This window comes from Mustela nivalis (assembly GCF_964662115.1).
Source record: "Mustela nivalis genome assembly, chromosome: 19".
Taxonomy (NCBI): domain Eukaryota; kingdom Metazoa; phylum Chordata; class Mammalia; order Carnivora; family Mustelidae; genus Mustela; species Mustela nivalis.
In genome coordinates this window covers 7,269,439-7,403,484 of record NC_139038.1, presented here as the reverse complement: position 1 = coordinate 7,403,484, position 134,046 = coordinate 7,269,439, and the positions used below count along the sequence as shown (strand labels likewise).

The window sequence follows — 134,046 nt, the reverse complement described above, 5'->3', positions numbered from 1 at the left end:
CAGCAGGGAGCCAGGTGCACACAGCTATTCCTCCAAGAAGGCCAAGGTGAAGTCCCCGGCGGCATCTCCACACCACGGCTCCTCCAGCTGCTCTGGCTCTGTCCCAACATCTTCCAGGAACTGCTCCAGGTCCAGGTCACTGGAGGCGTCACCGGCAGGGAGGACACTTCCAGCCTCCTGAGGCCGGGGTTCCTTGGGTTCCGGCCCTTCTTCCCCCCTCCCCCATCCCCACCATGGGACCCACACCCGGGATGTGCTGATGGGGTCGGGCGCTTGGCCATCACTCTAGCTTCTTTGTCCTCAGACAAGCTGCTTGCTTGCTTTGGGGAACTTCTTGTTTTTAGCCCGATTATTTTTTTCTCCCTCCTAAAGCTTTGACCCATCGACTCTCATCCTACCCTGGGATCCCTGCCCCAAAGCCCCCTGGCAAGACACCTGGAGCTTCCCGTAGGAGGACGGGATCGGGGAGGACTTTGAGTGGTGCCCCTGTGTTTGCAGAGCAGAGAGGATACTGGAACTTCTCCGGAGGCTGGGCAGGTCAGACACTCATGTCCTGGGCAAGGAGTCAGAGCTGGGCCACAGGGAACAGATGCCCAGAGAAGTCAGGAAATGAGCAGTGTTTGTCCCATGGTGGTAGAAACAAAACACCAAGTTCTGGAGCATTCAGAGAAACATTTTTCTCAGTTTCTGCTCTCAAGGGACACAGTGGGGAGAGGACGTTACCCAAAAACATGAACAACACCAGTGTATCTACTGCTACGTGAATAATGCAGGGAATAGGTTACAAGTGTTATGCCCGAGTTTTCGCATCCAAGAGACCACCAAGGAGCCAACACTGATATCATCACAGGAGGGTTTATTTGACAAGCTTAAGTTTGGGCCCAAGTATACCCGACACAGCGGAGTAGGGACTTGGACCCCGAACCAGATTACAGTCACAGTTTTTGGGGTTTTTTTTAAACATTATTTTATAAAGATTTTATTATTTATTTGACAGATATCACAAGTAGGCAGAGAGGCAGGCAGAGAGAGAGAGAGAGAGAGGAGGAAGCAGGCTCCCTGCTGAGCAGAGAGCCCGATGCGGGACTCGATCCCAGGACCCTGAGATCATGACCTGAGCCGAAGGCAGCAGCTTAACCCACTGAGCCACCCAGGTGCCCACAGGCAGAGTTTTTAAAGGCAGAGTTGGGGTGGACTCGGTGATGGGTGAGGACAACGGGGATATTCAGAAGTGCTACCAGGTAAAGAAGACTGTCAGGATATTGGAGGCCTGGTTATTTTTAAGCCAAGGCCATTTTTCCCAAAATGATGTCAGACAGATGGTCGCCAAATTTGACTTCTCATTGACTTTTTCATTGACTCTCCTTCTCGTTTTAATCCTAAAAACATGCCCAGAGGTGACACCTTAGTCGTGATGTGTCTCCCTTCAGCAGCAGCTGTTGCCCCACAAAAGCCTTGCCTGTACCTTTAAATTTGGGGTCCAGCCTTGGTTTCTATTGTAGCTGGGTTCAAGGACCCAAATCTGGTAACGAGTCTGGTAACGTATATGCACAATGAAATATTAATCAGCCATAAGAGGGAAAGAAATCGGGACACCTGGGTGGCTCAGTCGTCAAGCGTCAGCCTTCGGCTCAGACCGTGATCCCAGGGTGCTGGGATGGAGTCCCACATCACGCTCCTTCTTGGTAGGAGGCCTGCTTCTCCCTCTCCTACTCCCTCTGCTTGTGTTTCCTCTCTGACTGGGTCTGTCTCTGTCAAATAAATTAATAAAATCTTAAATAAAACAAAAGAAAGAAACAAAGAAACAAAGAAAGAAACAAAGAAAGAAAGAAATCCTGCCATTTGCAACAATATGGTTGGGTTTTGAAGGCGTTATGGTTCGTGAAATACACCAGAGAGAGACAAATGATCTTACTTACATGTGGAATCTGGGGAAAAAAATAAAATAAAAACAAAAAAAACAAAAGACTCATAGGGAGAACAAAGCATGGTTGCCAGAGGTGAGGCAGGGGGCACCATGGGTGGAGGGGGTCAAAACGTACAAACGTCCAGCTATAAAATAAATAAGTCCTGGGGATATAGTGTACATCATGGTGACTATGGTTCATAATACCGTATTGGATATATGAACACAATTAAGAGTAGCTCTTAAAAGTCCCTGTTAACAGAAAGAAAAACATTTTTAGCCATGTTGGAGATGGGGGTCAGCTAGACTTATTGTGATGATCACTTCAAAATAATACAAATGTCAGGGGCATCTGGGTGGCTCAGTGGGTTAAAGCCTCTGCCTTCCCCTCAGGACATGATCCCGACATCCTGGGATCAAGCCCCGCATGGTGCTCGCTGCTCAGCTGGGAGCCTGCTTCCTCCTCTCTCTCTCTCTGCCCACCCCTCTCTGCCTACTTGTGATCTCTGTCAAATAGGTACATAAAATCTTAAAAAAGAAATACAAATATCAAATCATTCTGTTGTATACCTGAAGCTCATACAGTGCTATACGTCAATTATATTTTAATTTAAAAAATTAAAAGGAGGGCGCCTGCGTGGCTCAGTGGGTTAGGCCGCTGCCTTCGGCTCGGGTCATGATCTCAGGGTCCTGGGATCGAGTCCCGCATCGGGCTCTCTGCTCAGCAGGGAGCTTGCTTCCTCCTCTCTCTCTATGCCTGCCTCTCTGCCTACTTGTGATCTCTCTCTGTCAAATAAATAAATCTTTAAAAAAAAAAATTAAAAGGAGTGTTCCTGGGTTCGTGGTGTGATAGACTTTTCCCAAGACCTATTGGGAACAGAGACAAAGGAATGTTGTCTAATTTGGCATTGCTGTCGATAAAAAAATAAGTTATTTGGAAATATTGATTATAACAACATATTTAGTGCTTCTACTGAGAGAAAAAATAATTTTTACAACATGAATAGATAATACTTGAACGTGGTGTCAGAAGCCCCTTCCCCCTGGGGTCCTGGCGGCGGTCGCTGCCCCCATGCACCCCTCTCAGATGCGAGCTCCCCCTCTCTGGGTCCTCCCGTCCTCACCCACAGCACACGCTTGTGTTGTGTAAACGTTTGTAAACCACTTCCTCACAGGAGCTCACCGTCTGGGGACCGCCCCCAGCCCTGACACACTCCGCGTCTGACCTGGTAGTTCGGGGTCACCCGTCTCGCCGCTGAAAGGCAGACGCGGGAGGCAGGGACTGCCCGGGGCCAACCGCCAAGGACCCCGGAGACCCTGTGAGCTCCAGAAGCTGGCAGAGGCGGGAAGGACCCTCCCCAGAGCCTTCAGAGGGGACACGATCCCGCTGACACCTTGAGTGTGGACCTCCGGCCTCCAGAATGGTGAGGGGACGCCCGTCTGCTGTTGCAAACCCAAACCGCATAAACACGGCCGGCGGGGACCACAGCGACAGGAAGTTCAGGGGCTGACGGGGACTGCAGCCCCCACCTCAGCTCAGATGCATCGGCCAGTTCCCGTGCCAGCCCATGCTCAGCTCGGATTCCTAAAACCCTTTTACAGATTAAGGCAGGGAAGAAAGACGAAGAGGACCCACGTGGCCGCCGTAATTCATGTTCAGTTAGAATTCTGTGAAATCACAGAAACAGAATCATCTCGTGGCTTTTTCTCCCAAATTCCCTGATGACCACCGGAAGCCCATAGAGAGAAGGGTCCTGGAGCTGACTGGGACATTCTGGGGAATGTTGTGCTGCCCTTATGGAACACAGGCATGACTAAAAGTTAAGTGTGTGCACAACACTGTAAATGAGCTTAATGCCACTGAGCGGTCTACTTAAAAATGGTTCAAATGGTGAAATTATTTTGCTAGCTATCTATTATCACCACAAAAATTATGATCAAGAAAAAGTTAAATACAGGGGCGCCTGGGTGGCTCAGTGGGTTAAAGCCTCTGCTTTCGGCTCAGGTCCTGATCCCAGGAGTCCTGGGATCCAGCTCCACATCAGGCTGTCTGCTCAGTGGGGAGCCTGCTTCCTCCTCTCTGTCTGCCTGCCTCTCTGCCTACTTGTGATGTCTGTCAAATTTTTAAAAATAAAAAATAAAAGAAAGAGTTAAATACAAACTCACAAATAAATTATGTTTAGAAAGAAGGAAGCTCATCCCTCCCTGCTAACTTCTTTCCTCCATACTTATTCTACCACTTACTAATATGACCTATGCTCTTGAGGTCATTCCTGCTCTTGTGTCTGTACCCTGGTAATGAGGTAGAAACACCTGCTGTCGTGCGTTTCTTCCAGAGGCAAGTTCAGTGACTTCACCCTGGGGCGGGGAGTCGTCCGCTCGGGCTGCCATAAGGAGATGCCACAGACCTGGCGCCTCAAGTATCAGGAATTTCCCTTGGTTCTGGAGTCCAGGAAGTCCAAGATCAAGATGCTGGCAAGGTAGGCTGCATTCTGAGGTAAGCACTGATGAATGGCTTTGGTAGGAAGGGCTGTGGGAGGAGACAGGAGGTTGGGGAAGTTAAGCTGTTGGAGGAGCTGGGAGAAGGACCATCCTTTGGGAAAGACCCAGACTCACAAGGCACACAGTCCTGAGCATCGTCCAGACTCTAGGCTTGCCCAGTAGAGGAAACTGGAGCAAGTGAGGTGACCCCTCTGAACTTCGTTTCTTCTTTGGATGGATGGGAAAAAAATTCCTTTATCTCGGGGTGCCTGGGTGGCTCAGTGGGTTAAGCCTCTGCCTTCAGCTCAGGTCATGATCTCAGGATCCTGGGATCCAGCCCCACATCCAGCTCTCTGTTCAGCGGGGAGCCTGCTTCCCCCTCTCTCTCTGCCTGCCTATCTGCCTACGTATGATCTCTCTTTGTCAAATAAATAAATAAAATCTTAAAAAGAAAAAAATTCCTTTATCTCACAGGTTTGCACTGAAAATGGAAGGTAACAGACAAGACAGGTCCTCCACGTCCGTGTCCTTGCCCCAGGGCTGTGGTTCTCCTGCTTCAACAGTCTGTAGTGGGCCTGAGACTTCATTTTCACAAGTTCCCACATACAGCTGCTCTATATTGTGATAGAAAGTACATGTGTGTGGATGTGTAGTAGGTATATGTCTAACTTTTTAAGGAATGGCTGAATATTTGCACCTCTGTACATTCCCACCAGCAGTGGAACACAGCCCCAGTTGCTCCACTTCCTTGCCAACTCTTAGTATCGGCTCGTCTTTCAGTTTGAGCCATTTAACAGATATGTGATGTGATCTCACTGTAGTTTTCTTTCACATTTCCCTAGTGACTAATGCTGTTACCCATGTTTTCATGTGGCCGTGAGCTGTATGTCTTCTTTGACAAAGTATCTCTTCGAATCATTAGCTCATGTTTACAATTGGGATTTTTTTTTCACAAATTTTAAGGGTTCTTTAAATATTTGGGGTACAAAGCCTTTGTCAGTTACATGATTTGTCAATATTGTCTCCCAGTCTGTAGCATCTCTCATTTTCTTGATGGCATCGTTTGAAGAACAGATTTAATTTTGAGGAGCTCCAATGTGTCAATGTTTTCTTTAGTGCTTGAATCTAAGAAATCTGTGCCTAACCCAAAGTCACAAGGATTTTCTCCTGGTTTTTTTACTTGATGTAAATAATTTTAGGACTTACATTTAGGCTGATGATTGATTTTGAGTTCATTTTTATAGATAGTGCAAAATATGAATTGAAGTTCACTTTTTAAATATAAATTTCCAGTTGTTCAAAAGACTGTAATTTCTTCACTGGATCGCGTTTGCGTCTTTGTTAGAAATAAACTGACCCCAGAATTGTGGATCTCTTTCTTTACTCTGTTCTGTTCCATTGAAACAATTTCTCTGTCTTGACACCAATACATTTTGATGACAGTAGCTTTATAGTAAGTCTTAAAGTCAGGTAGCATAAACTTTGTTCTTCATTTTCACTTTTTAGCCATTCGTAGCACCCTGAATTTCTGTAGGAAGTTTAGAATTAGCTTGTCAATTTCTACAAAATAGCCTACTGAGATTTGGTTGAGATTGTGTCTGTTTTAAAAAATATATTTTTATTTATTTATTTGACAGAGAGAGATCACAAGTAGGCAGAGAGGCAGGCAGAGAGAGAAGGTAGTAGTCTCCCCGCTGAGCAGGGAACCTGACGTGGGGCAATCCCAGGACCGCGGGATCACGACCCAAGCCAAAGGCAGAGGCTTTAACCCACTCAGCCACCCAGGTGTCCCGATATTGTGTCTATCTACATATTAATTAGGGACGAATTGACATCTGAACGGTATTGAATATGTATGTATGTACATATGTATGTATGAGATCCCCATTCATTAATCTCTAATTTCTCTCAGGAATCTTTTCTAATTATCATGTTCAGATCTTGTACATTTTCTATTTATTTCCTACTATTTCATATTTTGAAGCTCTTGTGTTACCATTTTCATTTGACTTCCACTTTTTGTAGGTAAACAATTGATTTTCATGTATTGCTCTTGTATTCTGTGACCTTGCTTAAATCACTTACAGCTCTAGGAGCTTTTTTTGTCCATTTCATTGGATCTTCTACATAAACAATCAAGTTATCTGTAAATGAAGAGCTTTTCTTTCTTTCCAATCCAGATGCCTTTTGGTTCAATTGCTTTTTTTTTTTTTTTACTCGATTCTTAGATTCACAGGATTTTAATTTGTACAAGCGACTGAGCGATGACACAGAGAGGGTCGTGACACTGAAAGGTTTTTATAACTCACGTTTACTGCCGAGAATGAAAACGCCATGCCAGAGAGGGCCACCTGGGGAAGCACTAGAGGCAGAGGCCAGACCAGGGGGACGGCCCAGACCATATGTAGCCTTTAGCGTGTTTTCCCCTGGCAAAACAAGCAAGGAAGCGAAAACAGCTTAGGATTGGCTATTTCAACAAATTCTGGTGGGTTGTGGGTCACAAGTACTATGGCTAGTTCTCTAGCACCTAGAACAGGATTAACTCAGGGCAGGGGAAATACAGGCTTGGTAGTAAGAGTTAGATGAAGGAGGTAGTTTAGAGGATGGGCCCTGGATTGATTAGTTTGCATAGGAAAGGCAGGCTCCTAGGAATGCCCTATGCTCTTAGAATAGGCTAGCCTTGGCAGGGACCATCTCTCCCCAGCCAACAAGGCCACAAATGTCAGAGCATCAAGAATGCAGAAGGTTAAAAACAATAAGTTAATCAATTGCCCCGATTAAATGAATGCCAAATACATAAATACAAAATCTAAGAAAACACAGACACTTTTCTTTCTTTGCCTTGCTTTATTGCATGGGCTAGAATCTCTATCATAATACATGAAGGTAGTGAGACCAGGCATGTTTGCCTTACTCCTGGTTTGGGGAAAAAGGCTGAGCGGGGTGAGGTACCCTGGAGGAAGAAGGGACTTGGATAGTGATAGATGTGGCCAGTGAGGAGGAGAGAACAGAAACCTAGGGGAACTTGGGAGAAGATCTAAGGCGATATTTTCAAAAAGGGGTCCACCAGGACGCCTGGGTGTCTCAGTGGGTTAAGCCTCTGCCTTCGGCTCGGGTCATGGTCTCAGGGTGCTGGGATCGAGCCCTGCATCAGGCTTTCTGCTCAGCAGAGAGCTTCCCCCTCTGTCTGCCTCTCTGCCTACTTGTGATCTCTCTCTCTCGAATAAATAAATAAAATCTTTTTTTTTTTTTTAAGTGGTCCACAACTCATGGCCCTCACTCTCTCTCTCCCCTCATCACATGGCTTCTGACCCCTCACCCATGACCACCCTCTGGACTAAAGAGCTGTATTTAGGCTGTGCCCATCTAGGAATCAATTCCAGACCCTCCTGCTCACAGAACCCCACCCCGTGAGTAGAACCACAACTCAAGGCTGATGACTGGTCCCTCTCATTGCTTCCACTGCCAGAAGAGGAGGCCACCTCCTGTGATGAAATCATGCTCTCCCACCATCACCTTCTACGCAGTAAGCCAACTCCAACTTCATTGGGGGCAGGGAGGGAGCAGAGCCTCCTAGAACCTGCCCAGGGAGTCACCAGAGGTCCCAGCCCCAGTCTCTGACCCTTACCCGCCACCAGACACAAGCTGGCAGTGTGCTCCTTTGGAGATGGTCCAGAGGCTGTCACCAGGGTGACTCTGTTGCTCTGGGCCTTATATCCCTCCTACCCAAGGAAGGCTTTGGATGAGTCAGGACTCTCCCAGCTCTGGAGGGAATCACCTGAGGAGTATTAGAAAACTATAGCCTCCAGAGAGTCAGCCTCCAGAACTCTGCTCTCAGGAGCTGAGGCCCAGAGGTTTTGTGGGACAACCAGACAGAAGCATCCAGAAGGATCAGAATGCACTGTGGACTCAGCAAGTCTAGAGTTTCAGTCCTCGACCTCCTACCTGAGACTCATGCAACCTGGTGCGGGTCTCCTCTGAGCCTTGGTCTCCTCACCTAGAGTAGAGAACAGAAGGACCTACAGATACGGTCTCGCATCCTGGGGGGTCAAAGAATGGCCTCCAGAAAGCCCACCCTTTCTTCTTAACCACAGGGAGGGTGTGAGATTGCCCAAAAGGATCTGATCAGGGCAGGGAAGGGGTCTTGTAGGCCTGGGTCTGCACAGGACAGCAGGGGAGGGGCTGAAGGGGAACCACTGCTTGGAAGGACAGGGACCAAGAGCAAGCTGGGTGTTCCTGGTGCTGGGGCTGGAGGTCGAGGGCATCTGACCACCAGTGGTTCCCTCCTCCTTCTCTCTTCTCAGAGACTCCTGGATGCCTGTCCTCTCGCTGGAAGACCTGGAGCTGAATCTGCTCACGCCCCTTCCCCGCCAGGAGCAGTTAAGACGGACTCCTAAGGAGAGGTAGAGGTGCTGGCAGTGGCCAGAAGTGGAGGCAGAAGAGGAGAGGCCACACATGGCCAAGGGCAGAACCATGGCCCTCTGCAGGAAGATAGAGGCTGAGGCCTCATGGCTCTCTGTGCTCTGACCACAAGGAAGCACTTTTGCAATATAAGAAAAGAAGAAACCAGATTGATAAAGTGCTGGTCACTCTGGGGACGGGTGAGTTTGGGGAAGGCTCGCACCCTCCCTTACTCTTCTGAAGGGCCCTGATCCACGCTCTCTGGGTGTCTCCTGACTCCCCAAGGAGGCACCTCCTAGGGCCTCCCTCTGGCCTTGAGAGAGCTGCTGAAATCTCCTCCCCAGGGAGGAGAGTGAGACAATGGGTCTGTTCCTGCTGCTGTCTCTGCTGCTGCTGCTGTCACGTCTGCAGGCCGGTGAGTGTCCGGGACACCCCGGTTCTGTCCCGAGGCCCAGCGAGTCCCCAGCAAGGGCTGTGGCTGGGCAGCTGGACAGGGGGTCTGCTGGGGGAGCTGGCCAGGCCTCCCAGCCCCAGCGAGCGACGGGCTGGTCCCATAGTGCTGGTCAGCCCCAACCCTTCACCCTCCTCCCTACCCCATGCCGGGCGAGGGGAACACCCAGGCCAGGGAGCCAGTCCTACCATCTGTCCCACTACTGCCCGTCGGGGAGGGTGTCAGAAGGGCTGGGCTTATCGTCTTCATCTCTCCCCGTGGCTTCAAGTCTCTCCTCTCCCCGCTCCTGCAGGTAGATCAGCAGAGTGTGATACAACTAACTACGGAATCAACCAACCAGACCGCCTCTCAGGCCCCGAGGGTGGCTCCGTCCGCATCCCTTTCTCCTTCTATCAAGGCTGGCAGTTAGCCCCGGATCCCAGAGTGAGTGTAGCCTTGAGACGGACAGACTTCCATGGGCCGTTCATCTACAACAGTACTCGGCCTTTGATCCATAAGGACTACGAGAACCGGATCTCCCTTGAATTATCACCGGGTCAGAGGTCTGGCTCCCTGCAGATATCAAACCTGCAGGAGAAGGATGGGAATTTGTACTTTTGCCGCATCCAAGTGGAAACATTAAGATGCGGCACGAAGGTGTGGCAGGCCCTCGACGGAACCAAACTCACCATCACCCCCGGTGAGTCCAGCTGCCCCGGCAGCCACCACGCTCGCCCTGAGGCTCCTAAAGGCCATGGCGCCCGCATCCCCCAGGCCTGGCCCAGGCCCCCCTCTTCCTGGGCGCCCTTCTCTCAAACTCCTCTCCCACACCACCTCCTCCCCAGCCCTCTGCCGACTTGACTCTTTCTCTGCCATGTCCCCAGGCCCGGGCTGCCCTCCCTGCCACCCCCTCACGGCTCCCTCCAGACCCAGCCCCACACCCCCAGCCTCAGCACTTTCTGGGCTGCCCAGTTATCCTCCCTTCCTGCCCTAAGCGGGGGCTCCAGCCTCCTCCCTGCCCTGCCCCAGGCCTTCCTGACATCACCAGGATGTGGGCCGCCTTCCCTTTGTCATGGGTCCACATCGCAGCCCCACCCAGCCCCAGTCTCCCCAGAGCCATGGGCTCAGCCCAGTGCACCCAGCAGGTGCCCAAAGATGACCCACCCGAGAGCCCGGTCCCCTGGCGACGCCCCATGCCCTGTTTTCCCGATCCCCCCACTTCCTCCTGCTCTGCTCCTCGGAACCCAGACCGCAGTGCTCCCCGCCAGCCCCATCCCTCCTCTCCTTCCCCATCTCCCTCTTCCCCTGCCTCCATCCTCCTTACACTCCTTGCTGTCCCATCCCTAGTCCCCGCCTCTGCCTGTCCTGTCCCCGTTGTCCACTCCGATCTCGCCCCTCCGTGCTGGCCTTTGAGAGGCACAAGTACAGCTGCTCCTGCTCACTGTGCCCTGTGGGGTGAACAGCTTCGTATGTGTCGCCGGGATTAACCTGCCCCACGGCCCTATAGTAACAGCAGGTACTGCCATCGTCTTCCTGCCGCAGATAGGGACACTGAGGCTCGAACACCCTAAGGACCTGCCCAAAGCCACCATCATAGTGCAGGTGGGACTTGAACCCAGTTTATCCCTGAAGCCTCCACTCTTAACCAGTAACTGCTCAGCCTCACCAGCTGACCTGATGCTATCATTGTCTTGACCTATTTTTCGTGAATAATGGATGTGCTACATTACTAGATCCTCCATGTAACTCGGCAGCCCGTGGGAACTTGAACCTGGGTTTGTCCCCACAGCAGGGTGGGGAGGGCATCTCTCCCAGGAGCAGGCACAGGGGGTGCGCTGTCTGTAGACTTCCTTAAAATCCAAAAACCTACGGTTTGCTTTTACAGCTACTCGCGCTGGCAGTTCCAAACTATACATCACTGCTCCTGGTGGGAAGGTCACTGTCTGTGTCCCCAGCCCTGGTAACCACTGCCCCACAGGACCACTGCGCTGGTTTTAGAGCAAACAGAAAATGGCTCACAACTGAATTAGGCCAGACAGGCTTGGGTTTATATTTTGGGCACCTCCTGCACCTTCCTTTAAGTGGCCATTTCAGGAAGATTTTGGCTCTTCTCAGACCCTCCTCCTCTTCCTTCCTTAATTCTCTTAACTCTTCTCATTTCTCAGGTTCAGTCACATTCGTTATGAGTTATTCATCAATAAATTATTTTTTTCAATTAGTACAATTAATTGGATATTCATGCTCATATTTTTTAAAATATAGGGAAGTAATAAATAGAAGTTTAACCTAAGTGCAGTAGCACCACACAAAAACATGCCCTAAGGGAAATTGGCAGCAAATAGAACTGAGAAGTCTGTGCTTGGCTTAACCATGCTTTTTACATACAGATGTTTTCATTTTGTATCTAAGTCTCACTGTATTCTCCTCTGTAAATTCCTCTTTTTATGTCTTAGCCCAAAATCCGGTATTCCACTAGGAGCTGAAAATACTTTATTTTCTTCTGATTTTTGTATGCTTTCTTTTGGCAGGAAAACTCACTGATCTAGTGAGGATTTCTTTTGCTATATGGTGTGAGCTCAAGAACTACATTGATCTTCATAGCGAGAAACAAATCAATCGTCCCAGCTAGATTTATGGAATCTTTTTTTCTCTTCTCCATTGACTCATAGGCCTGGACTTTTCGTAGGATAGCACCCACTTCTGGTCTGTCAACCCCATTTCCCTGTCTTTTCCCTTGTCTCTACCAACACGGATCTAGGGATTGTAACTTGTCACGGTTCAGTGGCTGGTAAGTCTATGTCCATCAGAACCACGTTACTTCCCTAGAAACCTTACTATTGTTTTGGTCTGTTGTTTCACATAAATATTAGAATAAGCTCACCAAGTTCTGAAGAATACACTTAGAGGTATTTTTAAAACCAAAATTGCATTAAACCTATAAGGCAATTGACAGAAACGGAAATCAGTGTGAGTCCAATCCTCCCACGGGAATGGGCCCTAATTTATATCCTTCAATAACCTCTGCAGTGTTCTTCCACAGACCATGTAAATATCTCACAAGACGCTTTCCTCTGAATCCTTTATTCTTTTTTTTTACTAATATGCAACATTATTTTTGGAATGTTCATTTTCTATAATTTTCACTAGAAAATGTTGCATAAATTCTGGCCAGATGCCGGGTTATAGGCACGTTTACCCGCCCCTCCCTATCCAGCTCTACGAAAATGACAGCAAAAGGAAATGTTTAAGACAAAATCCACAAGGACAAAAAATATGCGAGTCGTGTGGTCAAAAACAGTATTTGGGAAGCTGGAAAAGGTGGACTAATGTCCCTGGCCTAGGAGACCAGGGGAGCTTAGCTCTAAACCAGCAGTGGGGAGACCCGGAAGAAAGGCATCTCTTTAACTACAAAATCCCCTGATGGTTCAGCAAAGGTCACCCCAGAACCCTAAACAGTGGGAGTGCAAGGGCGTCAGACAATGGAAGATTGGGCCAGAATCTATTTAAGAAGCAAGGAAACCTCTATGACCCCTTCCTACCCAGCAGACTGGACATTTGCTTTCCAGAAAGGATGGACCAGAGGGAGTTTGGGGGCACCACCCCAGGCATACTGGTGGCAAGGGATGAATCCTTAAAACTGGAGATCTGGTGAACTGATGAGACCCAAAATGCCCAGCCGCCTTTGATGCCTCCCAGTTTTCAGGCAACGCAGCTGGTATATCCCATCCCGTGAGGGACAAGAAATCAGGAGATTCTTCTCTGGGAAATCTCTCTGATGGAAACCCCAAAGGATCCAGAAATCCTAACAGATCCTACAGCCCAGTAGCGGACAAGCACTTTCTCCCAGACCACACACACGCCTCCAGTCAGCGTGGCTTCTGTGCATCGGCCTCCAAGGGGACAAGGACGTGGGGTCTTGGTCTCTCCGGGAATCCCCTAGCCCTGAGGATTGCCTCTGCTGTCCCTGGGATGCCTGAGGCTAGAGTTTAGGGGTGCCTATTTGTAGGCGATGAAATGAGGTTCTGAGGTCACACCACTGATGAGAGGTAGAGTCAGAATCTAAGCTGGGTGATGTGGATACTTACCCACTCCCTGTGTGAGAGCTTCAGAGAGTGGTCCTCCCTCCTTGGTGTTCCCCAAAGTAGGGAACAAGATGTGATGGTTTCTTCACCAGTCCTCCAGGGGAGAATCTGCTAAATTCTCATGTCTTCTCAGCTCTCAAGATGACCACCACTGCCCCCAACACCACTGGCCTCAGTGTCTTGGAAGGCAATAGGAGCTCAGCATCTTCACCCAGGAGTGTGGAACCCGTGGTCATAGTGACAGTGGCCAACACTGTGCTCAAAACTGCAATTTTGGGACTGATACTCTACCTCAGGTGGAAGAGGAGCAAAGGTGAGTTATTCGGGTCCATGCCCCCCACCAAGTGTGGCCTAAGGACAGGGGAACAGGAAAGGTCAAGGTGCTCGTGAGACGGGGAATGCAGAGGAGAGGGTCAGCAGGGAGCTTGGACAGCCAGAAAGAAAGTGGATTATTAAGGGACAAGAGTTCACGGGGTCAAAGCGCAGGCATAGCCAGCAGGATGATAACAGGAGAAAGCTGGAAGGAAAGAAAGTTGTAGCAGAAAAATGATGCTGTTGTTTAATATTGCAGAGTTGGGGCGCCTGGGTGGCTCAGTGGGTTAAAGCCTCTGCCTTCGGCTCAGGTCATGATCTCGGAGTCCTGGGATCGAGCCCCACATCGGGCTCTCTGCTCAGCAGGGAGCCTGCTTCCTCCTCTCTCTGCCTGCCTCTCTGCCTATTTGTAATCTCTGTCTGTCAAATAAATAAATAAAATCTTTAAAAAAAAAAAAAGAAAGAAAAGATAATATTGCAGAGTTCTCAGTCCCAGGGATTAAAAAAAAAAAAAAAAAAAGTCCAGGGTATGGTGAGATAGAGGGTCCTGGAGTTTGGGAGATGTAGGATTCCCGTGTGTCCAGAGGGTTCTCTCCGAGGATGGTGGGACCTCCTAGATGGTGTTGGGTAGTGGAGGGCATGTCTGTGATGCAGGGGCCAATCCTTGGGAAATGCTGCAAAGAGACTCTGGAGGAGGAGGAAGGAAGAGGTCGGTGGGGAGACTGGCAGGGTTCAGGGGCGGAAGGTGGAGAGGAACCGGCCTCAGCTCAGACCCGGGTCCCAGCCATGAGGCTCACAAGGCAGGAGAGGAACAGCTGCCCCTCCCCAGCAGCAGGGGGCGCCCCCCACCCCCACAGTCTCACCCCCTTCTCCTTCCTTCTCGACAGGATGAAGCCTAGGGCGACAACCCCATCCTCTATGCCTCCCCCACCTTCCCCAGCTCCTCGCCACCTGCAGCACCTCCCTGCCTCCCTCCCAAGGAGGCCCCGCAGGAGGAGACCCTATATTCTCTCGTAAAGGCCTGACGAGTGGGACTGGAGGATGATGCCTTAGACTGAGCTGCCCAGCGGGTCACAGCCTCTGATAATGACCCCGGCCAGACGGGAAACTCAGAAGCCAGTGGGTGTGGAAGGCCTCCAAGGACCACAGAGAGTCAGAGCCATCTGCTCCAACCCCCTCTCCACCTTCCCAGCCCTTGCCCAGAGAGTCACAGGGCTGGTGGAATTTGCCCGAAGGCATCTAAGGAGAAAACTGATGGCACCTTCCATTTCTGTCTTCTCCTTCTCACCACGAATGAATTATAATAAAAGGTCACACCCGAGATCCCTCCCCCAGTACTGGAGTTGGGTGACTGCCTCGGGGCGGGACACAATAAACCCAGACGCTGGTAGCCAGTCCAGAAGCCAGGGGCTGCCCCTCCTCTGCCCATTCCCCTTCCCCTCCGATCAGAACGAGCACGCACTTGCCAAGTGCACCACCTCGTTTAGGCGCCTCCAACACGCTGTGCCCGGGCTGGATGCGCTCACCCGAACCGTGAACAGGACCACAGGGGTCAGTGCTTTTCTCCAGGCCACGCGCCTAGTAAGTGGCTGAGCCGCGGTCTGAACCCAGACCTGCCCTCCCCGACGACGGCCTTCTCCCAGGACTCAGGTGTCCCGGCCTTCCCACATCCCTCAGACTGTGCCAGCCTCCCACAGACACAGGGACGGGCCCCAGGGAGTGGAGGGTAGCGAGGGAAGCCGAAGGGAAGTCCGAAATTAGAGACCTGCTGCGGAGAGCTGTAACCTGTTTTATTAACACGGGAACTGCACAGCTAGGACTTCAGCCAGTTGACCTGTAGCCAGTCACCAAGCTCACACTCAGCAGCTTCTCAGGGACCCTCTGAGGGGCTCCCCCTGCTGCCGGCAGGGAAGGGGTGACAGAGCAGCAGGGAGGCAGGTGCACACAACTATTCCTCCAAGAAGGCCAAGGTGAAGTCCCCGGCGGCATCTCTACCCCACGGCTCCTCCAGCTGCTCTGTCTCTGTCCCAACATCTTCCAGGAACTGCTCCAGGTCCAGGTCACTGGAGGCAACACCGTCAGGGAGGACACTTCCAGTCTCCTGAGGCCAGGGTTCCTTGGGTTCCAGCCCTTCTTCCCCCCTCCCCCAACCCCCTCCATGGGACCCACACCCGGGATGTGCTGATGGGGTCGGGCGCTTGGGCATCACTCTAGCTTCTTTGTCCTCAGACAAGCTGGTTGCTTGCTTTGGAGAACTTCTTGTTTTTAGCCCGATTATTTTTTTCTCCCTCCTACAGCTTTGACCCATCGACTCTCATCCTACCCTGGGATCCCTGCCCCAAAGCCCCCTGGCAAGACACCTGGAGCTTCCCGTAGGAGGACGGGATCGGGGAGGACTTTGAGTGGTGCCCCTGTGTTTGCAGAGCAGACAGGATACTGGAACTTCTCCGGAGGCTGGGCAGGTCAGACACTGATGTCCTGGGCAAGGAGTCAGAGCTGGGCCACAGGGAACAGATGCCCAGAGAAGTCAGGAAATGAGCAGTGTTTGTCACATGGAGTTAGAGACAAAACACCAAGTTCTGGAGCATTCAGAGAAACATTTTTCTCAGTTTCTGCTCTCAAGGGACACAGTGGGGAGAGGACGTTATCCAAAAACATGACCAACACCAGTGTGTCTACTGCTACGTGGATAATGCAGGGAATAGGTTACAATGTTATGCCCGAGTTTTCGCGTCCAGGAGACCACCAAGGAGCCAACACCGATATCATCACAGGAGGGTTTATTTGACAAGCTTAAGTTTGGGCCCAAGTATACCCGACACAGCGGAGTAGGGACTTGGACCCCGAACCAGATTACAGTCAGAGTTTTTTGTTTTAAACATTTTTTTTAAGATTTTATTATTTATTTGACAGAGAGATCACAAGTAGGCAGAGGCAGGCAAAGAGAGGAGGAAGCAGGCTCCCTGCTGAGCAGAGAGCCCGATGCGGGACTCGATCCCAGGACCCTGAGATCATGACCTGAGCCAAAGGCAGCGGCTTAACCCACTGAGCCACCCAGGTGCCCACAGGCAGAGTTTTTAAAGGCAGAGTTGGGGTGGACTCGGTGATGGGTGAGGACAAAGGGGATATTCAGAAGGGCTACCAGGTAAAGAAGACTGTCAGGATATTGGAGGCCTGGTTATTTTCAAGCCAAGGCCATTTTTCCCAAAATGATGTCAGACAGACGGTCGCCAAATTTGACTTCTCATTGACTTTTTCATTGACTCTCCTTCTCGTTTTAATCCTAAAAACATGCCCCGAGGTGACACCTTAGTCGTGACTGTGTCTCCCTTCAGCAGCAGCTGTTGCCCCATGAAAGCCTTGCCTGTACCTTTAAATTTGGGTCCAGCCTTGGTTTCTATTGTAGCTGGGTTCAAGGACCCAAATCTGGTAACGAGTCTGGTAACGTATATACACAATGAAATATTAATCAGCCATAAGTGAGAAAGAAATCGGGACACCTGGGTGGCTCAGTCGTCAAGCGTCAGCCTTCGGCTCAGACCGTGATCCCAGGGTGCTGGGATGGAGTCCCACATCACGCTCCTTCTTGGTAGGAGGCCTGCTTCTCCCTCTCCTACTCCCTCTGCTTGTGTTTCCTCTCTGACTGGGTCTCTCTCTGTCAAATAAATTAATAAAATCTTAAATAAAACAAAAGAAAGGAAGAAAGAAAGAAAGAAAGAAAGAAAGAAAGAAAGAAAGAAAGAAAGAAAGAAAGAAAGAAAGAAATCCTGCCATTTGCAACAATATGGTTGGGTTTTGAAGGCGTTATGGTTCGTGAAATACACCAGAGAGAGACAAATGATCTTACTTACATGTGGAATCTGGGGGAAAAATATAAAAACAAAAAATCCAAAAGACTCATAGGGAGAACAATGCAGTGGTGCCAGAGGTGGGGAAGGGGGCACCATGGGTGGAGGAGGTCAAAACGTACAAACGTCCAGCTATAAAATAAATAAGTCCTGGGGATATAGTGTACATCATATCATGGTGACTATGGTTCATAATACCGTATTGGATATATGAACACAATTAAGAGTAGCTCTTAAAAGTCCCTGTTAACAGAAAGAAAAACATTTTTAGCCATGTTGGAGATGGGGGTCAGCTAGACTTATTGTGATGATCACTTCAAAATAATACAAATGTCAGGGGCATCTGGGTGGCTCAGTGGGTTAAAGCCTCTGCCTTCCCCTCAGGACATGATCCCGACGTCCTGGGATCGAGCCCCACATGGTGCTCTCTGCTCAGCGGGGAGCCTGCTTCCTCCAATCTCTCTCTCTGCCCACCCCTCTCTGCCTACTTGTGATCTCTGTCAAATAGGTACATAAAATCTTAAAAAAGAAATACAAATATCAAATCATTCTGTTGTATACCTGAAGCTCATACAGTGCTATATGTCAATTATATTTTAATTTAAAAAATTAAAGAGAGGGCGCCTGTGTGGCTCAGTGGGTTAGGCCGCTGCCTTCGGCTCGGGTCATGATCTCAGGGTCCTGGGATCAAGTCCCGCATCAGGCTCTCTGCTCAGCAGGGAGCTTGCTTCCTCCTCTCTCTCTATGCCTGCCTCTCTGCCTACTTGTGATCTCTCTCTGTCAAATAAATAAATCTTTAAAAAAAAAAATTAAAAGGAGTGTTCCTGGGTTCGTGGTGTGATAGACTTTTCCCAAGACCTATTGGGAACAGAGACAAAGGAATGTTGTCTAATTTGGCATTGCTGTCGATAAAAAAATAAGTTATTTGGAAATATTGATTATAACAACATATTTAGTGCTTCTACTGAGAGAAAAAATAATTTTTACAACATGAATAGATAATACTTGAACGTGGTGTCAGAAGCCCCTTCCCCCTGGGGTCCTGGCGGCGGTCGCCGCCCCCATGCACCCCTCTCAGATGCGAGCTCCCCCTCTCTGGGTCCTCCCGTCCTCACCCACAGCACACACTTGTGTTGTGTAAACGTTTGTAAACCACTTCCTCACAGGAGCTCACTGTCTGGCGACCGCCCCCAGCCCTGACACACTCCGCGTCTGACCTGGTAGTTCGGGGTCACCCGTCTCGCCGCTGAAAGGCAGACGCGGGAGGCAGGGACTGCCCGGGGCCAACCGCCAAGGACCCCGGAGACCCCTGTGAGTTCCAGAAGCTGGCAGAGGCGGGAAGGACCCTCCCCAGAGCCTTCAGAGGGGCCACGACCCCGCTGACACCTTGAGTGTGGACCTCCGGCCTCCAGAATGGTGAGGGATCGCCCGTCTGCTGTTGCAAACCCAAACCGCATAAACACGGCCGGCGGGGACCACAGCGACATGAAGTTCTGGGGCTAACTGGGACTGCAGCCCCCACCTCAGCTCAGATGCATCGGCCAGTTCCCTTGCCAGCCCATGCTCAGCTCGGATTCCTAAAACCCTTTTACAGATTAAGGCAGGGAAGAAAGACGAAGAGGACCCACGTGGCCACCGTAATTCATGTTCAGTTAGAATTCTGTGAAATCACAGAAACAGAATCATGTCATGGCTTTTTCTCCTAAATTCCCTGATGACCACCGGAAGCCCACAGAGAGAAGGGTCCTGGAGCTGACTGGGACATTCTGGGGAATGTTGTGCGGCCCTTATGGAACACAGGCATTCCTAAAAATTAAGTGGGTGCACAACACTGTAAATGAGCTTAATGCCACTGAGCGGTCTACTTAAAAATGGCTCCAATGGTAAATTTTTTTGCTAGGTATGTATTATCACCACAAAAATGATAATCAAAGACATTAAATACAAACTCACAAATAAATTATGTTTAAAAAGAAGGAAGCTCCCTGCTAGCTTCTCTCCTCCATACTTATTCTACCACTTACTACTATGACCTATGCTCTTGAGGTCATTCCTGCTCTTGTGTCTGTACCCTGGGAATGAGGTAGAAACACCTGCTGTTGTGTTGAAGTCACTCAAATTCAGTGACTTCACCCTGGGACGGGGAGTCGTCCGCTCGGGCTGCCATAAGGAGATGCCACAGACCCGGCGCCTCAAGTATCGGGAATTTCCCTTGGTTCTGGAGTCCAGGAAGTCCAAGATCAAGATGCTGGCAAGGTAGGCTGCATTCTGAGGTAAGCACTGATGAATGGCTTTGGTAGGAAGGGCTGTGGGAAGAGACAGGAGGTTGGGGAAGTTAAGCTGTTGGAGGAGCTGGGAGAAGGACCATCCTTTGGGAAAGACCCAGACTCACAAGGCACACAGTCCTGAGCGTCGTCCAGACTCTAGGCTTGCCCAGTAGAGGAAACTGGAGCAAGTGAGGTGACCCCTCTGAACTTCGTGTCTTCTTTGGATGGATGGGAATAAAATTCCGTATTTTCGGGCGCCTGGGTGGCTCAGTGCGTTAAGTCTCCGCCTTCAGCTCAGGTCATGATCTCAAGATCCTGGGATCCAGCCCTGCATCCAGATCTCTGCTCAGCGGGGAGTCTGCTTACCCCCTCTCCCTGCCTGCCTCTCTGCCTACTTGTGATCTCTCTCTGTCAAATAAATAAATAAATAAAATCTTAAAAAGAAAAAAAATCCTTTATGTCACAGGTTTGCACTGAAAATGGAAGGTAACAGACAAGACAGGTCCTCCACGTCCGTGTCCTTGCCCCAGGGCTGTGGTTACCCATGTTTTCATGTGGCCGTGAGCTGTATGTCTTCTTGGACAAAGTATCTCTTCAAATCATTAGCTCATGTTTACAACTGGGATTTTTTTTCCACAAATTTTAAGGGTTCTTTGAATATTTGGGGTACAAAGCCTTTGTCAGTTACGTGATTTGTCAACATTGTCTCCCAATCTGTAGCATCTCTCATATTCTTGATGGCATCGTTTGAAGAACAGATTTCATTTTGAGGGGCTCCAATGTGTCAATATTTGATTTAATGCTTGAGTCTAAGAAATCTGTGCCTAACCCAAAGTCACAAGGATTTTCTCCTGTTTTTTTTACTTGATGTAAATAATTTTAGGACTTACATTTAGGCTGATGATTGATTTTGAGGTAATTTTTATAGATAGTGCAAAATATGAATTGAAGTTCACTTTTTAAATATAAATTTCCAGTTGTTCAAAAGACTGTAATTTCTCCACTGGATCGCGTTTGCGTCTTTGTTAGAAATAAACTGACCCCAGAATTGTGGATCTCTTTCTTTACTCTGTTCTGTTCCATTGAAACAATTTCTCTGTCTTGATACCAATACATTTTGATGACAGTAGCTTTATAGTAAGTCTTAAAGTCAGGTAGCATAAACTTTGTTCTTCATTTTCAGTTTTTAGCCATTCGTAGCACCCTGAATTTCTGTAGGAAGTTTAGAATTAGCTTGTCAATTTCTACAAAATAGCCTACTGAGATTTGGTTGAGATTGTGTCTGTTTTAAAAAAATATTTTTATTTACTTATTTGACAGAGAGAGATCACAAGTAGGCAGAGAGGCAGGCAGAGAGAGAAGGTAGTAGTCTCCCCGCTGAGCAGGGAACCTGACGTGGGGCTCAATCCCAGGACCGTGGGATCACGACCCAAGCCAAAGGCAGAGGCTTTAACCCACTCAGCCACCGAGGTGTCCCGATATTGTGTCTATCTACATATTAATTAGGGACGAATTGACATCTGAACGGTATTGAATATGTATGTATGTACATATGAATGTATGAGATCCCCATTCATCAATCTCTATTTCTCTCAGGAATGTTTTCTAATTATCATGTTCAGATCTTGTACATTTTCTATTTATTTCCTACTATTTCATATTTTGAAGCTCTTGTGTTACCATTTTCATTTGACTTCCACTTTTTGTAGGTAAACAATTGATTTTCATGTATTGCTCTTGTATTCTGTGAACTTGCTTAAATCACTTATAGCTCTAGTAGCTTTTTTGTCCATTCCATTGGATCTTCTACATAAACAATTAAGTTATCTGTAAATGAAGAACTTTTCTTTCTTTCTTTCCAATCCACAGGGCTTTTGGTTCAATTGCTTTTTTTTTTTTTTTTTTTTTTTTGGTCTCGATTCTTATATTCGCAGGATTTTAATTTGTACAAGCGACTGAGCGATGACACAGAGAGGGTCGTGACACTGAAAGGTTTTTATAACACACATTTCCTGCCGAGAATGAAAACGCCATGCCAGAGAGGGCCACCTGGGGAAGCACTAGAAGCAGAGGCCAGACCAGGGGGAAGGCCCAGACCATATGTAGCCTTTAGCGTGTTTTCCCCTGGCAAAACAAGCAAGGAAGCGAAAACAGCTTAGGATTGGCTATTTTAACTAATTCTGGTGGGTTGTGGGTCACAAGTACTATGGCTAGTTCTCTAGCACCTGGAACAGGATGAACGCAGGGCAGGGGATATACAGGCTTGGTGATAAGAGTTAGATGAAGGAGGTAGTTTAGAGGATGGGCCCTGGATTGATTAGTTTGCATAGGAAAGGCAGGCTCCTAGGAATGCCCTATGCTCTTAGAATAGGCTAGCCTTGGCAGGGACCATCTCTCCCCAGCCAACAAGGCCACAAATGTCAGAGCATCAAGAATGCAGAAGGTTAAAAACAATAAGTTAATCAATTGCCCCGATTGAATGAATGCCAAATACATAAATGCAAAATCTAAGAAAACACAGACACTTTTCTTTCTTTGCCTTGCTTTATTGCATGGGCTAGAACCTCAATCATAATACATGGAGGTAGTGACACCAGGCATGTTTGCCTTACTCCTGGTTTGGGGAAAAAGGCTGAGCGGGGTGAGGTACCCTGGAGGAAGAAGGGACTTGGGTAGTGATAGATGTGGCCAGTGAGGAGGAGAGAACAGAAACCTAGGGAAACTTGGAAGAAGATCTAAGGCGATATTTTCAAAAAGGGGTCCACCGGGACGCCTGGGTGTCTCAGTGGGTTAAGCCTCTGCCTTCGGCTCAGGTCATGGTCTCAGGGTGCTGGGATCGAGCCCTGCATCAGGCTTTCTGCTCAGCAGAGAGCTTCCCCCTCTGTCTGCCTCTCTGCCTACTTGTGATCTCTCTCTCTCGAATAAATAAATAAAATCTTTTTTTTTTTTTAAAGTGGTCCACCACTCATGGCCCTCACTCTCTCTCCCCCTCATCACATGGCTTCTGACCCCTCGCCCATGACCACCCTCTGGACTAAAGAGCTGTATTTAGGCTGTGCCCATCTAGGAATCAATTCCAGACCCTCCTGCTCACAGAACCCCACCCCGTGAGTAGAACCACAACTCAAGGCTGATGACTGGTCCCTCTCATTGCTTCCACTGCCAGAAGAGGAGGCCACCTCCTGTGATGAAATCATACTCTCCCACCATCACCTTCTATGCAGTAAGCCAACTCCAACTTCATTGGGGGCAGGGAGGGAGCAGAGCCTCCTAGAACCTGCCCAGGGAGTCACCAGAGGTCCCAACCCCAGTCTCTGACCCCCACCCGCCACCAGACACAAGCTGGCAGTGCAGCTCCTTTGGAGATGGTCCAGAGGCTGTCACCAGGGTGACTCTGTTGCTCTGGGCCTTATATCCCTCCTACCCAAGGAAGGCTTTGGATGAGTCAGGACTCTCCCAGCTCTGGAGGGAATCACCTGAGGAGTATTAGAAAACTATAGCCTCCAGAGAGTCAGCCTCCAGAACTCTGCTCTCAGGAGCTGAGGCCCAGAGGTTTTGTGGGACAACCAGACAGAAGCATCCAGAAGGATCAGAATGCACTGTGGACTCAGCAAGTCTAGAGTTTCAGTCCTGGACCTCCTACCTGAGACTCATGCAACCTGGTGCGGGTCTCCTCTGAGCCTTGGTCTCCTCACCTAGAGTAGAGAACAGAAGGACCTACAGATACGGTCTCGCATCCTGGGGGGTCAAAGAATGGCCTCCAGAAAGCCCACCCTTTCTTCTTAACCACAGGGAGGGTGTGAGATTGCCCAAAAGGATCTGATCAGGGCAGGGAAGGGGTCTTGTAGGCCTGGGTCTGCACAGGACAGCAGGGGAGGGGCTGAAGGGGAACCACTGCTTGGAAGGACAGGGACCAAGAGCAAGCTGGGTGTTCCTGGTGCTGGGGCTGGAGGTCGAGGGCATCTCAACACCAGTGGTTCCCTCCTCCTTCTCTCTTCTCAGAGACTCCTGGATGCCTGTCCTCTCGCTGGAAGACCTGGAGCTGAATCTGCTCACGCCCCTTCCCCGCCAGGAGCAGTTAAGACGGACTCCTAAGGAGATGTAGAGGTGCTGGCAGTTGCCAGGAGTGGAGGCAGAAGAGGAGAGGCCACACATGGCCAAGGGCAGAACCATGGCCTTCTGCAGGAAGATAGAGGCTGAGGCCTCATGGCTCTCTGTGCTCTGACCACAAGGAAGCACTTTTGCAATATAAGAAAAGAAGAAACCAGATTGATAAAGTGCTGGTCACTCTGGGGACGGGTGAGTTTGGGGAAGGCTCGCACCCTCCCTTGCTCTTCTGAAGGGGCCTGATCCTCGCTCTCTGGGTGTCTCCCGACTCCCCAAGGAGGCACCTCCTAGGGCCTCCCTCTGGCCTTGACGGAGCTGCTGTCGTCTCCTCCCCAGGGAGGAGAGTGAGACAATGGGTCTGTTCCTGCTGCTGTCTCTGCTGCTGCTGCCGTCACGTCTGCAGGCCGGTGAGTGTCCGGGACACCCCGGTTCTGCCCCGAGGCCCAGCGAGTCCCCAGCAAGGGCTGTGGCTGCGCAGCTGGACAGGGGGTCTGCTGGGGGAGCTGGCCAGGCCTCCCAGCCGCAGCGAGCGACGGGCTGGTCCCATAGTGCTGGTCAGCCCCAACCCTTCACCCTCCTCCCTACCCCATGCCGGGCGAGGGGAACACCCAGGCCAGGGAGCCAGTCCTACCATCTGTCCCACTACTGCCCTTCGGGGAGGGTGTCAGAAGGGCTGGGCTTATCGTCTTCATCTCTCCCCGTGGCTTCAAGTCTCTCCTCTCCCCGCTCCTGCAGGTAGATCAGCAGAGTGTGATACAGCTAACTACGGAATCAAGCAACGAGACCGCCTCTCAGCCCCCAAGGGTGGCTCCGTCCGCATCCCTTTCTCCTTCTATCACGGCTGGGAGTTAGCCCCGGATCCCAGAGTGAGTGTAGCCTTGAGACGGACAGACTTCCATGGGCCGTTCATCTACAACAGTACTCGGCCTTTCATCCATAAGGACTACGAGAACCGGATCTCCCTTGAATTATCACCGGGTCAGAGGTCTGGCTCCCTGCAGATATCAAACCTGCAGGAGAAGGATGGGAATTTGTACTTTTGCCGCATCCAAGTGGAAACATTAAGATGCGGCACGAAGGTGTGGCAGGCCCTCGACGGAACCAAACTCACCATCACCCCCGGTGAGTCCAGCTGCCCCGGCAGCCACCACGCTCGCCCTGAGGCTCCTAAAGGCCATGGCGCCCGCATCCCCCAGGCCTGGCCCAGGCCCCCCTCTTCCTGGGCGCCCTTCTCTCAAACTCCTCTCCCACACCACCTCCTCCCCAGCCCTCTGCCGACTTGACTCTTTCTCCGCCATGTCCCCAGGCCCGGGCTGCCCTCCCTGCCACCCCCTCACAGCTCCTTCCAGACCCAGCCCCACGCCCCCAGCCTCAGCACCTTCTGGGCTGCCCAGTTACTCTCCCTTCCTGCCCTAAGCGGGGGCTCCAGCCTTCTCCCTGCCCTGCCCCAGGCCTTCCTGACATCACCAGGATGTGGGCTGCCTTCCCTTTGTCATGGGTCCACATCGCAGCCCCACCCAGCCCCATTCTCCCCAGAGCCATGGGCTCAGCCCAGTGCACCCAGCAGGTGCCCAGAGATGACCCACCCGAGAGCCCGGATCCCTGGCGACGCCCCATGCCCTGTTTTCCCGATCCCCCCACTTCCTCCTGCTCTGCTCCTCGGAACCCAGACCGCAGTGCTCCCCGCCCAGCCCCATCCCTCCTCTCCTTCCCCATCTCCCTCTTCCCCTGCCTCCATCCTCCTTACACTCCTTGCTGTCCCATCCCTAGTCCCCGCCTCTGCCTGTCCTGTCCCCGTTGTCCACTCCGATCTCGCCCCTCCGTGCTGGCCTTTGAGAGGCACAAGTACAGCTGCTCCTGCTCACTGTGCCCTGTGGGGTGAACAGCTTCGTATGTGTCGCCGAGATTAACCTGCCCCACGGCCCTATAGTAACAGCAGGTACTGCCATCGTCTTCCTGCCGCAGATAGGGACACTGAGGCTCGAACACCCTAAGGACCTGCCCAAAGCCACCATCATAGTGCAGGTGGGACTTGAACCCAGTTTATCCCTGGAGCCTCCACTCTTAACCAGTAACTGCTCAACCTCACCAGCTGACCGGATGCTATCATTGTCTTGACCTATTTTTCGTGAATAATAGATGTGCTACATTACTAGATCCTCCATGTAACTCGGCAGCCCGTGGGAACTTGAACCTGCGTTTGTCCCCACAGCAGGGTGGGGAGGGCATCTCTCCCAGGAGCAGGCACAGGGGGTGCGCTGTCTGTAGACTTCCTTAAAAACGAAAAACCGTAGGTTTGCTTTTACAGCTACTCGCGCTGGCAATTCCAAACTATACATCACTGCTCCTGGTGGGAAGGTCACTGTCTGTGTCCCCAGCCCTGGTAACCACTGCCCCACAGGACCACTGCGCTGGTTTTAGAGCAAACAGAAAATGGCTCACAACTGAATTAGGCCAGACAGGCTTGGGTTTATATTTTGGGCACCTCCTGCACCTTCCTTTAAGTGGCCATTTCAGGAAGATTTTGGCTCTTCTCAGACCCTCCTCCTCTTCCTTCCTTAATTCTCTTAACTCTTCTCATTTCTCAGGTTCAGTCACATTCGTTATGAGTTATTCATCAATAAATTATTTTTTCAATTAGTACAATTAATTGGATATTCATGCTCATATTTTTTAAAATATAGGGAAGTAATAAATAGAAGTTTAACCTAAGTGCAGTATCACCACACAAAAACATGCCCTAAGGGAAATTGGCAGCAAATAGAACTGAGAAGTCTGTGCTTGGCTTAACCATGCTTTTTACATACAGATGTTTTCATTTTGTATCTAAGTCTCACTGTATTCTCCTCTGTAAATTCCTCTTTTTATGTCTTAGCCCAAAATCCGGTATTCCACTAGGAGCTGAAAATACTTTATTTTCTTCTGATTTTTGTATGCTTTCTTTTGGCAGGAAAACTCACTGATCTAGTGAGGATTTCTTTTGCTATATGGTGTGAGCTCAAGAACTACATTGATCTTCATAGCGAGAAACAAATCAATCGTCCCAGCTAGATTTATGGAATCTTTTTTTCTCTTCTCCATTGACTCATAGGCCTGGACTTTTTGTAGGATAGCACCCACTTCTGGTCTGTCAACCCCATTTCCCTGTCTTTTCCCTTGTCTCTACCAACACGGATCTAGGGATTGTAACTTTTCACGGTTCAGTGGCTGGTAAGTCTATGTCCATCAGAACCACGTTACTTCCCTAGAAACCTTACTATTGTTTTGGTCTGTTGTTTCACATAAATATTAGAATAAGCTCACCAAGTTCTGAAGAATACACTTAGAGGTATTTTTAAAACCAGACTTGCATTAAACCTATAAGGCAATTGACAGAAACGGAAATCAGTGTGAGTCCAATCCTCCCACGGGAATGGGCCCTAATTTATATCCTTCAATAACCTCTGCAGTGTTCTTCCACAGACCATGTAAATATCTCACAAGACGCTATCCTCTAAATCCTCTATTTTTTTTACTAATATGCAACATTATTTTTGGAATGTTCATTTTCTATGATTTTCACTAGAAAATATTGCATAAATTCTGGCCAGATGCCGGGTTATAGGCATGTTTACCCGCCCCTCCCTATCCAGCTCTACGAAAATGACAGCAAAAGGAAATGTTTACGACAAAATCCACAAGGACAAAAAACATGAGAGTCGTGTGGTCAAAAACAGTATTTGGGAAGCTGGAAAAGGTGGACTAATGTCCCTGACCTAGGAGACCAGGGGAGCTTAGCTCTAAACCAGCAGTGGGGAGACCCGGAAGAAAGGCATCTTTTTAACTACAAAATCCCCTGATGGTTCAGCAAGGGTCACCCCAGAACCCTTGACAGTGGGAGTGCAAGGGCGTCAGACAATGGAAGATTCGGCCAGAATCTATTTAAGAAGCAAGGAAACCTCTATGACCCCTTCCTACCCAGCAGACTGGACATTTGCTTTCCAGAAAGGATGGACCAGAGGGAGTTTGGGGGCACCACCCCAGGCATACTGGTGGCAAGGGATGAATCCTTAAAACTGGAGATCTGGTGAACTGATGAGACCCAAAATGTCCAGCCGCCTTTGATGCCTCCCAGTTCTCAGGCAACGCAGCTGGTATCTCCCATCCCGTGAGGGACAAGAAATCAGGAGATTCTTCTCTGGGAAATCTCTCTGATGGAAACCCCAAAGGATCCAGAAATCCTAACAGATCCTACAGCCCAGTAGCGGACAAGCACTTTCTCCCAGACCACACACACGCCTCCAGTCAGTGTGGCTTCTGTGCATCGGCCTCCAAGGGGACAAGGACGTGGGGTCTTGGTCTCTCCGGGAATCCCCTAGCCCTGAGGATTGCCTCTGCTGTGCCTGGGATGCCTGAGGCTAGAGTTTAGGGGTCCCTATTTGTAGGCGATGAAATGAGGTTCTGAGGTCACACCACTGATGAGAGGTAGAGTCAGAATCTAAGCTGGGTGATGTGGATTATTACCCACTCCCTGTGTGAGAGCTTCAGAGAGTGGTCCTCCCTCCTCGGTGTTCCCCAAAGTAGGGAACAAGATGTGATGGTTTCTTCACCAGTCCTCCAGGGGAGAATCTGCTAAATTCTCATGTCTTCTCAGCTCTCAAGATGACCACCACTGGCCCCAACACCACTGGCCTCAGTGTCTTGGAAGGCAATAGGAGCTCAGCATCTTCACCCAGGAGTGTGGAACCCGTGGTCATAGTGACAGTGGCCAACACTGTGCTCAAAACTGCAATTTTGGGACTGATACTCTACCTCAGGTGGAAGAGGAGCAAAGGTGAGTTATTCGGGTCCATGCTCCCCCCCCAAGTTTCCCTACTGAGTATTTCTCAGAACCACTTGCATCAGAATAACCCTGGGTCCTCTGCATTAAAAAATGTCCCTGCTGGGCATGAGGTCTGGGCTTGGGAATTTGCATTCTTATTTATTTTTTTAATAAGATTTATTTTTTTTTAAGATCTTATTTCTTGATTTGACAGAGAGATCACAAGTAGGCAGAGCAGCAGGCAGAGAGAGAGGGAGAAGCAGGCTCCCCGCTGAGCAGAGAGCCCGATGCAGGGCTGGATCCGAGCTGAGGGCAGAGACCTTAACCCACTGAGCCACCCAGGTGCCCTGGAATCTGCATTTTTAAAGTCAAGTGCTTATGTGTGCGCGATCAAGTTTGAGAACCAGTGCTCCACGCCCTGGAGCAGGGTAACAGAAGATAACAAATGTAAATAAAGAGTAAGTCCTGCTTTCCAGGAGCTCAGAGCCGGAAGGAAGGGAGCTCTTTGCCTCACTTGCAAAGAGCTGTGTAGGTCTGGAGAAAGGAGGGGAATCAGGGAGGACTTCCCATAGGAAGTGACCCTGTACAATGTGAGAGCTAGCCATGCAAACAGTGAGGGTGGGAAAGAGGTCACTATCCATATAGGGGCAGGAGATCAGGGAGGGAACCGTAGGTAGCTCAGTGCTGTGGAGGAGGCTGGCGAAGGGAGAGAGAACCTTGTAAATGACTCCCAAGAGCCTGTGATCCCAGAGGCAACGTGAAGCAGGGAAGTGGCCACCTCAGCTCTTCCTTCCGGATCCATTAGTCTGTGCTGGTGGGGCCAGAGGTGGACCAGGCGGGGCCAGTCTATTGTGGTGGCAGTGGGTGGAGGGAGAGAGCCAGATCCTGGAACAGGTTAAGAAGGAAAACCAGTAAGACTTGGGGATTGCGTAGAGGCCAAGGAGTCCATGGGGAAACCACCAAGCAAATTAGAGAACACGGAGGTCAAGACCACGTTTGGGGAAGGACAATGGTTCCTTAGTCTGGGTATGTTGGAGAGGTGCCTGTGTGGCCTCTGCGGAGAGAGGTCCCTCGGCAGTGTGGGTGTCCGCATCTATAGCTCAAGAAGACAGAGCTGCCACCCCAAATAAAATCAAGATTCTATAACTGAGTAGAAAGAAATGAATGGAAACTGGGTAAGCAAGGAGCATCCACTACCATAGGCCTCATCCGGAATTAGAGATGTGTCAGCTAAGTGTGGCCTAAGGACAGGGGAACAGGAGAGCTCAAGGAGCTCGTGAGAGGGGGAATGCAGAGGAGAGGGTCAGCAGGGAGCTTGGACAGCCGGAAAGAAAGTGGATTATTAAGGGACAAGAGTTCACGGGGTCAAAGCGCAGGCATAGCCAGCAGGATGATAACAGGAGAAAGCTGGAAGGAAAGAAAGTTGTAGCAGAAAAATGATGCTGGCGTTTAATATTGCAGAGTTCTCAGTGCCAGGGATTAAAAAAAAAAAAAAAAAAAAAAAAAGTCCAGGGTATGGTGGGATAGAGGGTCCTGGAGTTTAGGAGATGTAGGAGTCCCGTTTGTCCAGAGGGTTGTCTCCGTGGAGGGTGGGCCCTCCCAGGATGGTGTTGGGCGGTGGAGGGGTTGTCTGTGATGCAGGGGCCAATCCTTGGGAAATGCTGCAAAGAGACTCTGGAGGAGGAGGAAGGAAGAGGCCGGTGGGGAGACTGGCAGGGTTCAGGGGCGAAAGGTGGAGAGGAACGGGCCGCAGCTCAGACCCGGGTCCCAGCCATGAGGCTCAAAAGGCAAGAGAGGAACAGCTGCCCCTCCCCGTCCACGGTCTCACCCCCTTCTCCTTCCTTCTCGCCAGGATGAAGCCCAGGGCGACAACCCCATCCTCTATGCCTCCCTCACCCTCTCCAGCTCCTCATCACGGGCAGCACCTCCCCACCTCCCTCCCAAGGAGGCCCCGCAGGAGGAGACCCTATATTCTCTCGTAAAGGCCTGACGAGTGGGACTGGAGGATGATGCCTTAGACTGAGCTGCCCAGCGGGTCACAGCCTCTGATAATGACCCCGGCCAGACGGGAAGACTCAGAAGCCAGTGGGTGTGGAAGGCCTCCAAGGACCACAGAGAGACAGAGCCATCTGCTCCAACCCCCTCTCCACCTTCCCAGCCCTTGCCCAGAGAGTCACAGGGCTGGTGGAATTTGCCCGAAGGCATCTAAGGAGGAAACTGATGGCACCTTCCACTCTGTCTTCTTCTCACCACGAATGAATTAAAATAAAAGCTCACACGCCAGATCCCTCCCCTAGTACTGGAGTTGGGTGACTGCCTCGGGGTGGGACACAATAAACCCAGACGCTGGTAGCCAGTCCAGAAGCCAGGGGCTGCCCCTCCTCTGCCCATTCCCCTTCCCCTCCGATCAGAACGAGCACGCACTTGCCAAGTGCACCACCTCATTTAGGCGCCTCCAACACGCTATGCCCGGGCTGGATGCGCTCACCCGAACCGTGAACAGGACCACAGGGGTCAGCGCTTTTCTCCAGGCCACGCGCCTAGTAAGTGGCTGAGCCGGGGTCTGAACCCAGACCTGCCCTCCCCGACGACGGCCTTCTCCCAGGACTCAGGTGTCCCGGCCTTCCCACATCCCTCAGACTGTGCCAGCCTCCCACAGACACAGGGACGGGCCCCAGGGAGTGGAGGGTAGCGAGGGAAGCCGAAGGGAAGTCCGAGGTTAGAGACCTGCTGCGGAGAGCGGGAACCTGTTTTATTAACACGGGAACTGCACAGCTAGGACTTCAGCCAGTTGACATGTAGCCAGTCACCAAGCTCACACTCAGCAGCTTCTCAGGGACCCTCTGAGGGGCGCCCCCTGCTGCCGGCAGGGAAGGGGTGACAGAGCAGCAGGGAGCCAGGTGCACACAGTTATTCCTCCAAGAAGGCCAAGGTGAAGTCCCCGGCGGCATCTCCACACCACGGCTCCTCCAGCTGCTCTGGCTCTGTCCCAACATCTTCCAGGAACTGCTCTAGGTCCAGGTCACTGGAGGCGTCACCGGCAGGGAGGACACTTCCAGCCTCCGGAGGCCGGGATTCCTTGGGTCCCGGCCCTTCTTCCCCCCTCCCCCACCCCCTCCATGGGACCCACACCCGTGATGTGCTGATGGGGTCGGGCGCTTGGGCATCACTCTAGCTTCTTTGTCCTCAGACAAGCTGCTTGCTTGCTTTGGGGAACTTCTTGTTTTTAGCCCGATTATTTTTTTCTCCCTCCTAAAGCTTTGACCCATCGACTCTCATCCTACCCTGGGATCCCTGCCCCAAAGCCCCCTGGCAAGACACCTGGAGCTTCCCGTAGGAGGACGGGATCGGGGAGGACTTTGAGTGGTGCCCCTGTGTTTGCAGAGCAGACAGGATACTGGAACTTCTCCGGAGGCTGGGCAGGTCAGACACTCATGTCCTGGGCAAGGAGTCAGAGCTGGGCCACAGGGAACAGATGCCCAGAGAAGTCAGGAAATGAGCAGTGTTTGTCACATGGTGTTAGAGACAAAACACCAAGTTCTGGAGCATTCAGAGAAACATTTTTCTCAGTTTCTGCTCTCAAGGGACACAGTGGGGAGAGGACGTTACCCAAAAACATGACCAACACCAGTGTATCTACTGCTACGTGGATATTGCAAGGAATAGGTTACAAGTGTTACGCCCGAGTTTTCGCGTCCAAGAGACCACCAAGGAGCCAACACCGATATCATCACAGGAGGGTTTATTTGACAAGCTTAAGTTTGGGCCCAAGTATACCCGACACAGCGGAGTAGGGACTTGGACCACGAACCAGATTACAGTCACAGTTTTGGGGTTTTTTTTTTTAAACATTTTTTTAATAAAGATTTTATTTTTTATTTGACAGATATCACAAGTAGGCAGAGAGGCAGGCAGAGAGAGAGAGAGAGAGAGGAGGAAGCAGGCTCCCTGCTGAGCAGTGAGCCCGATGCGGGACTCGATCCCAGGACCCTGAGATCATGACCTGAGCCGAAGGCAGCGGCTTAACCCACTGAGCCACCCAGGTGCCCACAGGCAGAGTTTTTAAAGGCAGAGTTGGGGTGGACTCAGTGATGGGTGAGGACAAAGGGGATATTCAGAAGGGCTACCAGGTAAAGAAGACTGTCAGGATATTGGAGGCCTGGTTATTTTCAAGCCAAGGCCATTTTTCCAAAAATGATGTCAGACAGATGGTCGCCAAATTTACTTCTCATTGACTTTTTCATTGACTCTCCTTCTCGTTTTAATCCTAAAAACATGCCCAGAGGTGACACCTTAGTCGTGATGTGTCTCCCTTCAGCAGCAGCTGTTGCCCCACGAAAGCCTTGCCTGTACCTTTAAATGTGGGGTCCAGCCTTGGTTTCTATTGTAGCTGGGTTCAAGGACCCAAATCTGGTAACGAGTCTGGTAACGTATATACACAATGAAATATTAATCAGCCATAAGAGGGAAAGAAATCGGGACACCTGGGTGGCTCAGTCGTCAAGCGTCAGCCTTCGGCTCAGACCGTGATCCCAGGGTGCTGGGATGGAGTCCCACATCACGCTCCTTCTTGGTAGGAGTCCTGCTTCTCCCTCTCCTACTCCCTCTGCTTGTGTTTCCTCTCTGACTGGGTCTCTCTCTGTCAAATAAATTAATAAAATCTTAAATAAAACAAAGAAAGAAAGAAAGAAAGAAAGAAAGAAAGAAAGAAAGGAAGAAAGAAAGAAAGAAAGAAAGAAAGAAAGAAAGAAATCTTGCCATTTGCAACAATATGGTTGGGTTTTGAAGGCGTTATGGTTCGTGAAATACACCAGAGAGAGACAAATGATCTTACTTACATGTGGAATCTGGGGAAAAATATAAAAACAAAAAATCCAAAAGACTCATAGGGAGAACAATGCAGTGGTGCCAGAGGTGGGGAAGGGGGCACCATGGGTGGAGGAGGTCAAAACGTACAAACGTCCAGCTATAAAATAAATAAGTCCTGGGGATATAGTGTACATCATGGTGACTATGGTTCATAATACCGTATTGGATATATGAACACAATTAAGAGTAGCTCTTAAAAGTCCCTGTTAACAGAAAGAAAAACATTTTTAGCCATGTTGGAGATGGGGGTCAGCTAGACTTATTGTGATGATCACTTCAAAATAATACAAATGTCAGGGGCATCTGGGTGGCTCAGTGGGTTAAAGCCGGGCCTTCCCCTCAGGACATGATCCCGACGTCCTGGGATCGAGCCCCACATGGTGCTCTCTGCTCAGCGGGGAGCCTGCTTCCTCCTCTCTCTCTCTCTGCCCACCCCTCTCTGCCTACTTGTGATCTCTGTCAAATAGGTACATAAAATCTTAAAAAAGAAATACAAATATCAAATCATTCTGTTGTATACCTGAAGCTCATACAGTGCTATATGTCAATTATATTTTAATTTAAAAAATTAAAGAGAGGGCGCCTGTGTGGCTCAGTGGGTTAGGCCTCTGCCTTCGGCTCGGGTCATGATCTCAGGGTCCTGGGATCGAGTCCCGCATCGGGCTCTCTGCTCAGCAGGGAGCTTGCTTCCTCCTCTCTCTCTATGCCTGCCTCTCTGCCTACTTGTGATCTCTCTCTGTCAAATAAATAAATCTTTAAAAAAAAAAAATTAAAAGGAGTGTTCCTGGGTTCGTGGTGTGATAGACTTTTCCCAAGACCTATTGGGAACAGAGACAAAGGAATGTTGTCTAATTTGCCAATGCTGTCGATAAAAAAAATAAGTTATTTGGAAATATTGATTATAACAACATATTTAGTGCTTCTACTGAGAGAAAAAATAATTTTTACAACATGAATAGATAATACTTGAAAGTGGTGTCAGAAGCCCCTTCCCCCTGGGGTCCTGGCGGCGGTCGCCGCCCCCATGCACCCCTCTCAGATGCGAGCTCCCCCTCTCTGGGTCCTCCTGTCCTCACCCACAGCACACGCTTGTGTTGTGTAAACGTTTGTAAACCACTTCCTCACAGGAGCTCACCGTCTGGCGACCGCCCCCAGCCCTGACACACTCCGCGTCTGACCTGGTAGTTCGGGGTCACCCGTCTCGCCGCTGAAATGCAGACGCGGGAGGCAGGGACTGCCCGGGGCCAACCGCCAAGGACCCCGGAGACCCTGTGAGTTCCAGAAGCTGGCAGAGGCGGGAAGGACCCTCCCCAGAGCCTTCAGAGGGGCCACGACCCCGCTGACACCTTGAGTGTGGACCTCCGGCCTCCAGAATGGTGAGGGAACGCCCGTCTGCTGTTGCAAACCCAAACCGCATAAACACGGCCGGCGGGGACCACAGCGACACGAAGTTCAGGGGCTGACGGACACTGCAGCCCCCACCTCAGCTCAGATGCATCGGCCAGTTCCCGTGCCAGCCCATGCTCAGCTCGGATTCCTAAAACCCTTTTACAGATTAAGGCAGGGAAGAAAGACGAAGAGGACCCACGTGGCCGCCGTAATTCATGTTCTGTTAGAATTCTGTGAAATCACAGAAACAGAATCATCTCGTGGCTTTTTCTCCTAAATTCCCTGATGACCACCGAAGCCCACAGAGAGAAGGGTCCTGGAGCTGACTGGGACATTCTGGGGAATGTTGTGCGGCCCTTATGGAACACAGGCATTCCTAAAAGTTAAGTGTGTGCACAACACTGTAAATGAGCTTAATGCCACTGAGCGGTCTACTTAAAAATGGTTCAAATGGTAAAATTTTTTTGCTAGCTATCTATTATCACCACAAAAATTATGATCAAGAAAAAGTTAAATACAGGGGCGCCTGGGTGGCTCAGTGGGTTAAAGCCTCTGCTTTCGGCTCAGGTCCTGATCCCAGGAGTCCTGGGATCCAGCTCCACATCAGGCTGTCTGCTCAGTGGGGAGCCTGCTTCCTCCTCTCTGTCTGCCTGCCTCTCTGCCTACTTGTGATGTCTGTCAAATTTTTAAAAATAAAAAATAAAAGAAAGAGTTAAATACAAACTCACAAATAAATTATGTTTAGAAAGAAGGAAGCTCATCCCTCCCTGCTAGCTTCTTTCCTCCATACTTATTCTACCACTTACTACTATGACCTATGCTCTTGAGGTCATTCCTGCTCTTGTGTCTGTACCCTGGGAATGAGGTAGAAACACCTGCTGTCGTGCGTTTCTTCCAGACGCAAATTCAGTGACTTCACCCTGGGGCGGGGAGTCGTCCGCTCGGGCTGCCATAAGGAGATGCCACAGACCTGGCGCCTCAAGTATCAGGAATTTCCCTTGGTTCTGGAGTCCAGGAAGTCCAAGATCAAGATGCTGGCAAGGTAGGCTGCATTCTGAGGTAAGCACTGATGAATGGCTTTGGTAGGAAGGGCTGTGGGAGGAGACAGGAGGTTGGGGAAGTTAAGCTGTTGGAGGAGCTGGGAGAAGGACCATCCTTTGGGAAAGACCCAGACTCACAAGGCACACAGTCCTGAGCATCGTCCAGACTCTAGGCTTGCCCAGTAGAGGAAACTGGAGCAAGTGAGGTGACCCCTCTGAACTTCGTTTCTTCTTTGGATGGATGGGAATAAAATTCCTTTATCTTGGGGTGCCTGGGTGGCTCAGTGCGTTAAGTCTCCGCCTTCAGCTCAGGTCATGATCTCAAGATCCTGGGATCCAGCCCTGCATCCAGATCTCTGCTCAGCGGGGAGTCTGCTTACCCCCTCTCCCTGCCTGCCTCTCTGCCTACTTGTGATCTCTCTCTGTCACATAAATAAATAAATAAAATCTTAAAAAGAAAAAAAATCCTTTATGTCACAGGTTTGCACTGAAAATGGAAGGTAACAGACAAGACAGGTCCTCCAAGTATGTGTCCTTGCCCCAGGGCTGTGGTTACCCATGTTTTCATGTGGCCGTGAGCTGTATGTCTTCTTGGACAAAGTATCTCTTCAAATCATTAGCTCATGTTTACAACTGGGATTTTTTTTTCCACAAATTTTAAGGGTTCTTTGAATATTTGGGGTACGAAGCCTTTGTCAGTTACGTGATTTGTCAACATTGTCTCCCAATCTGTAGCATCTCTCATCTTCTTGATGGCATCGTTTGAAGAACAGATTTCATTTTGAGGGGCTCCAATGTGTCAATATTTGATTTAATGCTTGAGTCTAAGAAATCTGTGCCTAACCCAAAGTCACAAGGATTTTCTCCTGGTTTTTTTACTTGATGTAAATAATTTTAGGACTTACCTTTAGGCTGATGATTGATTTTGAGTTCATTTTTATAGATAGTGCAAAATATGAATTGAAGCTCACTTTTTAAATATAAATTTCCAGTTGCTCAAAAGACTCTAATTTCTTCACTGAATTGCGTTTGCATCTTTGTTAGAAATAAACTGACCCCAGAATTGTGGATCTCTTTCTTTACTCTGTTCTGTTCCATTGAAACAATTTCTCTGTCTTGACACCAATACATTTTGATGACAGTAGCTTTATAGTAAGTCTTAAAGTTAGGTAGTGTATTCTTTGTTCTTCATTTTCAGTTTTTTGCTATTCTTAGCACTTTGAGTTTCTGTAGGAATTTTAGAATTAGCTTGTCAATTTCTACAAAATAGCCTACTGAGATTTGGTTGAGATTGAGTCCATTTTTTAAAAATATTTTTATTTAGTTATTTGACAGAGAGAGATCACAAGTAGGCAGAGAGGCAGGCAGAGAGAGAAGAAGGGAAGCCTGACATGGGGCTGGATCCCAGGACCCTGGGATCATGACCCGAGCCAAAGGCAGAGGCTTTAACCCACTCAGCCACCCAGGTGCCCTGAGATTGTGTCTATCTACATATTAATTTGGGGCAAATTGACATCTGATCGGTATTGAATACGGTTCATACGTATGTATGAAATCTCTATTCATTAATCTTTAATTTCTCTCAGGAATGTTTTCTAATTATCATGTTCAGATCTTGTACATTTTCTATTTATTTCCTACTATTTCATATTTTGAAGCTCTTGTGTTACCATTTTCATTTGACTTCCACTTTTTGTAGGTAAACAATTGATTTTCATGTATTACTCTTGTATTCTGTGAACTTGCTTAAATCACTTATAGCTCTAGTAGCTTTTTTTGTCCATTCCATTGGATCTTCTACATAAACAATTAAGTTATCTGTAAATGAAGAACTTTTCTTTCTTTCTTTCCAATCCACAGGGCTTTTGGTTCAATTGCTTTTTTTTTTTTTTTTTTGGACTCGATTCTTATATTCGCAGGATTTTAATTTGTACAAGTGATTGAGCGATGACACAGAGAGGGTCGTGACACTGAAAGGTTTTTATAACACACATTTCCTGCCGAGAATGAAAACACCATGCCAGAGAGGGCCACCTGTGGAAGCACTAGAGGAGGCAGAGGCCAGACCAGGGGGACGGCCAAGACCATATGTAGCCTTTAGCGTGTTTTCCCCTGGCAAAACAAGCAAGGAAGCGAAAACAGCTTAGGATTGGCTATTTTAACTAATTCTGGTGGGTTGTGGGTCACAAGTACTATGGCTAGTTCTCTAGCACCTGGATCAGGATTAACTCAGGGCAGGGGAAATACAGGCTTGGTGGTAAGAGTTAGATGAAGGAGGTAGTTTAGAGGATGGGCCCTGGATTGATTAGTTTGCATAGGAAAGGCAGGCTCCTAGGAATGCCCTATGCTCTTAGAATAGGCTAGCCTTGGCAGGGACCATCTCTCCCCAGCCAACAAGGCCACAAGTGTCAGAGCATCAAGAATGCAGAAAGTTAAAAACAATAAGTTAATCAATTGCCCCGATTGAATGAATGCCAAATACATAAATGCAAAATCTAAGAAAACACAGACACTTTTCTTTCTTTGCCTTGCTTTATTGCGTGGGCTAGAACCTCTATCATAATACATGGAGGTAGTGAGACCAGGCATATTTGCCTTACTCCTGGTTTGGGGCAAAAGGATGAGCGGGGTGAGGTACCCTGGAGCAAGAAGGGACTTGGGTAGTGATAGATGTGGTCAGTGAGGAGGAGAGGACAGAAACCTAGGGGAACTTGGGAGAAGATCTAAGGCGATATTTTCAAAAAGGGGTCCACCAGGACGCCTGGGTGTCTCAGTGGGTTAAGCCTCTGCCTTCGGCTCAGGTCATGGTCTCAGGGTGCTGGGATCGAGCCCTGCATCAGGCTTTCTGCTCAGCAGAGAGCTTCCCCCTCTGTCTGCCTGTCTGCCTACTTGTGATCTCTCTCTCTCGAATAAATAAATAAAATCTATTTTTTTTTTAAAGTGGTCCACCACTCATGGCCCTCACTCTCTCTCTCCCCTCATCACGTGGCTTCTGACCCCTCGCCCATGACCACCCTCTGGACTAAAGAGCTGTATTTAGGCTCTGCCCATCTAGGAATCAATTCCAGGACCTCCTATTCCCAGAACCCCACTCCGTGAGTAGAGCCACAACTCAAGGCTGATGACTGGTCCCTCTCATTGCTTCCACTGCCAGAAGAGGAGGCCACTTCCTGTGATGAAATCATGCTCTCCCACCATCACCATCTATGCAGTAAGCCAACTCCAACTTCATTGGGGGGCAGGGAGGGAGCAGAGACTCCTAGAACCTGCCCAGTGAGTCACCAGCCCCAGTCTCTGACCCCCACCCACCTCCAGACACAAGCTGGCAGTGTGCTCCTTTGGAGATGGTCCAGAGGCTGTCACCAGGGTGACTCTGTTGCTCTGGGCTGTCGGGAGCCGGTACAGGAGGCCTACTCTAAGAGCTGTAAGGGACTGAATATGATTGGCTGTTCATTTAGGTCCACTCTCGCGGGAGGTGCATGAGCACTGCATTGTGATTGGGTAACACTGCCTGTATAAAAACGCATGCGCCGAGGGTAAAGGGGAGAGGGGAAGAAAAAAGCGATTAAAGAAGAAGGTTCGCCACTACGTGAGTCTCCGAGTCGTTCTTGCGGCCGAGAGCGACAAGTGGTGCTGAGACCCGGGAATCTCATCGTGAGAGACGCACGGAGTCGGCGACGATCAGGTAAAGAGTGCACCTATTTCTGTCTAGTGACAGGGAAAGTTCCTCAAGTCGAGGACGAGCGTAGAAAGCTTTCCGGGATGGGAAACGAGATGGCTGCAAAGTTCCTAGGATAAGGACGAGAGTAAAGCTTTCCGGTATGGGAAACGAGATGGCCACATATAAAATGCTGGGCCGCTTTCTGATATCCTTAAAGCAATTGGTACTCCTTTAAAAAATAAAACAGCTCGTTTGTTTTTGAGAGAAGTGGGACAAACGGCTCTCTGGTTTTTGGAGGAAGGGATATTAAACATCCCTCAGTGGGAGCATTTAGGAGAAGACCTTAGACGCGATCCACGCACTACGCCGGGAACCCTGGCCGTTTGGTCTTTAGTGAAAGTTTGTTTGCAATCCCCGCGAGAGCCCATATGCCAGGCGGTGCAACTGGGAGGGGAGATCTTAGAACAAGTGAAAGAGGAATCTTGTAAAGGCTCCTTGAAGGACACTAGCTCTGAGAGTGAAAGCTCAAACGGACACTCCGACAGTGAGGGATCTAGCTCGAGCGATGATGAAAGGGGCAGAGGAGGGAAATCGCCCAAAAGCCAAAAGGTGAGCAAGATGCAAAAGGAGCTTGCAAAAAAGGAGGAAAAGCTAAAGAAGGCTATGGCGCAGCTCAAAATGCAGGGGGAAGTTATGGCGCAACTGAAATTAAAAGCGGAAGAAGGAGCTATGGCGCAGTTACAAAGACGGAAGTGGTAGATAACTTAGATCCTGTGCCCACGTGCCCAGCCCCAACAGCGCCACCTTACGAGGGGCCTCCTCCGTATAAACCTTGCTGCACCAAGGCCTGCTATTGTGCGAGCTGCACCGCACGAGTGGCTGCCATAGTAGCCTCTCAGGAGTTTGGGTGGGAACAGGATTCTCATTCAGCCCTAAAATCCCCACTTACTCTAACTCCACCTTTTTTGGCTATAATTATACCTGCCAAGACCCGGCGCAACGCGCGTCAGCTCACCTTCTAGATAGGTGGCTGCTCTGCAATGCTGCACAGGCATGTACAGGCTTGGAAAGCCTTCACTTTATTAATGGGTCTACATGGCGTAACTGTAATGGGTCTACACGGCGTAACTGTACGTACAACTATCACATAGGCTCTCGATTTGAAACAAATGTTACTTGCAATTGCACCTCAGCTAAGCACATAAGTTACTCACCAATGCCCGTCTGTGTTAGAGCTCCCTTTCTCTTAATAGTTTTTAATGCTTCTACTATTAACAAGTCATCTAGTCTCTCTTGTGAGTCCCAGAATTGTCTGCTATCAGAATGTTGGAACGCCTCGGTGGGAGACTCGGCAGTAATAGCCAAGATTCCGACATATATCCCGATGCCAGTACAGGTGATCCCCGACAACCTGCCGGTGCTGCTTCGACATAAACGAGACTTTGGAATAACAGCAGCCATTATTGCAGCTATCGCAGCATCCGCCGCCGCTGCTACTGCTGCCGCGGTAGCGTTGACAACCTTGGTACAGACAGCCGCCATGCTCAACAACGTCACAGGAATGGTCGCTGAAGCATTGGCTACGCAAGAACAAATTAACGGACATTTGCATGCTGGGATCCTTATTGTAAATCAAAGGGTTGATCTTGTACAGGAACAACTTGATATCCTAGAGTCAATTGTGTCAATAGGATGCATACATAATATGGCCGGACTTTGTATCACCCCTATAGCTCATAACAACTTATCCTTAGCAGCTAACCTCTCTAGACAGTTAGGAAATATGCTTAATGGTACCTGGAACCGTCAATTTCAAAATTTAACTAGGCAATTATGAGCTCAAATTATATCCATATATTCTACCAAAGTAACTATTGCACCTGTTAGTGAGTGGGGAAAAAATGTTACAGCAATCTGTTTCGTTCCTCAAACAGTGGGCCGGACTTGGTGCCATGGCTGTTCTCTTAATCACAGCTAACGTACTAATGTTACGTTGGGTGTGTGGCCGTGTCCGTCGCAATCAACGACAATAACACCTCATGGTTCAAGCCATGATGGCTCTTGAAGCTGGTACCTCCCCCCAGATATGGCTAAGTATGCTAGATCGGTAGTCAAAGACGGGTAAGACTGATCCCACACCATAGCAACCTAAGACAGGGGCTCTTCGACCAGGGAGAGTACCCGATGACGGGTAAGCATGTGTGCTGAGGATTGGCAACCTAAGACAGGCACGATCTCAGCCATTATAAATAAATAAAAAAGGGGGAGATGTCGGGAGCCGGTACAGGAGGCCTACTCTAAGAGCTGTAAGGGACTGAATATGATTGGCTGTTCATTTAGGTCCACTCTCGCGGGAGGTGCATGAGCACTGCATTGTGATTGGGTAACACTGCCTGGAAAAACGCATGCGCCGAGGGTAACGGGGAGAGGGGAAGAAAAAAGCGATTAAAGAAGAAGGTTCGCCGCTACGTGAGTCTCCGAGTCGTTCTTGCGGGCCGAGAGCGACACTGGGCCTTATATCCCTCCTAGCCAAGGAAGGCTTTGGATGAGTCAGGACTCTCCCAGCTCTGGAGGGAATCATCTGAGGAGCACTAGAAAACTATAGCCTCCAGAGAGTCACCCTCCAGAACTCTGCTCTCAGGAGCTGAGGCCCAGAGGTTTTGTGGGACAACCAGACAGAAGCATCCAGAAGGAGCAGAATGCTCTGTGGACTCAGCAAGTCTAGAGTTCCGGTCCTGGGCCTCCTACCTGAGACTCATGCAACCTGGTGCGGGTCTCCTCTGAGCCTTGGTCTCCTAGAGTGGAGAACAGAAGGACCTACAGATATGGTCTCGCATCCTGGGGGGTAAAAGAATGGCCTCCAGAAGGCCCACCCAGCCTCTTAACCAAAGGGAGGGTGTGAGATTGCCCAAAAGGATCTGATCAGGGCAGGGAAAGGGTCTTGTAGGCCTGGGTCCTGCACAGGACAGCAAAGGAGGGGCTGAAGGGGAACCACTGCCAGGAAGGACAGGGACCAAGAGCAAGCTCGGTGTTCCTGATGCTAGTGATGAGGGAGCAGGAGGCTGGCTGAGGACAAAGCTAAAGCTGGCGCCTTGCACCCCCCCCCCTTCATCCGCTCCCCTCCATATGTGTAGCATTCTTCAGGCACCCCTGACTGCCATAAAATGATAAATAGTTAACTTGCTGAGATCACAATCCTACAAGACAGGAGTCTCCCTTGGTTTGCAAATGTCCTTGAGATGACAACAAAGAAGTTACCTATCAATAGCCCAATTTCCAAAGACACAGAACTCAGTTTCTCAAGCCTAATGTCACCCTCCCCTCCATAAAGAACCGAAGGAGGCGGAGGTAGAAGGAAAAGTAAATAAAGTTAAATTTCTTCTAAACCTAAATCTCATTAACAAGGATGCTTGATAACAGGAATGTAACATTCCACCAGACTTCCAATTGTCTTTACTTGATAGCAACTAAGCCTTCAATATCCTGATAGTATTCTTTGCCCCAATAGCCCTTCTGAACACCCCTTTGTCCTCACCTACCCAACTCCTGTGTATATAACCAACCACTCCTCACAACCCGGGGCTGCAGCAGCTCTTCCTGCCCACGGGTCCTGTCCCCGTGCTTTAATAAACCACCATTTTGCACCAAAGATGTCTTAAGAATTCTTTCTTTAGTCATCAGCTCCGAACCTCACCCCACCGAACCTGACTTAGGTTCTGGGACTTCATCACTAGGGCTGGAGGTCGAGGGCATCTGACCACCAGTGGTTCCCTCCTCCTTCTCTCTTCTCAGAGACTCCTGGCTGCCTGTCCTCTCGCTGGCAGACCTGGAGCTGAATCTGCTCACGCCCCTTCCCCGCCAGGAGCAGTTAAGCCGGACTCCTAAGGAGAGGTAGAGGTGCTGGCAGTGGCCAGGAGTGGAGGCAGAAGAGGAGAGGCCACACATGGCCAAGGGCAGAACCATGGCCTTCTGCAGGAAGATAGAGGCTGAGGCCTCATGGCTCTCTGTGCTCTGACCACAAGGAAGCACTTTTGCAATATAAGAAAAGAAGAAACCAGATTGATAAAGTGCTGGTCACTCTGGGGACGGGTGAGTTTGGGGAAGGCTCGCACCCTCCCTTGCTCTTCTGAAGGGGCCTGATCCTCGCTCTCTGGGTGTCTCCCGACTCCCCAAGGAGGCACCTCCTAGGGCTTCCCTCTGGCCTTGACGGAGCTGCTGTAGTCTCCTCCCCGGGGAGGAGAGTGAGACAATGGGTCTGTTCCTGCTGCTGTCTCTGCTGCTGCTGCTGTCACGTCTGCAGGCCGGTGAGTGTCCGGGACTCCCTGGCTCTGTCCCGAGGCCCAGCAAGTCCCCAGCAAGGGCTGTGGCTGCGCAGCTGGACAGGGGGTCTGCTGGGGGAGTTGGCCAGGCCTCCCAGCCCCAGCGAGCGACGGGCTGGTCCCATAGTGCTGGTCAGCCCCAACCCTTCACCCTCCTCCCTACCCCATGTCGGGCGAGGGGAACAGCCAGGCCATCCTACCATCTGTCCCACTATTGCCCGTCGGGGAGGGTGTCAGAAGGGCTGGGCTTATCGTCTTCATCTCTCCCCGGGGCTTCAAGTCGCTCCTCTCCCCGCTCCTGCAGGTAGATCAGCAAAGTGTGATCCAGCTAACTACGGAATCAACCAACCAGACCGCCTCTCAGCCCCCGAGGGTGGCTCCGTCCGCATCCCTTTCTCCTTCTATCACGACTGGCAGTTAGCCCCGGATCCCAGAGTGAGTGTAGCCTTGAGACGGACACACTTCCATGGGGAGGTCATCTACAACAGTACTCGGCCTTTCTTCCATAAGGACTACGAGAACCGGATCTCCCTTGAATTATCACCGGGTCAGAGGTCTGGCTCCCTGCAGATATCGAACCTGCAGGAGAAGGATGGGAATATGTACTTTTACCGGATCCAAGTGGAAACATTAAGATGCGGCAAGAGGTTGTGGCAGGCCCTGAACGGCACCAAACTCACCATCACCCCCGGTGAGTCCAGCTGCCCCGGCAGCCCCCACGCTCGCCCTGAGGCTCCTAAAGGCCATGGCGCCCGCATCCCCCAGGCCTGGCCCAGGCCCCCCTCTTCCTGGGCGCCCTTCTCTCAAACTCCTCTCCCACACCACCTCCTCCCCAGCCCTCTGCCAACTTGACTCTTTCTCCGCCATGTCCCCAGGCCCGGGCTGCCCTCCCTGCCACCCCCTCACGGCTCCTTCCAGACCCAGCCCCACGCCCCCAGCCTCAGCACCTTCTGGGCTGCCCAGTTATCCTCCCTTCCTGCCCTAAGCGGGGGCTCCAGCCTCCTCCCTGCCCTGCCCCAGGCCTTCCTGACGTCACCAGGATGTGGGCTGCCTGCCCTTTGTCATGCGTCCACATCGCAGCCCCACCCAGCCCCAGTCTCCCCAGAGCCATGGGCTCAGCCCAGCGCACCCAGCAAGTGCCCAAAGATGACCCACCCGAGAGCCCGGTCCCCTGGCAACGCCCCATGCCCTGTTTTCCCGATCCCCCCACTTCCTCCTGCTCTGCTCCTCGGAACCCAGACTGCAGTGCTCCCCGCCCAGCCCCATCCCTCCTCTCCTTCCCCATCTCCCTCTTCCCCTGCCTCCATCCTCCTTACACTCCTTGCTGTCCCATTCTAGTCCCCGCCTCTGCCTGTCCTGTCCCCGTTGTCCACTCCGATCTCGCCCCTCCGTGCTGGCCTTTGAGAGGCACAAGTACAGCTGCTCCTGCTCACTGTGCCCTGTGGGGTGAACAGCTTCGTACGTGTCGCCAGGATTAACCTGCCCCACAGCCCTATAGTAACAGCAGGTACTGCCATCGTCTTCCTGCCGCAGATAGGGACACTGAGGCTCGAACAGCCTAAGGACCAGCCCAAAGCCACCATCATAGTGCAGGTGGGACTTGAACCCAGTTTATCCCTGAAGCCTCCACTCTTAACCAGTAACTGCTCAGCCTCACCAGCTGACCTGATGCTATCATTGTCTTGACCTATTTTTCGTGAATAATGGATGTGCTACATTACTAGATCCTCCATGTAACTCGGCAGCCCAGTGGGGACTTGAACATGCGTTTGTCCCCACAGCAGGGTCAGGAGGGCATCTCTCCCAGGAGCAGGCACTGGGGGGTGCGCTGTCTGTAGACTTCCTTAAAAACGAAAAACCGTAGGTTTGCTTTTACAGCTACTCGCGCTGGCAGTTCCAAACTATACATCACTGCTCCTGGCGGGAAGGACACTGTCTGTGTCCCCAGCCCTGGTAACCACTGCCCCACAGGACCACTGCGCTGGTTTTAGAGCAAACAGAAAATGGCTCACAACTGAATTAGGCCAGACAGGCTTGGGTTTATATTTTGGGCACCTCCTGCACCTTCCTTTAAGTGGCCATTTCAGGAAGATTTTGGCTCTTCTCAGACCCTCCTCCTCTTCATTCCTTAATTCTCCTAACTCTTCTCATTTCTCAGTTTCAGTCACATTTGTTACGAGTTTTTCATCAATAAATTATTATTTTCAATTAGTACAATTAATTGGATATTCATGCCCATATTTTTTTAAATATAGGGAAGTAATAAATAGAAGTTTAACCTAAGTGAAGTATGACCACACAAAAACATCCCCCTAAGGGAAATTTGCTTCAAATAGAACTGAGAAGTCTGTGGTTGGCTTAACCATGCTTTTTACATACAGATGTTTTCATTTTGTATCCACATCTCACTGTATTCTCCACTGTAAATTCCTCTTTTTATGTCTTAGCCCAGAATCCTGTATTACACTAGGGCTGAAAATATTTTATTTTCTTCTGATTTTTGTATGCTTTCTTTTGGCAGGAAAACTCACTGATCTAGTGAGGATTTCTTTTGCTATATGGTGTGAGCTCAAGAACTACATTGATCTTCATAGCGAGAAACAAATCAACCGTCCCAGCTAGCTTTATGGAATCTTTTTTTCTCTTCTCCATTGACTCATAGGCCTGGCCTTTTTGTAGGATAGCACCCACTTCTGGTCTGTCAACCCCATTTCCCTGTCTTTTCCCTTCTCGCTACCAATACTGTTCTAGGGATTGTAACTTGTCACGGTTCAGTGGCTGGTAAGTCTATGTCCATCAGAACCACGTTACTTCCCTAGAAACCTTACTATTGTTTTGGTCTGTTGTTTCACATAAATATTAGAATAAGCTCACCAAGTTCTGAAGAATACACTTAGAGGTATTTTTAAAACCAAAATTGCATTAAACCTATAAGGCAATTGACAGAAACGGAAATCAGTGTAAGTCAGTCTTCCCATGGGAATGGGCCCTAATTATATCCCTCAATAACCTCTGCAGTGTTCTTCCACAGACCATGTAAATATCTCACAAGACGCTTTCCTCTAAATCCTCTATTTTTTTTACTAATATGCAACATTATTTTTTGAATGTTCATTTTCTATGATTTTCACTAGAAAATGTTGCATAAATTCTGGCCAGATGCCGGGTTATAGGCATGTTTACCCGCCCCTCCCTATTCAGCTCTACGAAAATGACAGCAAAAGGAAATGTTTACGACAAAATCCACAAGGACAAAAAACATGCGAGTCGTGTGGTCAAAAACAGTATTTGGGAAGCTGGAAAAGGTGGACTAATGTCCCTGGCCTAGGAGACCAGGGGAGCTTAGCTCTAAACCAGCAGTGGGGAGACCCGGAAGAAAGGCATCTTTTTAACTACAAAATCCCCTGATGGTTCAGCAAGGGTCACCCCAGAACCCTTGACAGTGGGAGTGCAAGGGAGTCAGACAATGGAAGATTCGGCCAGAATCTATTTAAGAAGCAAGGAAACCTCTATGACCCCTTCCCACCCAGCAGACTGGAGATTTGCTTTCCAGAAAGGATGGACCAGAGGGAGTTTGGGGGCACCACCCCAGGCATACTGGTGGCAAGGGATGAATCCTTAAAACTGGAGATCTGGTGAACTGATGAGACCCTAAACGCCCAGCCCCCTTTGATGCCTCCCAGTTCTCAGGCAACCCAGCTGGTATCTCCCATCCCTTGAGGGACAAGAAATCAGGAGATTCTTCTCTGGGAAATCTCTCTGATGGAAACCCCAAAGGATCCAGAAATCCTAACAGATCCTACAGCCCAGTAGCGGACAAGCACTTTCTCCCAGACCACACACACCGCCTCCAGTCAGCGTGGCTTCTGCGCATCGGCCTCCAAGGGGACAAGGACGTGGGGTCTTGGTCTCTCCGGGAATCCCCTAGCCCTGAGGATTGCCTCTTCTGTGCCTGAGGCTAGAGTTTAGGGGTCCCTATTTGTAGGCGATGAAATGAGGTTCTGAGGTCACACCACTGATGAGAGGTAGAGTCAGAATCTAAGCTGGGTGATGTGGATAATTACCCACTCCCTGTGTGAGAGCTTCAGAGAGTGGTCCTCCCTCCTCGGTGTTCCCCAAAGTAGGGAACAAGATGTGATGGTTTCTTCACCAGTCCTCCAGGGGAGAATCTGCTAAATTCTCATGTCTTCTCAGCTCTCAAGATGACCACCACTGCCCCCACCACTGCTGCCCCCACCACCACTGACCCCAGCACGAGTAGCCCAACCACCACTGGCTTCAGTGTCTTGGAAGGCAATAGGAGCTCAACATCTTCACCCAGGAGTGTGGAACCTATGGTCATAGTGACAGTGGCCAACACTGTGCTTAAAACTGCAATTTTGGGACTGATACTCTACCTCAGGTGGAAGTGGAGCAAAGGTGAGTTATTTGGGTCCATGCTGCCCCACCAAGCTTCCCTACTGAGTGTTTCTCAGAGCCACCTGCATCAGAATAACCCTGGGTCCTTCTGCATTAAAAAATGTCCCTGCTGGGCATGAGGTCTGGGCTTGGGAATTTGCATTCTTATTTATTTTTTTAATAAGATTTATTTATTTTTTTAAGCTCTTATTTATTGATTTGCCTCACTTGCAAAGAGCTGCATAGGTCTGGAGAAAGGAGGGGAATCAGGGAGGACTTCCCATAGGAAGTGACCCTGTACAATTTGAGAGCTAGCCATGCAAACAGTGAGGGTGGGAAAGAGGTCACTATCCATATAGGGGCAGAAGATCAGGGAGGGAACCGTAGGTAGCTCAGTGCTGTGGAGGAGGCTGGCGAAGGGAGAGAGAACCTTGTAAATGACTCCCAAGAGCCTGTGATCCCAGAGGCAACGTGAAGCAGGGAAGTGGCCACCTCAGCTCTGCCTTCCGGATCCATTAGTCTGTGCTGGTGGGGCCAGAGGTGGACCAGGCGGGGCCAGTCTATTGTGGTGGCAGTGGGTGGAGGGAGAGAGCCAGATCCTGGAACAGGTTAAGAAGGAAAACCAGTAAGACTTGGGGATTGCGTAGAGGCCAAGGAGTCCATGGGGAAATCACCAAGCAAATTAGAGAACACGGAGGTCAAGACCACGTTTGGGGAAGGACAATGGTTCCTTAGTCTGGGTATGTTGGAGAGGTGCCTGTGTGGCCTCTGCGGAGAGATGTCCCTCGGCAGTGTGGGTGTCCGCATCTATAGCTCAAGAAGACAGAGCTGCCAACCCAAATAAAATCAAGATTCTATAACTGAGTAGAAAGAAATGAATGGAAATTGGGTAAGCAAAGAGCGTCCGCTGTCATAGGCCTCATCCGGAATTAGAGATGTGTCAGCCAAGTGTGGCCTAAGGACAGGGGAACAGGAGAGGTCAAGGTGCTCGTGAGACGGGGAATGCAGAGGAGAGGGTCAGCAGGGAGCTTGGACAGCCGGAAAGAAAGTGGATTATTAAGGGACAAGAGTTCACGGGGTCAAAGTGCAGGCATAGCCAGCAGGATGATAACAGGAGAAAGCTGGAAGGAAAGAAAGTTGTAGCAGAAAAATGATGCTGGCGTTTAATATTGCAGAGTTCTCAGTCCCAGGGATTTAAAAAAAAAAAAAAAAAAAAGTCCAGGGTATGGTGGGATAGATGGTCCTGGAGTTTGGGAGTTGTAGGACTCCCGTGTGTCCAGAGGATTGTCTCCGTGGAGGGTGGGACCTCCTAGATGGTGTTGGGTGGTGGAGGGGTTGTCTGTGATGCGGGGGCCAATCCTTGGGAAATGCTGCAAAGAGACTCTGGAGGAGGAGGAGGGAAGGGGTTGGTGGGGAGACTGGCGGGGTTCAGGGGCGGAGGGTGGAGAGGAAAAGGCTGCAGCTCAGACCCAGGTCCCAGCCATGAGGCTCACAAGGCAGGAGAGAAACAGCTGCCCCTCCCCGTCCATGATCTCACCCCCTTTTTCCTTCTCGCCAGGATGAAGCCCAGGGCGACAACCCCATCCTCTATCCCTCCCTCACCCTCTCCAGCTCCTCATCACGGGCAGCACCTCCCCTCCTCCCTCCCAAGGAGGCCCCGCAGGAGGAGACCCTATATTCTCTCGTAAAGGCCTGACGAGTGGGACTGGAGGATGATGCCTTAGACTGAGCTGCCCAGCGGGTCACAGCCTCTGATAATGACCCCGGCCAGACGGGAAGACTCAGAAGCCAGTGGGTGTGGAAGGCCTCCAAGGACCACAGAGAGACAGAGCCATCTGCTCCAACCCCCTCTCCACCTTCCCAGCCCTTGCCCACGAGATTGAAAGGCCTGGTAGAAATTCCCTGAAGGCATCTAAGGAGGAAACTGATGGCACCTTCCACTCTGTCTTCTTCTCACCACGAATGAATTAAAATAAAAGGTCACACGCCAGATCCCTCCCCTAGTACTGGAGTTGGGTGACTGCCTCGGGGTGGGACACAATAAACCCAGACGCTGGTAGCCAGTCCAGAAGCCAGGGGCTGCCCCTCCTCTGCCCATTCCCCTTCCCCTCCGATCAGAATGAGCACGCAATTGCCAAGTGCACCACCTCCTTTAGGCACCTCCAACACGCTGTGCCCGGGCTGGATGCGCTCACCCGAACCGTGAACAGGACCACAGGGGTTAGCGCTTTTCTCCAGGCCACGCGCCTAGTAAGTGACTGAGCCGCGGTCTGAACCCAGACCTGCCCTCCCCGACGACGGCCTTTTCCCAGGACTCAGGTGTCCCGGCCTTCCCACATCCCTCAGACTGTGCCAGCCTCCCACAGACACAGGGACGTGCCCCCGGGAGTGGAGGGGAGGGAGGGAAGCAGAAGGGAAGCACGGGGTTAGAGAACAGCTATGGAGAGTGGAAACCTGTTTTATTAACACAGGAACTGCACAGCTAGGACTTCGGCCAGTTGACCTGTAGCCTGTCACCAAGCCCCACACTCAGCAGCTTCCCAGGGACCCTCTGAGGGGCGCCCCCTGCTGCCGGCAGGGAAGGGGCGAGATAGCAGCAGGGAGCCAGGTGCACACAGCTATTCCTCGAAGAAGGCCAAGGTGAAGTCCCCGGCGGCATCTCCACACCATGGCTCCTCCAGCTGCTCTGGCTCTGTCCCAACATCTTCCAGGAACTGCTCCAGGTCCAGGTCACTGGAGGCGTCACCGGCAGGGAGGACACTTCCAGCCTCCGGAGGCCGGGATTCCTTGGGTCCCGGCCCTTCTTCCCCCCTCCCCCATCCCCACCATGGGACCCACACCCGGGATGTGCTGATGGGGTCGGGCGCTTGGGCATCACTCTAGCTTCTTTGTCCTCAGACAAGCTGCTTGCTTGCTTTGGGGAACTTCTTGTTTTTAGCCCAATTATTTTTTTCTCCCTCCTACAGCTTTGACCCATCAACTCTCATCCTACCCTGGGATCCCTGCCCCAAAGCCCCCTGGCAAGACACCTGGAGCTTCCCATAGGAGGACGGGATCGGGGAGGACTTTGAGTGGTGCCCCTGTGTTTGCAGAGCGGACAGGATACTGGAGCTTCTCCGGAGGCTGGGCAGGTCAGACACTGATGTCCTGGGCAAGGAGTCAGAGCTGGGCCACAGGGAACAGATGCCCAGAGAAGTCAGGAAATGAGCAGTGTTTATCACGTGGTGTTTACAGAGAAAACACCAAGTTCTGGAGCATTCAGAGAAACATTTTTCTCAGTTTCTGCTCTCAAGGGACACAGTGGGGAGAGGACGTTACCCAAAAACATGACCAACACCAGTATATCTACAGCTACATGGATAATGCAGGGAATAGGTTACAATGTTATGCCCGAGTTTTCGCGTCCAAGAGACCACCAAGGAGCCAACACCGATATCATCACAGGAGGGTTTATTTGACAAGCTTAAGTTTGGGCCCAAGTATACCCGACACAGCAGAGTAGGGACTTGGACCCCGAACCAGATTACAGTCAGAGTTTTTTGTTTTAAACATTTTTTTTAAGATTTTATTATTTATTTGACAGAGAGATCACAAGTAGGCAGAGGCAGGCAAAGAGAGGAGGAAGCAGGCTCCCTGCTGAGCAGAGAGCCCGATGTGGGACTGGATCCCAGGATCCTGAGATCATGACCTGAGCCGAAGGCAGCAGCTTAACCCACTGAGCCACCCAGGTGCCCACAGGCAGAGTTTTTAAAGGCATAGTTGGGGTGGACTCGGTGATGGGTGAGGACAAAGGGGATATTCAGAAGGGCTACCAGGTAAAGACGACTGTCAGGATATTGGAGGCCTAGTTATTTTCAAGCCAAGGCCATTTTTCCCAAATGATGCCAGTCAGATGGTCGCCAAATTTGACTCTTCATTGACTTTTTCATTGACTCTCCTTCTCGTTTTAATCCTAAAAACATGCCCAGAGGTGACACCTTAGTCGTGATGTGTCTCCCTTCAGCAGCAGCTGTTGCCCCACAAAAGCCTTGCCTGTACCTTTAAATGTGGGGTCCAGCCTTGGTTTCTATTGTAGCTGCGTTCAAGGACCCAAATCTGGTAACGAGTCTGGTAACGTATAACACAATGAAATATTAATCAGCCATAAGAAGGAAAGAAATCGGGACACCTGGGTGGCTCAGTCGTCAAGCGTCAGCCTTCGGCTCAGACCGTGATCCCAGGGTGCTGGGATGGAGTCCCACATCACGCTCCTTCTTGGTAGGAGGCCTGCTTCTCCCTCTCCTACTCCCTCTGCTTGTGTTTCCTCTCTGACTGGGTCTCTCTGTCAAATCAATTAATAAAATCTTAAATAAAACAAGAGAAGGAAAGAAAGAAAGAAAGAAAGAAAGAAAGAAAGAAAGAAAGAAATCAATCCTGCCATTTGCAACAATATGGTTGGGTTTTGAAGGCGTTATGGTTCGTGAAATACACCAGAGAGAGACAAATGATCTTACTTACATGTGGAATCTGGGGAAAAATATAAAAACAAAAAATCCAAAAGACTCATAGGGAGAACAATGCAGTGGTGCCAGAGGTGGGGAAGGGGGCACCATGGGTGGAGGAGGTCAAAACGTACAAACGTCCAGCTATAAAATAAATAAGTCCTGGGGATATAGTGTACATCATGGTGACTATGGTTCATAACACCGTATTGGATATATGAACACAATTAAGAGTAGCTCTTAAAAGTCCCAACAGAAAGAAAAACATTTTTAGCCATGTTGGAGATGGGGGTCAGCTAGACTTATTGTGATGATCACTTCAAAATAATACAAATGTCAGGGGCATCTGGGTGGCTCAGTGGGTTAAAGCCTCTGCCTTCCCCTCAGGACATGTTCCCAACGTCCTGGGATCAAGCCCCGCATGGTGCTCTCTACTCAGCGGGGAGCCTGCTTCCTCCTCTCTCTCTCTCTGCCCACCCCTCTCTGCCTACTTGTGATCTCTGTCAAATAAGTACATAAAATCTTAAAAAAGAAATACAAACATCAAATCATTCTGTTGTATACCTGAAGCTCATACAGTGCTATATGTCAATTATATTTTAATTTAAAAAATTAAAAGGAGGGCGCCTGCGTGGCTCAGTGGGTTAGGCCGCTGCCTTCGGCTCCGGTCATAATCTCAGGGTCCTGGGATCGAGTCCCGCATTGGGCTCTCTACTCAGCAGGGAGCCTGCTTCCTCCTCTCTCTCTGCCTGCCTCTCTGCCTACTTGTGATCTCTCTCTGTCAAATAAATAAATCTTTAAAAAAAAAATTAAAAAGAGTGTTTCTGGTTTCGTGGTGTGATAGACTTTTCCCAAGACCTATTGGGAACAGAGACAAAGGAATGTTGTCTAATTTGGCATTGCTGTCGATAAAAAAAAAAATAAGTTATTTGGAAATATTGATTATAACAACATATTTAGTGCTTCTACTGAGAGAAAAAATAATTTTTACAACATGAATAGATAATACTTGAACGTGGTGTCAGAAGCCCCTTCCCCCTGGGGTCCTGGCGGCGGTCGCCGCCCCCATGCACCCCTCTCAGATGCGAGCTCCCCCTCTCTGGGTCCTCCCGTCCTCACCCGCAGCACACACTTGTGTTGTGTAAACGTTTGTAAACCACTTCCTCACAGGAGCTCACCGTCTGGCGACCGCCCCCAGCCCTGACACACTCCGCGTCTGACCTGGTAGTTCGGGGTCACCCGTCTCGCCGCTGAAAGGCAGACGCGGGAGGCAGGGACTGCCCGGGGCCAACCGCCAAGGACCCCGGAGACCCTGTGAGCTCCAGAAGCTGGCAGAGGCGGGAAGGACCCTCCCCAGAGCCTTCAGAGGGGCCACGACGCTGCTGACACCTTGAGTGTAGACCTCCGGCCTCCAGAATGGTGAGGGAACGCCCGTCTGCTGTTGCAAACCCAAACCGCATAAACACGGCCGGCGGGGACCACAGCGACAGGAAGTTCAGGGGCTGACGGGGACTGCAGCCCCCACCTCAGCTCAGATGCATCGGCCAGTTCCCGTGCCAGCCCATGCTCAGCTCGGATTCCTAAAACCCTTTTACAGATTAAGGCAGGGAAGAAAGACGAAGAGGACCCACGTGGCCGCCGTAATTCATGTTCAGTTAGAATTCTGTGAAATCACAGAAACAGAATCATGTCATGGCTTTTTCTCCTAAATTCCCTGATGACCACCGGAAGCCCACAGAGAGAAGGGTCCTGGAGCTGACTGGGACATTCTGGGGAATGTTGTGCGGCCTTTATGGAACACAGGCATTCCTAAAAATTAAGTGGGTGCACAACACTGTAAATGAGCTTAATGCCACTGAGCGGTCTACTTAAAAATGGCTCGAATGGTAAATTTTTTTGCTAGCTATCTATTATCACCACAAAAATGATAATCAAAGACATTAAATACAAACTCACAAATAAATTATGTTTAAAAAGAAGGAAGCTCCCTGCTAGCTTCTCTCCTCCATACTTATTCTACCACATACTACTATGACCTATGCACTTGAGGTCATTCCTGCTCTTGTGTCTGTACCCTGGGAATGAGGTAGAAACACCTGCTGTTGTGTTGAAGTCACTCAAATTCAGTGACTTCACCCTGGGACGGGGAGTCGTCCGCTCGGGCTGCCATAAGGAGATGCCACAGACCCGGCGCCTCAAGTATCGGGAATTTCCCTTGGTTCTGGAGTCCAGGAAGTCCAAGATCAAGATGCTGGCAAGGTAGGCTGCATTCTGAGGTAAGCACTGATGAATGGCTTTGGTAGGAAGGGCTGTGGGAAGAGACAGGAGGTTGGGGAAGTTAAGCTGTTGGAGGAGCTGGGAGAAGGACCATCCTTTGGGAAAGACCCAGACTCACAAGGCACACAGTCCTGAGCATCGTCCAGACTCTAGGCTTGCCCAGTAGAGGAAACTGGAGCAAGTGAGGTGACCCCTCTGAACTTCGTTTCTTCTTTGGATGGATGGGAATAAAATTCCGTATTTTCGGGCGCCTGGGTGGCTCAGTGCGTTAAGTCTCCGCCTTCAGCTCAGGTCATGATCTCAAGATCCTGGGATCCAGCCCTGCATCCAGATCTCTGCTCAGCGGGGAGTCTGCTTACCCCCTCTCCCTGCCTGCCTCTCTGCCTACTTGTGATCTCTCTCTGTCAAATAAATAAATAAATAAAATCTTAAAAAGAAAAAAAATCCTTTATGTCACAGGTTTGCACTGAAAATGGAAGGTAACAGACAAGACAGGTCCTCCAAGTATGTGTCCTTGCCCCAGGGCTGTGGTTACCCATGTTTTCATGTGGCCGTGAGCTGTATGTCTTCTTTGACAAAGTATCTCTTCAAATCATTAGCTCATGTTTACAACTGGGATTTTTTTTCCACAAATTTTAAGGGTTCTTTGAGTATTTGGGGTACGAAGCCTTTGTCAGTTACGTGATTTGTCAACATTGTCTCCCAATCTGTAGCATCTCTCATCTTCTTGATGGCATCGTTTGAAGAACAGATTTCATTTTGAGGGGCTCCAATGTGTCAATATTTGATTTAATGCTTGAGTCTAAGAAATCTGTGCCTAACCCAAAGTCACAAGGATTTTCTCCTGGTTTTTTTACTTGATGTAAATAATTTTAGGACTTACATTTAGGCTGATGATTGATTTTGAGGTAATTTTTATAGATAGTGCAAAATATGAATTGAAGTTCACTTTTTAAATATAAATTTCCAGTGGTTCGAAAGACTCTAATTTCTCCACTGAATTGCGTTTGCATCTTTGTTAGAAATAAACTGACCCCAGAATTGTGGATCTCTTTCTTTACTCTGTTCTGTTCCATTGAAACTATTTCTCTGTCTTGACACCAATACATTTTGATGACAGTAGCTTTATAGTAAGTCTTAAAGTCAGGTAGCATAAACTTTGTTCTTCATTTTCAGTTTTTAGCCATTCGTAGCACCCTGAATTTCTGTAGGAAGTTTAGAATTAGCTTGTCAATTTCTACAAAATAGCCTACTGAGATTTGGTTGAGATTGTGTCTGTTTTAAAAAAATATTTTTATTTACTTATTTGACAGAGAGAGATCACAAGTAGGCAGAGAGGCAGACAGAGAGAGAAGGTAGTAGTCTCCCCGCTGAGCAGGGAACCTGACCTGGGGCTCAATCCCAGGACCGTGGGATCACGACCCAAGCCAAAGGCAGAGGCTTTAACCCACTCAGCCACCGAGGTGTCCCGATATTGTGTCTATCTACATATTAATTAGGGACGAATTGACATCTGAACGGTATTGAATATGTATGTATGTACATATGAATGTATGAGATCCCCATTCATCAATCTCTATTTCTCTCAGGAATGTTTTCTAATTATCATGTTCAGATCTTGTACATTTTCTATTTATTTCCTACTATTTCATATTTTGAAGCTCTTGTGTTACCATTTTCATTTGACTTCCACTTTTTGTAGGTAAACAATTGATTTTCATGTATTGCTCTTGTATTCTGTGAACTTGCTTAAATCACTTATAGCTCTAGTAGCTTTTTTGTCCATTCCATTGGATCTTCTACATAAACAATTAAGTTATCTGTAAATGAAGAACTTTTCTTTCTTTCTTTCCAATCCACAGGGCTTTTGGTTCAATTGCTTTTTTTTTTTTTTTTTTTTTGGACTCGATTCTTATATTCGCAGGATTTTAATTTGTACAAGCGACTGAGCGATGACACAGAGAGGGTCGTGACACTGAAAGGTTTTTATAACACACATTTCCTGCCGAGAATGAAAACGCCATGCCAGAGAGGGCCACCTGGGGAAGCCCTAGAGGCAGAGGCCAGACCAGGGGGAAGGCCCAGACCATATGTAGCCTTTAGCGTGTTTTCCCCTGGCAAAACAAGCAAGGAAGCGAAAACAGCTTAGGATTGGCTATTTTAACTAATTCTGGTGGGTTGTGGGTCACAAGTACTATGGCTAGTTCTCTAGCACCTGGAACAGGATGAACGCAGGGCAGGGGATATACAGGCTTGGTGATAAGAGTTAGATGAAGGAGGTAGTTTAGAGGATGGGCCCTGGATTGATTAGTTTGCATAGGAAAGGCAGGCTCCTAGGAATGCCCTATGCTCTTAGAATAGGCTAGCCTTGGCAGGGACCATCTCTCCCCAGCCAACAAGGCCACAAATGTCAGAGCATCAAGAATGCAGAAAGTTAAAAACAATAAGTTAATCAATTGCCCCGATTGAATGAATGCCAAATACATAAATGCAAAATCTAAGAAAACACAGACACTTTTCTTTCTTTGCCTTGCTTTATTGCGTGGGCTAGAACCTCAATCATAATACATGGAGGTAGTGACACCAGGCATGTTTGCCTTACTCCTGGTTTGGGGAAAAAGGCTGAGCGGGGTGAGGTACCCTGGAGGAAGAAGGGACTTGGGTAGTGATAGATGTGGCCAGTGAGGAGGAGAGAACAGAAACCTAGGGAAACTTGGGAGAAGATCTAAGGCGATATTTTCAAAAAGGGGTCCACCGGGACGCCTGGGTGTCTCAGTGGGTTAAGCCTCTGCCTTTGGCTCAGGTCATGGTCTCAGGGTGCTGGGATCGAGCCCTGCATCAGGCTTTCTGCTCAGCAGAGAGCTTCCCCCTCTGTCTGCCTCTCTGCCTACTTGTGATCTCTCTCTCTCGAATAAATAAATAAAATCTTTTTTTTTTTTTAAAGTGGTCCACCACTCATGGCCCTCACTCTCTCTCCCCCTCATCACATGGCTTCTGACCCCTCGCCCATGACCACCCTCTGGACTGAAGAACTGTATTTAGGCTGTGCCCATCTAGGAATCAATTCTGGGCCCTCCTGCTCCCAGAACCACACTCCATGAGTAGAGCCACAACTCAAGGCTGATGACTCGTCCCTCTCATTGCTTCCACTGCCAGAGGAGGAGGCCACTTCCTATGATGAAATCATGCTCTCCCACCATCACCATCTATGCAGTAAGCCAACTCCAACTTCATTGGGGGCAGGGAGGGAGCAGAGACTCCTAGAACCTGCCCAGGGAGTCACCAGAGGTCCCAGCCCCAGTCTCTGACCCCCACCCGCCACCAGACACAAGCTGGCAGTGCGCTCCTTTGGAGATGGTCCAGAGGCTGTCACCAGGGTGACTCTGTTGCTCTGGGCCTTATATCCCTCCTAGCCAAGGAAGGCTTTGGATGAGTCAGGACTCTCCCAACTCTGGAGGGAATCGCCTGAGGAGCATTAGAAAACTATAGCCTCCAGAGAGTCACCCTCCAGAACTCTGCTCTCAGGAGCTGAGGCCCAGAGGTTTTGTGGAACAACCAGACAGAAGCATCCAGAAGGAGCAGAATGCTCTGTGGACTCAGCAAGTCTAGAGTTTCGGTCCTGGACCTCCTACCTGAGAGTCATGCAACCTCGGGCGGGTCTCCTCTGAGCCTTGGTCTCCTCACCTAGAGCGGAGAACAGAAGGACCTACAGATACAGTCTAGCATCCTGGGGGGTCAAAGAATGGCCTCCAGAAGGCCCACGCAGCCTCTTAACCACAGGGAGGGTGTGAGATTGCCCAAAAGGATCTGATCGGGGCAGGGAAGGGGTCTGGTAGGCCTGGGTCCCGCACAGGACAGCAGGGGAGGGGCTGAAGGGGAACCACTGCCAGGAAGGACAGGGACCAAGAGCAAGTGGGTGTTCCTGGTGCTGGGGCCGGAGGTCGAGGGCATCTCAACATCAGTGGTTCCCTCCTCCTTCTCTCTTCTCAGAGACTCCTGGCTGCCTGTCCTCTCGCTGGCAGACCTGGAGCTGAATCTGCTCACGCCCCTTCCCTGCCAGGAGCAGTTAAGACTACATACTCCTAAGGAAATGTAGAGGTGCTGGCAGTGGCCAGGAGCAGAGGCAGAAGAGGAGAGGCCACACATGGCCAAGGTCAGAACCATGGCCCTCTGCAGGAAGATAGAGGCTGGGGTCTCATGGCTCTCTGTGCTCTGACCACAAGGAAGCACTTTTGCAATATAGGAAAAGAAGAAACCAGATTGATAAAGGAAGTGCTGGTCACTCTGGGGACGGGTGAGTTTGGGGAAGGCTCGCACCCTCCCTTACTCTTCTGAAGGGGCCTGATCCTCGCTCTCTGGGTGTCTCCCGACTCCCCAAGGAGGCACCTCCTAGGGCCTCCCTCTGGCCTTGAGAGAGCTGCTGAAATCTCCTCCCCAGGGAGGAGAGTGAGACAATGGGTCTGTTCCTGCTGCTGTCTCTGCTGCTGCTGCCGTCACGTCTGCAGGCCGGTGAGTGTCCGGGACACCCTGGCTCTGTCCCGAGGCCCAGCGAGTCCCCAGCAAGGGCTGTGGCTGCGCAGCTGGACAGGGGGTCTTTTGGGGGAGCTGTCCTGGCCTCCCAGCCCCAGCGAGCGACGGGCTGGTCCCATAGTGCTGGTCAGCCCCAACCCTTCACCCTCCTCCCTACCCCATGCCGGGCGAGGGGAACACCCAGGCCAGGGAGCCAGTCCTACCATCTGTCCCACTACTGCCCGTCGGGGAGGGTGTCAGAAGGGCTGGGCTTATCGTCTTCATCTTTCCCTGTGGCTTCAAGTCGCTCCTCTCCCCGCTCCTGCAGGTAGATCAGCAGAGTGTGATCCAGCTAACTACGGAATCAACCAACGAGACCGCCTCTTAGCCCCCGAGGGTGGCTCCGTCCGCATCCCTTTCTCCTTCTATCACGACTGGCAGTTAGCCCCGGATCCCAGAGTGAGTGTAGCCTTGAGACGGACACACTACCATGGGGAGGTCATCTACAACAGTACTCGGCCTCTCTTCCATAAGGACTACGAGAACCGGATCTCCCTTGAATTATCACCGGGTCAGAGGTCTGGCTCCCTGCAGATATCGAACCTGCAGGAGAAGGATGGGAATTTGTACTTTTGCCGGATCCAAGTGGAAACATTAAGATGCGGCAGGAAGGTGTGGCAGGCCCTCAACGGGACCAAACTCACCATCACCCCCGGTGAGTCCAGCTGCCCCGGCAGCCACCACACTCACCCTGAGGCTCCTAAAGGCCATGGCGCCCGCATCCCCCAGGCCTGGCCCAGGCCCCCCTCTTCCTGGGTGCCCTTCTCTCAAACTCCTCTCCCACACCTCCTCCCCAGCCCTCTGCCGACTTGACTCTTTCTCCGCCTTGTCCCCAGGCCCGGGCTGCCCTCCCTGCCACCCCCTCACGGCTCCCTCCAGGCCCAGACCCCACGCCCCCAGCCTCAGCACCTTCTGGGCTGCCCAGTTATCCTCCCTTCCTGCCCTAAGCGGGGGCTCCAGCCTCCTCCCTGCCCTGCCCCAGGCTGTCCTGACTTCCAGCAGGATGTGGGCCGCCTTCCCTTTGTCATGGGTCCACGTGCGCAGCCCCAGCCAGCCCCAGTCTTGCCTCTCCCCAGCCATGGGCTCAGCCCAGCGCACCCAGCAGGTACCCAGAGATGACCCACCCGAGAGCCCGGTCCCCTGGCGACGCCCCATGCCCTGTTTTCCCGATCCCCCCACGTCCTCCTGCTCTGCTCCTCGGAACCCAGACCGCAGTGCTCCCTGCCCAGCCCCATCCCTCCTCTCCTTCCCCATCTCCCTCTTCCCCTGCCTCCATCCTCCTTACCCTCCTTGCTCTCCCATCCCTAGTCCCCACCTCTGCCTGTCCTGTCCCTGTTGTCTTGTCCACTCCGATCTCACCCCTCCTTGCTGGCCTTTGAGAGGCACAAGTACAGCCGCTCCCGCTCAGTGTGCCCTGTGGGGTGAACAGCTTGGTAAGTGTCACCATAGTTAACCTGCCCCATGGCCCTATAGTAACAGCAGGTACTGCCATCCTCCTCCTGCCGCAGATAGGGACACTGAGGCTCGAACAGCTAAGGACCTGCCCAAAGCCACCATCGTAGTGCAGGTGAGACTTGAACCCAGCTTAACCCCGGAGCCTCCACTTAAGCAGTAACTGCTCAGCCTCACCAGCTGACCTGAGGCTATCATTGTCTTGACCTATTGTTCATCAATAATGGGATCTGCTACATTACTAGATCCTCCATGTGGCAGCCCATGGGAACTTGAACCTGGGTTTGTCCCCACAGCAGGGTGGGGAGGGCATCTCTCCCAGGAGCAGGCACTGGGGGGTGCGCTGTCTGTAGACTTCCTTAAACATGAAAAACCGTAGGTTTGCTTTTTACAGCTACTCGCGGTAGCAGTTCTGATGAAGTTCTAGAACCTAGGTGAGGTTCGGTGGGCTGAGGTCCGGAGCCGATGACCAAAAAAGAATTCTTGAGACATCTTTGGTGCAAAATGGTGGTTATTAAAGCATGGGGACAGGACCCGTGGGCAGGAAGAGCTGCTGCCCCGGGTTGTGAGGGGTGGCAGGTTCTGTACCCTGTGGTTGGGGGTAGGTGAGGGGAAGGGAGGTTTCATGCCTCATGCTAAAGAGGGCCTACAAGGTGCCAGGATGTCAGAGGCCTACTGGAGGCCTTGCCCTTGCAGCTTGATCAATGTTGTCTTTAGACCAGCCATTAACATTAAGACAGTTGGGAGACTTTTTGGTGGGATGTCACAGTCCTGCTAGCAATCGTCTTTGTTAGTGAGATTTAGGACATTTGTAAGCCAAGGGAGACTCCTGTCTAGCAGATTTGTGAGCTCTGCAAGTTGACTATTTGCTTATTGTTCAGGGCAGTCAGGGCTGCCTGAGGGATGCTACACATAGGACTGAGGGGGAGCAGATGGAGGGAGGGGTACAAGGCGCCAGGTTTTTGCTTTGTCTTCAGCCAGCCAAACTATACATCACTGCTCCTGGCGGGAAGGACACTGTCTGTGTCCCCAGCCCTGGCAACCACTGCCCCACAGGACCACTGCGCTGGTTTTAGAGCAAACAGAAAATGGCTCACGACTGAATTAGGCCAGACAGGCTTGGGTTTATATTTCGGGCACTTCCTGCATCTTCCCTTAAGTGGCCATTTTGGGGAGATTTTGGCTCTTCTCAGACCCCTCCTCCTCTTCCTTCCTTAATTCTCCTAACTCTTCTCATTTCTCAGTTTCAGTCACATTCACTATGAGTTTTTCATCAATAAATTAATTTTTTCAGTTAGTACAATTAATTGGATATTCATGCTCATAATTTTTTAAAATACATGGAAGTAATAAAAAGAGAAGTTTTTACCTAAGTGAACTATCACCACACAAAAACATCCCCCTAAGGGAAATTTGCAGCAAATAGAACTGAGAAGTCTGTGGTTGGCTTAACCATGCTTTTTACATACAGATGTTTTCATTTTGTATCCAAGTCTCACTGTATTCTCCTCTGTAAATTCCTCTTTTTATGTCTTAGCCCAAAATCCAGTATTCCACTAGAAGCTGAAAATACTTTATTTTCTTCTGATTTTTGTATGCTTTCTTTTGGCAGGAAAACTCACTGATCTAGTGAGAATTTCTTTTGGTATATGGTGTGAGCTCAAGAACTACATTGATCTTCACAGCGAGAAACAAATCAATCGTCCCAGCTAGATTTATGGAATCTTTTTTTCTCTTCTCCATTGACTCATAGGCCTGGCCTTTTTGTAGGATAGCACCCACTTCTGGTCTGTCAATGGCCATTTCCCTGTCTTTTCCCTTGTCGCTACTGCACTGTTCTAGGGATTGTAACTTGTCACGGTTCAGTGGTTGGTAAGTGTATGTCCATCAGAACCACGTTACTTCCCTAAAAACCTCACTATTGTTTTGGTCTGTTGTGTCACATGAATATTAGAATAAGCTCACCAAGTTCTGAAGAAATCACTTAGAGACATTTTTAAAACCAGACTTGCATTAAACCTACAAGGCAATTGATAGAAATGGAAATCAGTGTGAGTCCAATCTTCCCACCAGAATGGCCGCTATTTTATATCCCTCAGGAACCCCCACAGTGTTCTTCCACAGACCATGTAAATATCTCACAAGACGCTTCCCTCTAAATCCTCTATTTTTTTTAACTAATATGCAACATTATTTTTTGAATGTTCATTTTCTATAATTTTCACTAGAAAACATTACATAAATTCAGGCCAAATGCTGGGTGATATGCATGTTTACCTTTCCTTCCTACCAAACTCTACTAAAATGACAGCAAAGGGAATTTTTTTTTAATTTTTATTTTTTAATAAACATATAATGTATTATTAGCCCCAGGGGTACAGGTCTGTGAATGGCCAGGTTTACATACTTCAAAGCACTCACCATAGCAGATACCCTCCCCAATGTCCATAACCCCACCACCCTCTCTCTACCCCCCTTCCCCCAGCCCCCCTCAGTTTGTTTTGAGAAGAGTCTCTTATGGTTTGTCTCCCTCCCTATCCCATCTTTTTTCATTTATTCTTTTCCAACCCCCCAAGCTCCCCACGTTGCATCTCCACATCTTCATATCAGGGAGATCATATGATAATTGTCTTTCTCCGATTGACTTATTTCGCTAAGCATGATACCTCTAGTTCCATCCACGATGTCACAATGGCAAGATTTCATTTCTTTTGATGGCTGCATAGTATTCCATTGTATATATATACCACCTTTTCTTTATCCATTCATCTGTTGATGGACATCTAGGTTCTTTCCGTAGTTTGGCTATCATGAACATTGCTGCTATAAACATTCGGGCGCACATACCCTTTTGGATCACTACGCTTGTATCTTTAGGGTGAATACGCAGTAGTGCAACTGCTGGGTCGTAGGGTAGCTCTATTTTCAACTTTTGGAGGAAACTCCGTGCTGTTTTCCAGAGTGGCTGCACCAGTTTGCATTCCCACCAACAGTGTAGGAGGGTTCCCCTTTCTCCACATGCTCGCCAGCATCTGTCATTTCCTGACTTGTTAATTTTAGCCATTCTGACTGGTGTGAGGTGGTATCTCATTGTGGTTTTGATTTGTATTTCCCTGATGCCGAGGGACGTGGAGCCTTTTTCATGGGTCTGTTGGCCATCTGGATGTCTTCTTTGCAGAAATGTCTGTTCAAGTCGTCTGTCCATTTCTTGATTGGATTATTTGTTCTTTGGGTGTTGAGTTTGCTAAGCTCTTTATAGATTTTGGATACTAGCCCTTTATCGGATAGGTCATTTGCAAATGTCTTCTCCCATTCTGTCAGTTGTCTTTTGGTTTTGTTAACTGTTTCCTTTGCTGTGCAAAAGCTTTTCATCTAGATGAAGTGCCAATAGTTCATTTGTGCCCTTGCTTCCCTTGCCTTTGGCAATGTTCCTAGGAAGAAGTTGCTGCCGCTGAGGTGGAGGAGGTTGCTGCCTGTGTTCTCCTCAAGTGTTTTGATGGATTTCTTTCTCACATAGAGGTCCTTCGTCCATTTTGAGTCTATTTTCGTGTGTGGTGAATGGAAATGGTCCAATTTCATTTTTCTGCATCTGGTTGTCCAATTTTCCCAACACCATTTGTTGAAGAGGCTCATTCTTTCCTGCTTTGTCAAAGATTAGTTGAGCGTCCATTTCTGGGCTCTCTATTCTGTTCCATTGGTCTACGTGTCTGTTTTTGTGCCAGTACCATACTGTCTTGATGATGACAGCTTTGGAATAGAGCTTGAAGTCTGGGATTGTGATGTCACCAACTTTGGCTTTCTTTTTCAATATTCCTTTGGCTATTCGAGGTCTTTTCTGATTCCCTATAAATTTTAGGATTCTTTGTTCCATTTATTTGAAAAAACTGGAAGGGATTTTGATAGGGATTGCATTGAATGTGTGGATTGTTCTAGGTAGCATAGACATTTTCACAGTGTTTGTTCTTCCAACCCATAAGCATGAAACATTTTTCCATTTCTTTGTGTCTTCCTCGGTTTCTTTCATGAGTACTTTATAGTTCTCTGAGTACAGATTCTTTGCCTCTTTGGTTAGGTTTATTCCTAGGTATCTTGTGGTTTGGGGTGCAGTTGTAAATGGGATTGACTCCTTAGTTTCTCTTTCTTCTGTCTTGTTGTTGGTGTAAAGAAATGCAACTGATTTCTGTGCATTGATTTTATATCCTGACACTTTACTAAATTCCTGTACAAATTCGAGCAGATTTGGAGTGGAGTCTTTTGGGTTTTCCACATATTGTATCATGTCATCTGCAAAGAGTGACCTCTTTTAGCAAAGAGGATTTTTAAAAAGTTTGACCTTTTCTAGCAAAGAGAATTTTAAGACAAAATGCCCAAGGACAAAAAAAAATATGTGAGTCATGTGGTCAAAATAAGTATTTGGGAAGCTAGAAACACATAGCCTAATTACCTGGCCTAGGAGACCAGGGGAGCTTAGCTCTAAACCAGCAGTGGGGAGACCCGGAAGAAAGGCATCTTTTTAACTACAAAATCCCCTGATGGTTCAGCAAGGGTCACCCCAGAACCCTTAACAGTGGGAGTGCAAGGGCGTCAGACAATGGAAGATTGGGCCAGAATCTATTTAAGTAGCAAGGAAACCTCTATGACCCCTTCCCACCCAGCAGACTGGAGATTTGCTTTCCAGAAAGGATGGACCAGAGGGACTTTGGGGGCACTACCCCAGGCATACTGGGGGCAAGGGATCAGTCCTTAAAACTGGAGATTTGGTGAACTGATGAGACCCTAAACACCCAGCCCCCTTAGATGCCTCCCAGTTCTCAGGCAACCCAGCTGGTGTCCCCCATCCCATGAGGGGCAAGAAATCAGGAGATTCTTCTCTGGGAAATCTCTCTGATGGAAACCCCAAAGGATCCAGAAATCCTAACAGATCCTACAGCCCAGTAGCTGACAAGCACTTTCTCCCAGCCCAGTAGCAGATAAGTACTTTCTCCCAGGCTCTAGTCAGCGTGGCTTCTGTACATTGGCCTCCAAGGGGACAAGGACATGGGGTCTTGGCCTCTCTGGGAATCTCCCAGCCCTGAGGATTACCTCTGCTGTGCCTGAGGCTAGAGTTTAGGGATCCCTATTTGTTGGCGATGAAATGAGGTTCTGAGGTCACACCACTGATGGGAGGTACAATCAGCATCTATGCTGGGTGATGTGGATTCATTACCTGCTCCCTGTGTGAGAGCTTCAGAGAATGGTCCCCACCCCCAGTGTTCCCCAAAGTAGGGAACAAGATATGATGGTTTCACCCAGAAACCTCCAGTCCTCCAGGGGAGAATCTGCTAAATTCTCATGCCTTTTCAGCTCTCGAGATGACCACCACGGCCCCCACGACCGCTGCCCCCACGACCACGGCCCCCACCAGTGGTGTCTTGGAAGGCAATTGGAGCTCAGCACCTTCAATGGGTGTAGGACCTATGGTCATAGTTACACTGGCTGACATTGTGCTCAAAATTGCAATTTTGGGACTGATACTCTATCTCAGATGGAAGAGGAGCAAAGGTAAGTTGTTCAGGGCCATGGTCCCACCAAACTTCCCTACTGAGTGTTTCTCAGAACCACCTGCATCAGAATAACCCCAGGTCATTCTACTTTGAAAAATGCAGCTCCCTGCTGGGCTTGAGGTCTGGGCTTGGGAATTTGCATTTTTAGTATTTTTAATTTTATGTTTTTAATAGGATTTATTTATTTATTTTTAAAGATTTTATTTATTGATTTGACAGAGATCACCAGTAGGCAGAGCAGCAGGCAGACAGAGAGGGGGAAGCAGGCTCCCCGCTGAGCCAGAGCCCAATTCCAGGCTCCATCCCAGGACCCCAGGATCATAACCCCAGCTGAAGGCAGAGGCCTTGAACCACTGAGCCACCCAGGTGCCCTGGAATCTGCATTTTTAAAGTCAAGTGTTTTTGTGCCCGTGATCAAGTTTGAGAACCAGTGCTCCACGCCCTGGAGCAGGGTGACTGGAGATAACAAATGTAAATAAAGCATAAGTCCTGCTTTCAAGGAGCTCAGAGCTGGAGGCAGGAGAGCTCTTTGCCTCACTTGCAAAGAGCTGTGTAGGTCTGGAGAAAGGAGGGGAATCACGGAGGACTTCCCATAGGAAGTGACCCTGTACAATGTGAGGGTGGTGAAAAGGTCACTATCCATACAGGGGCAGGAAGTCAGTGAAGAAACTGTAGGTAGCTCAGTGCTGTGGAGGAGGCTGGCAGCAGGAGAAGAGAACCTTATAGATGACTCCCAAGAGCCTGTGATCCCAGAGGCAACGTGAAGCAGGGAAGTGGCCACCTCAGGTCTGCCTTAAAGATCCATCAGTCTGTGCTGGTGGGGTCAGAGGCAGGGCCAGTCTAATGCAGTGGCAGTGGGTGGAGGGAAAGAGCCAGATCCTGGAACAGTTTAAGAAGGAAAACAGTTTTTTAAAAAGAGAGAGAAAGAAAAAAGGAAGGAAAACCAGTAAGACTTGGGGATTGGGCTGGTATAGAGGTGAGGGAGTGGGAAGAACTCGGGTGAATGAGTCCTGGGGAAACCACCAAGCAAATTGGAGAACACGGAGGTCAAGACCATGTTAGGGGGAGGACAATGGGTCCTTAGTCTGGGTATGTTGGAGAGGTGCCAGTGTGGCCTCCGCGGAGAGATGTCCCTGAGCAGTGTGGGTGTCTGCATCTATAGCTCAAGAGGACAGGGCTAGAAGCGTTCATCATTTACACCCCACCAGCCTCCAGTATTGATCTGAAATTCCTCTGAAGAAAACTTCCAGCGAGAGGAGGTGAGCTGCGGGAGATACTAAAGCACAGAGTGAGGAGCACAGAGCCCGGGCGGCTGCAGTCAGGTCCTGGCTGCGGAAACGCCGGTGCAATGGTACCATTACTCTCTGCCCCAGCTCACCCGCCGGTGAAATGAGAAGAGTAATTACACTCCTCCCGGGGTTGTCATGACAATCCCATGTAACGCATCGCGACTAGATCCCGGCACAGAATAAGGACCATATGAGCATTAGCACCTGCAATTTTAAGCTGTAATGATTGAAATGATTCGATCCAGTCCTATGGAAACACAGATAAACCAGTATCCGAGAAGAGAAAAGCCCCAAAATAGGCAGGATGAAACAGATCAAAATATATTCAGAATTTAGTAGGTTAATCAGCAGCATTTCTAATCAATGGGGAAGGATGAGAGTCATTCAGTACACGGTGCTGGAACGAGTGAGCGGCCATCTGGGGAAAATAATATTATCTCATAACTCACACCAAAATAACTTCCACAGAGATCAACCAAAGAGTTAAATGAGGGGGAAAATAACCCCAGTACTCGAGGAGAGCACGTGAGACCATCTCATGTCCATGCAGTGGAGATGGCCTCCCTAAGTATGACGTAAAACCTAAAAGCCATGAAGAAAAATGTTGACAAACTCAACATATACAAATTGCTCTTCGTTCTGCAGAGGAAAAGTCACAATGGCTGTCTCTAGAGTGAGGCTGAGGGTCGGAGAGGAAGAGCTATGACAGTCACTGAGGGAACAGAAGATGGTATTTCAGGATTCCACCCAGATGAGAAGCCAGAGCTCTGTAAAAGCATCACTGTGCATGATCATGTCTCCCCCATGCAGGTGTAGAAACTTCTAGAACGTGTCGGTTAGAAGTTATGTTCCCCTGCTGGCACCACAGAAGAAAAGTAACAGGGCTTACCTAAGACAGAGTTCCTTGTTTCCCCTCACAGAAAAGGATGAGAAGGCGGATGGCAGAGGCTGCTGTCCTCAGGCTTCTAGCTTCCTGCTCACTGTCCTAGCTACTGGCTTCTGTCCTGAAGGTTGCCTCGTGATCCAAGATGGCTGCTTGGAGTCCAGCCATCATTTCTGAATCCAGGCAGGAAACAGGAGGAAGGAAGAAAGGACAAAAAGACTATGCTGCGGCTGTTTGTCCTTTACTCAGTCTTCCTGAAAATCATATCCACAACTTCCCCTTGAATCATATTGGCGAGGATGCAGTCATATTCCCCACATCTGTCAGTAGGGGAGCACGCTGCCACCCCAAATAAAACCAAGGTTCTGTAACTGAGTAGGAAGATATAAAGGGAAATTGGGTAAGCAAAGAGCGTCCGCTGTCATAGGCCTCATCCGGAATTAGAGATGTGTCAGCTAAGTGTGGCCTAAGGACAGGGGAACAGGAGAGGTCAAGGAGCTCGTGGGAGGGGGAATGCAGAGGAGAGGGTCAGCAGGGAGCTTGGACAGCCGGAAAGAAAGTGGATTATTAATGGACAAGAGTTCATGGGGTCAAAGCGCAGGCATAGCCAGCAGGATGATAACAGGAGAAAGCTGGAAGGAAAGAAAGTTGTAGCAGAAAAATGATGCTGGCGTTTAATATTGCGGAGTTCTCAGTCCCAGGGATTAAAAAAAAAAGGGTATGGTAGGATAGAGGGTTGGAGTAGGAGTCCCCTGTGTCCAGAGGGTTGTCTCCGAGGATGGTGGGACCTCCTAGATGGTGTTGGGCGGTGGAGGGCATGTCTGTGATGCAGGGGCCAATTCTTGGGAAACGCCCCAGAGAGACTCTGGATGATGAGGAAGGAAGGGGCTGGTGGGGAGACTGGCGGGGTTCGGGGGCGGAGGGCGGAGAGGAACGGGCCGCAGCTCAGACCCAGGTCCCAGCCATGAGGCTCACAAGGCAGGAGAGAAACAGCTGCCCCTCCCCGTCCACGGTCTCACCCCCTTCTTCCTTCTCGCCAGGATGAAGCCCAGGATGACAACCCCATCCTCTATGCCTCCCCCACCTTCCCCAGCTCCTCGCCACCTGCAGCACCTCCCTGCCTCCCTCCCAAGGAGGCCCCGCAGGAGGAGACCCTATATTCTCTCGTAAAGGCCTGACGAGTGGGACTGGAGGATGATGCCTTAGACTGAGCTGCCCAGCGGGTCACAGCCTCTGATAATGACCCCAGCCAGACGGGAAGACTCAGAAGCCAGTGGGTGTGGAAGGCCTCCAAGGACCACAGAGAGACAGAGCCATCTGCTCCAACCCCCTCTCCACCTTCCCAGCCCTTGCCCAGAGAGTCACAGGGCTGGTGGAATTTGCCCGAAGGCATCTAAGGAGAAAACTGATGGCACCTTCCACTTCTGTCTTCTCCTTCTCTCCAAGAATGAATTATAATAAAAGGTCACACCCGAGATCCCTCCCCCAGTACTGGAGTTGGGTGACTGCCTCGGGGTGGGACACAATAAACCCAGACGCTGGTAGCCAGCCCAGAAGCCAGGGGCTGCCCCTCCTCTGCCCATTCCCCTTCCCCTCCGATCAGAATGAGCACGCACTTGCCAAGTGCACCACCTCGTTTAGGCGACTCCAACACGCTGTGCCGGGGCTGGATGCGCTCACCCGAACCGTGAACAGGACCACAGGGGTCAGCGCTTTTCTCCAGGCCATGCGCCTAGTAAGTGGCTGAGCCGGGGTCTGAACCCAGACCTGCCCTCCCCGACGACGGCCTTCTCCCAGGACTCAGGAGTCCCGGCCTTCCCACATCCCTCAGACTGTGCCAGCCTCCCACAGACACAGGGACGGGCCCCCGGGAGTGGAGGGGAGGGAGGGAAGCAGAAGGGAAGCACGGGGTTAGAGAACAGCTATGGAGAGTGGAAACCTGTTTTATTAACACAGGAACTGCACAGCTAGGACTTCGGCCAGTTGACCTGTAGCCTGTCACCAAGCCCCACACTCAGCAGCTTCCCAGGGACCCTCTGAGGGGCGCCCCCTGCTGCCGGCAGGGAAGGGGCGAAATGGCAGCAGGGAGCCAGGTGCACACAGCTATTCCTCGAAGAAGGCCAAGGTGAAGTCCCAGGCGGCATCTCTACCCCACGGCCCCTCCAGCTGCTCTGGCTCTGTCCCAACATCTTCCAGGAACTGCTCCAGGTCCAGGTCACTGGAGGCGACACCGTCAGGGAGGACACTTCCAGCCTCCTGAGGCCGGGGTTCCTTAGGTCCCGGCCCTTCTTCCCCCCTCCCCCACCCCCTCCATGGGACCCACACCCGGGATGTGCTGATGGGGTCGGGCGCTTGGGCATCACTCTAGCTTCTTTGTCCTCAGACAAGCTGCTTGCTTGCTTTGGGGAACTTCTTGTTTTTTAGCCCGATTATTTTTTTCTCCCTCCTACAGCTTTGACCCATCAACTATCATCCTACCCTGGGATCCCTGCCCCAAAGCCCCCTGGCAAGACACCTGGAGCTTCCCATAGGAGGACGGGATCGGGGAGGACTTTGAGTGGTGCCCCTGTGTTTGCAGAGCAGACAGGATACTGGAACTTCTCCGGAGGCTGGGCAGGGTCAGACACTGATGTCCTGGCAAGGAGTCAGAGCTGGGCCACAGGGAACAGATGCCCAGAGAAGTCTTGAAATGAGCAGTGTTTGTCACATGGTGTTAGAGACAAAACACCAAGTTCTGGAGCATTCAGAGAAACATTTTTCTCAGTTTCTGCTCTCAAGGGACACAGTGGGGAGAGGAGGTTACCCAAAAACATGACCAACACCAGTGTATCTACTGCTACGTGAATAATGCAGGGAATAGGTTACAATGTTATGCCCGAGTTTTCGCGTCCAAGAGACCACCAAGGAGCCAACACCGATATCATCACAGGAGGGTTTATTTGACAAGCTTAAGTTTGGGCCCAAGTATACCCGACACAGCAGAGTAGGGACTTGGACCCCGAACCAGATTACAGTCAGAGTTTTTTGTTTTAAACATTTTTTTTAAGATTTTATTATTTATTTGACAGAGAGATCACAAGTAGGCAGAGGCAGGCAAAGAGAGGAGGAAGCAGGCTCCCTGCTGAGCAGAGAGCCCAATGTGGGACTGGATCCCAGGATCCTGAGATCATGACCTGAGCCGAAGGCAGCAGCTTAACCCACTGAGCCACCCAGGTGCCCACAGGCAGAGTTTTTAAAGGCAGAGTTGGGGTGGACTCGGTGATGGGTGAGGACAAAGGGGATATTCAGAAGTGCTACCAGGTAAAGAAGACTGTCAGGATATTGGAGGCCTGGTTATTTTCAAGCCAAGGCCATTTTTCCCAAATGATGCCAGTCAGATGGTCGCCAAATTTGACTCTTCATTGACTTTTTCATTGACTCTCCTTCTCGTTTTAATACTAAAAACATGCCCAGAGGTGACACCTTAGTCGTGATGTGTCTCCCTTCAGCAGCAGCTGTTGCCCCACGAAAGCCTTGCCTGTACCTTTAAATTTGGGGTCCAGCCTTGGTTTCTATTGTAGCTGGGTTCAAGGACCCAAATCTGGTAACGAGTCTGGTAACGTATATACACAATGAAATATTAATCAGCCATAAGTGAGAAAGAAATCGGGACACCTGGGTGGCTCAGTCGTCAAGCGTCAGCCTTCGGCTCAGACCGTGATCCCAGGGTGCTGGGATGGAGTCCCACATCACGCTCCTTCTTGGTAGGAGGCCTGCTTCTCCCTCTCCTACTCCCTCTGCTTGTGTTTCCTCTCTGACTGGGTCTCTCTCTGTCAAATAAATTAATAAAATCTTAAATAAAACAAGAGAAGGAAAGAAAGAAAGAAAGAAAGAAAGAAAGAAAGAAAGAAAGAAAGAAAGAAATCAATCCTGCCATTTGCAACAATATGGTTGGGTTTTGAAGGCGTTATGGTTCGTGAAATACACCAGAGAGAGACAAATGATCTTACTTACATGTGGAATCTGGGGGAAAAATATAAAAACAAAAAATCCAAAAGACTCATAGGGAGAACAATGCAGTGGTGCCAGAGGTGGGGAAGGGGGCACCATGGGTGGAGGAGGTCAAAACGTACAAACGTCCAGCTATAAAATAAATAAGTCCTGGGGATACAGTGTACATCATGGTGACTATGGTTCATAATACCGTATTGGATATATGAACACAATTAAGAGTAGCTCTTAAAAGTCCCTGTTAACAGAAAGAAAAACATTTTTAGCCATGTTGGAGATGGGGGTCAGCTAGACTTATTGTGATGATCACTTCAAAATAATACAAATGTCAGGGGCATCTGGGTGGCTCAGTGGGTTAAAGCCTCTGCCTTCCCCTCAGGTCATGATCCCGACGTCCTGGGATCGAGCCCCGCATGGTGCTCTCTGCTCAGCGGGAAGCCTGCTTCCTCCTCTCTCTCTCTCTGCCCACCCCTCTCTGCCTACTTGTGATCTCTGTCAAATAGGTACATAAAATCTTAAAAAAGAAATACAAATATCAAATCATTCTGTTGTATACCTAAAGCTCATACAGTGCTATATGTCAATTATATTTTAATTTAAAAAATTAAAAGGAGGGCGCCTGCGTGGCTCAGTGGGTTAGGCCGCTGCCTTCGGCTCGGGTCATGATCTCAGGGTCCTGGGATCGAGTCCCGCATCGGGCTCTCTGCTCAGCAGGGAGCTTGCTTCCTCCTCTCTCTCTCTGCCGGCCTCTCTGCCTACTTGTGATCTCTCTCTCTGTCAAATAAATAAATCTTTAAAAAAAAACATTAAAAGGAGTGTTCCTGGGTTCGTGGTGTGATAGACTTTTCCCAAGAACTATTGGGAACAGAGACAAAGGAATATTGTCTAATTTGGCATTGCTGTCGATAAAAAAAAAATAAGTTATTTGGAAATATTGATTATAACAACATATTTAGTGCTTCTACTGAGAGAAAAAATAATTTTTACAACATGAATAGATAATACTTGAAAGTGGTGTCAGAAGTCCCTTCCTCCTGGGGTCCTGGCGGTGGTCGCCGCCCCCATGCACCCCTCTCAGATGCGAGCTCCCCCTCTCTGGGTCCTCCCGTCCTCACCCGCAGCACACGCTTGTGTTGTGTAAACGTTTGTAAACCACTTCCTCACAGGAGCTCACCGTCTGGCGACCGCCCCCAGCCCTGACACACTCCGCGTCTGACCTGGTAGTTCGGGGTCACCCGTCTTGCCGCTGAAAGGCAGACACGGGAGGCAGGGACTGCCCGGGGCCAACCGCCAAGGACCCCGGAGACCCCTGTGAGCTCCAGAAGCTGGCAGAGGCAGGAAGGACCCTCCCCAGAGCCTTCAGAGGGGCCACGACGCTGCTGACACCTTGAGTGTAGACCTCCGGCCTCCAGAATGGTGAGGGAACGCCCGTCTGCTGTTGCAAACCCAAACCGCATAAACACGGCCGGCGGGGACCACAGCGACAGGAAGTTCAGGGGCTGACGGACACTGCAGCCCCCACCTCAGCTCAGATGCATCGGCCAGTTCCCGTGCCAGCCCATGCTCAGCTCCGATCGGAAGCCCACTGAGAGAAGGGTCCTGGAGCTGACTGGGACATTCTGGGGAATGTTGTGCGGCCCTTATGGAACACAGGCATGACTAAAAGTTAAGTGTGTGCACAACACTGTAAATGAGCTTAATGCCACTGAGCGGTCTACCTAAAAATGGTTCAAATGGTAAAATTTTTTTGCTAGCTATCTATTATCACCACAAAAATTATGATCAAGAAAAAGTTAAATACAGGGGCGCCTGGGTGGCTCAGTGGGTTAAAGCCTCTGCTTTCGGCTCAGGTCCTGATCCCAGGAGTCCTGGGATCCAGTTCCACATCGGACTCTCTGCTCAGTGGGGAGCCTGCTTCCTCCTCTGTGCCTGCCTCTCTGCCTACTTGTGATGTCTGTCAAATTTTTAAAAATAAAAAATAAAAGAAAGAGTTAAATATAAACTCACAAATAAATTATGTTTAGAAAGAAGGAAGCTCATCCCTCTCTGCTAACTTCTTTCCTCCCTACTTATTCTACCACTTACTACTATGACCTATGCTCTTGAGGTCATTCCTGCTCTTGTGTCTGTACCCTGGGAATGAGGTAGACACACCTGCTGTCGTGCGTTTCTTCCAGACGCAAGTTCAGTGACTTCACCCTGGGACGGGGAGTCGTCCGCTCGGGCTGACATAAGGAGATGCCACAGACCCGGCGGCTTAAGTATCAGAAATTTCTCTTGGTTCTGGGGTCCAGGAAGTCCAAGATCAAGATGCTGGCAAGGTAGGCTGCATTCTGAGGTAAGCACTGATGAATGGCTTTGGTAGGAAGGGTTGTGGGAGGAGACAGAAGGTTGGGGAAGTTAAGCTGTTGGAGGAGCTGGGAGAAGGACCATCCTTTGGGAAAGACCCAGACTCACAAGGCACACAGTCCTGAGCGTCGTCCAGACTCTAGGCTTGCCCAGTAGAGGAAACTGGAGCAAGTGAGGTGACCCCTCTGAACTTCGTTTCTTCTTTGGATGGATGGGAATAAAATTCCGTATTTTCGGGCGCCTGGGTGGCTCAGTGCGTTAAGTCTCCGCCTTCAGCTCAGGTCATGATCTCAAGATCCTGGGATCCAGCCCTGCATCCAGATCTCTGCTCAGCGGGGAGTCTGCTTACCCCCTCTCCCTGCCTGCCTCTCTGCCTACTTGTGATCTCTCTCTGTCAAATAAATAAATAAATAAAATCTTAAAAAGAAAAAAAAAATCCTTTATGTCACAGGTTTGCACTGAAAATGGAAGGTAACAGACAAGACAGGTCCTCCAAGTATGTGTCCTTGCCCCAGGGCTGTGGTTACCCATGTTTTCATGTGCTCGTGAGCTGTATGTCTTCTTTGACAAAGTATCTCTTCAAATCATTAGCTCATGTTTACAACTGGGATTTTTTTCCCACAAATTTTAAGGGTTCTTTGAATATTTGGGGTACGAAGCCTTTGTCAGTTACGTGATTTGTCAACATTGTCTCCCAGTCTGTAGCATCTCTCATCTTCTTGATGGCATCGTTTGAAGAACAGATTTCATTTTGAGGGGCTCCAATGTGTCAATATTTGATTTAATGCTTGAGTCTAAGAAATCTGTGCCTAACCCAAAGTCACAAGGATTTTCTCCTGTTTTTTTTACTTGATGTAAATAATTTTAGGACTTACATTTAGGCTGATGATTGATTTTGAGGTAATTTTTATAGATAGTGCAAAATATGAATTGAAGTTCACTTTTTAAATATAAATTTCCAGTTGTTCAAAAGACTGTAATTTCTCCACTGGATCGCGTTTGCGTCTTTGTTAGAAATAAACTGACCCCAGAATTGTGGATCTCTTTCTTTACTCTGTTCTGTTCCATTGAAACTATTTCTCTGTCTTGACACCAATACATTTTGATGACAGTAGCTTTATAGTAAGTCTTAAAGTCAGGTAGCATAAACTTTGTTCTTCATTTTCAGTTTTTAGCCATTCGTAGCACCCTGAATTTCTGTAGGAAGTTTAGAATTAGCTTGTCAATTTCTACAAAATAGCCTACTGAGATTTGGTTGAGATTGTGTCTGTTTTAAAAAAATATTTTTATTTATTTATTTGACAGAGAGAGATCACAAGTAGGCAGAGAGGCAGGCAGAGAGAGAAGGTAGTAGTCTCCCCGCTGAGCAGGGAACCTGACGTGGGGCTCAATCCCAGGACCGTGGGATCACGACCCAAGCCAAAGGCAGAGGCTTTAACCCACTCAGCCACCCAGGTGTCCCGATATTGTGTCTATGTACATATTAATTAGGGACGAATTGACATCTGAACGGTATTGAATATGTATGTATGTACATATGTATGTATGAGATGCCCATTCAGTAATCTCTAATTTCTCTCAGGAATCTTTTCTAATTATCATGTTCAGATCTTGTACATTTTCTATTTATTTCCTACTATTTCATATTTTGAAGCTCTTGTGTTACCATTTTCATTTGACTTCCACTTTTTGTAGGTAAACAATTGATTTTCATGTATTGCTCTTGTATTCTGTGAACTTGCTTAAATCATTTATAGCTCTAGTAGCTTTTTTGTCCATTCCATTGGATCTTCTACATAAACAATTAAGTTATCTGTAAATGAAGAACTTTTCTTTCTTTCTTTCCAATCCACAGGGCTTTTGGTTCAATTGCTTTTTTTTTTTTTTTTTTTGGACTCGATTCTTATATTCGCAGGATTTTAATTTGTACAAGCGACTGAGCGATGACACAGAGAGGGTCGTGACACTGAAAGGTTTTTATAACACACATTTCCTGCCGAGAATGAAAACGCCATGCCAGAGAGGGCCACCTGGGGAAGCACTAGAGGCAGAGGCCAGACCAGGGGGAAGGCCCAGACCATATGTAGCCTTTAGCGTGTTTTCCCCTGGCAAAACAAGCAAGGAAGCGAAAACAGCTTAGGATTGGCTATTTTAACTAATTCTGGTGGGTTGTGGGTCACAAGTACTATGGCTAGTTCTCTAGCACCTGGAACAGGATGAACGCAGGGCAGGGGATATACAGGCTTGGTGATAAGAGTTAGATGAAGGAGGTAGTTTAGAGGATGGGCCCTGGATTGATTAGTTTGCATAGGAAAGGCAGGCTCCTAGGAATGCCCTATGCTCTTAGAATAGGCTAGCCTTGGCAGGGACCATCTCTCCCCAGCCAACAAGGCCACAAATGTCAGAGCATCAAGAATGCAGAAAGTTAAAAACAATAAGTTAATCAATTGCCCCGATTGAATGAATGCCAAATACATAAATGCAAAATCTAAGAAAACACAGACACTTTTCTTTCTTTGCCTTGCTTTATTGCATGGGCTAGAACCTCAATCATAATACATGGAGGTAGTGACACCAGGCATGTTTGCCTTACTCCTGGTTTGGGGAAAAAGGCTGAGCGGGGTGAGGTACCCTGGAGGAAGAAGGGACTTGGGTAGTGATAGATGTGGCCAGTGAGGAGGAGAGAACAGAAACCTAGGGAAACTTGGGAGAAGATCTAAGGCGATATTTTCAAAAAGGGGTCCACCGGGACGCCTGGGTGTCTCAGTGGGTTAAGCCTCTGCCTTTGGCTCAGGTCATGGTCTCAGGGTGCTGGGATCGAGCCCTGCATCAGGCTTTCTGCTCAGCAGAGAGCTTCCCCCTCTGTCTGCCTCTCTGCCTACTTGTGATCTCTCTCTCTCGAATAAATAAATAAAATCTTTTTTTTTTTTTAAAAGTGGTCCACCACTCATGGCCCTCACTCTCTCTCCCCCTCATCACATGGCTTCTGACCCCTCGCCCATGACCACCCTCTGGACTAAAGAACTGTATTTAGGCTGTGCCCATCTAGGAATCAATTCCGGGCCCTCCTGCTCCCAGAACCACACTCCGTGAGTAGAGCCACAACTCAAGGCTGATGACTGGTCCCTCTCATTGCTTCCACTGCCAGAGGAGGAGGCCACTTCCTGTGATGAAATCATGCTCTCCCACCATCACCATCTACGCAGTAAGCCAACTCCAACTTCATTGGGGGCAGGGAGGGAGCAGAGACTCCTAGAACCTGCCCAGGGAGTCACCAGAGGTCCCAACCCCAGTCTCTGACCCCCACCCGCCACCAGACACAAGCTGGCAGTGCAGCTCCTTTGGAGATGGTCCAGAGGCTGTCACCAGGGTGACTCTGTTGCTCTGGGCCTTATATCCCTCCTAGCCAAGAAAGGCTTTGGATGAGTCAGGACTCTCCCAACTCTGGAGGGAATCGCCTGAGGAGCATTAGAAAACTATAGCCTCCAGAGAGTCACCCTCCAGAACTCTGCTCTCAGGAGCTGAGGCCCAGAGGTTTTGTGGGACAACCAGACAGAAGCATCCAGAAGGAGCAGAATGCTCTGTGGACTCAGCAAGTATGAGTATCGGTCATGGGACTCCTACCTTAGACTCATAAAACCTAGGGCAGGTCTCCTCTGAGCCTTGGTCTCCACACCTAGAGCGGAGAACAGAAGGACCTACAGATACAGTCTAGCATCCTGGGGGGTCAAAGAATGGCCTCCAGAAGGCCCACGCAGCCTCTTAACCACTGGGAGGGTGTGAGATTGCCCAAAAGGATCTGATCGGGGCAGGGAAGGGGTCTGGTAGGCCTGGGTACCGCACAGGACAGCAGGGGAGGGGCTGAAGGGGAACCACTGCTTGGAAGGACAGGGACCAAGAGCAAGTGGGTGTTCCTGGTGCTGGGGCCGGAGGTCGAGGGCATCTCAACACCAGTGGTTCCCTCCTCCTTCTCTCTTCTCAGAGACTCCTGGCTGCCTGTCCTCTCCCTGGCAGACCTGGAGCTGAATCTGCTCACGCCCCTTCCCTGCCAGGAGCAGTTAAGACTACATACTCCTAAGGAAATGTAGAGGTGCTGGCAGTGGCCAGGAGCAGAGGCAGAAGAGGAGAGGCCACACATGGCCAAGGTCAGAATCATGGCCCTCTGCAGGAAGATAGAGGCTGGGGTCTCATGGCTCTCTGTGCTCTGACCACAAGGAAGCACTTTTGCAATATAGGAAAAGAAGAAACCAGATTGATAAAGGAAGTGCTGGTCACTCTGGGGACGGGTGAGTTTGGGGAAGGCTCGCACCCTCCCTTGCTCTTCTGAAGGGGCCTGATCCTCGCTCTCTGGGTGTCTCCTGACTCCCCAAGGAGGCACCTCCTAGGGCCTCCCTCTGGCCTTGACAGAGCTGCTGAAATCTCCTCCCCAGGGAGGAGAGTGAGACAATGGGTCTGTTCCTGCTGCTGTCTCTGCTGCTGCTGCCGTCACGTCTGCAGGCCGGTGAGTGTCCGGGACACCCTGGCTCTGCCCCGAGGCCCAGCGAGTCCCCAGCAAGGGCTGTGGCTGCGCAGCTGGACAGGGGGTCTGCTGGGGGAGCTGGCCAGGCCTCCCAGCCCCAGCGAGCCACGGGCTGGTCCCATAGTGCTGGTCAGCCCCAACCCTTCACCCTCCTCCCTACCCCATGCCGGGCGAGGGGAACACCCAGGCCAGGGAGCCAGTCCTACCATCTGTCCCACTACTGCCCGTCGGGGAGGGTGTCAGAAGGGCTGGGCTTATCGTCTTCATCTCTCCCCGTGGCTTCAAGTCACTCCTCTCCCCGCTCCTGCAGGTAGATCAGCAGAGTGTGATACAACTAACTACGGAATCAACCAACGAGACCGCCTCTCAGCCCCCGAGGGTGGCTCCGTCCGCATCCCTTTCACCTTCTATCACAACTGGCAGTTAGCCCGGGATCCCAGAGTGAGTGTAGCCTTGAGACGGACACACTTCCATGGGGAGGTCATCTACAACAGTACTCAGCCTTTCATCCATAAGGACTACGAGAACCGGATCTCCCATAAATTATCACTGGGTCAGAGGTCTGGCTCCCTGCAGATATCGAACCTGCAGGAGAAGGATGGGAATTTGTACTTTTGCCGCATCCAAGTGGAAACATTAAGATGCGGCAAGTGGGTGTGGCAGGCCCTCAACGGGACCAAACTCACCATCACCTCCGGTGAGTCCAGCTGCCCCGGCAGCCCCCACGCTCGCCCTGAGGCTCCTAAAGGCCATGGCGCCCGCATCCCCCAGGCCTGGCCCAGGCCCCCCTCTTCCTGGGCGCCCTTCTCTCAAACTCCTCTCCCACACCTCCTCCCCAGCCCTCTGCCGACTTGACTCTTTCTCCGCCATGTCCCCAGGCCCGGGCTGCCCTCCCTGCCACCCCCTCACGGCTCCCTCCAGACCCAGCCCCACGCCCCCAGCCTCAGCACCTTCTGGGCTGCCCAGTTACCCTCCCTTCCTGCCCTAAGCGGGGGCTCCAGCCTCCTCCCTGCCCTGCCCCCAGGCCGGCCTGACTTCCAGCAGGATGTGGGCCGCCTTCCCTTTGTCATGCGTCCACGTGCTCAGCCCCAGCCAGCCCCAGTCTTGCGTCTCCCCAGAGCCATGAGCCCAGCCCAGGGCACCCAGCAGGTGCCCAGAGATGACCCACCCGAGAGCCCGGTCCCCTGGCGACGCCCCATGCCCTGTTTTCCAGATCCCCCCACTTCCTCCTGCTCTGCTCCTCGGAACCCAGACCGCAGTGCTCCCTGCCCAGCCCCATCCCTCCTCTCCTTCCCCATCTCCCTCTTCCCCTGCCTCCATCCTCCTTACACTCCTTGCTCTCCCATCCCTAGTCCCCGCCTCTGCCTGTCCTGTCCCTGTTGTCTTGTCCACTCCGATCTCGCCCCTCCGTGCTGGCCTTTGAGACGCACAAGTACAGCACAAGTATAGCCGCTCCCGCTCAGTGTGCCCTGTGGGGTGAACAGCTTGGTAAGTGTCACCATAGTTAACCTGCCCCATGGCCCTATAGTAACAGCAGGTACTGCCATCCTCCTCCTGCCGCAGATAGGGACACTGAGGCTCGAACAGCTAAGGACCTGCCCAAAGCCACCATCGTAGTGCAGGTGGGACTTGAACCCAGCTTAACCCCGGAGCCTCCACTTAAGCAGTAACTGCTCAGCCTCACCAGATGACCTGAGGCTATCATTGTCTTGACCTATTGTTCATCAATAATGGGATCTGCTACATTACTAGATCCTCCATGTAACTCCGCAGCCCCATGGGAACTTGAACCTGGGTTTGTCCCCACAGCAGGGTGGGGAGGGCATCTCTCCCAGGAGCAGGCACTGGGGGGTGCGCTGTCTGTAGACTTCCTTAAACATGAAAAACCGTAGGTTTGCTTTTTACAGCTACTCGCGGTAGCAGTTCTGATGAAGTTCTAGAACCTAGGTGAGGTTCGGTGGGCTGAGGTCCGGAGCCGATGACCAAGAAAGAATTCTTGAGACATCTTTGGTGCAAAATGGTGGTTATTAAAGCATGGGGACAGGACCCGTGGGCAGGAAGAGCTGCTGCCCCGGGTTGTGTGGGGTGGCAGGTTCTGTACCCTGTAGTTGGGGGTAGGTGAGGGGAAGGGAGGTTTCATGCCTCATGCTAAAGAGGGCCTACAAGGTGCCAGGATGTCAGAGGCCTACTGGAGGCCTTGCCCTTGCAGCTTGATCAATGTTGTCTTTAGACCAGCCATTAACATTAAGACAGTTGGGAGACTTTTTGGTGGGATGTCACAGTCCTGCTAGCAATCGTCTTTGTTAGTGAGATTTAGGACATTTGTAAGCCAAGGGAGACTCCTGTCTAGCAGATTTGTGAGCTCTGCAAGTTGACTATTTGCTTATTGTTCAGGGCAGTCAGGGCTGCCTGAGGGATGCTACACATAGGACTGAGGGGGAGCGGGTGGAGGGGGGGGTACGAGGCGCCAGCTTTTGCTTTATCCTCAGCCAGCCTCATGCTCCCTCATCAGTTCCAAACTATACATCACTGCTCCTGGCCGGAAGGTCACACTGTCTGTGTCCCCAGCCCTGGTAACCACTGCCCCACAGGACCACTGCGCTGGTTTTAGAGCAAACAGAAAATGGCTCACGACTGAATTAGGCCAGACAGGCTTGGGTTTATATTTCGGGCACTTCCTGCATCTTCCCTTAAGTGGCCATTTTGGGGAGATTTTGGCTCTTCTCAGACCCCTCCTCCTCTTCCTTCCTTAATTCTCCTAACTCTTCTCATTTCTCAGTTTCAGTCACATTCACTATGAGTTTTTCATCAATAAATTAATTTTTTCAGTTAGTACAATTAATTGGATATTCATGCTCATAATTTTTTAAAATACATGGAAGTAATAAAAAGAGAAGTTTTTACCTAAGTGAACTATCACCACACAAAAACATCCCCCTAAGGGAAATTTGCAGCAAATAGAACTGAGAAGTCTGTGGTTGGCTTAACCATGCTTTTTACATACAGATGTTTTCATTTTGTATCCAAGTCTCACTGTATTCTCCTCTGTAAATTCCTCTTTTTATGTCTTAGCCCAAAATCCGGTATTCCACTAGAAGCTGAAAATACTTTATTTTCTTCTGATTTTTGTATGCTTTCTTTTGGCAGGAAAACTCACTGATCTAGTGAGAATTTCTTTTGGTATATGGTGTGAGCTCAAGAACTACATTGATCTTCACAGCGAGAAACAAATCAATCGTCCCAGCTAGATTTATGGAATCCTTTTTTCTCTTCTCCATTGACTCATAGGCCTGGCCTTTTTGTAGGATAGCACCCACTTCTGGTCTGTCAATGGCCATTTCCCTGTCTTTTCCCTTGTCGCTACTGCACTGTTCTAGGGATTGTAACTTGTCACGGTTCAGTGGTTGGTAAGTGTATGTCCATCAGAACCACGTTACTTCCCTAAAAACCTCACTATTGTTTTAGTCTGTTGTGTCACATGAATATTAGAATAAGCTCACCAAGTTCTGAAGAAATCACTTAGAGACATTTTTAAAACCAGACTTGCATTAAACCTACAAGGCAATTGATAGAAATGGAAATCAGTGTGAGTCCAATCTTCCCACCAGAATGGCCGCTATTTTATATCCCTCAGTAACCTCAGCAGTGTTCTTCCACAGACCATGTAAATATCTCACAAGACGCTTCCCTCTAAATCCTCTATTTTTTTTAACTAATATGCAACATTATTTTTTGAATGTTCATTTTCTATAATTTTCACTAGAAAACATTACATAAATTCAGGCCAAATGCTGGGTGATATGCATGTTTACCTTTCCTTCCTACCAAACTCTACTAAAATGACAGCAAAGGGAATTTTTTTTAATTTTTATTTTTTAATAAACATATAATGTATTATTAGCCCCACGGGTACAGGTCTGTGAATGGCCAGGTTTACATACTTCAAAGCACTCACCATAGCAGATACCCTCCCCAATGTCCATAACCCCACCACCCTCTCTCTACCCCCCTTCCCCCAGCCCCCCTCAGTTTGTTTTGAGAAGAGTCTCTTATGGTTTGTCTCCCTCCCAATCCCATCTTTTTTCATTTATTCTTTTCCAACCCCCCAAGCTCCCCACGTTGCATCTCCACATCTTCATATCATGGAGATCATATGATAATTGTCTTTCTCCGATTGACTTATTTCGCTAAGCATGATACCTCTAGTTCCATCCACGATGTCACAATGGCAAGATTTCATTTCTTTTGATGGCTGCATAGTATTCCATTGTGTATATATACCACCTTTTCTTGATCCATTCATCTGTTGATGGACATCTAGGTTCTTTCCGTAGTTTGGCTATCATGGACATTGCTGCTATAAACATTCGGGCGCACATACCCCTTTGGATCACTACATTTGTATCTTTAGGGTGAATACGCAGTAGTGCAACTGCTGGGTCGTAGGGTAGCTCTATTTTCAACTTTTGGAGGAAACTCCGTGCTGTTTTCCAGAGTGGCTGCACCAGCTTGCATTCCCACCAACAGTGTAGGAGGGTTCCCCTTTCTCCACATGCTCGCCAGCATCTGTCATTTCCTGACTTGTTAATTTTAGCCATTCTGACTGGTGTGAGGCGGTATCTCATTGTGGTTTTGATTTGTATTTCCCTGATGCCGAGGGACGTGGAGCACTTTTTCATGGGTCTGTTGGCCATCTGGATGTCTTCTTTGCAGAAATGTCTGTTCAAGTCGTCTGTCCATTTCTTGATTGGATTATTTGTTCTTTGGGTGTTGAGTTTGCTAAGCTCTTTATAGATTTTGGATACTAGCCCTTTATCGGATAGGTCATTTGCAAATGTCTTCTGCCATTCTGTCAGGTGTCTTTTGGTTTTGTTAACTGTTTCCTTTGCTGTGCAAAAGCTTTTGATTTGGATGAAGTGCCAATAGTTCATTTGTGCCCTTGCTTCCCTTGCCTTTGGCAATGTTCCTAGGAAGAAGTTGCTGCCGCTGAGGTGGAGGAGGTTGCTGCCTGTGTTCTCCTCAAGTGTTTTGATGGATTTCTTTCTCACATAGAGGTCCTTCGTCCATTTTGAGTCTATTTTCGTGTGTGGTGTAAGGAAATGGTCCAATTTCATTTTTCTGCATCTGGCTGTCCAATTTTCCCAACACCATTTGTTGAGGAGGCTCATTCTTTCCTGCTTTGTCAAAGATTAGTTGAGCGTCCATTTCTGGGCTCTCTATTCTGTTCCATTGGTCTACGTGTCTGTTTTTGTGCCAGTACCATACTGTCTTGATGATGACAGCTTTGGAATAGAGCTTGAAGTCTGGGATTGTGATGTCACCAACTTTGGCTTTCTTTTTCAATATTCCTTTGGCTATTCGAGGTCTTTTCTGATTCCCTATAAATTTTAGGATTCTTTGTTCCATTTATTTGAAAAAACTGGAAGGGATTTTGATAGGGATTGCATTGAATGTGTGGATTGTTCTAGGTAGCATAGACATTTTCACAGTGTTTGTTCTTCCAACCCATGAGCATGAAACATTTTTCCATTTCTTTGTGTCTTCCTCGGTTTCTTTCATGAGTACTTTATAGTTCTCTGAGTACAGATTCTTTGCCTCTTTGGTTAGGTTTATTCCTAGGTATCTTGTGGTTTGGGGTGCAGTTGTAAATGGGATTGACTCCTTAGTTTCTCTTTCTTCTGTCTTGTTGTTGGTGTAAAGAAATGCAACTGATTTCTGTGCATTGATTTTATATCCTGACACTTTACTAAATTCCTGTACAAATTCGAGCAGATTTGGAGTGGAGTCTTTTGGGTTTTCCACATATTGTATCATGTCATCTGCAAAGAGTGACCTCTTTTAGCAAAGAGGATTTTTAAAAAATTTGACCTTTTCTAGCAAAGAGAATTTTAAGACAAAATGCCCAAGGACAAAAAAAATATGTGAGTCATGTGGTCAAAATAAGTATTTGGGAAGCTAGAAACACATAGCCTAATTACCTGGCCTAGGAGACCAGGGGAGCTTAGCTCTAAACCAGCAGTGGGGAGACCCGGAAGAAAGGCATCTTTTTAACTACAAAATCCCCTGATGGTTCATCAAGGGTCACCCCAGAACCCTTAACAGTGGGAGTGCAAGGGCGTCAGACAATGGAAGATTGGGCCAGAATCTATTTAAGTAGCAAGGAAACCTCTATGACCCCTTCCCACCCAGCAGACTGGAGATTTGCTTTCCAGAAAGGATGGACCAGAGGGACTTTGGGGGCACCACCCCAGGCATACTGGGGGCAAGGGATCAGTCCTTAAAACTGGAGATTTGGTGAACTGATGAGACCCTAAACACCCAGCCCCCTTAGATGCCTCCCAGTTCTCAGGCAACCCAGCTGGTGTCCCCCATCCCATGAGGGGCAAGAAATCAGGAGATTCTTCTCTGGGAAATCTCTCTGATGGAAACCCCAAAGGATCCAGAAATCCTAACAGATCCTACAGCCCAGTAGCTGACAAGCACTTTCTCCCAGCCCAGTAGCAGATAAGTACTTTCTCCCAGGCTCTAGTCAGCATGGCTTCTGTACATTGGCCTCCAAGGGGACAAGGACATGGGGTCTTGGCCTCTCTGGGAATCTCCCAGCCCTGAGGATTACCTCTGCTGTGCCTGAGGCTAGAGTTTAGGGATCCCTATTTGTTGGCGATGAAATGAGGTTCTGAGGTCACACCACTGATGGGAGGTACAATGAGCATCTATGCTGGGTGATGTGGATTCATTACCTGCTCCCTGTGTGAGAGCTTCAGAGAGTGGTCCCCACCCCCAGTGTTCCCCAAAGTAGGGAACAAGATATGATGGTTTCACCCAGAAACCTCCAGTCCTCCAGGGGAGAATCTGCTAAATTCTCATGTCTTTTCAGCTCTCGAGATGACCACCACGGCCCCCACGACCGCTGCCCCCACGACCACTGCCCCCACCAGTGGTGTCTTGGAAGGCAATTGGAGCTCAGCACCTTCAATGGGTGTAGGACCTATGGTCATAGTTACACTGGCTGACATTGTGCTCAAAATTGCAATTTTGGGACTGATACTCTACCTCAGATGGAAGAGGAGCAAAGGTAAGTTGTTCAGGGCCATGGTCCCACCAAACTTCCCTACTGAGTGTTTCTCAGAACCACCTGCATCAGAATAACCCCAGGTCATTCTACTTTGAAAAATGCAGCTCCCTGCTGGGCTTGAGGTCTGGGCTTGGGAATTTGCATTTTTAGTATTTTTAATTTTATGTTTTTAATAGGATTTATTTATTTATTTTTAAAGATTTTATTTATTGATTTGACAGAGATCACCAGTAGGCAGAGCAGCAGGCAGACAGAGAGGGGGAAGCAGGCTCCCCGCTGAGCCAAGAGCCCAATTCCAGGCTCCATCCCAGGACCCCAGGATCATAACCCCAGCTGAAGGCAGAGGCCTTGAACCACTGAGCCACCCAGGTGCCCTGGAATCTGCATTTTTAAAGTCAAGTGTTTTTGTGCCCGTGATCAAGTTTGAGAACCAGTGCTCCACGCCCTGGAGCAGGGTGACTGGAGTTAACAAATGTAAATAAAGCATAAGTCCTGCTTTCCAGGAGCTCAGAGCTGGAGGCAGGAGAGCTCTTTGCCTCGCTTGCAAAGAGCTGTGTAGGTCTGGAGAAAGGAGGGGAATCAAGGCGGACTTCCCATAGGAAGTGACCCTGTACAATGTGAGGGTGGTGAAAAGGTCACTATCCATACAGGGGCAGGAAGTCAGTGAAGAAACTGTAGGTAGCTCAGTGCTGTGGAGGAGGCTGGGAGCAGAAGAGAACCTTGTAAATGACTCGCAAGAGCCTCTGATCCCAGAGGCAACGTGAAGCAGGGAAGTGGCCACCTTAGCTCTGCCTTCCAGATCCATCAGTCTGTGCTGGTGGGGCCAGAGGCGGGGCCAGTCTAATGCAGTGGCAGTGGGTGGAGGGAAAGAGCCAGATCCTGGAACAGTTTAAGAAGGAAAACAGTTTTTAAAAAAGAGAGAGAAAGAAAAAAGGAAGGAAAACCAGTAAGACTTGGGGATTGGGCTGGTATAGAGGTGAGGGAGTGGGAAGAACTCGGGTGAATGAGTCCTGGGGAAACCACCAAGCAAATTGGAGAACACGGAGGTCAAGACCATGTTAGGGGGAGGACGATGGGTCCTTAGTCTGGGGTATGTTGGAGAGGTGCCAGTGTGGCCTCCGCGGAGAGATGTCCCTGAGCAGTGTGGGTGTCTGCATCTATAGCTCAAGAGGACAGGGCTAGAGGCGTTCATCATTTACACCCCACCAGCCTCCAGTATTGATCTGAAATTCCTCTGAAGAAAACTTCCAGCGAGAGGAGGTGAGCTGCGGGAGATACTAAAGCACAGAGTGAGGAGCACAGAGCCCGGGCGGCTGCAGTCAGGTCCTGGCTGCGGAAACGCCGGTGCAATGGTACCATTACTCTCTGCCCCAGCTCACCCGCCGGTGAAATGAGAAGAGTAATTACACTCCCCCCGGGGTTGTCATGACAATCCCATGTAACGCATCGCGACTAGATCCCGGCACAGAATAAGGACCATATGAGCATTAGCACCTGCAATTTTAAGCTGTAATGATTGAAATGATTCGATCCAGTCCTATGGAAACACAGATAAACCAGTATCCGAGAAGAGAAAAGCCCCAAAATAGGCAGGATGAAACAGATCAAAATATATTCAGAATTTAGTAGGTTAATCAGCAGCATTTCTAATCAATGGGGAAGGATGAGAGTCATTCAGTACACGGTGCTGGAACGAGTGAGCGGCCATCTGGGGAAAATAATATTATCTCATAACTCACACCAAAATAACTTCCACAGAGATCAACCAAAGAGTTAAATGAGGGGGAAAATAACCCCAGTACTCGAGGAGAGCACGTGAGACCATCTCATGTCCATGCAGTGGAGATGGCCTCCCTAAGTATGACGTAAAACCTAAAAGCCATGAAGAAAAATGTTGACAAACTCAACATATACAAATTGCTCTTCGTTCTGCAGAGGAAAAGTCACAATGGTTGTCTCTAGAGTGAGGCTGAGGGTCGGAGAGGAAGAGCTATGACAGTCACTGAGGGAACAGAAGATGATATTTCAGGATTCCACCCAGATGAGAAGCCAGAGCTCTGTAAAAGCATCACTGTGCATAATCATGTCTCCCCCATGCAGGTGTAGAAACTTCTAGAACATGTTGGTTAGAAGTTATGTTCCCCTGCTGGCACCACAGAAGAAAAGTAACAGGGCTTACCTAAGACAGAGTTCCTTGTTTCCCCTCACAGAAAAGGATGAGAAGGCGGATGGCAGAGGCTGCTGTCCTCGGGCACTCAGGCTTCTAGCTTCCTGCTCACTGTCCTAGCTACTGGCTTCTGTCCTGAAGGTTGCCTCGTGATCCAAGATGGCTGCTTGGAGTCCAGCCATCATTTCTGAATCCAGGCAGGAAACAGGAGGAAGGAAGAAAGGACAAAAAGACCATGCTGCGGCTGTTTGTCCTTTACTCAGTCTTCCTGAAAATCGTATCCACAACTTCCCCTTGAATCATATTGGCGAGGATGCAGTCATATTCCCCACATGTGTCAGTAGGGGAGCACGCTGCCACCCCAAATAAAACCAAGGTTCTGTAACTGAGTAGAAAGATATAAATGGAAATTGGGTAAGCAAAGAGCGTCCGCTGTCATAGGCCTCATCCAGAATTAGAGATGTGTCAGCTAAGTGTGGCCTAAGGACAGGGGAACAGGAGAGGTCAAGGAGCTCGTGAGAGGGCGAATGCAGAGGAGAGGGTGAGCAGGGAGCTTGGACAGCCGGAAAGAAAGTGGATTATTAAGGGACAAGAGTTCATGGGGTCAAAGCGCAGGCATAGCCAGCAGGATGATAACAGGAGAAAGCTGGAAGGAAAGAAAGTTGTAGCAGAAAAATGATGCTGGCGTTTAATATTGCGGAGTTCTCAGTCCCAGGGATTAAAAAAAAAAAAGGGTATGGTGGGATAGAGGGTCTTGGAGTAGGAGTCCCCTGTGTCCAGAGGGTTGTGTCCGAGGATGGTGGGACCTCCTAGATGGTGTTGGGTGGTGGAGGGCATGTCTGTGATGCAGGGGCCAATTCTTGGGAAACGCCCCAGAGAGACTCTGGAGGATGAAGAATGAAGGGGTTGGTGGGGAGACGGGCAGGGTTCAGGGGCGAAAGGTGGAGAGGAACGGGCCGCAGCTCAGACCCGGGTCCCAGCCATGAGGCTCACAAGGCAGGAGAGGAACAGCTGCCCCTCCCCGTCCACGGTCTCACCCCCTTCTTCCTTCTCGCCAGGATGAAGCCCAGAACGACAACCCCATCCTCTATGCCTCCCCCACCTTCCCCAGCTACTCGCCACCTGCAGCACCTCCCCGCCTCCATCCCAAGGAGGCCCCGCAGGAGGAGACCCTGTATTCTCTCAGAATGGCCTGACGAGTGGGACTGGAGGATGATGCCTTAGACTGAGCTGCCCAGCGGGTCACAGCCTCTGATAATGACCCCGGCCAGACGGGAAGACTCAGAAGCCAGTGGGTGTGGAAGGCCTCCAAGGACCACAGAGAGACAGAGCCATCTGCTCCAACCCCCTCTCCACCTTCCCAGCCCTTGCCCAGAGAGTCACAGGGCTGGTGGAATTTGCCTGAAGGCATCAAAGGAGAAAACTGATGGCACCTTCCACTTCTGTCTTCTGCTTCTCTCCAAGAATGAATTATAATAAAAGGTCACACCCGAGATCCCTCCCCCAGTACTGGAGTTGGGTGACTGCCTCAGGGTGGGACACAATAAACCCGGACACTGGTAGCCAGTCCAGAAGCCAGGGGCTGCCCCTCCTCTGCCCATTCCCCTTCCCCTCCGATCAGAACGAGCACGCACTTGCCAAGTGCACCACCTCGTTTAGGCGCCTCCAACACGCTGTGCCCGGACTGGATGCGCTCACCCGAACCGTGAACAGGACCACAGGGGTCAGCGCTTTTCTCCAGGCCACCCGCCTAGTAAGTGGCTGAGCCGCGGTCTGAACCCAGACCTGCCCTCCCGGACGACGGCCTTCTCCCAGAACTCAGGTGTCCCAGCCTTCCCACATCCCTCAGACTGAGGCAGCCTCCCACAGACACAGGGACGTGCCCCTGGGAGTGGAGGGGAGGGAGGGAAGCAGAAGGGAAGCCCGGGGTTAGAGACCAGCTGCGGAGAGCGGGAACCTGCTTTATTAACACGGGAACTGCACAGCTAGGACTTCGGCCAGTTGACCTGTAGCTGGTCACCAAGCCGCACACTCAGCAGCTTCCCAGGGACCCTCTGAGGGGTTCCCTCTGCTGCCCGGCAGGGAAAGGGCGAGAGAGCCGCAGGGAGCCAGGTGCACACAGCTATTCCTCGAAGAAGGCCAAGGTGAAGTCCCCGGCGGCATCTCCACAGCACGGCTCCTCCAGCTGCTCTGGCTCTGTCCCAACATTTCCAGGAACTGCTCCAGGTCCAGGTCACTGGAGGCGTCATCGTCAGCGGGTCACTTCCAGCCTCCTGAGGCTGTGGCTCCTCGGGTCCCGGCCCTTCTGCCCCTCTCCCCTCCCCCCACCATGGGACAGGCCCCGGGGATGAGCTGGTGGGGTCAGGTTCAGACAAGCTGGTTGCTTGCTTCAGGGAACTTCTTGTTTTTTAGCCCTATTATTTTTTCTCCCTCCTACAGCTTTGACCCATCAACTCTCATCCTACCCTGGGATCCCTGCCCCAAAGCCCCCTGGCAAGACACCTGGAGCTTCCCGTAGGAGGACGGGATCGGGGAGGACTTTGAGTGGTGCCCCTGTGTTTGCAGAGCGGACAGGATACTGGAGCTTCTCCAGAGGCTGGGTAGGGTCAGACACTGAAGTCCTGGGCAAGGAATCAGAGCTGGGCCACAGGGAACAGATGCCCAGAGAAGTCAGGAAATGAGCAGTGTTTATCACTTGGTGTTTACAGAGAAAACACCAAGTTCTGGAGCATTCAGAGAAACATTTTTCTCAGTTTCTGCTCTCAAGGGACACAGTCGGGAAAGGACGTTACGCAAGAAAAGAACCAACACCAGCATATCTACTGCTACGTGAATAATAAAGGGAATTTTTTACAAGAGTTTAAAGTATGGATGGAAAATTCAGAGGGCATTTTCCTGTAGGGGATGAGCTGAGTTGAGCCTGGATGGCTGGGATGGTACAGGAAAGGAAGGAAGCCGGACAGAGAGCGGGATCAGAGGCCTGCAGGTGAAGGCAGAAGGCGGTGACACAGGCAGGCAGACCCAGCCCAGCTAGAGCAGAGTTGGTTTTAGGTTGGGAGAGGAAGTTTGGGTTATTCTGCAGGCAAGGTGGAGCCCCTGAATATCTGTGAGTAGAAGCATCTAACCATAGGGGTCAAGTTTTCCCAAGAGTTTACACAAAAGGGAAGCTGGGAAAAACGTCTAAGAGGATCATCACCCTGGGCCTCACCCTCCAAGGCTGCCTTCCCACAGTTCCTTCGGCCTCTCTAATGGTCATTTCCACAAGTGTTTGTATCCTCTTGCTGTGACTGAAACAGAAAGCAGCTCAGGCAGCAAAGGAGGGGATTAGCCCAGGTGACTGAAGAATGCTGGGGTTGGTCTGGCTTTCAGAGCTCTAGCTAGTCTCTCTCCGGATCTTTTTCTCTGAACTGCTCACTTCTGCCCCCTACTGTTCAGCTTCATCCTCGGCCTCCACTGGGTCTCAGGGCCCATGGGCTCTTCCCACAAGGTGGCATATGACCTACTTTCTCATGTCAGTTTTTTAAGTTTTTTTTTTTTTAATTAAAAAAAAAAAGATTTTATGTATTTATTTGACAGAGAGAGGGATCACAAGTAGGCAGAGAGGCAGGCAGAGGCGGGGGGTGGGGGGAGGAGGCTCCCTGCTGAGCAGAGAGCCCAATGCGGGGCTTGATCCCAGGACCCACGAATCATGACCTGAGGCGAAGGCAGAAGCTTAACCCACTGAGCCACCCAGGCGCTCTTACGTTTTTATTTAAATTCCAGTTAGCTAACAGGGAAGAACTACTTTTTTCCACTAACTCCAGCAAAACCCCTCAGATGGCCACGCCTCAACTAGCTTAGGTGACCTGTCCATCCTGGAAACAATCAGTGTGGCCATAGAGATGTGTTGTTCTCTACATGACCAGACCTGAGTCATGGGAAGAGGTGCACGTTCTGGAAAAAGAGAGTCAGGACTGGAGTTTTTACTCATATGCGTTGAAAGTGCATTGTCCTACATAACCCCCATCTGCCCCTTTTTCATCCTCCCTACAGCCCTGAAGGTGTTGGAGCTGCACTCCACATATCAGCCGGGGTCCCTGAAGGCCACAGTGCTGCACTGATGGGCCCACAGCTGGAGCCCGTACTCTCTTCCACACACCAGTAGCCTCCTGGCACTGTGTGGCCCAGAAGCTAAAAGAGCTGCCCAAGGGCCCCCACGGCATGGTAGTTCTGAGGCTGGGTCCGCTACATCGCCACCTTCACTCCATCTGTCTTTACCTGGTGACTGGCAGGGATCTGGACAAGCTGTGGCTGAACTGCTGGCCTGGGAACCCTGCACTCTGTGGTCATCAAATTGGCCAACACCGACTCCAAGTCTGTGTGTAGGGCAGCTTCTGGTTCCCCTCTAGGTGAACTGGCCCCTCGGCGCTGCATCTGGGGACCTCCACCTGGCCTTTCTGAACACCAGGGAAATAACCCCCAATCAGGCCCTGCCCCGTGGCACCCCTCACCCAGGGTGGTTCATCTGCCACAAGGTGGATTTGCTCCTCCTCTTCATCTGCCCCATCTGAGTGCTTCTGTGGGTCCTGCGACTGTGTGGATGGAGGGCCTGGGACACAGTTGTGAAGAGGACCAGAGTCATAGGAACTCTAGGATAAAAGCGGGTGTCACTAACTTCTCTGGCCTGAGAGGCCACAGTAGTTTCTTAACCAGTCCAGCCCATTCTATTTTCGTCCTACTCTGACCACTTCTCTACTCAGAACAAGAGTAGTTACTTTTTTTTTAAGAGTAGTTACTTTAAATGAGACCTTTATTAGCCTGCTCAAAAGCCAAAGCCAAATTTATATCTCAGTATAAATCCAAACCCCTAACTGTGGTCCATGATGGCCCGGCCGAACCCTACATCATTTGTTGTCACTCTCTGCCGTCCAACCCCATGCTCTTCTTCCTGCTCAAGCAAGTCAAGTCGTCCTGCCTCAGGACCTTTATACCTGCTGTTCCTGTGCCTGGAAGGCACATCTGCCAGACCCTCATATGGCTGGCTTTCTTCCCATTCAGCTCCCTGATTAAAAATCGTCTCCTCATAGGCTTTTCCTGACCACCTTCAATAAAAGAAGCCATCTTCCCAGCCAGGCACTCTACCACAGTCTTGTTCTCCTTTTCTTTCATATCACTAAACACAATCTGTAATTATCTGGTTTACTATTATTAGTTGTCTAAGCTCCATAAGGAACAGGGAGTTTGTCTAGCTTACTCACTGTCGCATCCCCACGACCTAGGGCAGTGCTTGAACCATTCCTCCAATGAGCAGATGGATCAAAGGCAGGTGACTAAGGTGTTACTTCTGTGCCCTGCATCTTCTCTCAGCAAGCCTGCATCTTGTGAGAAATAAGCAATTGGCCCAAGTGCCCCTCTGTTGCGGTTGCTAATTACCAAATTTGCAGGATTATCTCCATTAAGGATTCGCATTTACCTTAGGGCTTTATGATTTTCCATGCAGTTGCCTATTTTTATTTTGGACGACCGTCCCAAGAACATTCTCCTACTTTACGGGGGACCCCAAGGGGTGGCACACGGCTGAGCCAGTCTTTGGTCCTAGTTTTGGTTGCAGAACCAGTGATAGAGATGACTGTCCTCGCTGGAAAACCGGCCTCTTGCAAGGGGGCTGGAAGCGATCACACTGACCTCTGGTCTTCTGGACATCAGTTCCGTGGCTGAGGGGCTTCTCTGACCACCCTAAAGGGGGCTCCGTGACCAGGCACGACTACGTCCGCAGTACCTAGGACCCTCTTCCGGCTCCGCTCCTGGGCCACCGGGTCTTCGCTCAGAGCTTGCCATGAGTCTTCGTCTCCGCTGCGTTCAAACACGTCGCCTGCCACCACCACGGTGCCCAGGGCCGTGCCCGCCACCACCACGCTCACGTCCCGCTGGCCCCCATGGCCCGGCGTGGCCCACACCTCGAGCCCGGGGCCCAGCTGCAGGGGCCGCTCCTCGCCTAGCCCGTGGGGGAGGTAGCGGCCTCCGGGGAGGCAGAAGTCGTGCGAGACCAGCAGAGCCGCCCCAGGAAAAAGCCCCAGGTTCCCGATGTGATCCGAGTGTCCGTGGGTGCCCACCACCAGCGTCACGTCTCCAGGGGCCACGCCCTGCCCCGCCAGGGCCCCCAGGAGCGCCTCCCGAGCCCAGGGGCCCCCAGTGTCCACGAGGATGGGGCCACGGGCCGCCTCTTCCAGGGCGGTCTTCGCCCCGCCGCTGTGGGGCGGGGACTCTTGGTGGCCGGTGGCTGAGCCCCAGGCCTGAGGCAGCACAAGCGTCACGGAGCCGTCGGCGCGTACCGCGTCGTCGACCCCCTCCGGCTCCGCGTAGCCCTGAAGCAGGACCACCACCGAGTAGGGGTCCCCGCGCACCAGCAGAGGCGGCTCCCCGCGCAGCGGCTCGGTCCGCACCACAGCGCTCATGGCAGGATCGGGACGGCTGGGGAAGGGAAGTGCGGATGTGGGCGACTGCCCGGTCCCTTTGGGTTCGCACGTGCGCCCCGCCTCCTCCAAGTAGCCCTTTCCAAGGCTGTTCCTTGCCACCCCCTAACTCCCTCAAGATGGTATCGCCCTAACCCCCTATCCGTAGATGGTATCGTCCAAGCTGCCCTTAGCTTGAACCCCGCCAGTCCCTCTGTTTTCGGCCGTCGCCGCGCTTCTCTTGTGGTAGGTCCTCACCCATCATCCCCCAAAGGACATCCTCTTTATTTCCCTCAATCTAACCGAGGCGCTTCCCGCCTTGGACCTAGTTTCCCCGCGTCTCCTAATTCTTCCCTCCCTGCCAGGTTAGACCAGCCCCCGGAAAAGCGCGCGAAATTTTGTCCCCTGCGAGCTCCCGTAAACCCAGAGTACGGTGGCCGAGACGCGCTGCCGGACGCGGTTTCTTAATTCCGGTGCATTCCCCCGCGCGCGCCGAGAGCGTGGCACGGCCCCGCGCCTAAATGGTTATCAGCCGGGGCACCCCTGCCAGCCTCCCTGGACTGCAAATTACAAACCACCATTAGCTTCCAACAGCGGGCGACCAACGGCCCCATTCTCTGAGCACTGGTATATCGGCCAGGTATGATGTGTGCAGGGAAGTTGTTTGAAACTAGGGGCCCAGGTGATATTTTTAAAAATTTACTAGCGATGTAGAAAATTTGGCGCCTGTGAAATTACATGGTGGGCCCTCGGTGAAATTTGTACGAAGTAGACCAAATATCTACCCCACCTAACTTAACATCGCCCCATCTTCATAGTGTCCCCTTTTTTGTTCAGTTTCTTGGGTTGTAGCCTTGACGCAGGCTGTGGGTATAGGTCGTAGAGAATATCCAAGCTGGCTTCTTCTTGTAGGGATCTAAAAACGGACCCGAAGGACAAAGTGCCTTTCGCCTTAGACCCATAGCTCCAATGGCTTCACTGACCTCTGGGTGGGGTGGGAAGTAGTAGAGAGATTTAAAGGGGAAAGCCTTCAGCATTGTCACCACACACACACACCTGCCAGTTAAGGGGCTAGATGGCAGGCAGAGGACTCATCTGTTGGAGCAGGCCTTCTGCCTCCTGCTCCTGCTTTTGTCCCTACAGCCTTGCTATGCTGCACCACCAGGATCCTACCTGAGACCAGACAGGTGAGAACAGCTACAAGCTCCGGGGTGGGATCACTCACACATACACACATGCCGTTATGTGGAGCACAGAGAGCTCAAATTTCAGAGGGTTCTTCTCCGTGACTCCTGCCCCTCCTGGGGGCTCAAAGGCAAGAGTCAAAGATCCTCCGGGTCATGCTTGGAGTGCCCTGGTGTGTTGATCCTCTCTTCCTCCTCTTCCTCTTCTTCCTCCTCCTGATCGTGTTCCTCCTCCCCTTCTGTCTTCTCTTGCCCATCTGTGATCTTTTCCTTTCCAGTCCAAGTTTCCTGTAGACACGCTAGGTTGGGTGTTAGAAAAACAATTTAGATATTCGTCTGGGGGGTAGGGGAGGTTGTGGCTTGGCGGCAAAGGGGCCAGCCCCACACACTTACCAGTTTCAGCAGGGGGGAGCACATGACCTTCACAGAGAAAATGCTGTAAAGGCTGTTCCTGATGATGGAAGTACCAGTCTCCCACGACATCTTCGAACTCCTCCAGCATTGTCTCACACTGATCAAGTACAAGGGTCAGAAGGGAGTCTACTCTGCTGGGCTTTGGAAACCCTCCTTTCTGCTCTTCACTCCTGTCTGCCCACCCCACCCTGAAGAGCAGGAAGCTAAACTTGGCTTCCTGAGGCGGTGATCCTCATTCATTCAACCAAACGTTTACTAGCACCTCTTCTGCCAAGTAGGCTATTAAACACTCTGTGTCTTAGCTCCTTGCCTATAAAATGGGACATGGTAACAGTACCTACCACATAAAGTTGTTGTGAGGGTAAAATGAGGCAGCAGCTGGAAAGGATGTGGGTCCAAATCTGGCACATAGTAGGTGCTCACTATGTGGTAGTAGATATTATCAGCCTCTATTATTATTCCTTGATATGTTTCTGGGCCCACTTTAATCAATGACAGAGTTCTCATTCTGTCCCCTTCTCCCTGCTCAGCCTGGAGCAGGTGGACTCCCCAAGGATCTAGGTTCCCTTCTCGTTGCCCTGGGTAGTGCAGTATCATGTCCTACCTGCTTCTTGAGGAACGTGACTTCCACGCTGGGCTCGTCCCACAGCTCCAGAGGGATCCCCAGATCCACCTTCACCCCCTTCTGCACCAGACCTTTCAGCGTTGCCATGGTCTGACTCTGACCCTGAGAGACGGGAATCTGGGATCAGCTCAGCTCACTGCCCCACCTCCTTCCCCTTCTGCCACAGCTGCATTGTGTCAACTACCATAGACTGAGGGGTGAACTCCATGAGGGCAATGTGAGGGAGTCTAACAATGTGGAGGGGATGCTCTCCAGAGCCAGAGAGATATGGGTCCCAGGGGATACCCACTGTTGTTTCTGAAAAGTGGGACGCTGCCCTAGGGAAGAGTCTGACCTTGGCATATCTCAGTGAGCCCTTGCGCTCGGCATGAACACTGTAGTCCAGGATCCGGTCACACAAATTCTCCAAGGCCTCTTCCAGCCTTGTCTCTCTGTGAGAAGAGGGGAAACAAAAATTTCTTAGATGCTGTAGGAGCTCCCAGGCATCCCTCGGGGTTAGAAGGTAGAGGATCAACAAGAGTAACTCACGAAACACTGTAGGGGATGTGCCTCTTTCTCTTGCCAGTGTCTAGCACCTGCCCCAGCTCCAGCACCTCCCGAGATCGGCCAGTGCGACTCAGCTTTTCCTGCAGCTCCAGGCTCAGCAACTTACACACTAGATGTCCACAAGGATGTGAAAGATAAACACACATTCCCACAACTCATTCTGTCGGTGAGCAAAAGCAGCAGACTCGAGCCAGACTGGCTGGGTTAGAATCCTGACTCAGCCACTTAATAGCTGTGTGGCAATTCTGCTGTGCCTTGGTTATGTGCCCTCCGCAAAACCTCACACCTGTTATTGAGATAACAATAGCGCAGAACCTCCTTCGTAGGCGTATGGTGAGGATTAAATAAATCAAGCTCGGTAAAGCCCCTAGAATAATGCCTGGCATATAATGGGCACTGTATAAATGTTTGCTTTTATTCTGCAGTTATCTTTTGAGCTCCTCTATGCATGAGAGCAATAAGACCCGCTGTCCCTATCCACGGGACATTGCTGATGTAGCTGGGTAAAAATGATGACAGTGCGGTGTGATGGGCCCCACACTAGAGGTTAACAAGAGATTCGGTCTCTTTAGGAAACAAAATGCATTCAGTGGCCTTTTACTGACTTGCTGCTAGCTTGTGATTTCCTTAAGGATGAGCATTGCGTCTGGTGCCACCCTGGCTGCTAGCAACTAGCACCTGACCTGGTATGAGGTGGGTCTCAAGAAAGGGAGTGGCCTACAAAGAAGTACCAAGCAAGCTCAACACAGGGCAGGTAACAAAAGTGCCTAAGATGTTCCAGGCACTATGCTAGGACCTTGGAGACACAGGTACTCTCCTTCCCTCCAAGGGCTTACAATATAGTGGGAGGTGACAGAAAAGGAAGAAGGCTTCCAAAGGAATTGACATCTAAACTCGGTCTTGAAGAGTCAAATATAGAAGGGAGAGGGTTATTTCAGGCCAAGGGAAAAAGTGTGCTGAGCCACAGAGCGCAAGGGGATAAGGCCGGTTCCGTGACAGCTGTGAAGTTCAATGTGGCTGAATCATGGGCACTTTGAGGACAGGAGCGGAGGTACAGAAATATTAAGAGCGGTGGGGGCCATACAGCAAAGAGACGTCTATAGTGTGCCCGAAACGGGTGTATTCTGATTGCAGCAGGAAGCCTTTAGAGGTGTTACAGCAAGGAGAGGCAAGGTAGGCTCAGGTCATCCGGAAATGCAGGGTGGGGTGGGTTGAGGGGAAAAAGAATACAGGGAAGAAATTAAAGTCAGGAAGGCAACAAACCAGGGAATCAGGAAACTCAGTGGTGCAGCCCTGGTGCCTCCCCCCCACCCAGTCACCACTGTCATGAAGCCACATAAGATGCTGCTCACAGTAAAATCCATAAGTACACACACTTCGCAAAACTTCACACGTATGGGGAACCTCCTCCATTTCTTTGGCCTCTTTATGAGCTTCAGGGCGTTATTTGCATACACCCAAACCCTCCCTACAGCGTGGGGCCTGTAATTTGAGAGCTTCTCTGCAGGGGTGGAGCACAGGATGTCCACAGGTATGAGCCTCACACCCAGCTCCTGCAGACTCCCCAGGCTTAGGTTTAGTGTCATGGCGGGGTGGGGGGGGACACACTTTAGATGCTCAGTAGAGTGGGTGATCCCGGGCCTATAGTCTCTGAACTACAATTCCCACAGATCCATGCGGCTACGCAAGCAAGAAAAAGCGGACTTCCTCTGGATGCCCTGTGGGAATTGTAGTGCCACAGCTGTGGGGTTGCTTTATGCATTCCCTCCCTTGACCCCCTTCGAATTCAGCCAGGCTCCACCAGAATCTCCCTCAGGTCTTCAAGGAGATCGAGTGGTCCGCCAATCACGGCCCATTTGGTCCTGTCCCGACTAAGGAGATGGGCTGAGGGATGCGAATAGGGGCCACTCCCTTTAGATACCTTCACATTTGCTGGGCAAGCGTTCTGTGTCATCGTCTTCCTCCTTCGGCGTCGCAACCCAAGCGCCATACACAGCCAAAATGAAAATCAACATCCCCAACCGTACAGGTCCCATGACCAAGTGCTGTCCACAACCAACAAGCCCTTGCCTTCAGACCAACTTCGGGAAGGCAGCGGGCCCTTTAAATTCCGAGGGGGTCGGCGGGAATTTCCATCCAGCTTGGCCTGGGAGACGCACGCGCAGTTCCGGGCCCGAAGTGGGTGGGGCCTCGTTGCCCTCCTGGCTATCCCGCCTAGGTTTTGTGGCGCTTCCTAGGGTCCTGGCCGCCGGGTAGTAAAAGTATAAACTGAAGTAATTTTAGCAGGAGGGTGTGCTCCTTGCACGTAGATAGAAAAATCCGTTTTTAATTCCACTTCAGGCCGTGAGCCCAAGAGACTCATTCGGGCTCGGGGAAGGGGCAGTGACTGCCTCTCCGTCTCTGCCAGGACCTGCTCCTGGGAGGGGGCGGGGCCAACATGGCGCCGAGCGCCGGGTGAGCGGCGCTTTGGCGGCGGTGAGAGTCTTTTTCTGCGTGGGGCGTTCGGCTGGCGGGGGCGGGTCTGAGTGCCACCCGGGACTAGGCCCTTTGAGGGGTCTGTGTGGGAGCCTGGAGGAGGACGGTGGGTTGTGTGTCCGCTCGCGTGCGGACTCTCTGTGTGCGTGTGTGTTTGCACTGGAGGATGTTGGGGGGATGAGGTGGGCTCTCAGCACCTTCTTCCACGCTGTACCCCATTGCTCGGGGAGCTTCGACTCGCTTCCCTGCTGGGGAAGCCACTACCCACATCCAGTTCAAGTAAGCCCTCTTCTGTGAAGCTTTCCTGCCGGCTCCACTGACCCGAGGGGCTCCTGAGGTCGTAGCGTGTTTTGTGAGCTGTTAACTGGCAGAGGGTACGGAGGGTATTGAAGGCTTAGTAAGAGTTCGCCAGTGACCTCTGGGATACGACAGTGTCTTATATACCCGGCGCCAGGCACAGAGTATGCGTGGAATAAATGTGTTCCCTAAACATAAGGCAACAGTGGAGGAGGAGACCCCCGCGCTCACCCCTCCAGCACGCCCCCATCAACACCCCGCAGTCAGTCCTAAACACTTTTGACAGTAGTCTTCCTAGTGCCAACTTCAAGCGAGCCACCTTCCTTTTGGCCACAAATCAGGTTCCAAGCTGGGACCTGTATCTTGTTCATCTTGACAATCGTGGTACCGTGTATTTATCGAACACCTACACCTCTAAGGCTTATAATTCACTGATTTATTCAACAAATGATTTACTGAGTACAGATGCTCAGGTACCGGTGTGGGATCTTGTATACATCGGTGAGCATAACAGATTTTTGTCCACACGGTTGGGCGGGGGGGCGGGGGGGGGGTGGAAAGGGAAGGTGTGGTGGTGATAAATAATTAGAAATGATACATTATCTGTTAGTAGATGTTAAATACCTTGAAGGGGAAAACCAGAGTGGGATTGGAGTGCGGTGCTAAATAGGGTGATGGGAATAGGCAGCCAAGCTGGCATCTGGGGATGAGCATTCGAGACAGAAGGAAAAGAGCAAAGGTCATAAAGCAAGAGCTTACCTGGGAGGTTTGAATAGTAGGAGGGCATTGGGGCTGGAACAAGATGGAAGAAAGAAGGAAAGCAGACCAGAGATTTAGGGAGAGAGGGCAAATTATGAAGGGCCTTATAGACTGTAATTAGAATTTTGGATTTTACTCTGTGGCAAATGGGGAGCCATTTTGAGCAGAGAAATGACCTCGTGTGACTTCTCTTTTGTCAGAATCGCTCTGGCTGCTGTGTTGGGAATAGATGTGGGGAGCAAGGATGGAAGCAGGAAGACCTTTTCAGGAGACTGTGGAAGGTAGCCAGGCGAGAGATGATGGCAACTTGGCCATGCAATGGGAGGGGAGAATCAGGTTGGGTCACCAGGCCGATTTGATGTGAGGGTTTATGTAAAGAGTGAGTTCCTGGATAGACGGCATTTTCATGAAGATGAAGAAAAACAAAGCAGATGGGGAGGGAGATTTAGTTGTAGAAATTGTAGGAGCTTAGTTGTAGAAGAGATTTTAAGTCGCGAGATTGATACACAAGTCCGACGTTAGGAAAGAACATTCTTGGCTGAGGATATAAACTTGGCCGCTGTCAACCTATTATCAGTACTAAAAATTGAGGGTAGTTGACATCACCAAAGGAGCACGTGCAGCTACAGAAGAAAACCAAAGACCGAGCCTACAATGCCAGCATTAGGCAGATGAGAAGAGGAAAAACTGGTCAAGGAAACCAAGAGGAGGTGGCCAGTGGGGTAGAAAGAAAGCCAGAAGGCAGCAGAGTAAGGAATTTTCAGGAGGGAGTAGTCAGCTAGAGTGTGTGCTGTTGGCAGGTCAGTATGATGAGGAGGGAGAGTGGACCTTGGATTCAACAATGTGGAGTCATCAGTGACCTTGATGAGTGGTTTCAGGGACCTGGTGGTGTCCAAAGCCTGCTTGGAGTAGGTGCAGGAGAAGAGAGGAGAGGAATTAAAAAGTTAAGATAACTCAGGGAGTTTGGTTGCAAGGAGGAGCTGGAAACCGGGGGTATATATTGGAGAGAAAGTGGAATGAAAAAAATAAAATTGTTTTATATTTGTAATTGTGAAATACACAAAAGCTCATCATTCTAAACCAATTCAAGTATACAGTGTAGTGGGATTAAGTATGTTCACCTCGTTATACAACTGTCACACCATCCGTCCTTCCAGAATTCTTCATGTTGTAAAGCTGGAACTCAGTTGCCATCAAACACTGACTGCCCATTTTTCCCTGCCCTACCCGTGGTAACCCGTTTCCACTTGCGGAGTCTGTGAATTTGACTCCTCTAAGAACCTCACGTAAGTGGAATCGTACATCAACTCTCCTTTTGTGGCTGCTTGATTATACTCACCATCGTGTCCTAAGGGTTCATCCGTGGTATGGCACAGGTCCGAATCTCCTTCCTTTTTAAGGCTGAAAACCATTCCTTTGCATGGATAGACCACCGTTTTGTTTTCTTAAGATGGGAGGAGTAACCACATTTTGTAGGCTGGCCGGAATGACTGATTGGGTAGGTTGAAACCTTGGTGGAGATGCTGGGAGGAAGCAGTGTTGGGAGTTGGTGAGAGGCCCAAGCAGCTTCTCTTAGGTTGGGGATGCCTGGGTGATGAAGCATCCAACCTTTTTTTTTTTTTTTTAAAGGTTATTTATTTATTTATTTGAGAGGGTGCATAAGCAGAGGAAGAAGCAGACTCCCTACTAAGCAGGGATCCCAGACGTGAGGCTCGATCCCAGGACCCTGGGATCATGACCTGAGCTGAAGGCAGACGCTTAGCGACTGAGCCACCCAGGTACACCAAGTGTCCAGCTCTTGATCTCAGCCCAGGTCTTGATCTCAGGGTCGTGAGTTTAAGCCCCGTAATGGGCTCTGTGCTGGGTGTAGAGCCTATTTAAATATTTAAGGTAGGGGGCGCCTGGGTGGCTCAGTGGGTTAAGCCGCTGCTTTCGGCTCAGGTCATGATCTCAGGGTCCTGGGATCGAGTCCCGCATCGGGCTCTCTGCTCAGCAGGGAGCCTGCTTCCCTCTCTCTCTCTCTGCCTGCCTCTCCATCTACTTGTGATCTCTCTCTGTCAAATAAGTAAATAAAATCTTAAAAAAAAAATAAATATTTAAGGTAGCAGGTGAGGAGGCAGAGGATGTGGGTGCTGGTGCTGTTAGGTCGGTAGATGTCGTGGGAATCTGTGGAGGTCTCTTCTGATGGCCTGAAGAAGGAGGAGAGGAGGTGTCACATGGGACAGAGGGAGACTGAGGGCACAGAGGTGTAGCAGATGAAGAGTGGTTGTCCGGCAGCATGAGGGGTTCGTTCGAAGTTCACGGCCATGAGTTTAAAGTAAGAACTGGTCGGGTGGTTGTGTGTGTTCTCGTCACGCTCAGTTGTACGGGTGTATGGGCTCAGAGCGGGAGCGTTGTATCTGTTACTGCGTGTGCGTCAAGCACGAATAATGGTGCAAGAAGGGGCAGGAGAGGCGCAGGCGTACACCAAACCGCCTCAGGAAACCAGGCCCGTTCCGTATCCCAAATATGGGGAAGAAAGCCAGAGCTGGGAGAATGTCGGTAATTTGCCCAAATAACCCAGCTGGGGAATCGAGGGCCAGGATTTCCACCGAGGCCACGTCTGTTCACCTTGCCCAGCACCGGGCACAGGATCGGAGCTCAGTACACTGTGTGCCACTGCGGATTGCTACCTGCTTCTGTTACCCTTGGCGCTGACTTTTTTTTTTTTTTTTTTTTTTAATCTCTTCTGCCCGCCGCATCCACCTGCCAGGGTCTCCATCTCTCCACCCTGGGGTGTCACTCTTTGGGGGAGGGAAGGCGGGGCTCCAGAATGGCCGAAGAGAAGAAGCTGAAACTCAGCAACACGGTGCTGCCCTCCGAGTCGATGAAGGTGGTGGCCGAGTCCATGGGGATCGCCCAGATTCAGGAGGAGACCTGCCAGCTGCTGACCGATGAGGTCAGCTACCGCATCAAGGAGATTGCCCAGGTAACCTGACCCGTCCGCCCAGCCGTGCATCGTGTCAAGGTCGCGCTGCCCAGGACCCTTCTTCAAGCTGTCAGGCTGATGTCTGTCTGTCTCCCACCCCCCAGGATGCCTTGAAGTTCATGCACATGGGGAAGCGGCAGAAACTCACCACCAGTGACATTGACTACGCGCTGAAGCTAAAGAATGTCGAGGTGACCGGGACACGTAGGGTTGAGGCGGGCGCGGGGGCCGGGGGCGGCGGCAGGGTGGTGAGACCCGTCCTCTCCGGTGCTGCGTTTGCCTTCAACCGTGCCTCCTCGGGCTCCCTTCTTACCCCGGTGTCTCTCTCCTCCTCTAGCCACTCTACGGCTTCCACGCTCAGGAGTTCATTCCTTTCCGTTTCGCCTCTGGCGGGGGCCGGGAGCTTTACTTCTACGAGGAGAAGGAGGTTGATCTGAGCGACATCATCAATACCCCTCTGCCCCGGGTGCCCCTGGACGTCTGCCTCAAAGGTCAGGGGCGGGGAGAGCAAGGTGGTGGGGAGGAGGGGAAGGGGGTCGGGGTGGCGAGTGGGGAAGCCCGCTGCGTGAGATGGCTTGTGACTTGCAGGGAGTGGGAGCAGCACAGGGGGGCTCCTTAGTGTCCATGTCCAGCCCGCAGGTCAACGTGACACCTTCTTTCCTTGCAGCTCATTGGCTGAGCATCGAAGGCTGCCAGCCGGCCATCCCGGAAAATCCGCCCCCAGGTAACCTTGTCCAGAGCCCAGCCCTCCACCTCCCCTCCCCTCCTTCCTTTCCAACCCCTGCCACTCTCGTCACCCCTGCTGTGACTGCTTTGCCACCAGCTCCCAAAGAACAGCAGAAGGCTGAGGCCACGGAACCCCTGAAGTCAGCAAAGCCAGGCCAGGAGGAAGATGGGCCCTTGAAAGGCAAAGGTCAAGGGGCTGCTCCAGCCGACAGCAAAGGTCAGTACTGCTAGGCCAGGCCTCCCCGGCTCCTGTGCCAGAGCCAGATGGTGAGCTGTGAGGCGGCTGAGGGCTGGGCAGGGGGCGAGACCTATGGCGAGGGAGCCCTGAAAGGAGCCAGGCCCAGGTCTCACTGGGTGGGGAGCACAGGTTTGTCTTGTCCAAGGCCTCTCTTGGAGCTTTTGTTTTCAAACCTGTCTTCCCGATTCACCCAGGGAAAGAGAAGAAGGCGCCACCCCTGCTGGAGGGCGCCCCTTTGCGGCTGAAGCCGCGCAGTATCCACGAGCTGTCTGTGGAGCAGCAGCTGTACTACAAGGAGATCACCGAGGCCTGCGTGGGCTCCTGTGAGGCCAAGAGAGCGGTGAGGCCCTACTGCCCCCGCCCCCCGGGTCCCTTCCTCCCCGAAGCCCCACGGATTCCTGCCCGCCCTCCCCCACTCACGCCCTCCCCCCACAGGAGGCTCTGCAGAGCATTGCGACAGACCCGGGGCTCTATCAGATGCTGCCACGATTCAGCACCTTCATCTCGGAGGGGGTGAGCGCAGGCAGACGGCCGGGACGGAGGAGCAGGTTCTGGGTGGTGAGGCGGCGCTGGGGGAGCTCACCCGAGGGCCTCGCTGTCCCGTCACGTCTCCCCACAGGTCCGTGTGAACGTGGTGCAGAACAATCTGGCCCTGCTCATCTACCTGATGCGCATGGTGAAGGCGCTGATGGACAACCCCACGCTGTACCTCGAGAAATACGTGAGCCGCCCTGCCCGCCCCCCTTGCCCCACCAGGGCCGCCAGCGAGAATCCGCTTGTCTGAATCCGCCAGCTCTCGCCTTCTTCCTTAGGTGCACGAGTTGATTCCGGCTGTGATGACATGCATTGTGAGCAGACAGCTGTGCCTACGGCCAGATGTGGACAATCACTGGGCCCTTCGGGACTTTGCTGCCCGCCTCGTGGCCCAGATCTGCAAGCATTTCAGCACGACCACTAACAACATCCAGTCCCGGATCACCAAGACCTTCACCAAGGTGAGCAAGAAACAGGAGTGTGGGGGTGCCTGGGCGGCTCAGCGGGCTGGGCGCTGGGCTCTTGATTTCAGCTCAGGTCGTGATCTCGGTCGTGGAATTGAGCTGTGGTGGCCCGTGCTCAGCAGGGAGTCTGCCTGAGAGTCTCTCTCCGTCTGCCTCTGCCCACTACCTCCCCCTCAAATTAGTAAATAAATCTTAAAGAATGAGGAATGTAATCAGTTTCATCCCTCCAACCCAGGGTGGTGACCAGGACAAAGGTCTTCAGCAAGCCAGAGGCCAGTCACTGTGGAGCGAGGAAAGGACACTGAGAACACAGGGCAGAGGGGCAGGGCCTCGAACTCGGGCCTTCTCTGTAATGCCTTGATGATTCACAATAAAAGCGTGTTCATGAGACTCAGTCCTTAATAGTCTCTCAGGCTCCCCACTTTTTTTTTTTAAGATTTTATTTATTTGACACAGAGATCACAAGCAGGCAGAGAAGCAGGCAGAGAGAGAGGAAGGAAAGCAAGCTCCCTGCTGAACAGAGCCCACTGCAGGGCTCGATCCCAGGACCCTGGGATCATGACCTGAGCGGAAGGCAGAGGCTTTAACCCACTGAGCCACCCAGGTGCCTCCTTGCAGGCCCCTTGACCCAGGTTTTTATTCCTTCCCCAACAGAGCTGGGTGGACGAGAAGACTCCGTGGACCACGCGTTACGGCTCCATCGCCGGCCTGGCAGAGCTGGGACACGATGTGAGGCCCCGGGAGTAGGGGGAGCGTGGAGGAAAGGAGCTATCTTGGGTCCTAGTGGGCAAGAGCCCCACCCGGGAGACCCCATGGTGACCCCGGGTTCCTGACTTCACCTTTCCAACAGGTGATTAAGACTCTGATTCTGCCACGGCTGCAGCAGGAGGGGGAGCGGATCCGCAGCGTCCTGGACGGCCCTGTGCTGAGCAACATTGACCGCATCGGAGCTGACCACGTGCAGAGCCTCCTCCTGGTGACCAGAGCCCCCATCCCTGCACTTCTCCGCACTTCTATCCCGCCCCCCGCCACACACACACACTATCTTCAGCCAGGGTTGGCTTTTATTCCCTCGTCCCGTCCTTGCCTCATACATTCAGAGCCCAGTTCTGCTGTGCAGATGGAGACCAAGGCACCGAGAGGTTAAGTAAGAAAAGAGATCATAACTCTCAGCCCAGGACGTCCCCTAGTCGGGACTGCCCAAGGCTTCTGCGTCACTGCGCTCCGTTCCGTGCAAGGCCTCACCCTATGGACCAACCACCCCTTAGACATCACCAGTGTATTCAGCAAGCCGCCCAGTCACACCAGTGGGTGCTTGTTTTCTTCTGCAGAAAAGCCAGTGGCCCTTACACACACGGCGACCCCAGCAGTCCGGCCTACGCCAGGAGCATATTGAGATATCAGGCGTCTCCTCCTCACCCCTTCCCTGTTCCCCTTCCCCGCGGGCCCGGCCTCCACCTACTGGCTTTTTGCTTTCTCTGCAGAAACACTGTGCCCCTGTGCTGGCAAAGCTGCGCCTGCCACCTGACAATCAGGATGCTTATCGGGCAGAATTTGGGTCCCTCGGACCCCTCCTCTGCTCCCATGTTGTCAAGGCCCGGGCCCAGGCCGCCCTCCAGGCTCAGCAGGTCAACAGGACCACTCTGACCATCACTCAGGTCTGTGATGGCAGCGGTGAGGGGGCGGGCGGTTGGTGAAGAAACACGTGGAGGGCGGCACTCACACAGACTTGAGCTTGCTTTTGGAAAACACAGGGCCTCTGAGAGAACAGTGTTGGGAGAGTCCAGGCCCCCTTTGTGGATGATTCCCCAACCCCAGGGAGACCCGCCGAGGAGCAACAGGGGACCCTACTTTTCTTAGACATTGACGTTTTTTCCCCGCTTCTCCTTCCTGCAGCCCCGGCCCACGCTGACCCTCTCACAGGCCCCTCAGCCCGGCCCTCGCACCCCTGGCTTGCTGAAGGTCCCAGGCTCCATCGCACTGCCGGTGCAGACGCTGGTGTCCGCGCGAGCTGCTGCCCCGCCTCAGCCATCCCCTCCTCCGACCAAGTTTATTGTCATGTCGTCCTCCTCCAGCGCCTCGTCCACCCAACAGGTACCGGGGGCCATGTGGGACCAGGGGGAGAGGGGGAGAGCATGACCAGGGTTACCTCCAAGTACCTTGGGGGCCCCAGAGTAGAGCCCAGTTCCCTCTGGGCCCAAAGACGAGAGCAGGAAGGGGCACTGAGGAGGCCCACGAGGCCATGGCCGCTCGGCCCTGAGCAGCGCGCCCGGGCTGGCAGCAGCCTCCAGGCTCCCCCAGGCAGCGCCTTTCCTTCCCTCCCCCAGGTCCTGTCCCTCAGCACTTCAGCCCCTGGCTCAGGCTCCACCACTACCTCTCCCGTCACCACCACAGTCCCCAGCGTGCAGCCCATCGTCAAGCTGGTCTCCACTGCCACCACCGCACCCCCCAGCACGGCTCCGTCTGGGCCCGGCAGCGTCCAGAAGTACATCGTGGTCTCTCTCCCCCCTACGGGGGAGGGCAAAGGAGGCCCCGCCTCCCACCCTTCTCCGGCTCCTCCCCCGTCCTCAGCCCCCTCCCCGCTTGGGGGCAGTGCCCTGTGTGGGGGGAAACAGGAAGCTGGGGATAGCCCCCCTCCGGCTCCAGGGACTCCGAAAGCTAATGGCTCCCAGCCCCCTGGGTCTGGCTCCCCTCAGCCTGCGCCTTAACGCTGTTGCACATCTGCCAACTTTCTTCTGTCTCAACTCTGTGTCTCTCTCTCTCATGCGCCCGTGCGGGGTCGAAGGAAGTAAGTTTGCTTCCTCCGTGTTCCTTTTTTTTTTTAGATATTGTACAGCCAGTTCCTCAGAATAAAAGTCTGATTTGTAAGTTCTGATCCACCTCGGCCCTTCCTGTGTCAGGTACCGCGGGAAGGTGGAGCCTGCCGACCCGGCCTCGTCTCCGGGCCTCTCAGGACGCCCCAGCCAGGTCCACAGCCACGGGCCAGAAGGTGGACAAGATAGGGTCGTCCTCTCCAGCTGCCCAGACGACCACCTTTGCTGCCTGGGGCCCGGTCTGGGGAGCCTCAGATCCGGATGACGTAGGCATCGCTGTGGCTCAGGTGTCGCACCCACTTGTGGGGGTTGGTGTTGCCGCAGGGTCTGAACGCCAGCCTGAGGAAGCGAACCTGGAGGCCGGAGCACGTGTGCCGGGGAAGTTCAAACGAGAGGCTGGCAGGGCCCAGACCCAGAGGGGCCGAGGTGGAGGGTCCTTGACCGGGAGGCCCGGGGAGGCCTGGAACATCCATCTGGAAGGGACAGAGGCCGGGGAGAGGTACTGAGGCCCAGAGAGGATGGAGAGCGGGGAGGCCCACCGCGGGAGGAGGGACGGGTTGGGGCTGAACGTGCAGGCGGAGGGGAGGATCTGAGAGTCCGCAGCTTGTACCTGGAAAAGGCCTGACAGCTGGGAGCCGCCCTGAACCCGAGGCAGGTCCCAGCGAAGGGCGCCCTCCCCCAGCTCTGCCTTCTGCTCGGGGCCGCTCAGCTCCTGAGACAGGCTGGAATTCGGAGAAACGCTGGGCTCAGTCCCTGCCTTCCCGGGGCAGGCCAGTTCCACCCTTCCCGGGGCCACCCTCTCGTCCAGGGAAGTGGGTGCAACTGCCCGAGCCCCCGTGGCTCGCCCACTAACCTGACCACCCCTCGTGGCAGGGGAAGGTGCAGCCTGACATTGAGAGCTTGGCTGCAAAGGAAAAAGGAACAGAGTCAGCCCCGTGTTTCATTCACGTCACAACTAGGGATCAGCACCAGTGCTCCCCCGTCCCCTTCCCCAGTCCTCCTGCCTCTAACCGAACAGGATTCTGAAGCTGGCGGATGCACCTGAAGGCAGGAGCAGTAGGTATGTGGGCCCTGTGTGCGCCCCCCGCCCCCCGCCTGTACCTTTTTGGGGGCAGGTCGCATCGTAACTTCAGGTAAACCTGGAGCCTGGGTGGAAGGGCACGGTGGGGTTACTGGCAGCTCACATCCTCCCTCTCACCCCCCTGCCCCTCACAACCCCGTAGCCTCCATGCATGGCTGTTGCTGGGTCGTGCCCCAAGCAACAGATCTACTAAGGGCTGAATCCACGTTGAGGGGAGGGTGTCTTTTCCTGACTTCTATCCTGTTACCACCGCTCCTCCGTAATGAGTTTCGGGAACATCTTTGTATTAGCTTAGACTTCAGAGAAGTTCCAGAACAGGGAAATGGTCTCACCTGCCTGAGCCTCGGTCCCACTGCACAGAGGGAAAGAGCCGGAAGGGGAGCGGGGAGGGGAGGTCGTCTGAGAGTTGGTACCGCATCACAGTCAGCTGGGACCAGACAAGAACGGAGATCAGTTTGGTCTCACCCCTGAACTGCCTCCCTTCCCCATAGTGGATGGAACACGCTAGGCCAGCCCAATCCTCACCTCGCCCTGAGGGGGCTGTACGCGCAGAATTCGATGAGACTCAAACTCTTCCAGAAGCACTGAGCTGTGAAACGAGACCTCATCCACCCGGATCCCCGGTCCGTAGCCTGGAAGGAGAGAGAGTCTCTTGGAACTCACGTGTGGGAAAGAAGAGCAGCCGGGGTGAGCTGGGCGAGAACCTGTCTCTGTCCCACGCCACTTCCGGCTAGTGATGCAGGAGCGAGAGACCTACTTTCTTCTCACCTCTCAGTTCTGACTTCCCCACACAAAATTCCTCCGTCAGACCGATGCGCATTTCTGTCCGAGAAAAGAATGTCAGAAAAGGCTGCCAGATACCACCGTACAAGGCACCAAGGAGCCTGTCCCAGAACCCACCCTGGGCCAAGCCTACACGCTTCTCACCAGAGCCACTGGGAAGAAAGCTCTTGAGCCGGATCTCTCCCTGCACGTCTACCTTCAGCAACGAGCCCTAAGAATAGCAGAGAGGTCAATGCCCAGAGGTGACACCCCGCAATGCCCCAGACATTTTCCAAATGCCGTCTGTCCTCAGCTTCAGGGCTGGGGGCCCAAACTTACGTTAGAGGCTATGAGCACAGACAACCTCTCGACCACATCCAAAAACACTTCGTTCTTTTGGCTCTGAGGAAGAGAGATTTGGACGCTTGGAGGCTGAACGGCCTGTGTCCTCAAGTGGACAGACAGGACAGGGCAGTGGAGGCTAGAACCCCGGGGTGGGGACACGGGGGTTAGGGAAGAGATAATCCACATCTAGCAACGCAAGGATCTCCATCTCTGGCGTCCCAGGAAAAAAATCAGAGGGTCTGAACCCATCACACCTGTCCTCACCTGGTCAGAGCGGCTGGTCAGGACGGGGCGGCTGGCTGCACTGCTGGGGGCCACTTTGCTCTGCTGCGTCTCCGCCCCGAACTGGAAAGCACCCAAAGCAACAATCTTCAGGTTCGACGCCACCCACCAACCCTCCTCCTCCTCCTCCCCTTGACTAACCAAGCCAACACTGCTGAGGTCAAAAAGGCTGAAGGGCTTGCTGACCACAGCCTCTGTCTGGATGAAGTTTCGCAGCATCTCCATGGACGTGGTCTGTACGTAGCCATAGTCCTGCCGGCAGAGGAAGGACAGCCAGTGGGTGATCAGCGCAGGAAAGGGGTGAAAATGAATGTACTCAGCCTCCCCATCCCAGCACACATCAGCAGGGTGTGGAGTGCCGTGGGGGAGACCCCCTGGCCCTCACCAGCACTTCATCCAGGAGTTCGTAGACAAGAGCCACGTTGCGGGAGATGGTCCCCTCATTCAAGGAGCCACAGTAATCGCCCAGGAGAGTGGCCAACCTGGGAAAACAGGGCGGTCGGAGTGTGCATAGCCTCCTGCGCGCGCGCATCCCCGCGCCCCGGTGCCCGGTCCTGCCCTCCTCACCGGGAGAGCAGCTCTAGGAGGCTGAAGGGAGAAATGTTTTCTGAAGTCGTGGCCACCAAATAGAGGCCGCTGTGTCTGATGTGAATGAAATGACGGTCATCGTGATGCTGAAGCAGAGGCGGGGAAGAGAGCGTTAGGGACAGAACTGTGCGAAGGGCCCGCGAGACTTCCTAGCGGTGGGCCTTGGGGTGAGCCAGGGACACCCCCACCCCCCGCCCGGGACCCAGCTGCTTAATGTGTCGGCGGAGAGAGTCCCCAGCACCTACTCCGGAGAGGCGGAGCTGTGCCGGTATAGCATTAGCGCTCGAGAAACTGTCGCTCGGATTATTTGGTAGCGTGTACCCCCCACCAAGCACAAGCTCTCAGGGAAACAGCGCCGGGCGGAAGGAGGCGCCCCCCACTCCCAGCCCGACGGGAGCCTACCCCACGCCCCGCCACTGGTTACCATGACAACCGGGGACTCATCTCCGGACAGTCCCGTCAGCTTCCGGTAGAAGAGCTCGGCCACATCCCGACCGCCAGTGTCCCCGCGGACTGACCGGATGGAAGGGCAGCTAAGGAGTCAGCGACACAGGCTGGCTCTGGGGCGCTGCTCCCACCCAGGCCCCTCCTCCCGCCCCGCAGGTCAAGGATACAATCCTTGTAGATGAGCGGGTCCCCTTTGGAGGACAGAATGAAGAACTGGGAGATCATGGCGGTTCCGGAGAGTAGGCAAGGAGACAGCGAAAGTTTGGCCTGCCCCGCCCTGCGGCCCCGGAACAAAAGGACGCGAGGAGACTGGCCCTTTAAGAGCGATCTCTCCTCTGCCGGTGCCAGCTCGGACCGCGGGAAACCCGGCGCCCGCCCCGCCCCGCCCCGCCCCGCCTTTTCCTCCCGGTGCCCGCGATGCTGCCCCGTCACTCAGTCCACGCTCGCCCGGTAATTGGCCGAGGCTGGGGCCTGGGAGGGGCGAAGAGCCTCCTCTCTGATAGGCCTGCTCGCAGCGGCGCCGGTCACGTGGGGCGCGACGTTTCGCGCCAATTTCGGTTGGTCCTGAGTAGCCCGCCGCGCGGACGCTTTCTGCCGTCCCAGGAGTGAGAACCTTGAACTCGCCAACTGCTGCCGCACGGGCAATGGCAGTTAAGGACTACGTGCTCGAGAAAGGTGAGGGTGTGCAAAGTTGGGAGGAGCGTCCTGTGCAGGAAGCCTTCCGGCCAACACCTGTTGGTGTGAACCGGCGTCCTGGGGGTCTGGGGTCGGTGCGCGAGGCCAGAGGCAGGATCGGGAGGCGGCGGGGCCGAGGCAGACGGTGCCTGAGAGGCGCGCGGGCCACCGAGGTCGGAGAAGAGTCGGTCATCTTGTTTGGGGAAGGAGTAGGGGGTTCGCGGGGTGTGGGGGGTCTGATAGCCGGGCTGGGGGCTCCAGAGGAGAGGGTCGCGCCCAGGAGAAACCAAGAGCTCAGGAGACCCTGTTCAAGGGCCCCGCGTCCGCAGGGACGGCCACCCCGGGTTCGCTTAACTCCGCGCCCTTAAGCATTCGGAGCGCCCGCGTCCCTCGGAGACGCGCCGGAGTCCCGGGGGCGGGCGGGCCCGGGCCGCTGCGCGTCGGGATTGGCCACTTTAGGCCAACCTCCAAGCGGAAGTGAAGGCGGGCGGAAGTTGCGCGACGTCGCTGGAGGGAGTGTCGTGTGTAAACAGTGTCCTTCCGCGCGGCGGCCCTGGAGAGAGCTGCTCGGGGCGGGGGCGTGCCTGGAACTGGGGGGCTTCGCGGAAGCCCCGGGGAGGAGGTGGTGCGGCGGCACGGCGCGGCCTTGGACGAGCGGGCCAATCGCCGGACGGGCTCCCGCCTTGGGCGGAGGAATCCCGGGCTGTGAAGCGGCTGCATCTGGGCCCATGTGCTTCTTTGTTTACTAAGAGCGGAAGCAGTGGCGGGAGAGGGGGTGGGGTGGCGCACGGGCCTAGTGGAGAGGTTGAGGAGCCCGAAAGAAAAGGCGGACTCTTGGGCGTGGAAGAAAAGCTGAGAACCTTGAGCTCGGAGTGTGTGGCGGAGTGCGGGAGCCCTTTGGGAAAGGGGTACTGAGAATTTTAACTAAGAGCCTAGAATTCCCTGGGGGCGGGCGTAGGTTTTTGGGTAATGCTCTAACTGCCCGGGGCCCCTTCTTCCGTAGGTAGGAACGGACTTGTGAGAAGGAGTTCTGTTCTACTTGGGGAGAATTACAAAGGCTTTCTTCGATGTTCATGTAAACTGATTACTTCATACATTTTGTAAGCGAAGCGAGTTTTTTAGGTTTGCATCAAGGGGTTTTTTGGCAAAGTATCTGAAAGACTGATTCTGGTGGTTTTACATTTTTTTTCCAGAAAAGGTTAAGAAATTCCTACAGGAGTTTTATCAGGATGATGAATTTGGCAAGAAACAGTTCAAATATGGGAACCAGTTGGTAAGTTTAAGATAAAGTGGAGGGAATGGGTGTTTGCTTAAGGAGTTGTAAAAGGTGTTCCGGTTGATTTTCTTAAGTATGTGTTGTAAATGATCGCTGGGGTGTTCTATTTAGTACTTAGTAAGTGGGTGTAGTTGTACATGTTTAAAGATCAGAGTGTACTTTACGAGTTAGGATGTCTTTGGGGGGGTGAGGAGGGAGTATTGCTTGGTCTTTCCCCGCTATGGCGGGTGGACACTGCCAGGTCCGGTAAAGCGTGGCTCCGTTGCTGTCTCTTCTTGCCGCAGGTTCGACTGGCTCATCGGGAGCAAGTGGCAATGTACGTAGACCTAGACGATGTAGCTGAGGACGACCCCGAGTTGGTGGACTCCATCTGTGAGAACGCCAGGCGCTATGTAAGGCTCTTTGCCGACGCTGTGCAGGAGCTGCTTCCTCAGTACAAGGAGAGGGAGGTGAGTGGTTGCAGAATACCGCGGGGCGAGGGACAAGTTGCTTTTGGGAAGCTTCTCGGATACTGGTGATTTTCTTGCTGGCAGAAAGAGAGCAGTCAGTTCTGCCTCGTGCCCTTCATGGTCTTTGCTTGCCTCATTCAGCTCCTCCTTTTTCTCATCTTTCTTTAGGTGGTAAACAAAGATGTTCTGGATGTTTACATCGAGCACCGGCTGATGATGGAGCAGCGTAGCCGTGACCCTGGGGCAGCCCGAAGCCCGCAAAACCAGTACCCCCCTGAGCTCATGCGCAGATTGTGAGTGGTCTCCGTGGGGGGGGGGGGGGGGGCTGTGGGAATTTGTTCTCCAGGACGTTAATGTGACCATTTTCTACACGTAGCGAGCTGTACTTTCAAGGCCCAAGCAGTAACAAGCCTCGTGTGATCCGGGAAGTGCGGGCTGACTCTGTGGGGAAATTGGTCACTGTGCGTGGAATTGTCACTCGTGTCTCTGAAGTCAAACCCAGAATGGTGGTGGCCACTTACACTTGTGACCAGTGTGGGGCGGAGACCTACCAGCCGGTACGTACAGAGCAAGGAATAGAAACACATTTAATTGTTGGTGATTTTGCCCAGAACTAGTTTGTGTGATGATGTTTATTTGTTGTTTATTTTATTCTTGTAAAACGTGACTGTGTTCACTTGTTGGTCTTTTACTGGTGTGTAGTGGTCGTTTCATCTATTTTGTGTTTTTTTGTTCGTATCATCATTTCGCTCAGGACGGGTCAAGACCTCCTTCACCATTTGTGGTGTGTGCTGTGGGGAGGAAGTGTTCACTCAGGTGACTGACTTCGTTTCCTTCTGCTTTTCCTTCCTCACATCCCAGATCCAGTCCCCTACTTTCATGCCTCTGATCATGTGCCCGAGCCAAGAGTGCCAGACCAACCGCTCAGGAGGGCGGCTGTATCTGCAGACGCGCGGCTCCAAATTCATCAAATTCCAGGAGATGAAGATGCAGGAACATGTGAGTTTGGGGTACAGGGCCTGGGGAAAGAGAGTTGAGGTGTTCACTCAGGTTCCACAGCCACTCGCAGAGCGGAAGGAAGAAAAAGAGGCTGAGGCAGAGGGGTGACCTAGAGCAGGAGGGAGATTTGGCGAAGATGATCTCAGGGTCCCTTCTTTTGGCTCCTCAGGCTGAGAAGCGGGGTGGGATGCGTAAGCCCAGAAGATGCGGGCCTTGTCGGCTTCATGTACCTTCCTTCTTGCCCGCGGGCTTTCTCCCCTATAGAGTGACCAAGTGCCTGTGGGAAACATCCCTCGGAGCATCACGGTGCTGGTAGAAGGCGAGAACACGAGGCTCGCCCAGCCCGGGGACCACGTCAGTGTTACTGGTATCTTCTTGCCGATCCTGCGCACTGGGTTCCGACAGGTCGTACAGGTAGGAAAGGGGCTTGAAAGGAAGAAAGATGCGCTCTCTCTGCCTCCGTTCTCGCCCCCACCCCCCTCCAAGAGAACCGTCAGTGGCAACGTAGCACAAATGCCAGTGAAAGGGCCTTCATCCGTGTCCTGGCGTTTTCCCACCTAAGGGTCTCCTCTCTGAAACCTACCTGGAAGCCCATCGGGTCGTGAAGATGAACAAGAGCGACGACGACGAGGCTGTGGCAGGAGAGCTGAGCGCGGAGGAGCTGAGGCACATTGCAGGTGCGGGGCCTGGGCGGGCCTGGGAACGGGGTTTTCTTTCTGATCCCCCCCCCATTCCCCCAGCAACTACTCTAAACTTCCCCGCAGAGGAGGATTTCTATGAGAAGCTGGCGGCCTCCATCGCCCCAGAGATCTATGGGCACGAAGACGTGAAAAAGGCTCTGCTGCTTCTGCTGGTGGGAGGGGTCGACCAGTCTCCTCGGGGCATGAAGATCAGGGGTAAGCCTGGGGGAGGGAGGGGGGGACAGGGCAGGTGGGAGGGAGCCAGAATGTCAAGGGTCCAGCATCCTGTGACAAGTCAAATATGAGACCTCTGTGTCACAGCATAAGAGAGCATGCGGGCTTCGTGGGCACGGGGCGGGGTGGGGTGTTGAGAAGTAGCGCTGGCTGTCGGGGAGCACCTCAGGAGTACGTGTCGTCGGGCAGCGCGCGTGGAGAGAAGGGGTCAGCTGGAGTTGAACCCTTCTTCCAGGCAACATCAACATCTGTCTGATGGGGGATCCCGGTGTGGCCAAGTCTCAGCTCCTGTCTTACATCGATCGCCTGGCGCCCCGCAGTGAGTAACAACCCTGGGAGGGGTGAATGTACCAGACCTTGGGGCCCTATGCTTCTCTGTTCCTCGGGGGGGTCGGGGAGGGCACGTGGTTCCGGGGCCAACACTCGATTTCAGAGGCCTCGGGAAGCCCCGGACCCGGCGGGCCCCACCTCCGTCCTGTCCTTGCTTCTTCCCTTGTTGTTTTCCTCTTCAACGTGTCTGCTTCTTCCCTCTTCCTGATGGTGTCGTTTAGGCCAGTACACCACGGGCCGGGGCTCCTCGGGAGTGGGGCTCACAGCAGCTGTGCTCAGAGACTCGGTGACCGGAGAGCTGACCTTGGAGGGCGGGGCCCTGGTGCTGGCCGACCAGGGCGTGTGCTGCATCGACGAGTTTGACAAGATGGCGGAGGCCGACCGCACGGCCATCCACGAGGTCATGGAGCAGCAGACCATCTCCATTGCCAAGGCCGGCATTCTCACCACGCTCAACGCCCGCTGTTCCATCCTGGCTGCCGCCAACCCTGCCTATGGGCGCTACAACCCTCGCCGCAGCCTGGAGCAGAACATACAGCTTCCTGCTGCCCTGCTCTCCCGATTCGACCTCCTGTGGCTGATCCAGGACCGGCCTGACCGGGACAATGACTTACGGTAAGTGGAGCTCAGCGCTCCAGGACACACCGCCCTAGTGCTCCGTGGGGAGGGAGGAGGGGTTGGAAACCCCTCCAGTTCCTGCTTACGGGAGATAGGGAGTCGGGACTAAAACCCCAGTGAGGATTCCACACTGTGAAGAGTTGGTGGGTTGAGCCGTGGGTAGAGGCACGGGGCACAGGGTATGTGGCCCCAAGGAGAACGTGTCTGCTTGCCTCCGCTCTGCTCAGGTTGGCCCAGCACATCACCTACGTGCACCAGCACAGCCGCCAGCCCCCAGCCCAGTTTGAACCCTTGGACATGAAGCTGATGAGGTAGGACAGCGGGGGCAAGGCCAGCGTGCCGGGCCCGTCCCCCCGCATGGCAGCAGCTTGGGCCGTGTGTGCGTCTCCTGGAATCGGGTGTTCTCACCACCGCCCCGCTCCCCTCTGGGGCTGAGAGCAGGGTGTTTCTCACCCCCACCCCGCTGGTGGCCTCACAAGACCTAGCATCAGAGCCTTTCTCGCCAGCTGCCCGTCTCGGGTAGAGGCAGGTCCAGATTTCAGGAGTGGCTGGACCCTGTTCCGTGGAGTTGATGGGTTTGCTCCGAGGGGCCCCAGGAGCCCCCAGTTCTCCTTGTCTTGTCCCTGTTTTCTTGTTCTATTGCAGTCAACAAAGCACAGTGGGGCCCCCGTCCTAGGTTCAGGAGAGGGGACTTGACCATCTTTTATGACTGGTGGATTTTTCCTGTAAAATCCTTTTTCTGAAAACATTGAAGTCATTTGGAAGGTGCCAGTGGGAGAACTCCAGCGGTGCTCAAGCAAATTTGTTTTTCCTACTTGGGGGAGCAGGTGTTGCCTTCAGTGGAGAACTCTTGCTTTCCCTCAAACCTGTTCCGCAGACGTTACATCGCCATGTGCCGGGAGAAGCAGCCCACGGTGCCGGAGTCTCTGGCCGACTACATCACGGCCGCGTACGTGGAGATGAGGCGGGAGGCCTGGGCCAGCAAGGACGCCACCTACACTTCCGCCCGGACCCTGCTGGCCATCCTGCGGCTGTCCACGGCTCTGGTGAGCGCCCGGGCCCGCTCCGCCGGCGGGGGGGCCGTTCCAACATTCCCCAGGCAGCCCCCACCCCCCCTCACCACCTCCCCCCCAGCACCCCGGCCCCGCTGTGCCCGCGGCCGCCTCCCTCCCGCTCAGGCCCTGCCGGTGCTAAAGTGCTGACAGTGCAGATAGCGGTCCTGCGGGCTACCGCACTGTGGGTACTTGCTGCTCCGGCAGGGCACGCACGGCGTCCCTGGAGGGAGAGGCCTGCCCCGCTGCTCCAGCCTCACGGCGGGGGGGAGAGGGGGTCGCCTGCGCTCCCCCGTGTCCTCCGTCCTTGCTAGAAACCTGCAGTTCTGTCCGCACACCTTGGACCTTGGTCCCGGGGGCTCCAAAGTGCTGTTCGTGCAGGTAGTGTGATTACCTGACCTACTGCTGAGCTAGCACTTCCCGAGCCCCGGGGACGCGACCTCTCTGCCAGCCGCCCTCCTGGCCGAGCTCCCCCTGCTCTGTCTGTCGTGGTGGGGAGCCCAGGGGTGCTCCGGAGGGTCTGGTCTCCCTCACAGGACAGCGGAAGCCCGGGACTGGCCAGCGTTGCAAGGCGGAGACTTGGGCAATTGCTGGACGCTGCCCGCGCATTGCACTTGTCTCGGTCTGACAGTGCCGGCCCCGCACTGCGGCTGCTGGGCGGGGGGCTCTCCTCTCGTCTTCGGGGCTGCCCTTTTTGAAGCTGGAGCGGGGTGGGGGGGTCCCCTGAGGTGGTTCCCTCCCCTCCTCCCGTGCCCATCTCTCCCTCCCTTCCCCGCAGGCACGGCTGCGGATGGTGGACACGGTGGAGAAGGAAGATGTGAACGAAGCCATCAGGCTCATGGAGATGTCCAAGGACTCCCTGCTGGGCGACAAGGGGCAGGCGGCGAGGTGAGCCACACCAGGCCCCGTGCCTCACCTGCCCCGGCGACTTAGCCTTACGGCTCCCGCATCCTCACGTGTGTGGTGCTGGCCTCGGCGCTACCACGGCCGATGGTCCTCTGACCTTACACCGCCCTGCTGTTCCCTACAGGACCCAGAGGCCCGCGGACGTGATATTTGCCACTGTGCGGGAGCTGGTCTCCGACGGCCGGAGCGTGCGCTTTGCAGAGGCGGAGCAGCGCTGCATCTCCCGGGGCTTCACCCCTGCCCAGTTCCAAGCGGCGCTGGATGAGTACGAGGAGTTAAACGTGTGGCAGGTTAATACCGCCCGGACACGGATCACTTTTGTCTGAGTCCATCCTGCTGGTGAGACTCTGCGTTCCGTGTGGTGACCCCCGCCCCCCAAAAGAGCCCGTGGTGCCTTTGAGGGGAAAAGAGGACCCCCTCGTTTCTCCTGAACTGCACTCGTTTTATTCTTTTTGCTAATAAAGTGTTTGTAGGTTGCTTTATTCTATTCAGACAGGGTTTTAAGAATTTTCTAGATTCTTACCTTGTTCCCTTCGTGCTTCTTACCCGGTTCACTCCATAAACTGACTGAGTAATGTGCCCGCTCTACCTGCCAGGCACTGTTACTCCTTGCTGCGTCCCCAGCCTGTAAGTCCGCTGTGCGGAGATGACATGAAAGATTGGTCTCCAGTCCCTTTCCCGGTCCTACTCTGCCTCCCGGCTCTGGAGGTTCACCTTGCGGAAGTGAACTACAAGGCTTCCAGGCAACTCCTCCCCTTGTCTGCTTCCTGAAATGCCTCAATGCTCAGACCTTCTGTTGCCAACTCTCCCTCTAAAGCTTTGTTCAGGGGTGAGGACAGGGAGCTGCAGGGTGGCACAGGGAGGTGGGACACCACGGACAGGTGATCACAGGTACCAGTCCCCGCATTCACACCTGGCTCTCTAGTGTGGTGACTGGAGCCCCCCCACCTGCTAGGGGTGAGGTGCCAAGGGTCAGATGTGGCGCTGTCATAAGCACTGAACATTAGCGCGAAGAGAAAACTTCCTCTTGGCAGTAGACCGGGCCCATAAAGCTTCCGGGTTGTCCAAAAAAGACCAATTCACTCAGCTTGGAGAATCAGTCACTAGTCAAGTGTATAGAGTTGGTCTCTGCACTGCTGTCCTAGGGAGACCTTAAGAAACGGCTCGCTTAGGCGGAAGCGGGCAGCCTTTGGCTCAAATGTAGACTCCTTCACCTGACCAGACCTGGGGTCACCTCAAGTGGCGGCAAGCTCCCCACCACTGCAGGCTGTCCTGCCTGAGCAAGGCTGGAACCAAGGCCCTTCCTTAAGATCCAAGTTGAGAAGGCTGTGTGGTGCCCAACAGAGAGGACAGAGCCACGGGAAGGGGTGCTGAGGGGCTGCTCCCCTTTTATTATTGACAGGAGGTTTTTCTATGGTAGTGTGACACCCCTCCCCTGTGGGACCATTGTCCGACCTGTGTGTCATCCCTTCAAATACCCTCTCAGAAGAAGAGCCCCCGCATCCGCCTGCCGATGCCTTGTCGATCGTAGAGGACGTTGAACTTGTTCACAAACTGGTTCATGGTGTTGCAGGTTTTGGTGATGGTGCCGAGGTAGGCCATGAGCCCCACGTCATTGCATTGCTGGAAGGAAAAGACCAGTTGTCCGGGGGACAGCGGACTGTCCCATGTCCTGCATATAGACATGATGTACAAAAGCCCTACCTCCCCAGCCTGGGTTTTATACTCACATCGTAAAAGTCTGTCTTGAACTTGTCTGTGCTGAGCACTGGTAGGCAATGACACAGAGCATAGGCCTCCCGCAGGATCTCATGGTTGAAGGGGACCTCTCCTAAAGGCGCAAAAGGACTGCGTTAATGTAGATGCTGTCACCTCCCCAGGAGGGAGACAATTTCTCCCAGGAGGGAGAGGAGTGCCAGGGAGACACTGTCCTACCCGCTTCGGAGGCCTTGACGTACTCCAAGATGAGCTTGACCCGGCTGTGCAGCATCTTAATGGCGCTGTGTTGCGCGATCAGGTGCTCGGCCACTGCAGGGAGACAGGAACAGGCCAACGTGTAAAATGAACGTGGCCACACTTTCCAGCCCCACGGCCGAGGAAGCCCCTCCAGCCTTCCTTACCCGTGGAGTTCTCGCCGCTGCCAGTGGCTGTCATCCGGGCTACATGGTCCACACCAATGCGTTCGGCTTCCTCCGTGGCCAGAGTGTAGGTCAGTTCAGCAAACAGCATGGTGGCCTACAGGGCACAAAGGCAGAGTCAGAAGCAGGAAAGGCCGGGGGCAGGATCAGAGGGTTGAAGGGCAGGCCATTACCTCTCCATTGATTATATCGATGACAGACTCAAAAACGCTGACGGGAAGCTGTAAAGAAACAGCGGAGACGGCGTGACATCAAGTGCCCCTGAGCTACTACAGGCCAAACGCTGGGCTTGGCTCTTCCACCGTAGACTTTTCCATCCAATCTTCCCAAAGACCCACTGAAGTAAGGATAATCCCCATCTCCCACGTGAGGCAAAAAGCAGTTTAGAGGTTTAATGACTAACCCAAAGTCACAGCTGCTGAGTGGGAGAATACCCCTCAGGTGAAGATTCAGCTGGACGCAGATGGGAAAGGAAGGACAGGCCAGGGGTGGGGGTGGGGCTACCAAACAGGCACGGGGTCAGCATTACTCACATCTGTGTGCTTGGTCATAGGGTTCAACTTAAGAAAGAGTGGGCTCTCGATGATCTCGCACACCTGGAAGAGGGGATGGTGGGCACGAGTGTCAAGGCCCATCTTTCCTCCCTCCCGTCACTCTCCCCCAGCACGCACGTGTGAGCACGTGTACCTGCTTGTGGACGTGGATGTCGGAGGGGTCAGGCGGCCCACCGGTGGTATACCAGCCCAGAAACTCCAGTTCCTTGAACACCTGTTTGACTGCGGAGAAAGAACCAGAGCACAGGGTTCTTTCTTTAAACCACCCTCCCGTAACTGGAAGCGCCTGGTATATTCTTCATCGACTTCTCCCCTCCGCACTCAACTCCTGGCTCAGCTCACAATAATTAATCCCTTCTATCTTGTCCTTTACTGTCATCTGGGGGGAATGCCTAAATGCGGTCTCTTTCTGAGATCCTTCCCACTACTCTCACTTCCCCACCCCTTCTTGTCCCATTCTATTTCTTCCCAACACCCGGGCATCTCCCCGACTCTGCCTTTGTTTCTTACTCCCACTCCTCCCTCCCCCTCCAAGCCTCTTCCCCTCTCACACTGCTCCTCCTTGGTGTAGTAATATTCCTTGTCAATGATAATCTTCTCCTCCACAGTGTGGGAGAGCAGCTCAAAGGAGTTCATCACCTCGATATTTCGGCCCTCCTGTTTCCCGATCAGAGCCCCGATCACTGCGGGGAGAGAACGACACGTGAGACCTGAGGGTGAGGAATCTTGGCCCTCATCACTACAAGCCCAAGGGTCGAGGTCCGTGTGAACCACCGTGGAGCCACGGTGACCTGGGGGACGGGGAACCGGTCTCAGGGACGGAATGGGCAAAGACCCCTATTTGGGGGAGGTGACCGAGAGGAGGTGGGAGAACTACGCCGAACACTCACCCTGCATAGGCCGCCCCTCCTGGGAGCGCATGCGAATCCAATGGTCTGAAATGTTGAGAATGACGAGGGGATGGAGAGCGACGGAGACGCTGCCCGTCACGCCGGAGGCCATCACGCTGGGGACTACTGAGGGTGGAGGAAAAGGAGGGCGAGTCGGATTCGGCGCGGCACATTCTGCCCCGGGGCTGCGAGCGGAAGACCGCGGAGCCGGAGCCAGACATCCCTCCCGCAAATTAGTCCAGGGGGAGGTGTTGCCGTCCTGCCTGCCGACTCCTCCCGGGAGTCCAGGGGGGCCTTGTCGCTCCCCGAGGGGCGTCACCAGAAGAGGCCCCCGCGAGGCCCGTTACCTGCTGCATCCACCTCCATCCCGCTGCTCCCTCCAGTCCCGTTCGCCGCCGCCGCCATTTTCCCCGCGCCCGCCAGCCTCGGCCCCGCCCCCTCCCTGCCGGCTTCCGTAGGTCGGCGGCGCATGCTCAGTGGGCGCGGGGCCTCGGCGGACGGGGCGTGCTGCCCCGAGGCCGCCGGGCTCCGGAAGACCCGGTCCTGGGTGTCACCTGCAGCTGCGGAAGCCCTGGAACAAACAGCTTAACTCTGATCCCTCCCAACCTTATCGTCCTCGTCAGTAAAATTGGAATAAAACGGCCTAGTTCCTAAGGCTGTTGCAGGAGGAATGAAAAATCATGTGTTTGCCCTCAGGATGAAATCCAAGCCGCGTGCAAGGCCCTGCAGTATCCGGGCCCGCCTGCCAGCCGGCCTGTCCTCTGCTCTGCCCCTTGGTCCTCCTGCTGCAGCCGCACGGGCTCTCGCTCGCTCCCACGTGAGGGCCTCTGTGACCAACGCCACACCTGACACACAGGAACCCAAGTAGTTCTCAGCGGATGGTTATTTTGAAGTGGTTTTCCTCCAAATACCGTATTCCCCACAGGACTAGGGACATCTCCAGCACTCTAAGCCTTCCCGACCTCTCTACCCTCCGTCTCCAGCAGCCTCGCAAAACTGGCTCGTGGCAAACCTCGCCCTCTCCAGACCTCCCCCCACTCCTACACTCGAGCAGGCTGAGGGCTGCGTTTACCCCCCCTTGCTGCCCCTACAGTTTGTCCCGCTGGCTCTTTTACTGTGTGTCTGTGCCACACCCAAAGTGTAAGCCCTCAGAAAGCAGGTGGACACCTGTGTCCCGACCCCGCAGAACCCATCCCAGCGCCCACAGGCAGCAGGTACCCGGAGATGTGTGCTGCTTTATCACTTTCTATCTTCAAGTCCAGTCTTTTAGCAGCGTCTTCGAAACTCTCTTTGTCCCTCTGTTCCCTTTGTCACATCACCTTCGGTAATAAAACCGCCTCCCTGCTTCCTTCCTATAAAGACCCCCTGCATTCCACGTAGTGCCCACTGGGATAACGCAGGATAATCTCCCCATCTGAAGATCCTTAACCTAATCATAAATCCCTGACAGTCTCCCAATCTGAAGATCTTAATTATAAATCCACAATAATCTCCCCATCTGAAGATCCATATTTTAATGAGATCTGCAAAATCTCTTTCCCCTGTAAAGTAACATTCACAGGTTCCAAGGATTGGGACCTGGCTGTTTGGGGGGGGCCACTGTTCAGCCCGCCACAGCACACTGTGGGGGAGCTGGAGAGCATTGTCTTCATGATCTAGCATTATGTCAGTCCATGAAGAGACTCCTGGTGGCTGAAGCAGAATTAAGTTGGAATTCGCTAAGCTCCCTTTTGGCTGGGCTGTACCCAGAGGATTGGAATTCCCTAGGCTCCCTTTTGGCTACCACCAGGCTGGCCCCGGGGTAGCCATGCAGTGGGGGGTGGGGGGAGGGAGAGAAGTGTCAAACCCAGAAATGGTCAGGACAGAATCTTTAATTTTCAAAACAAGTCTAGAAAGCCTTCCTTTCATCCTGATTGTTACCCAAGAGATGGCTGAGCAGGAGGAGATCACTTTCAGGGAACAGCCACTTTTAGCAACCAGGATGTCTTACTAAGGTCTGTGGGCCAGGAGGAGGTAAGGGAGGTCAGGATGATCTGGAGGAGGCCGTCCCAGCCCTTGGGACTCAGATGCTGAGGATGGTGGGGAGTGTAGGATGTCCACGCAACACCTTGACTACTGACCCGTTGTTGGGTAGCTTTTGTGAGATAAAGCTTCATGCACCCCAATGTCAGACTGTAGATGGTCTGCAAAACCTAAAACATGACACGGTTTAGTTTCAAGGGCCATAATGATGTGGCCTAAGTCAGGGGATCAGACTAGAACAGGGACATCAGCACCAAGAAAGACCCGAGGAGGTGTCGAAGGTTCAATGGAATTGGTTTAGGTGTGGGCAGGAGCTTCTGGCTTGATCAGCATCTTAAAAGTGCCAGTCTTACCAGAGACCAGGTCCCCACCATGGGCAAGCACACGAGTGACTCGACTGTCAGAGCTAAGGTGTGTTCACTGCTCCCAAAGCACATGATTTTCATCTTCTCTGTCAGCTTCAAGGGGCCAAGCGAGCAGCCAGCCATTGGCTGACAGCCCAAGTCAGCAAAATGTCACCAGCCTCCTCATGGGGAGTGCTGGCCAGATGTATGATGAGAACAGCGTTGAGTTCTGCCCACTGAGCAGAGCTGTGACATTGGCTTTCAGTTTTGGGCAGCTGGTCCTGAAGCTGGGCAGCAGCAGCTCCCCAGTAGAGCCCATCAGGGCTCACCCCATCAGGGTTCATCAGGAGCCATCAGGGAACCAAGCCCAGGCATTCAGGGGAGACTCTGAGACCTCCAGTCCCTACTGATCCATTTCTCGGGTTCAAGTTCCTTACAAAGCCGTAGTGCCACTTCATGTAAGACCCCTCCGGGAGCACAAGGACTGTGCCCTTAAATAGACCATTCCTGTCTCACCAGTGAGGTCTGCTAGGCTCTGCCGATCTTGCCATCCATCAACTTTGACTTGATTCACCCCAAAATGGGAGTATTGTGTTGGAGAATTACCAAGCCCCCTGGGTCTGGAGTCCTTCAGGAGCAGGTGTGCCCCTAGCTGTGTCCTGCAGGTGGCGCTGTTGCACCGACACTGCCGGCGCCTGGTAGGCAAGCTGTGATTTCCCTTCCTCCTCCTCTGCTTAGCCATCTGCGGGTCCCACTGTCCCCAGCAGCACACAGCAGGCCCTGAATGGGAAAATCCCCTCTAACTCTTAAGGGGCTGGAAAATTGCGGGCATATCCCCCTCCAGTTCCCACTTACATCTTTAGGTGCAGAAGCAGCAGAGACACTGGCCGCACGCAAGATCACTGGGGCTTGGCTTCTCCACCGCAAACCCTGTCCAGACCCTGCGGCTGGATTCAGGCATGTCTTCCCCTACAGGAACAAGGACCAAGGAATTTAACCTGTTTGTCAGGGGTTACAACAACAACCAGCGGGAGACCAGACTAATCCTCCAGACCAGACATCGAGGGCAGGGCCGGATGGAGGCCCCTAAGGGAAAACTGAACCCTCAGGCTGGTTTTTTGACTTTGGCCTCAAGCTCCGGGGTCAACAGCCACAATTCGTACTGCCTCTGCCCTGGGGTGGGGGTGGGGGTACCTCCTGGCTCTCTGTGACAGGCTCTCTCCCCAGGCTTAGTTTAGGAGGGCTGCCTTCCCTCCGAGGCCTGACGAGGATTGCGAGGGGCACCTGGGCTCCCGAAGTAGCTGCTGGAGCCGGTTACCAGCTGCCACAACCACACTCCCAGCATGGCTTTGGGAATAATAGAGCTCATGCACTTGGCATTTCCTCTGGGAGAGATCTGACCATGCTTCCCAGCTGCCTTTCCTCACGCTGCAGCCCCAACCCTACAGGACGATTGACCCGGCAGCTGCCCCATCTCCACGGCTTCAGGGCAGTCCAGACGGAGATGGAAGGAGTGAAAAAGAACTTGAACCCATTTGGTTCACTGAGAGACACACTGTAGAGCGGGCAGCTGGCCCGTGCTTGTCCCCAGGCCAGCCCAGGAGCAAGGGCGGCCTTCCTCCACTCCAGCCTCCCGCTCAGGAACCCCCACCATTGGGGGGGACCAGTTTCCTCTGATTGCCCGGCCCCTCCTGTCTAACATCCCAGGGCAGAGCCCAAGAGAAGCATCTGACTACTGGGGAGTCCCGGGCACGTGGGGACAGAGCAGGCCGAAGCGATGGAGAGGGACAGACAGCTCTACGGATGAGAGCACTAGCACTGGGGACCTTCTGGACCCCGAATGAATGACGGCGACACTCCAGCTCGGTTTTAGTTGTTATTGGAAATGGATGCCTGATTCCACAGTTCTCTTTCCCCTTTAAACCAAGTGCCCTGAGACTGTGCAAGGATGGTCTCTGCGAGCTGAGCCGTGGAAGAAGAGGGGTCTCTTAATCCTTACCTTTGGGTCAGAAGCGCTGTGCTAGTTCCTTGGGGTCACCCCTTTACCAGGCACTTCCCCGTGGCAATGGCAGCTCTGGGGTGTCACCATGCGGAGGGCTCCCTGCCCGGGATTAGGGGTTCACTGTCCCGGGGAGTGCCTAGTGCCGTGACCCAGTGGTCTCCAAGCAATTCAGGGGGGAGTCAGAATTCTCGCTACGGCTCTGTCGGCCTCGAGGGTCCGGGCTGCCTACCCCTTATCTCAAAGGCATGTAACTCATTCTAGACTTTTTGTGGGATGTCTCTTTTCTTTACCACAGAGACTGATGACATTTGCCTTTTCTATTTTCTGTTCTCTTAGACCAAACACTGACAACCAGGAATAAGCGGAGCACTCCAGGGCATCTGGGAAAACACGCAGGAGGGAAGCCCTTACTCAGCTCTGGAAAAATCTGTCATGGGGAGAACTCACTTCTGCACATTGACTGTGGAAAATTCTCGAGGCAGAACGCACCTCACTGACATCAGAGAATTTGTTCTCTTGGGGAAACCATATAAATGGGAGCGTGGAAAAGCCTTCAGGAATTGCTCACAGGTTTCTCAATGCCAGAGGCTCCACACTAGAGGGAAATCTTTCAGGAACCAAGTCTGATCACACACTGGAGGACGCACACTGGGGAGAGACCTCACGCGCGCGTTCGCTGTGGGAAAACTTGGCGATCAGGTCTTCTCACGGGACAGAGAATCCTCGCTGCAGAGAAACCTCATAAATGCAGCGGCTGTGGGAAAGCCTTCTGCCAGAGTCAAAGTTCATCATCACACACCGAATCATTCGCATCAGAGAGAGGCCACGTCTGTGTAAGCAAACCTTCATGGTGCAAACATCACGGTGCTCACGCTGGAGAGAAGCAAACAGCAAGAAATGCTTTTGTCAAAAGTCAAGTCTTCTCACCCATCAGTGTGTCCCTGCTGGAGAAAGACCTCGCGGCTGTGCCGGGTATGACAGAGCACTGCGCGCTGACAGGGCTCTGGGCAGACACCAGAGGGGCCAGGCTACAGAGAAACCCTATAAATGTCGCACGTGTGAGACCACCTTCAGTCAGAGCTTGGGTCCTATGATCATCAGTACCACACGAGAGAGAGGCCCCAGGCACGTGGTCAGTGCGAGAGAAACTTCTGTGTCAAGAGGGCCGTTAGCCGAGCACCTGGGTGGCTCAGTTGATTAAGCATCAGACTTTCTATCTCTTTTTTAAAGATTTTATTTATTTTATTTGACAGACAGAGATCACAAGTAGGCAGAGAGGCAGGCAGAGAGAGAGAGAGGAGGAAGCAGGCTCCCTGCTGAACAGAGAGCCCGATGGAGGGCTCGATCCCAGAACCCTGGGATCACGACCCGAACCAAAGGCAGAGGCTTAACCCACTGAGCCACCCAGGCGCCCCAAGCATCTGACTCTTCTTTTTTTTTTTAAGATTTTATTTGTTTATTTGACAGAGAACGCAGGTAGGTAGAGAAGCAGGCAGAGAGAGAGAGAGAGAGAAGCAGGCTCCCCGCCGAGCAGAGAGCCCGATGTAGTTCTCGATTCCAGGATCCTGAGATCATGACCTGAGCCGAAGGCAGCGGCTTAACCCACTGAGCCACCCAGGTGCCCCAGCATCTGACTCTTGATTTCAGCTCAGGTCATGATCTCAGGATCCTGGGATCGAGCCCCACATTGGGCTCCCTGATCGGTAGGGAGCCTGGTGCCTGATACTCCCCCTGCCTGTGTGGGTGCTCTCTCTCTCTCCTTCAAATAAGTATATAAATCTTTAAAAAATTAAAATAAAATTAACCCCCCAAAGTGTATTGTGCTTGGTGTATACAATAAATCCCATTTTTAAAAAAGATTTTATTTATAAGAGACGGAGAATGAGCAGGGAGAGGAGCAGGGAGAGGAGCAGGGAGAGGGAGAAGCAGGTTCCCCGCTGAGCAGGGAGCCCGATGCCAGCCTTTATCCCAGGATCCCGGAATCGTGACCTGAGCCAAAGGCAGACACCTAACCATCTGAGCCACTCAGGCTCCCCTAATCCCCCCCCAACTTTTTTTTTTTTTTTTTAAACAAAGAAAGGCTAACCGATATTTTAATCATATTTGGCAACTGTGGAGTCTATCCTTGGAGGAAATTTAAGAATATGTTAAAGACAGAAGATGCCTTATGGTGGCTCAAAAGTATATCAAAACTGGGAATTCCTCTCATAACAGCTGAGATAAATCTGAAACAGTCTATTAATGCTCTTTTAAAATGACTTGAGGGGGGGCCGTGGGTGGCTCAATGGGTTAAGCCTCTGCCTTCTGCTCGGGTCATGATCCCAGCCAGAGCCATGGGATTGAGCCCCGCATCAACAGGGAGCCTGCTTCCCCCTCTCTCTCTGCCTGCCTCTCTGTCTACTTGTGATCTTTTTCTCTGTCAAAAAAAAAAGTGAAAAAAAAAAAGGTGAAATAAAGACTTTTTTTTAAAAAAAATGACTCGAGGGATGTCTGTTGTGTCTAGAAAGACACCGCAGAACCTGCCCGGTGTCCCTCTAAGCCGGGAACTGCTCGTGGGGAGACTCCCACTGAACGGTTAGTAACCTGTCCTGGGCTCACACCCCGTGCAGCCTCTAGGCAAACACTTGGCCCAATGCCAGCTTCGAAGCCTCACAGAACTCTTCTCAAGTAACTCCTATTCACAGAAGTGACAGCTGGGGCTTCAAGAAGGCGAGTTGTCTGCCAAAGGGTCCACTCACAGCAAGTCAAGGGACGCAGCTAGGAATATCTCACTCTCAAACCCGTCGTGCTGGCTCCGGGCAGACTCGGCCTGTCTCTGAACAACGATCCTCAGCAGCGGTTAAGCTGCCCATCACAGCGTCTGCTTCGGTTTGTGGTAAGGTCGGGCACCGAGAACAGTCTCTGGAGTCAAGACGAGTGGGAAGTGGCTGGATAGGTAATGCCACGAGGTCCAGGATCTGACTGGACAAAAGTTTGTCTCAGTTCCAGGGTGCCTGGCTGGCTGGCTCAGGCAGTAGAGCATGTGTCGCTTGATCTCAGGGTCATGAGTTTGAGCCCCATGTTGGGTGTGGAGCCTAATTAAAAAAATAGGGGTGCGCCTGGGTGGCTCAGTGGGTTAAGCCTCTGCTTTCAGCGCAGGTCATGATCTCAGGGTCCTGGGATGGAGCCCTGCATCGGGCTCTCTGCTCAGTGAGAGTCTGCTTCCTCCTCTCTCTCTCTCTGCCTGCCTCTCTGCCTACTTGTGATCTCTGTCAAATAAATAAATAAAATCTTAAAAAGAAAAAAAGGTGTCTCAGTTCCACCAGGACGCGATCACATTTCGAGTTCATTGTGCTAGTCATACTAACAAAGGAACGGCCCATGTTTAGGACACATCAATTTCATTCCTGATCCTGATTTTTCTCTGCTGCTGTCCAACATGAGTCCTTGGTGTCAGAGGGAGCCCTTGCCCGCGGGAGTCAGACCACAGACCGTGGGCACTTGGCTGGAGCCCTCTTGTGGCTCAGGCTCACTTGGGGAACAGATTGAACCGCGGGGGGTGGTCAGTCCCCCCACGTCAGTCCGAGGAGAGACGCAGACCAGACTGAGAGCTTTCCTGCAGCGGAGCGGCTTGGCAGATTGCTGGGGCCTGGCCAGGGGAGTGCGAGCCCCATAGGGCAGGCCGTCAGGAAGGGAGGCCGCACACCCGCTCATGCTCAAGCCGCTGCCCACAGGCGGAATTCCCTGTGGGAAAGGAGATCGGCTCTGAGGCTTCCAGGGGCTTGACTCAGTCCAACCCAGGTTACCAAGGACGATGGCGCTTAGAGCTCTGATCACAGGGACACGCCCCTTAGTCTTTGGTTGAACAGTCATCCCGACAAGCTGACCCACGAAACCATCATATCCCCTTACCTCTTGGACCTGACTTGCTCCTGCTTCACCCCGTTCTTTGCTGACCGGTTATCTCTGGCCCCATTTGAACAGGGGCTCCAGGGACTGCTGGGCTCACGGCTGTACCCGCAGGCCTCCCCCAGGGCCCAGGAAGCTGCTTAACAAATATTAACTGAATAATGCAGGTGCAGCCTTTCAGGCAATGCTTGAACCTCTGCCTTAACCCTCGGCCTCTTTCTGAACTTCCCCGCCCCCGTTCCTGGCAGCCTGCTCTCTGCTCAGGCCTCCACCTCCTGACAACCTGACCGAACCTGTCTCTGGCCACTGACCGTGACCGGCCTTCGTCTCCCTTCCCTGGCATGGCCCTTCCCCGTTTTCCCTGAGCACGGGAGCGCGGGCTGGCCTCTGCCACTGCCCGGCCCCCACGCCCCCCCAGCCCATGGTTCTCCCTGCTTGTCCCTCCCGGGGTGCAATGGCTCTCACATCCCACGCCGCACCTGCACCACCTCGGACCCGGGGGGCTTTGCTGTCAGGCCCAGTGGATCTTGCTCAGCTACAGACAAGCACTCTTGAGTTTTTCACAGGATCAACTTGCTTGTAAACCTCCAACTTGCTGAGACCCGGCAGAAGGTGAGACAGAGCTCAGCTTGCCATGAAAGGCCCTTCCCGGTCTGACCCTCACCAGGGTCTCCCGCCATCCTCCCGGGGGCACCCTCTCCTCGGCCACCTGCCCTCCCTCCCCTACACACCGGGTCCTCTCCAGCCGGAGATGAGCGCACCCCCGGTTTCTCCACCATGAAAGACTCCCGTCTCCATCCTGCAAGCTTGTCTCCTGTACGGGGACACACTCTGGCCAGCAGAGCCACTCGTCCCGCTTTGGTGAGTTAACTTCCGTGGACTTCCGTGGGTAGAGGCCGGGCAAGTCGCGTTGTCCTCCCGGGAGCTGGGCCTCAGCCTCAGCTCCCTGCAGCCGTGACCCCAACCGCGACCTGGCCCAGGGCCAGCATGTCCGCGCTAGCCTGCCTGGCCCGAAGGTGACGGGTTTAGACAGGGAGCTTTCAGTCGCTGGCCGCAGGGATTCAGGGGGTCGGGAAACGTCCCCAACGGGGTGCGTGTTCTACCGAGCAAGCGGCAGGGAAAGGACTGGATGGATGAACAGGCCGGGAAGCGAGCGCTGTGGCTTTCCCACTTCCCCCGGAATCCACCGTGCGCACTGCCAGCTGGCCGGCAAGGGGAGTGAAGTCCGGGTCCCCAAACTTGGTTATGCATCGAAGTCCCCCTCGGGTGGGGGTGGGGGTGTGTAGGGAACCTGAGCATTGCAGGCCCTGCCCGCAAAGGCCTGACCCCACCTGGGCAGTGTGCGGGTGTGCTCGGATCCAGGAATCCGGCCCATGTGTCGGCGGCACCACAGCCTGCAGCCTCCCGGGGTCAGAGGGGGCCAGAGGAGCAAGTCCCGCACTGCTTGGACGGGGGTCGCTGGGGAGGGCCACACCCCCCCACACCCCACCCCCACCTCCCGCCCCCTGGGTCTGGAGGCTGGTCCGGCAGGGGAGGGGCTGTCGCAGCGATCCCCGTGCTCCCCGTGCTCCCCACCCGTGCAGTCGGTCTGACCGTCTCCCGCTTCCGTGCCAGCCTGGGGCGGGGCCCTCTCCATCTGGCAGGACGTGTGGGCTTCGCGGGACCCCGTCACCAGCTCCGCACCCCTCTGATCAGTGCTGCCCCCCAACCAGGGCTTCTCAAGCCCTCTTCCCTAGCTGTCAGCCCCGCCTTTCCCATACAGCGTGCTTCCTGTCTCACCAAATCAACCTGCCCTTGAACATCAGGAGCCCGTCAAGTGCACTGTGTTCCGCACTGGACATACATTATTTTGCCTACTCAACAATCCATGAGGCAGTTACTTTAAATTTTAAAATGTTTTAAAATGAGGGCATTCGGCTGCCTCAGTGGGTTAAGCATCTGCCTTTGGCTCAGATCATGATCCCAGGGTCCTGGGATGAGTCCCCTGCAGGGCTCCCTGCTCAGTGGGGGGCCTACTTCTCTCAGCCTCTGCCTCTCTCTCTCCCTGTCTCTCCTGAATAAGTATAATCTTTAAAGAAAAAAAATTTTTTTTAAATGATCACGCA

General features: G+C 52.0%; 10 protein-coding genes and 1 long non-coding RNA gene across 23 annotated transcripts; 7 read left to right on the top strand and 4 right to left on the bottom strand.

Moving 5' to 3' along the window:
- The first annotated feature begins 13,471 nt into the window (after positions 1-13,471).
- On the top strand, positions 13,472-15,123 carry LOC309854171. The gene is made up of 2 exons (XR_014306117.1): positions 13,472-13,613; positions 14,500-15,123. It is a non-coding gene; the product is annotated as an uncharacterized lncRNA (long non-coding RNA).
- Positions 15,124-23,996: 8,873 nt separating this feature from the next.
- LOC309854147 (paired immunoglobulin-like type 2 receptor alpha) lies at positions 23,997-30,914 on the top strand. The gene is made up of 4 exons (XM_082712942.1): positions 23,997-24,241; positions 24,570-24,956; positions 28,468-28,647; positions 30,488-30,914. Exons 1-4 carry the CDS (start codon positions 24,187-24,189, stop codon positions 30,490-30,492), a joined length of 627 nt encoding a protein of 208 aa, XP_082569068.1. The 5' UTR covers positions 23,997-24,186; the 3' UTR covers positions 30,493-30,914.
- Positions 30,915-43,653: 12,739 nt separating this feature from the next.
- On the top strand, positions 43,654-50,297 carry LOC309854145 (paired immunoglobulin-like type 2 receptor alpha). Of its 2 annotated transcripts, none has more exons than XR_014306101.1 (4): positions 43,654-43,898; positions 44,218-44,604; positions 45,792-48,332; positions 49,870-50,297. XR_014306101.1 is itself a non-coding variant. In XM_082712940.1 (4 exons), exons 1-4 carry the CDS (start codon positions 43,844-43,846, stop codon positions 49,872-49,874), a joined length of 672 nt encoding a protein of 223 aa, XP_082569066.1. In that variant the 5' UTR covers positions 43,654-43,843; the 3' UTR covers positions 49,875-50,297. The 2 variants fall into 2 exon arrangements, 1 of the variants encoding a protein (XP_082569066.1); XM_082712940.1 differs by having other exon boundaries at positions 48,108-48,332.
- An 8,921-nt stretch (positions 50,298-59,218) lies between these two features.
- On the top strand, positions 59,219-70,278 carry LOC309854146 (paired immunoglobulin-like type 2 receptor alpha). Its single transcript, XM_082712941.1, has 4 exons — positions 59,219-59,578; positions 59,907-60,293; positions 66,434-66,631; positions 69,846-70,278. Exons 1-4 carry the CDS (start codon positions 59,524-59,526, stop codon positions 69,848-69,850), a joined length of 645 nt encoding a protein of 214 aa, XP_082569067.1. The 5' UTR covers positions 59,219-59,523; the 3' UTR covers positions 69,851-70,278.
- Positions 70,279-79,037: 8,759 nt separating this feature from the next.
- On the top strand, positions 79,038-93,023 carry LOC309854141 (paired immunoglobulin-like type 2 receptor alpha). Of its 4 annotated transcripts, none has more exons than XM_082712932.1 (4): positions 79,038-79,645; positions 79,974-80,360; positions 86,541-86,738; positions 89,964-90,396. In XM_082712932.1, the coding sequence occupies exons 1-4, from the start codon at positions 79,591-79,593 to the stop codon at positions 89,966-89,968; spliced, it is 645 nt and encodes a 214-aa protein (XP_082569058.1). In that variant the 5' UTR covers positions 79,038-79,590; the 3' UTR covers positions 89,969-90,396. The 4 variants fall into 4 exon arrangements, with proteins under 4 accessions (XP_082569058.1, XP_082569055.1, XP_082569057.1 ...); XM_082712929.1 differs by lacking the exon at positions 89,964-90,396 and adding an exon at positions 88,949-89,330 and having other exon boundaries at positions 79,271-79,645; XM_082712931.1 differs by lacking the exon at positions 89,964-90,396 and adding an exon at positions 87,948-89,330 and having other exon boundaries at positions 79,272-79,645.
- Positions 92,450-95,339, bottom strand: MBLAC1 (metallo-beta-lactamase domain containing 1; the record flags this gene model as incomplete). The annotated part of the gene is made up of 1 exon (XM_082712924.1): positions 92,450-95,339. One exon carries the CDS (start codon positions 95,337-95,339, stop codon positions 94,587-94,589), a length of 753 nt encoding a protein of 250 aa, XP_082569050.1. The 3' UTR covers positions 92,450-94,586.
- A 218-nt stretch (positions 95,340-95,557) lies between these two features.
- Positions 95,558-109,434, top strand: TAF6 (TATA-box binding protein associated factor 6). 4 transcript variants are annotated; one of them, XM_082712861.1, is made up of 16 exons: positions 95,558-95,582; positions 95,702-95,976; positions 104,389-104,604; positions 104,709-104,795; positions 104,942-105,095; positions 105,272-105,328; positions 105,428-105,547; positions 105,763-105,908; positions 106,004-106,081; positions 106,188-106,289; positions 106,381-106,563; positions 107,221-107,295; positions 107,417-107,542; positions 108,051-108,224; positions 108,463-108,660; positions 108,894-109,434. In XM_082712861.1, exons 3-16 carry the CDS (start codon positions 104,449-104,451, stop codon positions 109,272-109,274), a joined length of 2,037 nt encoding a protein of 678 aa, XP_082568987.1. In that variant the 5' UTR covers positions 95,558-95,582; positions 95,702-95,976; positions 104,389-104,448; the 3' UTR covers positions 109,275-109,434. The 4 variants fall into 4 exon arrangements, with proteins under 4 accessions (XP_082568987.1, XP_082568984.1, XP_082568986.1 ...); XM_082712858.1 differs by lacking the exons at positions 95,558-95,582; positions 95,702-95,976 and adding an exon at positions 100,400-100,580; XM_082712860.1 differs by lacking the exons at positions 95,558-95,582; positions 95,702-95,976 and adding an exon at positions 100,528-100,559.
- On the bottom strand, positions 96,020-100,299 carry CNPY4 (canopy FGF signaling regulator 4). The gene is made up of 6 exons (XM_082712925.1): positions 100,027-100,299; positions 98,088-98,214; positions 97,894-97,990; positions 97,539-97,661; positions 96,914-97,031; positions 96,020-96,819 (listed from the first exon to the last, which is right to left on the bottom strand). Exons 1-6 carry the CDS (start codon positions 100,139-100,141, stop codon positions 96,659-96,661), a joined length of 741 nt encoding a protein of 246 aa, XP_082569051.1. The 5' UTR covers positions 100,142-100,299; the 3' UTR covers positions 96,020-96,658.
- A 151-nt stretch (positions 109,435-109,585) lies between the features above and the next one.
- AP4M1 (adaptor related protein complex 4 subunit mu 1) lies at positions 109,586-113,190 on the bottom strand. 2 transcript variants are annotated; one of them, XM_082712902.1, is made up of 15 exons: positions 113,052-113,184; positions 112,862-112,950; positions 112,417-112,523; positions 112,235-112,331; positions 111,991-112,101; positions 111,832-111,912; positions 111,562-111,624; positions 111,388-111,454; positions 111,229-111,282; positions 110,986-111,092; positions 110,793-110,887; positions 110,481-110,525; positions 110,233-110,283; positions 109,990-110,101; positions 109,586-109,852 (listed from the first exon to the last, which is right to left on the bottom strand). In XM_082712902.1, the coding sequence occupies exons 1-15, from the start codon at positions 113,107-113,109 to the stop codon at positions 109,631-109,633; spliced, it is 1,359 nt and encodes a 452-aa protein (XP_082569028.1). In that variant the 5' UTR covers positions 113,110-113,184; the 3' UTR covers positions 109,586-109,630. The 2 variants fall into 2 exon arrangements, with proteins under 2 accessions (XP_082569028.1, XP_082569029.1); XM_082712903.1 differs by lacking the exon at positions 112,417-112,523 and having other exon boundaries at positions 113,052-113,190.
- A 220-nt stretch (positions 113,191-113,410) lies between these two features.
- On the top strand, positions 113,411-120,594 carry MCM7 (minichromosome maintenance complex component 7). Of its 4 annotated transcripts, none has more exons than XM_082712851.1 (16): positions 114,038-114,184; positions 114,563-114,659; positions 114,753-114,832; positions 115,120-115,284; positions 115,453-115,577; positions 115,661-115,841; positions 116,146-116,283; positions 116,548-116,697; positions 116,846-116,960; positions 117,048-117,179; positions 117,433-117,516; positions 117,749-118,142; positions 118,373-118,456; positions 119,023-119,191; positions 119,976-120,085; positions 120,228-120,594. In XM_082712851.1, the coding sequence occupies exons 4-16, from the start codon at positions 115,150-115,152 to the stop codon at positions 120,427-120,429; spliced, it is 2,019 nt and encodes a 672-aa protein (XP_082568977.1). In that variant the 5' UTR covers positions 114,038-114,184; positions 114,563-114,659; positions 114,753-114,832; positions 115,120-115,149; the 3' UTR covers positions 120,430-120,594. The 4 variants fall into 4 exon arrangements, with proteins under 4 accessions (XP_082568975.1, XP_082568977.1, XP_082568976.1 ...); XM_082712850.1 differs by having other exon boundaries at positions 114,057-114,467; XM_082712849.1 differs by lacking the exons at positions 114,038-114,184; positions 114,563-114,659 and adding an exon at positions 113,411-113,559.
- An 872-nt stretch (positions 120,595-121,466) lies between these two features.
- COPS6 (COP9 signalosome subunit 6) lies at positions 121,467-127,013 on the bottom strand. Of its 2 annotated transcripts, none has more exons than XM_082712917.1 (10): positions 126,907-127,013; positions 123,686-123,811; positions 123,347-123,478; positions 122,929-123,017; positions 122,775-122,837; positions 122,415-122,462; positions 122,224-122,338; positions 122,039-122,131; positions 121,834-121,934; positions 121,467-121,726 (listed from the first exon to the last, which is right to left on the bottom strand). In XM_082712917.1, the coding sequence occupies exons 2-10, from the start codon at positions 123,795-123,797 to the stop codon at positions 121,586-121,588; spliced, it is 894 nt and encodes a 297-aa protein (XP_082569043.1). In that variant the 5' UTR covers positions 123,798-123,811; positions 126,907-127,013; the 3' UTR covers positions 121,467-121,585. The 2 variants fall into 2 exon arrangements, with proteins under 2 accessions (XP_082569043.1, XP_082569042.1); XM_082712916.1 differs by lacking the exon at positions 126,907-127,013 and adding an exon at positions 124,033-124,447.
- Between the last annotated feature and the right edge of the window lie 7,033 nt (positions 127,014-134,046).

What these genes read in the sequence shown, in the direction of transcription:
- CNPY4 (XM_082712925.1), bottom strand. Translation starts at nt 100,141, where the DNA reads ATGGGACCTGTACGGTTGGGGATGTTGATTTTCATTTTGGCTGTGTAT. An exon ending in CACATCCCCTACAGTGTTTC is followed by an intron (nt 97,991 to 98,087) that starts GTGAGTTACTCT and finishes CTCTTCTCACAG; the next exon opens with AGAGACAAGGCTGGAAGAGG. An exon ending in GCTCACTGAGATATGCCAAG is followed by an intron (nt 97,662 to 97,893) that starts GTCAGACTCTTC and finishes CCCGTCTCTCAG; the next exon opens with GGTCAGAGTCAGACCATGGC.
- LOC309854141 (XM_082712929.1), top strand. Translation starts at nt 79,591, where the DNA reads ATGGGTCTGTTCCTGCTGCTGTCTCTGCTGCTGCTGCCGTCACGTCTG. An exon ending in GCCGTCACGTCTGCAGGCCG is followed by an intron (nt 79,646 to 79,973) that starts GTGAGTGTCCGG and finishes CCGCTCCTGCAG; the next exon opens with GTAGATCAGCAGAGTGTGAT. An exon ending in CAAACTCACCATCACCTCCG is followed by an intron (nt 80,361 to 86,540) that starts GTGAGTCCAGCT and finishes ATGTCTTTTCAG; the next exon opens with CTCTCGAGATGACCACCACG.
- AP4M1 (XM_082712902.1), bottom strand. Translation starts at nt 113,109, where the DNA reads ATGATCTCCCAGTTCTTCATTCTGTCCTCCAAAGGGGACCCGCTCATC. An exon ending in GGGGAAGTCAGAACTGAGAG is followed by an intron (nt 111,093 to 111,228) that starts GTGAGAAGAAAG and finishes CTCTCCTTCCAG; the next exon opens with GCTACGGACCGGGGATCCGG. An exon ending in CTGCCACGAGGGGTGGTCAG is followed by an intron (nt 110,102 to 110,232) that starts GTTAGTGGGCGA and finishes TCCGAATTCCAG; the next exon opens with CCTGTCTCAGGAGCTGAGCG.
- TAF6 (XM_082712861.1), top strand. Translation starts at nt 104,449, where the DNA reads ATGGCCGAAGAGAAGAAGCTGAAACTCAGCAACACGGTGCTGCCCTCC. An exon ending in CCTGTGAGGCCAAGAGAGCG is followed by an intron (nt 105,909 to 106,003) that starts GTGAGGCCCTAC and finishes CTCCCCCCACAG; the next exon opens with GAGGCTCTGCAGAGCATTGC. An exon ending in GCGCCTCGTCCACCCAACAG is followed by an intron (nt 108,661 to 108,893) that starts GTACCGGGGGCC and finishes TCCCTCCCCCAG; the next exon opens with GTCCTGTCCCTCAGCACTTC.
- LOC309854146 (XM_082712941.1), top strand. Translation starts at nt 59,524, where the DNA reads ATGGGTCTGTTCCTGCTGCTGTCTCTGCTGCTGCTGCCGTCACGTCTG. An exon ending in GCCGTCACGTCTGCAGGCCG is followed by an intron (nt 59,579 to 59,906) that starts GTGAGTGTCCGG and finishes CCGCTCCTGCAG; the next exon opens with GTAGATCAGCAGAGTGTGAT. An exon ending in CAAACTCACCATCACCCCCG is followed by an intron (nt 60,294 to 66,433) that starts GTGAGTCCAGCT and finishes ATGCCTTTTCAG; the next exon opens with CTCTCGAGATGACCACCACG.
- MCM7 (XM_082712849.1), top strand. Translation starts at nt 113,529, where the DNA reads ATGGCAGTTAAGGACTACGTGCTCGAGAAAG. An exon ending in AGATGAAGATGCAGGAACAT is followed by an intron (nt 116,284 to 116,547) that starts GTGAGTTTGGGG and finishes TCTCCCCTATAG; the next exon opens with AGTGACCAAGTGCCTGTGGG. An exon ending in GACAAGGGGCAGGCGGCGAG is followed by an intron (nt 120,086 to 120,227) that starts GTGAGCCACACC and finishes TGTTCCCTACAG; the next exon opens with GACCCAGAGGCCCGCGGACG.
- LOC309854145 (XM_082712940.1), top strand. Translation starts at nt 43,844, where the DNA reads ATGGGTCTGTTCCTGCTGCTGTCTCTGCTGCTGCTGCTGTCACGTCTG. An exon ending in GCTGTCACGTCTGCAGGCCG is followed by an intron (nt 43,899 to 44,217) that starts GTGAGTGTCCGG and finishes CCGCTCCTGCAG; the next exon opens with GTAGATCAGCAAAGTGTGAT. An exon ending in CAAACTCACCATCACCCCCG is followed by an intron (nt 44,605 to 48,107) that starts GTGAGTCCAGCT and finishes ATGTCTTCTCAG; the next exon opens with CTCTCAAGATGACCACCACT.
- COPS6 (XM_082712916.1), bottom strand. Translation starts at nt 124,156, where the DNA reads ATGCGCCGCCGACCTACGGAAGCCGGCAGGGAGGGGGCGGGGCCGAGG. An exon ending in CTACACCAAGGAGGAGCAGT is followed by an intron (nt 123,018 to 123,346) that starts GTGAGAGGGGAA and finishes CTTTCTCCGCAG; the next exon opens with TCAAACAGGTGTTCAAGGAA. An exon ending in CTATGACCAAGCACACAGAT is followed by an intron (nt 122,463 to 122,774) that starts GTGAGTAATGCT and finishes GTTTCTTTACAG; the next exon opens with CTTCCCGTCAGCGTTTTTGA.
- LOC309854147 (XM_082712942.1), top strand. Translation starts at nt 24,187, where the DNA reads ATGGGTCTGTTCCTGCTGCTGTCTCTGCTGCTGCTGCCGTCACGTCTG. An exon ending in GCCGTCACGTCTGCAGGCCG is followed by an intron (nt 24,242 to 24,569) that starts GTGAGTGTCCGG and finishes CCGCTCCTGCAG; the next exon opens with GTAGATCAGCAGAGTGTGAT. An exon ending in CAAACTCACCATCACCCCCG is followed by an intron (nt 24,957 to 28,467) that starts GTGAGTCCAGCT and finishes ATGTCTTCTCAG; the next exon opens with CTCTCAAGATGACCACCACT.